Genomic DNA, 104,992 nt, shown 5'->3' on the forward strand with positions numbered 1-104,992 from the left:
ATATAAAAAGATATATTTATACTAATGAAGGATAGACTTTGATAATGTCACCCTTAAACAAAGACATAACTTCTTTAGTTACTAAATCCTATATCAGATTCGCTTGACGATAAAGAATGAATTAGAAAGAATAGGTCAACACAAGTTACTAATATTTTTCTATTGATTTTGATAGTAATGTATGAACACCATACCCAAACGATAAGTATTAAGTAAAATTGTTATGAAATATTAATTTCTCAATAAATTGAGATCTATTTAAAGAAATCTTTTTAATAGATATTTTTTTACATATACAAATTTAAGATTGAACCAAATTATCTATCAATTACGTCACATTGAAACATATTGGTTATTAAGACTACAACTCAATAATACTAAATAAACGTGCCAATATAGAGGATGAACGCGGAGTAATTTCCTATTTGGTTATTTTTTCTATGCTGAAATTCTTGACCTTACCATGGTGTAAGTTTTGAAAGTTGTGAAGTTAATTATTGATTCAGTGATCGATGCGCTACAAAGTTTAATCATTGAACAATACAAGTTTAATAGTCATATCACATGCAAAATGTGAGCAATTATGCGATCAAATGATAAATCTTTATTTGTTTAAAACGACATTATATTAGTGTAATATGAAATAATTATAAATCAGTGGTTGATATTTTTTAGATGTGCACCAAAAAAAAGATAGGTAGCAATAAAAAAAACAACTATAAATGATAGACAGCAGTAAGTATATATATATATATATACAAGAGCATATTTCTAGGTCGACAATCAGAATTGTAGAATTCTTGGATAAATTTTATCTCTTAACAAAGTCCTTTCCATATGACTAACAAAATATTTCGAATTAATGATAAAAAAACTATAGATAATTTTATTTGTTTAAAAACATTACATTAGTAGAGAATAAAGTAATTTTAAATTAATCAGATTTTATAAGAATGATAAGTGTAATGAAACTTCCGATTCAACAATAAACTTCGTCGAAATTCATCTTATACAAGATTATTAATAAATATTGTTTATACTAAATATTTAGCTAATATTTGTGATAGGTTACAAGAAGTCCCATATGCGTTAAGAGAATAGGGTTATGGATGGGATATTCTACACTTAATATTAATTGTTTTCTGTTAAGGTGGATTTTCTCTAATAATCTGAATACCCAGATGATAATCAAGGCTTTGAAATTAACTCACTGAATCGTGCTTTGAAGTCGAACCAAACTACCAGACATTTTCATAGCCAGCGGCTGCTTAATTTGGGATTTGGTGAAACTAACACGTTTGACTGTCTTATGTTTAATATTATAATCCATATTCTACCAACTAAGACTAACCAGTACACTATTAAATTGCTTTGTTAGCTATGTAAGGGCCTGACATACTTCCATGAATCTACTAAGAATTAATTAAAAAAAAATATTGCCGTTATTCGCCACCGAAGTTTTTAAGAGCAAAACAGGTTGGAGAGGGAAACAAAGAACCAGAAAAATAAATAATTGACAAGACACATTATAAATTGTTTTTCTTTTTCTTTTCACAAGTCATTTTTCGAAAACACATGCTAAGCATCCAGTATTTGCTTTATATAAAAATATGTTCAATTATTGACCACCAAACCATCATAATATGGATAGGATAGCTGTGCACGAGTGTTCGACTTGGCAGACAATCCATCCTTGCTTATCCACAAAACAAAACATTATAATAATGAATAGGAAAATATGTATCCAATAAAATAAATTATACAACATGATTACACAATGATGATTGATGACCACATCTTCAAAGAAGCGAGGAAGGGTAGACAAAAACCTTAATTTTTGTTAGTAATGAACTTACGATGGGTTGTATCAGAAGAAAGATCATGACTCTCAAGCATTTGAATACTACTAGTATATACAGAAAAATAAACAAAAGATGAGCAAGAAAAAGCAGCACTGGAAGAACCTGGTTTAAGGTGCCACGGTCCCACGGACTTAAGGGGCAACTGACTGCAGGAAGTTGCTGGTTGAAGTTTTGGGTTTCACAAAATGTGCAAGAGTGACGTCTGCTTCGGCAGGGTTAGAAACTCCCTCTTGGAAGGGGACCTCAAACAGCAAAGACTGGTACAAACAAACTTCATCTTCCTTGCAATAGTAAACCTGTAAAGAATGAATATAATTTTTTTTACATTGATGCTCGATGGGTGGTCTACCATCACTGAGGCTATATGAGGTGGATTTATTATAATCATAGCAGTTGAATACATAAAAAGGCTGACAAAAATTGAGGTGAAAGTCAGTCATTTTAGAATTAAACCTCCAACATTAGAGAGAGAAACTGCCAAAGTTTCTATCGATATTTCTAATATTAATTAACATTTTCTTCCTCCTTTTACACTTGGTGTCATTCAACTAGAAAAACAAAGATCTGACACTTAAGAAAAGGTTAGAAAGCTTGAAGCAAATTATAGTATTTCCAAATCCAACCAACTTCTGCATTCGATAATGAAGCATACCTTGCAATTAATTCTTCCCACTGAAGCATTGTTAGAGGATCTTTTAAAGTGAAGAGTTGCAGATCCTTCTGGACTAAGAAATCCATCGAGTGGATCAATATTCACAGCATCTTCAGGTTCAATATCAACGCTGAATCTACTGCGTGCTTCCTGCAATGGAATTTTAGGACAACAGTTAATGAAATATATAAACCCGCCTGTATGCCAAGAATTGAATTACAGTGTGTTTGAAAGAAAGGGGGATGATGAGGACCTTTGAGAAATGATACTCATTTGGTAATGATATTTTAATAGACAAGTTTCCCTCATTTGATGAAATGGTGTCAATGGTAATTGGCATTGTGTCAGCTGATGCTCGTCGTCTAAGACGTTTAAAAGATCTTGATTTTGGCTTAGGAGGCTGAATTCCTTTGAGCTCCAACGTACGGAGTTCAGTTTCATTAATGTTTAAATCTAGATATCGAATTAAGCTGTTGTTTGTGTCAGCTATGAATAATCTCCCTGAAAACAAAAAGTGAATAAAAAATATTTCGAAGATTAAACTTGATTTAAATTCAATTCAGTTTAGACTAAATAATTGGATCAAGTGATCAACAACCCCAAAACGAACAAATATGAACTTGCACAACAAAAAGGTTGCTTATGAATTCTACAACCATGCATAAAGATGACAGTTATGTCCATTGTAGTTCACGTACCCTACTCAGCAATTCAAATCACACACAAATCATGCACTTTCCCATACGGTTACTAGTGATTTAGTGAATGTGTTATTGAGATCAGAAGTTACTCAAAGGTCACATGACTTTGAATTCCAATTTTGACCATACATGAATAATCCAATAGTTATGATCTACTTCTCTCACTCTCATAATCATGTACTCCCCTCACTTGATATGTACCCTGACAATATCCATATATGTAAAAGTTTCTATTGTCTTGGATTCTTTAAGAGCAATATATGCAAACAATAAAAACAGAGAATTAAATTCCAGTAGAAAAGATCAGTACCCTTGTTCCCTTCAACAATTCCTGATGGTTCAGAGAGCTGCAAGAAAAATGACAAAATATATATTACAATCTGTGGCTACTAGGTAAGCAAGACTTTTCATTTGTTTTACTCGGTTCAGCTTGTTTGCATGGTCATTTATATTGAGAACATAAGAAGCATCTTGTTTTATCTTCAAATGGACTTGTGAGAAGGATGAGTCAGAGAAAAAAAAGCATCCAAATATGTGAATTCTTTCAATCAAATAATAGATGTACAAAATGAACAAACGGGAAACAAGACTAGGTCAGATTAACAAATAGCATAAATTTTTCCTTTTCCCCCTTTTTAGGAAAAAATAATTCTAGAGGAAACCAATACAATATAAAACTAACAAATGTCAACTCGGAGATGATTTTGGAAAGGGTAAAATATGTTTTTTTGTGCCCCCAAAGATTTTTCAAATTCAATTTTAGTCCTCCAAAAATTATCTTATTTTGGTCCCTCTAATTTCAAAATAATCCACTTTTGGTACTCAAAATGGTTATAATTAACAAAAAATACACTTTGAGGGACTATTTCCAAATTAGAGGGACAAAAATAAGAAAACTTTTGGAAGACTAAAACTGAATTTGAAAATTTTTAAAGGGGCCAAAATCATATTTTACCCTTTTGGAAATAGAACAGAATATTTTACCAACCTGAGCTTTTACAGCTGTTCCATCTTTGAAACCAGCTTTTCCGGTCCCCGCAATGGTGCTAACTCTTTTACTGGTTGGATCTAACTTCTTGATCTGATAATTTGAAACGTAACAAAGAGAATGAAAATAGGAAATTCAGTCAATGAGGATAATGGAGCAAAAGTCTGGTCATCCAATAATTAGCGTCTTTGTAAGTGACTTGTATCATATCATGTATGAATCCAATTTCCAAGCCTCCAAGAGATAAATTTGATGACATAAATCTGACTATGCACAAATGTTCAGAGTTAAACCAGTGTGTAAGACCTTAACCAGGTTTGTAGAAAAAGAATTAGCTACCTTCACAACATTTGACATAAAAAGGTTACTATAGTTATCTGATGTTTAAAGGAGTTTACATGACACCAAATATTGATTCCTAAGTAAACCAGCAGGGTGACCAGTCAATCCTTTCCTTACGAGAACAATACATCGAGAATGAGGAGAGAATTGTTGGAAACTTCAGCAATGACAGAAAATTGGAAAACGTGTAAAAACAAAAGGAACATGTAATAAATTGTAAAACTCTCTCTCTTGCTCGCTCTCCCTCGCTCTATAGGGAAATGTATGTAAAAACAAAAGGAACATGTAAAATATTCTAAAACTGTCCCTCTCTTCTCTGTAAGATATACTGCATGCCAGAGCCATAACAATTCAAAAGTATTTGAGTGAGTTGTCTACCTTGTGATTGTAGCTATCTGCAATATAAATTTCACCATCATTTCCACACACAACTCCCAATGGATGTTGAAGAAGTACCTCAGAGCCTATTCCATCTTGATCACCAAACTGCAGAGGTTTGAGAATAAAAAGGTAGGTTATGAGGAGAAAAAATTCTAAAGAGAAAGGTTATAAATATATGATATATCACTAATTGTTAAAGATTTGTGTAGCTCTGTGTTTGAAAATCGGAGAACATTTGTATCATGAAACACTTGACCTCATCTACTGTAATGTTTTTTCTCTTCTTGTAAAGAAACTTCATTGTTGAAGAAAAATTAGCAGGGCAAAATGAAACAGGAAATCTATGAAATTGGCTTCTGAAATTATATTAAAACTACCTTAAACAAATTGTCAGCGAACATTGGGTCACCACCAGCTAACAACTGAGATCCTCTTGTTTTCAGATCCATAGCTCGAATTGAACTACTCTCACTATCAGCAATGTAGATCTCCCTTAGATCTTATCATGCAAAGTCAAGTGAAATTTTTATTATTACAAATGACGGTTGATGTAAACCCAAGTTCAATTGAATTGTTGCAACATGTTACCTTGAGACAACGAAAGACCAGAAGGTTGGGCAAATGATGTGCTTGTAGAACTATCTCAGTCAAAAACATAAGTATTAATCAGAAGATTTTCAGAGTTTCTAGCCAAAAAATCACCAGAACACTTGGAATAAACTGTAACCAAGAATTTGTAAACCATGGTCCAACCAAGCACAAATACATACATGTCCTAGCAAAATGATTATTAGTCATCATTGACATTAGAATCAGTTCCACTGTCCCATTAAAAGAGCATGACAAAATCCTGGGATTATTTTTTTCCTCCAATTTTTCATTTAAAGATCATCCCTGAATTTTTAACCAGTTTCGTATCCCCCTATATTGGCCAAATTGAGGAGTGAAAATTTCAGGAATGAGCTTTTCATACAATTCTTCACATAAAGCTTTTTTCCAAAATTTTCACCTTAGCTTGTAAGGGCATGCCAGCCGAACTGACCCTTCTTCAGACTTAAATTCAAATTTGAAAAAAAATAAAAATAAAGAGAACCATCAATCGTCAGTTTGTTTAAGCTTGAAAAAAAATTACTTTCATAACAAATTATTTTGTAGTTTTTTCCAGAAGTTACTATTTTTAGCATATCAGAAAAAGCACTAAAATAACTTTTTTAGGTTTTTTCCTTTTTTAAAAAAATTAATTATTATAATTTTTAAACATTTTTTTTAATTAAAAACACTATTCTTTAAAAAGCAGACAAATATGCCCTTAGGCCTTAGTTCACATCACTCACTGTCATATTTAAGATTGGCCACAGCCATTTCTTAGAATCATAGTTTCAACTCCCAAGTTATTGAAAGTGCTTGAAGGAAAGAACACCAACATTCCCAACAGATTAAACACCAATCAAATGAAAATTTAGAGCAAATAAATCATGACACAGTCAGTACAAATATAAATAACAATGCCAAGCTCTCAGTTGATTCATGCTAAATACATTATAAAATAGTAATTGGAAAATAATCAGAGTGAAAAATGTTGAATCAATTTTGATAGCCTAAGAGAAGAGGTAAGTATAGAAATATTAGAGAAACAATCTAAAGACAATACAAGAGGGATGCAGAAAGATTGTTTTTGAAAACCATAAATTTGATATCAAATCATATAGTAGTAATATAGCATACAGATATGCATAATGACTGTAAAATAATAACATATTCTGAGCATCATGGTATTAATAGGTTACTATAATAGAATCCACAGAAGAACAACTGAAATGTAAATAAAGTTTGACGTCAGGAGGGGGTATTTTCATTTGATGTGATGCCTACCTTGATCCATTTAAATTTCTTTCATAGCCATCACCACTAAATACTCTTGTAGTTGCATCCAATAAATTGTGCTCCCAAATCTGATGTTGGCCAGCCATGGCAATATAGATTTTTTCGTCAAATGGATGAAAGCATACATCCCAAGGGGAATTGAGGAGCTGGAAAAAAGGGAAAATTGAGGAGTCTAACTTTGATCCATTAAGGAGGCTATCAGAATCACATTTAATGAAAAGATGATAATTGAAAAAACTTAAGGAGTCTAACTTTGTGGTTCATCTTAGATTCTTAGCTATATATCATCGCAAAGGCCAATCATCCTCAACATTTACTAATCAATTTTATTACCTGAGAGTCTCCTTTTCCACCTCCAACATAATCAGAGCCCTTGGTCCCATTTCCCGCAAGAGTCCTCACTTTCTCGTTAACAAAATCAATTTCCCTTTTTAAGTAAAAAAAAAAATGTCAGGAACCTTACAGCAAGAAACTATTTCATTGAAGATATTAAACAGAGTTATTATTGTATTTTAAATTAATAAATTGATCTATTGAACTTACATACAACAGCTTAACTCAAGTTCAATACGAATACAGCATCAAAGTTCTTTTTATCAAATCAAACAAATATTTTCTTAAAACATTTTAAGAATGAAATTATGTGCAGATCAATGTTGATATTATGAAGCAGGTATGGCATATAGTTCACAAAGCAAGAGCCTTTCAACTGTTTTCTATGATTGAATTTACCATCACAAGATGCTGTCACATATATCATAAAAATGAAATTTGGACTACTGATTTTCTGAAGCTGCCATGTACCTCAAAGCATGGTTTTCGGTGTCTGCAACATAAAGTATATTTTTCTTTGCATTATAAGCAAGGCCCTACAGAAAACAAAAAAACATGTACCTCATATTGATGAAATGCTACAATTAAGCAAGAACTAAATACATTAGAAGCTAAAACGTGATCTACTTTATTTTGTACCTGAGGGCGGTTAAAAGTAGCATCATCGAAGGAACCATCCTGCAAACCTTCCTCCCCACTGCTCCCAATTTGTACAATAAAATTCCCATCAAGGTCAGTAACCACCTGAATACCAAACATGGCCATATGACTTGTTGATAATTTTAATACACAAACACAACTTGCTTAGTAATAAAGAGAAGAAATATTATAGCTGCATGCATTGAACTCAGAATGTAGTATGCCAATTAGTGATTTAAAGCTTAATTTGTATTATTTGTAAACACATGGTCATTATTAATAATTTAGGAATTTTAGGCATAGTAGTTTGGTTCTTGGAATATCATATAATTAAGAGGAGAATGTAATTTCTCCTCTTAATTATTCTGTACATATGTAATCATATCTCAACAGTTTGATTAGGATATCTCCATCTTTATGATTGAATTTGGACAATAAATTATGCACCATGTGGTATTGGGGGGGTAGAGAACTCACTATGCGGTTATGGTTGCTGTCAGAAATAAAAAGCCTGTTATTAAGGACATCAATTGCTAGCTTTCCAGGAAACTTTAATGGAGATGTGGAAAGGCGAGGATCATTATCTTTCTCCAAACTCAATGAAATTGGCGTATTGTCCAACATGTTCTGTTTTCCATAAAACAGAAGTGCAGCCTCCACAAAATCATCTAGATCCTTTCCAGAACAGGAACAATGCAACACTTGTTTTAATCACCATATTGTAAGAGAAAATAATAGCTATAACAACAATAACTACATGTATCAATAGATGTAATTGAGCACTATTCCAAAAACAAATTTTAAATCAATAGCTATAGCAATACAAATCTTTAAAAGATCCGTAAACATATTTATTGTTGTCTTGTCATAATATATTTCAAGAAAAATAAATAATTTTAAAGTTGACATGCTTCATCATGCTATATTTAAATATTTATTTAGAACATTAGTCCTTCATTCCAATCTATTAAGCTACTTGGTGGTAAGGCAAATGAGTTAGAATAGAAACTCATGGCCCGAAGGCAATAGCTACATTGTGGCTGTGCAATAGATAGTTACAGGCTCCGAAACAAGACCTCTTGTTAAACAGATGGTATTATCATTTAATGAGATAGTTGCATGTGTTTGATAACTGTTGTGCATAAGTATACTTCGTAAGTAAGTTATATAAAAATTATCGGATTTTTCTTCTTTTATTGCTTCTTTTTGTGTGAATTATTAGGATTTTGACACCATCTGAGTTTTTGTCTAGTAGGTGCTTAAACTGGTAAATTTATACTATTTTGGTAGTGTAATTTTTGTAGAAACACAAAATAAGGCTTGGAAGAGAAGTTGAAAGTTTGGAGATGTTCGCTCAATGCGCCATACGCGCTCAGCATGACACAGTCGCTCAACGGGCAACACTCGCTTAGCGCTAAGAAGTCACATGAAAAGCCTGATATCACGTGAAGGCACGCTTAACACATGACCACTTACTCCTCGCTCAGCGCGTAGTCGCGCTAAGCGCAAGGTTGCAAAAAATAACAGAACAGAGCTGCGTTTTAAAGGAAAAAAAGGGAAGGGGGAAGGTATTATTCATTATTATTCAGCCCCTCACAGAGAGCAAAGAGGCTAGGGTTCGTGCAAGAAGAAGGAACATCAACCATTAGGAGTCATTCCTTCCTTCCATCTCCATTCTTCTCCCCTTCCTTCACCCCTCTTCACCCTCTTTGCAATTGTAAGGCTCTCATGACAAAACGCTAAATCACTCACTGTTGTGAGTTTAACAACCAAACACTCTTGATGTAATGCCTCCTACTATCTATTTAATGTTATTTCAGTTTCATTGTCTTTTTCTGTGCTTATTTTCATGCTTGTGGTTCGATCACCCATATTCATGTTATGTTTTAGGGTTTAGGCATTGGAAAATGTCTATCTCTTAAGAACTGAAAAAAGGACATCTAAATAATTCATCTCTAGGGATAGAATGGTGTTATTTAGCCTGTTGTATGCATCTCCAATAATAATGTAATTTAACTAGTTTATCTTTAAAGGGATTAGGAGAGGAATTAGGGAAATTAGGCTCTTTCATGTAAGGAATCATGGCTAGAGTATATGAGTAGACATACGTGGTAATTGGAATAATATTAAATAGAGAAAAACCATTAATATTTCATCAAGAGTAGTTTCGGAAGGCTAAGCCCCAACATATCTGTATTCTGCATCTACCGTCGCTTCATCACTCCAAGTGTTTGTTTTTCTCGCCTTGCACGTGCTAGATAATTAGTTTAATTTTATGTCGATTTACTTTTAATGCTCCATATCACAACTCTTTAAATCAATTCATTAATTGCTTGAAAATTGGATAGACACAACTCCGAATACAAACAAAGTCTCTGTGGACTCGACACTCAGACTTCCGTTTTACTTTATTACTTGGACAAACGGGTGCACTTGCCAATGAGTAACAGTGTTCAAAATCATCGATCTCAAAAAATGGTTACCCATGCACAGCTCATTTGTATGACAAATGTAAATATAAAAAATTTCATATAGCTATCTAGCATAGTCGCACTTTCCTCTTCATCTACACTAAATTTCTAATACCAACAGTCACAGTTCTGGCATTACACAAACTAGTAACAACAATGCAAAAGTCATACTATGCATGACATGAGATACATATAATCCTAGAATTATCTAGCATTATTTAAAACTATCACAATAAAATACATGAGGAGGATATTAAAAGCCGTCAACAGTACCTTCTTGTGACCTTCTCCTGCAAGTTGTGCAAGAACCTTACCATTGGGGCCAACAATAGCAAATGTTGGCCATGAGTTTATACCCAACTTCCGCCAAAGATACATGTCTCCATCATTGACAACCTTAAAGGAGGCAACAAAAAAAAAATTGATGGAGCATGCTTTATTAAGCAAGAGTTCAAATCATAACAAAATTAAACATCAAAGCAAATGACACAATCAGACAAACAAAATGTCAACAGAATAAACCATCGGATCAAAACAGTATTGGTTTTTCATAAACTGAACGTCTGACCACAGGTCCACAACCAGCTTACCAGTGTTAAATTTTTCTGGAAAAGAAAAAAACAATACTTTGAAATAATGATTGAATTCCAAATTCAGGCTTACTGGGTGAGAAATGCCATAGCGTAGAACTGCATTGCGAATGGCTTCAGAATCTTTCTCATTATCAAATTTTGCAGAATGAACACCCACAACAACGAACTGAAAAAAGCAGACATCAAAGAATACATGTTAACCCCTTTTGACGGTGGGAACAAACCCAATTTTTCAAATCAAATATTAACTGGACAACTGAATGACTTTTCATGGAGAAGAGTGTAGAATAATAAAAAGAAAATGTTGAAAATTTTAAGCTTATATAGTACTTTCTAATTGTATGACAAAATTGTGTAAAGCAGAGCCATACTTTATGCCACATTTGATAACTTAAAACATTTAGATATATGAAGTTGATGAAAAGAAATTACCGGCATATCTTTGTATTTTTTCTCCAAAACATCTAGCTCTGGCAACACATGCATACAGTTTATACAACAATAAGTCCAGAAATCCAGCAATACAACTTTTCCTTTCAGATCCTGCCAAAAGATAGAATCAAAACCTAGTACATTATTGCAGATATTTTCATCAGATTATAATTCAGATATGATAAAAGTACCCTGCGAAACTGAAGTGGAGCTGTATTCAGCCAATCAAGTTTAGACGGAAATTCTGGAACAATCTGAGCATTTCCCCTTGAATAGTGAAAAGAAATTGATCATAATATATTAATAATAACAACAACTTCGATAGTTGCTCATGGATGTACCAAGCTTCAATGTTCAATCTATGCTTTTTTTTCCAAGGAGGAGGTAATACAAGTTACAATTCTACACACAGCTGACAATAGAAAATATTCTCTTCAAGCTATATTTTGGATAATATTGAGAAAAATATATATTAATAAAATAAGAAAAGGGTTAAAACCATGAGAAAATGGTTAAAATAGATAAATTTAACAAATCATTAATTACCTGCTTTCCAGATCAGATATGTAGTTCACAAATTGCTGGATCCTATCATCTCTTGAGTTATCTGAGAACAAAAAAGCAATAATTCTATGGCTTTTACTTTATTTTTTAGTATAACTAAAAAAAAAAGAAAAAAAGCCAGAGGCTACACCAGCATACTTGACCAGAGATTTAACTTAAGCAATAATCATGAGATAAATGGTTTCATCTGTCCTATATAGCAGCTTAAGCTTTCAGGCTGGCTGTTTCTTTGACATGACCATAAAGCTTCAGTCACGTTATGGTCCAAAGTTTGACTTTGGCACCCAGAGTAGAAATGAGATCGTTTATCCTTATCTAACATGCAGTTTTAAATTCAGTAGTCCTTTGTATTCATATTATATATAGCACCAACAAAGGCCATGACATAGGAGATGGGAAAATACAAAAAATGGTGAAAGTCTATAACAGCATAAAATGGATTCATTACCTTCTTTCTGCTCCAAGGGTGGCTGGGTAACACCAAACAACTTATTCCAAACTGCTTTAGGGGAAGCATATTGCATTGCCTGCAGTATAGCAATCAGCTAGTTACACATGATTGACTTGCAAGTCAATTGTCTGCCAAAAAGATTAAAATTTGAAGAGCTAAGATTCAACCAAAAATGTATAGTATATATACTTTACAGTAAATTTTGTGCAACATCATTGTACCTTCCAGTTACTTATGGTGAAGAAAAGGCAAGAGATAGCAATTCCCAGACTTCCAAATCTCAGTATATCTCGCCGAGAACCCTGCAACCTGCCCATAAATTATTTCTGCACCCTCATAATATCAAATCAACAAGAAGCTCTGCTTGTAGCACGGGCAAAAATACCAGACCAATAAAAAATTTCATGGTATAAAATTACACATTTGGGAAAGCCATTATTCATCATATGGGATAATTTCATGGTATAAAATTACACATTGTGAATAAAAGCAAACAGATCTACATTACATAACATTACCTTGCAGTAGCAACTTGTTCAACTTTTACAATTAGTGAACCTTAGACTTATTACTTTTTCATATTATTTCCTTTTTAAATCGAAAAAATATATATTAAAAGCCAATTCCAGTTCAACACATGAGCTAAAATCTGAAATTGACCTAATCAATCCCCGTTATCACCACTGCACCACCAATAGCCATGCAAACAGAATTTTCTAATTATGCATCAAATGCAGGCACATTATTGATTTACTATTAAATGGTTTAAAAGTTTAAGGAATTGAAGACCACGAAAAATATAAACCCTCAAAAAAGGTTAATAGAAATAGTACTGAATTACAATCTAAGTGTTGATTCTCTATAGGTAGTAGTTATCTATCCATCATCATCAACACCCTGATAAGACTTAGATTGTAAATGATGCTAAGACTGCATAGCTTACAAATTTACTTTTGGAAGAAAATCTTTAGATTTCAAAAGAGAGAATGAGAACAAAAAATACCAACATAAAACGGTCTTACCCTCCAGCAAGCACAGTAGATGAAGACTCCGCAAAATCATTTAGTGTTTCAGAGCCCTGCATCCTCTTATCTGCAATGGCATGTCTATATAAGACCTCATGCAATATAATATCTACACTCTTGAGCACTATCCAAGAATAATTGTCAGAAAAATAACTATGTTAATTAAAAGGTAGACTCTAATAAAAGAAACAACTTTACAAAATACAGTAATTAACCAAGTATTAAAGTGTGCATGTTGCAATAAGTGAGAAGGATTTGCAATACACGAAGTACTCAGAGCTCAGAGCTCAGAACTCTTAAATTATGGAACAAATGTGGCTTTACCATTCTACATCGTAGGCAATTTAAAGGAAAAAGATAGATTTACATTAAACTCCCAAGACTACATACTATATCCAACAGAGCCACCACTGAGAATATCATCAAGCGAAACACTTCCTATGTTATCTCGGATAAGTGTTGGGCCAGCTGGTTCTAGAGCCTCGTCTGATAATGTGGTCCTTACAGCTATGCATCTGCAAACAATCATGTAAATATTTTTTATGTCTACATTTGAAATACATAAACATTTGCGCAGAAATTGGTTAGGGTTAGCAATCATTGTTAATCTTCTTTTTTAATACAGGAAACACAAGTCAAAACTTACCTCATTTGTGCAGCTTTGGCAGCTTCCACTCCAGCTAGCGCATCTTCTATAACAATGCACTGGGAATACATTTAAGGAGATTACTTTTTGATGCTTAGGAGAAAATACAATCATCCTTTTACATAAGGATATCAAATTCAATGGTATATTGATCTAAGCTTTGCATTAATATTTAATAGATGGTTATAGTCATTACTTATGAGAGTAAACTTGGAGTCTACACACTTAGGGGGTGTTTGGTAATTGGTACACAGGAAAGTTTTTAGTTTCCTAGGGAATATGAAGTTGGGAATGTTTGTTTCTCATGTTTGATTTATTGTTCAAATAATAACATTTCCAAGAAATATTGTTTCGTGGAAAAAAAATTAGTTATGTTTCCCACAAAATTGTTTTCATGGAAAGGTGGGAATCTAACTTTTCCTAGTTGGAAGAAAAATTTTGATGCTGTAAAATGACATGTTACCCTTTTTATATTAGAAATGCCATGCTACCCTTATTAGCTCATTTAATACAATTATATAATATTTTTTTTATTCTGAGAAAACATGTATAAACATTCCCAAGAATGTTTGTGACAACCAAACAAATTTTAATCCCTAGAATTCATGATTTCCAGGATTCATGATTCCTAATAATCATGACTCTCGGGCATGAAAAAATCTATCTTCAACCAAACACCCCCTTAGTAACTCTAGATGCATCTTATTGCAGAAACAATTTTAAGCTATCATGAAAAAATTCAAGATAACTTTTTGCTTAGTAGCAAACATTAAAGAAGTTTATCACCCGAAAGCAAAGTACCTGTCTCATTATTTTCTTATATAGGTTCATGTTTGTTAAGTATTATTGATACTGATTGTTGATGGGGAACAAATGGGAAAAAATTCAGGAGTATTCCTCTTGGCATGGTACTCCCCTAATAAACCTAGAGTACTCCTCAGGGTACAAAATACTCATACAACTTAAATTTCAAATAACAACACACTTTTTAACACTCTCTTATTGACTGAAATTTTTATGGATCCTGCTAGTTTGGGAATGAGACACATCGAATGGGGAATGGGACTCACATGAATTTCACCCAATAGGAGGGAATGTGACGAAAAGAAATTGTGTTACTAGGATTTCTCTTCCAATTATTCTCTTAAAAGGAAAATTCAATATTATTCAGTAATCAAAGCTACTCAAGGTTTACAGCAAAGGACTATATATCAGCCAAGAAAGCTCAAACATAATAAAGCTCAAATACATTACGACCTCAACATAATAAAAGCATAAAAATAACCAAGTCCGAAGATAAAATAAACTAACTAACTTTAAATTAAGATAAAATCCCAAATCAAAGCCCTAGTTATGATATCAAAAGCCTTAAATAGTAACCAACAATCTGCATATTTTTGTTATCCTAATAATTAACAACCATTGTAACAAACCCAACAATCCTAAAAGCTAAAGTTGTAAGGTGAAAACACGTGAACAGTTTTATATTACATCTTTATCACATCTCCTCTAAGCATGGACGAATGATAGGGCCAAACCACCTTGTGCTAAAATCCAACTTTATAAGAAAAATGGAAGGAAGATGGATCAAACTCTATACTACTTGGTCTTAGAGGCTCCAATACCATGTCATAGACCAACTATCCCAAAAGCTTATGATTTTAGATGAAGACAGGTGATTGGCTTTATATTACATCTTTAACAACAAAACACCACCACTCTACAAAGTCAATCATCCAAGAAATACAACTTAGGCCTCTAATGATAAGCTCAATCTTGCAGCATATACCTCATTGGAGGGCACATTCAATATTCTTGATGCAGCTAAGAAAATATCAGGAGCAGGTTTCAAATTCTCAAAAGCATCAGCAGACACAATTGCATCGAACCTAATAAAACAAATTCAATTGTACAATTAAGAACAAACTTTATAGAGTGCAGGTTGCAATTAAATTCAAGCTGATGAAATCAGGCATGAGATGTAAGAACAAATGTATGTTGTCTGTACCTCATTTAAATTAATCATCCTACAGCTTAGCATATAATATGCAGTGGACTACAATACATCTTGGGTTATGGCTTAATACCTTAATGTGGTTATAACTAACTGAAGAAATAAAATTAAAAATTCCAAATATATGTATAGGGAGCGAATATCTCCATGCACATTCAACAAATCACTCAGAATGTTGGCTTACATTGACAATGGTAAACCAGCAGCAGCTAGATTTGCATCAACCTTTATACGATCAGCACTAGACGCAACAGCCACTTTAAGCCCTTTGCTTTTACACTGTTATCCGGTACCATGACCTTTCTTAGTTACTTGATGAAACAGCAAAGCAATCAAAATCAAACCACGTTAATCGTGATTAGTCTTACATACCTGAGAAATGAGTTCAAGAGCACCTGGAAATCCTATTCCAGAATCTGGTTTTGCATACTGAGACAAGTAACAACACTTTAGGCAATATCGAATGGAAGAAATAAAAAGTAGCATCAAGAGAAATATAAATACCTTATCCAAATATATTTCAAAAAACCTTTTTTTTGCAGCTTCTGGATCAAATCCCTTAACTCCCTTAACAGAAGCAACACCTCCCAAAAAATTTGCTTCTCCTATCATATTAAGGAAAAAACAATGAATAATATAAAAGCTGAATAGCCAAATTCGCAGCTCAACAAAACAAAATGGTGCCCATCTTCCTAGAGACTGTAATTCATACACAGTATCACCTAGTTGATCCATGACACAAAAGCTCAACAAAGTTCTACGTAAACAGGTTTATTAATTCCCATCACCTAGCTCTAAGTTGAGAGTCTTTAGATAAAATGAGCAAGAGCAACGTTTCTTCAATTCTTAGTTGCATTGAGATTGTTTTATGCGATTCTCGCTTTGGAAATTACATTCAAATAAATGATCGCTGACAAAGCGCAAAAGAGAATTCAGAAAACTAGAGAAGTACCAGTTCCCATAAACGGTACGAAATCGTCGACGGTGACATCGACGCCCATCTCGGCGAACAAATCAACGCCAGCTCTTCTAGAAGGCTCTTCGCTGTTGCAAAGCACGCCGTCCATGTCGAACAACACCGCGGAAACCTTACCCCACTCTCCCGATATTGCAGCGACATTCTTCTCCTCGACGTTCACCGCGCAGGCTTTCACGGCGAATCGAGGCGTCAAGACGAGGCGTTTCGATCGGCAATGGAAGAATCGAGAAGGAAGCGAAGCAGGTTTGGGTCGTGTGAGATTCGAAGAGAGTAAGAAGAGCGTTGAGGTGGACGCGGTTGGGCGCGATAGTAAAAAATGAGTCGTTTCAAATGCCATGGCCATGCTGATGCAGTGACGCTGCTTCACTCAACTGATTTTCTGTTTCTGAGTGCCGGGGACGGGGTTTAATTTGTAATTTGCTACCAAAATCATCCAATGTGTCACCTTATCCACTTCTTCACCACTACATTTTATTTTTCCTTTCATGCATTTTTTTCTTTTTTTATTTTCTCCATTCTATGTGGAATTTTTCTGCCCATTTATGCATCTTGTGACTCTCCGTTAGCTCAAAGCCTGTTTCAGAGTTGGTTGTTTCGAATAATATTGGGTTTGATTTTTTTTAATTAAAATTTTTAGTTCAAATTTTATGAATGAAAAAAAAATGTTTGAAAAGTGATATTCCATCAAAGATGATCATACAAATTTTTTAGCAATGATTAATTATTAATAAAATTAGTGAATAGTATGCACTGATGTTCTAGTAATAAAAATCTATTTGGCATCGACATAAGTTAAATATATAGTTTAGTTTACTTGGTTTGACTTAAAAAATTAAGAATATAGTTTAATAGTTATGCAATGTTAATGTAAAATGTTTATACCATTGGTTAATAAAAAATTAATGTAATTTGACTTTTAAGAAATTTATTATAGGATACAATATGTTTTTTATTATCATAAATATAAAAATGTTTAAAAGTTATTTTTTTAAAAAAATTTAATACATGTTTTATCCTCAAAAAATTAAAATTGTCATTTTTTAGTTTGCTATAAGGTTTAGACATTCAAACCTACTTGTGTTACTTTTTTATATAGGTTATATGTATAATTAATATAAAAAATATCACATTTTACATTAATATATATGCATAATTGGTGTAAAAAATATTATATTTATATTCATTTTGCGTATAATTGATAAAAAATGACGCATATTAATTTTATAAGGATAAAATATGTACTAAAAATTCACAAAAAAGATGTAATTTAATAGTCATGAAATGGGTTAAAAATTTATACTATTAATTAATAAAAAAAAACAATGTAATTTGAATTTCAAGATATCTATAATAAATTTTTTAAAAAATATCATATATAATTATTTTTTATTAAATGGCTATATAAAATTATTTTATATTATGAATGAATACATTATTTTCTATTGGCTATAAATTTATATTTAAACAATATAATGTTAGAATTTTATGATGTGTAAATAATTTAATACATTATAAAAATATATTCTTTATTTAATTTTTTTCTTAAAAATATTTTATAAAAATGTATTTAATCAAGAAATACACTCATCTTCACCTTCATCTTCATCATTTGTGTCTCCATTATGGTCATCATATGAGCAGTCTGAATCACATATTTCAGGGGCAACATCTCAAATAAAGTGTCAATTTACTTTATCTGAATATATCACTCTTCCATCTGCCTTGACTATAAATATTGACATCTTGTTGTCATCTTTGACTTTAGGTTTTATCATTAAAGAATGAAAAACCTCTGAAGAGTTGTTGCTACTGGCTTCATCTAGTCTCTTGAAGGTTGTGGTCACAAGCCCATCTACAAATCTTCTAAAAGTGCCATGAGAGGTACTAAGAGGTTTAGTATTATCTTTGAACTTCTCATAACTGGTCACCCATTGAAGAGGGATCAGCTCTTGGAGTTCCTTTCTAAAAATGTTTCTGGGGATCTGGACAATAGATGAAGTTTCTTCTTGGCTATTAGCCAAAATAAAGAGAGCACTATCATGGCTAGTAGGCATAGATAGATTAACAACATGGTTCTGTAATCTATATATGATCTGATGATGCAAGGTAGCAGAATGGGATTCAGATTCTTGTTCAGCTCCATTGATCTAGATTTGAACTTCCATCCTTTGTGGGAGAGTAGGATCTCTCAAATTGACGTTGTAATTTGGGAAAATGGTGAGAACTACACTTCCAGCATGGAGGGTAGTTAATACAGTTTCGATCATGACATTTTCATAGTGGATGTAACTGGAGTCTAATAGAGAGACTCTGGCGGTTACAGGCAGTCCTCTTCTGCCATGTAAGGATAATACTAGTCTAATTGCTCCATAGTGAAGATAAGTATATCCCTAGTGTTGCCAACCTCTGATTAGTTATTCAGGAATCTCAATATTAACATATTGCTCCTCAGAAGTAGCACTCAGAGAGCACTAGTCCATTCTTAAAGATTGGACATATTCCTTCATATATGGTCTTCTAGTGGTAATCAAACTGGTAATAGATATTAAAGAATAATGATGTCTTTTAAATATGTTGTAGGGGCTCAACAAAGGATTTAGGGACAGAGAGATTTTGGCATCTTCTGAAATATATGAATATTTCACAAGATTTTTTATTTTTTCTGAAAGAGTTTTAGAGATATTTATGGGTAAAGAGAGAGTAAAATTTAACAAAACAGATTTCTTATTAGTGGATTCTGTCATTTGTAAAGATGTATTCTTACTGCATAAAGAATAAGAATATATTTTCTATAATAAGTATGTGGTTGACATAGTTTTTCTAAAAGAATGTTTTTATTTATTTTTGACAAAAATAAATAAAATAAAGGATTAGATATAAGAAACTTTTGTAATAAATAAATATTTGTAATAATAATACTTGGGAAAAGATGAGCAGGAGCAACATAAATGGGCTTATTGGGCATTAGCTGTAAGGCGCCCCATTGAGTGATGGAGGCCCACAGTTTTAAAGCTAGAAAAATAGAGGACTTTATCTGTTTTTAATTTTAAGGTGAAGAACTGTAGAGGAAAACACCAAAGACCGGTGTCTCTGCCATCAAGTGTAAACTGTAAACTGTAAACTGTAAACGCCGTCACTTATCAGGTTTTGGAATTAGTGCGTTACCGTCGTCAACCACTGAACCGGGTAAATGTATGAAAGGAAATGAAAGAATAAGAGAAAAAAGAAAACACAACTTACAAATTTTTTTTCTATTTAATTGAAAAGAAAATAAAAGAATAAGATGACTTCTAACAACAAAAATTTAAATTTTTCCTTTCTTTTATTTTCTTTCCAATTCAAATTTTAAAATTTTATTTTTTTCCTTATCTTCCTTCCTTGTAACTGTTTTTAGAGATTCTTATAGTAATTGTTTTTAGAGATTTTTTTAAAAAAAAATAGAAACTAATTTATGTTTGTTGTAAATCATAAGAATTATTTTTCTTAAAAGAAACAACTGATTTTATGATAAACTATTCTAAATAATTTTTAATTTTAATGATATTTTTTTAAACTACTAATTATACTGAAAAACTAAAACAAATATATAAAAAAACAAAAAATATATTTTTTTAAAAAAATATTTTAAAAAAGAAACAATTGAGCATGTCATACCTTAAAAATATATAATTATTTTTATTTTAGAGTCTTACCGATCAATATCCAAAGATACATGTTAAGAAATTGAAAATAGAAAGTTTTTGCTGAAATTCACATTAGAAATATATTAAAAAATCACAATAGAAATACAGTATTAATGACATTGTTTTAATATTTTTTTTAACACTTGCCTTTATTTGATTAGTGACAAAAATAGTGTGTTGGGAGGTTAGATCAGCTTATTATAGTTATAAGATGCAGACATGTTTCGCGTAGCAACTACCAAGGTTGTCTCAAGCTTACATTTAGCCACACCACAGCAACAATGTTAGATTTTCAACTAAATACCCTCCCGTGTTTGTCGCGTCGCGTGCAATCTACGTCTCTCACCGGTAATAGTAGGATATGTTTCATGACAAATATTCATAGCACTCTCTGATACTTTTTTTTTAAAAAAAAAAAATTATTGGTTAGAATTTATTAAAAAAAGGATTGCTTTTAGTGGATTTTTCTTTTTATTTAATAATTCTTTTTCTTTATTTATATTAAATAAAAATTTAAATCTACCAAAATTGATAATTTCAAAAAAATTCAATCAATCATAAAAAAAAGTCTTTAAAGAGAGTGCACTGTCATTTTCTCAACCAAATACATCCATAATTTAGTTCATTATGTCTTCTCAGATCTCATCATATTTGACTAATTAACCCTCATTCTTATATCATTTTATGAACCATAAACTCTCCTTCAATATTTGTTGCTTATATTTGTAAGAAAAATGTTATAGCATATTCTTTATATATATATTTAAAACATTTTTACAGTAATTTCTACCCCTTTATTTGATAAATTTCGTTTATTCATCATAAACTTGTATGATTGTATCCCATGTATTTACACTAGCAAAATATATTTTTGAACAACATGCACAAAGAATTTTATGAGTGATTTCGTTGGAGAGAAGAGAAAGAAATAAAAAAGTATTTAAATTAAAATAAAAAAAAGAGGTGTGAAATTCACACTAAGTTAAAAAAAAAAATCTTCCTTTTTTTCTTATTTTTCCACAATCAAACATACCATTAGTGTGTTTGGATTTCAGACTTAAATGGAAGTTAAACTCAACCCTTCCTCTCGTCTGCAAACAATAAACCAATACATATATTTTACCCATTTAGTTTTTTTTTGACAATTTGAAATTTTCAATCTAAAATTATAGCTTAAAGCATGGATGAATTTTTTCATCTTTCTCTTCCGCATCTCTTTATCTATGAATTGAGACCAGCAGGCCGCAGCCATTCCATTTGGTTCTTCTGTACGAACTATGAACGAAGTTAATGGGCATTTTGAAGAGAATTTGCTTTTTCTCTTATGAACTCATTCCTAATTAATTACTGCTACTAAATAGAGCTACATGTAGCATGACAATTCTCCTGTAACTTCGAGATTCTCGCGGGGAGTGTCCCATTCAGGGGCATCGGGAAAAAAAATTTCATGGGAATAGGAATGAAAACCCTTCCAGCATCTAATTCAGGGACGGATCAGGCATGTTCCCGTATATCATCTTATAATATGTATAACATAAATATAAGGGTTAATATATTTTACTAATAAAAAAATATAAAATAAAATTATCATATATATAAGTAATATCTTACAATTTGATTTCCTTTTTCACCTTTATTCATTTTTCAATGTTTCACCTTCGTTTCTTTTTCATTTTTTCACTGTCTTTACCTTATTCGTTTCACCATTTCATCCCCTTTACTTATTCGTTTCTTTACCGTTCATTTCACTTATCCTTCTTCAATGTTCGTTTCAACCCGTGAACTCGTGAAAGCTTTTATATTTGTGTGTTTTTGTTACTATTATTATTGATTTATTTTAGTATTTTTAATCATGTTTTAAATTTAAAATTAAACCTTAAATTTAATATTATTAAAAAATTGAGATAAAACAAAAAAATTATATTTTTTTATAATTTTTGATATTTTTTTAATATAAAACGGGCATTGCAGGAGAAATGGAAACAGGGCAAAAATTACCCCACCGTGAGAGTAGAGATGGGATGGGAAAAACAGAATAAGGTTCGGGGACGAGCAACGATAATACTTCCTGTCCACGCGGGTGCCATGCCTATCTACATGGCTGTATACACCAAAACTGTTGCGCACGTACTATTAATCTTATTTCAGTTTACTCGCTAATCACAGTAATCACTACTCAATCAATCAGTACTTGTATAACGGACCATTAATAATCTAAGAGTAATTATTCATATTATTAATTTTATAGTAGTGTACTGTATTAATTTAGTAGTAGTTTACACCGACAGTTTACCGTGGTACTTTATTTAATAATTTTATAATCTATATATTTTTAAATTTTATATAGTGTTAATGTTAAGAAAATAATTAAACAATTTTTTGTGTCCAAAATATTTATCATATCAAAATATTTATTTACTTTAATAATTTTTACTTTTATACTTTCAATATCAACTTTTAGAATTACTTGTTTTAACGTTTTAGTTCAAATCAAATTCGTATGTAAAAGATATAAAGATAAAAAATTATTAAAAAATAAGCGGAGTATTACTATTTTTAAAATAAAAAAGTTACTGTATGTTTTTTTAATCATTTTCCCCTTAATTTTTTGTTAATTATTATCTTAAAATTATAACTTAAAAAGTTAAAATTTTTTATATTTAAATTCTTCTTAATTACGAGTAGTCTTTAAAATTATTGGTTAAACAATTAATAAAATATATTACTCATATAATAGCGCTTTGTAATCTTTTTAATTATAAGATTTTTATCAAAAAATTATTTGTTTCTTTTTATAAGATATTTTTCTAATTTTTAGATATATTAATTATCTTTTTATATATTTTTATTTAATTATTTTCTCTTTAAATACTAATAAAAATAATTAAGTGGATAAAAAAATAAAAAATAAAAATATTAATAATTAATATATTTAATATGATTAATTAAATTAAACATTTTTTTAAAAAAATATGAATTAGTTAAATATATATTATAATGGGTGATAGGAGGGAGTAATATTTTAAACCAATTTTTTTCTTAAAATAAATAATGTACTATTTTTTACTACTATTTACAAATTCCCAATTCCCAAAACTAAAAAGAATTCCCACGAAACCGAGCACCACTCTTCCCCAAGACCTTGAAAAGAGACGTTTCTAGATTTACATCCCACCTAGAATTGGGCGACCGTGAGAGAATAAGAGGACAGGTAAGTAATTAATTACTGGACAGGTGTATTAGTAATCCATAAAAGAAGTAATTAATCTTATCTCGTACTTTTTTTTATATAATTATAATTCTAAATTATTTTACACCAATAAAAATAATAATTCTATGAAATTAGTTTTATTATTATTAATTGTTTATAAATTTTGTAATCTATATTATTAATATCATAAGAAATACAAGTAAAAAAATAATTAATATTACATTAAAAAAAGTAAAATGACAATTATTTTTAAATATATTTTATGCAATGATTATTATGAAGTAGAAGTACTAATTTTCTTGTATTTCAAGATCCAACGATAAACTTAAATACAATGATCTTGTTATTTCGGTTTCTATTATAAGGACCCATTAATAAAAGTAAAAAGGCAAGGGAGAAAATATTCGTAAACATTCTAAAATTTTTTTTTTGAAGAAATGGAATTAATAAAGAGAGAAATAAATATAAACTTTTTAAATAGTTTTAGTACTATACTTCTTCCATTTTATTTTGTAAGGAAAAAAAATAATTTCATACTTATTAATAAAATTAGTTAATTTCATTAAATGATGTTATTTTTAATTAAAAAATAATTTTTTCTTAAATTATTTTTATTAAAATTTAATATTAAGTATAAACTCTCAATTAAATAAAATGTATTTTAAAACTAATTTTATTAAATAAAATAAAAATAATCAAAATTTACTTATAAAAAAATATCATGTTTTTTTTCTTAGAAAAGAGAACAGGAGTATTTTTGATGACACTTAGATTTATTTCTGCTAATTTTTCTCCAAATCAATTTCTATTGGAGAGGATACACCTCGAGAACCAGAAGTGCCTTTTCTCTGAATCTGAGTCTATGACCTACCTAGGACCTATTGCTGCCATTTATCAAGTGCCAAAGGACCTCAAACTCAAAACAACTTCCTCGTCATTTCCAACAACCCAATGCCACTGCCCTACATCATTTTCAGTTAGACAAAGCATGAAAGCAAGAAAAACAAACTTATGTTTGCCCAGTTTTTTCTTTTTAAAAATTATATGTTCTTTTACTATGTTATTATACTGTAAATTACTTTGAACTTTATTGGTGTTTCATTTTTGTAAAAAAAATTTGGTTGATCAATTTTAGTAAAGGAGTGTTTTTTTAACTACTATAATTTTTTTTACAAATTTCAAATCCAAAACTTTTCTTAAAAGATTCTAATGCAGTTCACTTGCACCAACATAATGTTGGTTCTTAACGATTATATTTAAGTTTGAGTCTACAATAAACACTTTAAAACAAAATATAAATTGTCTTATAGTTTTAGTTTTTTTTCGTTACATTAATAGTTTTAGTTTAAAAGTCTCTTTAAGTTAAAAGTTTTATTCATTTTTTATATCAATTTGTTCGTAATGAGAGAAAAAGAAGATAAGGATATGTAGTTTTAAATGACTGTAATTAGTTTTAAACTTTTTTATATTCTTTTTAAAATCAAACTTCTAAAAAGTGTGACTTAACTTCTTCTAAGAAGAAAAAAAATTGAGTCAAATAGTATTTTACTCAAAAATCATTTTTCAAATGTGTATATATATATATATATTGGTTTTGTTCATGTATTATTTTTTATGCAATTTTTTTTGAAATACCGTTAAACATTAAATATGAATACTTTTATCATTTATTGGAAATATTTATTGTATTAATGTGCATTGTACGTGTATTAAAAAGAATAATAAAAATATAAAACTCATTTTCATACTTATTTTTCAAAGAGCTAAAAATATTTAATATAATATATTTGATGTTCTTTATATATTATTTAAAGAAGCCAATTAGAAAAACTGAATTGAAAAAGTAAATTTAAAACAACATTTTATTAGCAAGTATTCCCAAAATAGATCTTAAGAAATTAAAAATATAAAATAAATAAAAACATTTAACTCATTAAAAAATTAAAAATATTTTTTAATAAGCATGATAAAATACTCATTAACAAAATAAACTCTCTCTCTCTCCTCCCAAGTCATGTTCCATGATTTTACATCACCAGTTCACGTTCGTCAAGCTTATCCAACCAAGCAGGGCAACACCGATACTTTATAAGTACATGTTTCTAATACGCCACCCGTGTCTAGTATTTCTATACCATGTATGTGTATTGTTTCCAATGGTCAACATTAACGAAAGTCTTGTTCCATATATATTTTTTTTAATTATTACGCATGCCTTGTAAATAAGTATTCTTTTAATCATATTAACTTAAATCACAGTATAAATACATTAAATTTATAATATAACTTTTTTTATAAAAAAATAGCATGTATTTTTCAACAAAGATAATTCAGTTCAAACTAGAAAAAATTACTATAAATAAACATCTTCTTCCAATTGTAATTACATATTTAAAATTTAAATTCAAAATCACTTATTAAATTGAATTAATTTTACGCTAGTTAAATTTCTACCTCGAAGTGTTTATTTTAATTATATATTTAAGACTTAAATTCAAAATTACTTATTAAACTGAAATAAGTCGATATAATGGGAGAAAAAAAAATAGAATATCAATATAACATTTCAATAATTTTTTTTTTAATTGTAATTATTTAACCTGTTTCTTGATAAACCTTTTTGGCATTTTCCAATTGAATTTATTATTCGGTATATTTTTTGTTGGAATATTATAGAGTAGAATGTAATATAAGAACTTTAATGGTTTGGAAGAGAAAAAATTGATGTTTTCACTACATCCATCGCTTGCTGTTGGTTGCCACAGTGATTTGGACTTGAAAGCGCCCATCTTTTCATGTCTATTGATATTGATTGTTGATGCATCACTTGGCTTGTTGATGTCCTCTTTGAATCAATCTCTCTTTCCATACGACTCTTCGTCCTTGACTGTTTCTTCATCTGTGTTCAACCCTTATGCTTTTTTAAGCAACCGTCATCACACTCTCACACTCACACTTCACACTTCACAACATAGAAGACAGATGAGTTCTTTGCTACCTCAAGTTGCCAAGAACAAAGCAATGTGGCTGAATCCCAAGGTTTTGGGTTTTAATCCTCCTGAAAGATGGGGCCACTCTGCTTGCTTCTCCAAGGGGCTTATGTATGTCTTTGGGGTATGTATCACTTAACTTGAATCCCTTTTACTCATAAAACAAAACAAGTTTTTAGTTCCATGTAGTGATTAATAACCATTGGTTAGTTTCTTAATCTCATCTATCCTTGCTGGGTTGTCCTCATTAATGATGTCTGGACAGACACTGCTTCCCACATGTTGTAGTAGTAATTCTTTGGAGCTGTGCTTTCCTAATGATGCTGTTTCTGTATAGTTATGTCTCTTCATCTCTGGGAATTTTTCTCATTAATTTATTCACTTTCTAGTTATTAATTAGTACTACTTCTTTCTTTCTCAAGTTCACCGAATTATTGCTATCTATATATGGCTAAGATCCAAAGCACTTTCTTCTCTGAATTATAGTTTTTTCCTAATCGCTTTTACCACCTGTTTTTCTTGGAGACAGTTAACTGAATTCATTTTTCTTACTGTAATTAGTGTGACAATACGAGTTTGGGTTACCAACATCTTTCTGCTTTCTTAATATAGCAATATTCACATTTTTCATTTTTTCATTTTTTCATTCTGCTTTTCTCATCCCTCCCTGCGTTGTAAAATATGCACCTAAAAAGAAACTGTGCTGCTTCATTGTCTTGGTAATATGAGACCTCTTACTTTATTGCCTATATTGTCTTTCTCTTGCCACTTAATACATATTGCAAAAATTTAAGCACAATTAATGAATCATAAAGAGATTAACATAAAAAAACATTATTTTGCCTGATTTTTTTGGGTTGAGATCGGTTGGTCCATTAGACCAGTTTAGAAAATGCAAGAACATAATTAACATTTCCTTTCTTTTGCTCTATCACTTGCATTTCTATGCAAGCACGTTTTGTCTTGTCACATTGCCTTGCAAACTGCAAATAGTGGACAATATGAAATATTTTATATACTTTTACAGATTAAAGTTGTGAATTTGGTAAGCTTTAATGGTTGGCAGTATGGCTGCATTTTTGCGTCTACTATTTCAGGGTTGCTGTGGTGGACTGCATTTTTGCGATGTTCTGACTTTGGACCTTAACAAAATGGTTTGGAGCAAGCTTACTACCACAGGTGAAAAGCCGGGGCCTAGAGATAGCCATAGTGCTGTTCTTGTGGGGCATAAAATGATAGTGTTTGGTGGCACAAATGGCTTCAAGAAGGTTAATCACATTCATATACTTGATCTTGTTACCAAAGAGTGGGTTCGACCTGAGTGTAAAGGGAATCCTCCTTCTCCTCGTGAAAGCCATACTGCCACACTTGTTGGTGATGAAAGGATAGTGATATTTGGTGGAAGTGGAGAAGGTCATGCTAACTATTTAAACGATTTGCATATTCTTGATCTTCGAACCATGAGTTGGACTTCCCCTGAGTTGAAAGGTGATTTGCCTATCCCTAGGGACAGTCATAGTACACTTGCAATTGGGAACAAGCTTATTGTGTATGGTGGAGACTCCGGTGATCAGTATCATGGCAATGTTCATATGCTTGATATGACAACAATGACTTGGTCTAAAGTATGCTCTTCCCTCCTCCTCTCTGATAATTGCTAATAATTTTATTGAAAGTTTGGAGAGGGTGAAATGTTATATTTTCTACTAAAAAGGGTTTCGTAACAGCTTTCTAATCTTGGCATTTTAATGACAGTTGTCAATTCAAGGTTCTCCACCAGGAGTCAGGGCAGGTCATGCTGCAGTGAACATTGGAACCAAGGCAAGTTATGTTAGTGATATTCATTTTTATTAAGACCTACTTAGTACTAAAGAGTAAGTAGTATATCTACAGACAATGTTATACCATCCAATTACAAACTACTTTAAAACTCATTTCAGCAATGATTTCTTATTGATTCACATTGTAAAAATTTTTACGTTGTCACATAAAAATTAAACTCCATACTAAATTTATATGTAGCTCTTCTAATGTATTTAATAGTCAAGTTTGTCAGGGCATTCATGGATTTTTAGCTTATTAAATAGAGCCATATTAAGATGCTCAGTTTCTTTGTTAGTCATTTTTATTAAGAAAGTATTAGAGGTATATTAATTGTGCATGATGTAAATGTACAGGTCTATATCATTGGAGGAGTTGGAGATAAACGTTACTATAATGACGTTTGGATCTTTGATATATGCAATTTTTCATGGACTCAACTTGATATACGTTTTCACCAGCCACAAGGGCGATTTTCTCATACAGCTGTTGCTGCTGGCATGGATATTGCAATATATGGCGGGTAGGATCCTATCTACGAATTTAGTATTCCTAACCAATGTTACAATGCTCTTCTATCTCATGCAGTTTTTATTTTTCTGTTTGCAGGTGTGGTGAAGATGAACGTCCTCTCAATGAATTGTTAGTGTTGCAGGTTGGAGCAGAGCATTTAAATGGAGTTTACTACATTCCCATGTGCAAACCTTTTGGAACTTATTGGAATCAAGAAAAGAAGATTATCCCAGGAGAAGCAGATGCCAACTCGGTACAGAAGTTCATGTAGCAATGCCACATTATCAATTACCTTGTTTGTTTTCACCAAAAGTAGAACTGACAGTGATTTTTGAAGCAGAAAACTTTACTCGTGAGGAATAACGTGGAAGCTTTTGGCAAAGGAGCTTATGAAGTTGCATCAGAAAAATTGCCACCTTATCACTTTGATTCAGGTGGGTTGAGTTTTATGCCTTATTTGGATAAACTTCTTAGTAGGTATTCCTGTAAGTGTTTATTGAGAAGTTATGCTTCTTTAGGTGTAAATGGAGACTCCAAAAGGGTTGGTTGACTGAGTATAAATGATTATGTGTAGATACTTCACGACAGAAGAGGAGGAGAATTGCTGCTGCAAAGGTGTGCGATGTTGAATCAGAACAAGAAGAAAACTTTCTTACATTGTCCCTTCATTCATTTCCATGTCAATCCGATCAAGAACAGACCCCAAGTCAAAAAGCAAAGACATTGTTTCCATCCACTTGCCAATACAACAATGGCTCAAATTATAAGAGAACTTTGAAGAATGTTCATTTCCTACAACATCAACTAAAACAAGAACATTGCCTTTATGTTCGTGAGGATAGAAAAAGAGCTCAACTTCAGGCTGCAGAGCAGAAATCCATGGGGCGAGGACCAATTCAACACCTGGTGAATCTTTACCTCAATAGTTTTAGAATTCCACTCTATCATCACCTGACACATAGCCGAGTTTTTTAGTTTAAGAGAAATAGTTAATAAGATTTATTATGTGTCACGCAGAGATTGATCGTGGCCATGGTGGTACATGATCATGCAATAATTTCTTATTATTTGAAAACTTGCTCATTCTTTTCACTCATGATTTTTAATACAAGATTGGTGCTGAAGTTCGGGGGAGAGTTGATGGACCCTTTGACTCAGTTTCGCTCTCTCCTGCAGCTGTGAATGGAAGGATTTTCAGGGGGGTCATATTTTCACCTGTAAGCTTCTAAACTTTGGTGCTTTAACATGTCACATTATGATCAATATAATTTATAGTATGTTGTAACCAGTTTAAGTAACAAACAAAAGTTGCATCAGGGAGCAGCAGGAGTTGTCTCAAAAGGGGGCAGTGTCGAACCAAAGTGTTCTCTAACAAGTTCTTTTCCTTTTTCCTCTCAAGCATATTTGAACTCCAATCATGTGGGTAATTTAACGGCTTCCCAACAAGCACCTATTCGTTTGCATGCAGAGCCATGCCATGGTTCATGGCAAACGCCAGTTGCATTACCATTTCCAATCATTCGAGGCACTCCAAGTGTTGTTTCCAAGGAGAATAAAATCAATAGTGACCTTCAAGGGTTGGTTTTAACCCTCGGAGGACCTGCTAGTGGACACCCTCAGGTAAAACATTGAGGTGGCCAAGAAAATAAGGTTTATGTAAATTTCGGACATTATCCCTACGTACTTGAGTGGTTATCAATTTCCTGAATCAATCGTTATCTGTATAATATTTTGATTTTCGCTTTACAGTGTAATCCTGTCTTCTTCCCATGAAATGGGAAGATTTTTGTATGATGATAATGGTTAATAAGATAATTTCCTCCTAATGGTGTTAAGTTATGAGGATTCTCTATACATGAGCAAATTAAATATTCAAGAGCATGGATTCATTGAACATGACCTCTCATGTCAAAAAGTAACGTGAAAAGACTTAAGATATAAAGCGACAAACAAGTTTGGGGCATAAAGTGTAACATATAGAATTTGGATCCAGTAGGTTTTAATTGTATTCGAAAAGAGGAAATATACATGATTTTTTAGTTTATAGAAAAGAGACACATTTATGTGTTAATTAAATTTCACAAATTTTAAAAATAATTTAACTTTAGCACATGCTCTCATCCTCATCACTTACAATGCATCGATCAATATATGGGTGCATTCTGGGCACAACGTGGATGAATAGCTTCCGAAAATACTCAAAATCCGGCCTATAAGGTACAGTTATTAAACTGTTACAGTTAAAAAAGATAAAGAAGTGCTCCATGTACTTAGCATACAAAAGCGTCATGTCAACTAAAACAGTTGAAACAACACGTGGTGGCACTAATGTGTTAATTAGTATATAAATTTATTGTTATTCGAATGAAATTGAATTTGATCACTTTAAATAAGAATTTAAATTCAAATTTTACAGATAAAAAAATGTATTAAAAGAAGAAATTATATTAGAAAAAAATAATTATTGAAAAAAGTAAATAAATATTTTGAATTAAAGTGAAGATGAATTAAAACTGACAAATTTAATGGATTGTGTAATTTTATATTGTTTATAACAAAATAAAAAAAGAAGAAGTGTTTGTTAAAAGATAGAGTTGGAGACATGATTTGTATATTTAGATAGGTTTTCAGGGTAGGAAGGATTTGAAGAGGAAGCGGGCGGGTGAGTCGGGCACAGTTCACAACAGAAAAATTCGCCCGTGCTTCCCGCGGGACGCTGTCGCTCTGTCTTCTAACGTTGAAATTGGGCCACACTGTCACTTGTCTCATCTGTCTGCCACGTCTACGGATAGATACATACAATACACACTGCGCCTCATTAAATCAATTATATGTTCATAATTTGTAAAAAAAAAACTCCACTGAGAAAACATGTTATTTTTATGGGAGTAAAATGAATATTTGTTTAATTTTTTTTATTTACTTATTTTTTTATTTTATTTTTTATCTTTTTTACCTTTTTTTTTATCTCAATCAAATAACTTAACTTTATGTTTTCTATCCATTCATTTTCATTTTTTCACATTTTTTTTATCACTTTTCACTCCTTCTTTACCAAATCTCATTTTCTTTTTTATTTCTAAAAGTTTTAAATCTTTTACTTTTAATCCTAATGTAAATTGTGTCTGGTTAATATTCTTTATTTTTTTCTAACTCTTTTTTTAGTTTATGTTGATTGATGACCTAATGACTTTGATACTTCAAAGACTTGTCAAGTCCAATAAAATAATCATGTATATTTTTTTTTGGTAAACTAAACTTTTAATTTTTTGTTAATTAATTTGACGTTTTCAACTGATAATAGATGAAGGATTAAAAATACAACTTATAAAATAATAATACTTTTAATAAATTGTTTATTTTTAAGTAAAAAATAATTTTAATTTTGTAAACTTGAATGCAGACTAATACTTAGTTGTTAGAATTGTTCTTCAATTCTTACGTAACTTGTAAGTAAAAAGGGTTTAAAAAAAAATCCAAATATAATATAAGAAAATGGTTGGCAATAATATAAAATTATATTTTGGTGGGTGATAGTGGTGGCAGTGAAGGAAGCAAAGAGGGGGTGAGTCATGAGTGAGGAGTGATTGATTGAGTGAATCATTGTGAGTTTTTAAGATTGAGGTTGAGTGGGTGAGTGAACATCATAAACTAAAAGAAAAGGCCACAACGAGACCGCATGAGGAGTGTTTCACTCAAACTCTTGAAAAGAAAAGAAAAGAAAAGAAAAACATAGTTGCAATCATGTTGACAAGACCACCCCTCCACTATTCAACTAACTCCAATCATCCACGACTCTTGCTCCGGTCATTTTCCCCGGATTCCCTTTTTTTACCATTATATTTACTGCTATTCTTTTTCTATTTTCGTATTTCAATTTACACTGATTGGACCATAACCCAATTGTCCATCTAGATATCTAATCTCGTGCCCAGTTGTTACATATACAAGTTCTTATATATGGACTGTGTTGCATGGATACGGGCACTGTATTAATATTGGATATGGGAACGGCCAGGGATACAAGATTTTTCTAAAAAATAAGATACAAGTATGTTAATATATATTTTTTAAAAATATACATGTATAAAAAAGATTTTTTTTTGTAAACATAAATTGTATAAACGATAAAAAAAAATACAAACAAACATAATTTAAAACATAAAAGGAGATTAAAATTGTTTAACATAATAAAAAATGTCTCACAGTAAATAACTATAATTCAAAAATTTTATAAGCATCCCTAAGATATCCTACTTTTTAGTAATATTTGGTCCAGTTTATTTTTTGTTTTTCTTCTTAAAAAAAAAGAGAAGCCGAGTTAAACACTCTTAATGAAAAAACTTTTAAAAATATAAGCATCTTATTTGTTAAGAAGAAATTATTAATGGGAAAAATTCAAGTCTCACATCTACCAAAAATAAAGTCTAAGTTAGGATATATAAGTGAGGGACAACTCTCATCCTTGAGTTAGTTAGTTTTTAGAAATTGAATTAAACCTAAATTCACATCTTCACATTCAAAGCTCCTTTGGAATGACTTTTGTCCAGCTTGTGAGGAGCTTTGCTCACAAAGACTTCATTCACTTCGATTCTCATCTGCCTCTTTTTGTGTATGTATAAAAGCAATCTTCAACCTTCTTAGAGTTGGACCTATTTCAAAATTTAACTAGCACCACATAGGTATTGCATTTTATTCAGGGACTATATTTTGATTTTTGTGCATAACCTGCCATTTTCACTTTCTGTTTTTCCTGTTTCTGCCTTTTAAGCTGGATGCAGATTACTTGGATACGTTGCTGTCAGAGACATTCAGGCTAGATGAAAAATTCTTGTTTGGTCCACAGTTGATTCTTTATCAGAATTACATGGTTTTGTTTTGCATTCAAGGACTCAGTGCACTAAATGGGGACTTATCTTTGTTAAAATCATCCTCATTATATCTAAATGGGTGATTGGAACCATTTTGAGCAGTTCCTGTGTGAATTTTTTTGTCCTAGTTGGATTCTGTTAAATAATGAAATGATTCGGAACGTATATTATCTCTGTTGAGTATTAACTTAATGTTCTTTACCCATTAAAATCAACCTACCTAGTGGTGAGAAGTCTGAATATTTTGTACAAGTTAGTAGCTTTAAACTTCATTCATAGTCACCATATACAAAAATTAAAAATTATGTTATTTACTTGCTGTCTTTTCTAAACTGGTGATTGGTGCCCATAGGGCATTTCCCTTGTACTGTGCTTTTGTCATAGTTGAATTTGGCAGTAACAGTTCAGAATGTTTCCGAAAAAAAAAATGGGGTAGCTCACATGGCACTATAATGATGTGTGAGATATCATAAGCTTCCCACCTTTTCCCATTCTCTTTCCTTCACTGGATCCATGTGGATTCTTTTGCAGCCACAATAATTAAGTGAAGGGTCTGACTTACCTGCCATACATTAATCAGTACTTTCGTTTTTGTTGGTTATGTAGGATTTTCCATCAAATTTAGAAGCCAAAAAGTTGATACAAGAAGTGAAGAATTTGTTTCTTACCTCTTTCAATTTATTCCAAACATGCTTGCATGGTTGCATCCCCTCCCTTCTTTGCTTCATGTTATCAGCATTTAAGAACTTCATGTATGTATAATGGGAGAAGCATAAGTTGCTGCGACGCAAAGTCTGACCATATAAAATTCTAACTAATGGAAGGCTGTGTAATTTTCCTGGTTCTAATGAAATTTTTCAATGCCCATGAAAAATAATTGCGTAGCCAGTATTTTTTTGGTTTGGGGAGGAAGAGATGCCTTGGATTAAGAAGTTCGAGTATCTTGCTGAATTCTCAAAGTTTGTCATTTGATGAATATTTAATTTAATTGGCATTTGTTTTTTTTAGTATATAATGATTGTAACCAGGCTAAAATGGCCTAATAGAAAACACTCAAACCCTTGAATAGTTTGTGGGCCATAGTGGGTTTTCATTGTGATTCCTATGTTTTTATTTTTAGGTGTTAGAGATAGCTGGTCTAGTGGCACGATCCATACATTAATCATAAAGTTTACTTAAATTCCGTTCATTTGCGGGAATAGAGAACGAAAAAATAAAACATGAATAATAAAATAAGACAAAACTGACATTTTTATCTTGTATTTTAATTTAAAGTTCTCATCTTTATTTTCCTCAACCGAACGGTACCTTAACCTAAACATCTAACTTTTAGGCTTGTCCGCACTCTGTAGTTCTATTTTCGGAGTCCAGCAATTAATTTGTTCTATTAAAAGTATTTTTATTGGGCTTGTCCAATAATTCCTGTTAGAGTCCAAAAGATAGGAATAAATCGTGACAAACAATTGATAGAATGAGATAAGGCATTTTACAATTGACCCTACACGTTTACCTTAATATAAAAAGGAAAATGCAATTTAATATTTAAAGTTTTCTTGGGTCAGTTTCAAATAAATCCAACTATTAAATGTGACCTTCTATCCTTAACTCCTTGTAGGATGCAAATGGTGTTGGGCACGCCCAAGTAGCTGCATTACCAAAGGACCCATTGCTGGCCATGGCCATGAAGCTGACAACTGCTAGCCCACTAGCCCCTTTGACTATTTCCTCAAGGTTGCTTGGTTCAATGCTTCAAACTTGATTTCTTTCTAATTATCAACTCATATGGAGTCTTAAGCATATACATTATAATATACAAGTAAAGTTAATTCAAGAAAAAAAAACATTTGTAATATAAATAAAGTTGAAAGATTAACTAGAGCAAAATTAAAATTGAAGAAGTCTATTTTTGCAAATAAAAAAGGTTTAAAGATAGACTGAGATAAAATTAAAATTAATTTAACTGTTTATAAATTAAAATAAAATTTAAGAATAAATTGAAATCAAACTAAAATTTAAAATATCTACTTATAACAAGAATAAAGATCAATAAGGTTGAGTTATTTAATTTTTCATGAAAAAATATACAAGTTTATTCTAATTTTATTTTTAATAAATTTAAATGATGGTTGTTTATGTAACTGACATATTTATGGATATATATACTTAGTTTGGCATATGCCGTTGATTGGTTATCCTTAAAGTAATATTTTTGTAATATTTAATTTAAAGATAGTTACATCACTTACCTCTTAAACTGTTCAATTTTTTTTTTAAAAAAAGAGACTAATGTGGTTATAATTCGAAATTTGAGTTAAACATTTTAATTAAGCAACTATAATGTCTATTTTGGCAAATCTTGTTTTGTGAATAGAATAAAAAACACAGTAAAAAGGAAACATTTTCCTTACTAAATACCATATAAAGTTATTACTATGATAGCTAGTGTTTGAGATTCTAGAATATAAATAATTATATAATAAGTATCTTTTCAAACTAATTAATACTTTTATGAGGTTAAAATTATAAATAATTTATCGAATTTGTTAATTATTTATTGCAAATTAATACAAACTTAGAACATATTCCTCTTACACTAATTAAATTGTTTACATATACAGTTAAATATAATTAGTTTTTTCCTTACCATGCTCTCTTGTTAGCTGCATAAAGGATATGGCAGTTAGGGACAAGAATATCTCCTTTCAATATACTTGTAGAGAAGTCAATTAATGTGCCGATTAGTTGGCTAAAGAAAAAGCTTCTTCTCATGATCTTTGTAAAGTTTGGAATGTCTGTCTTCCTCACGATCAACTATCTTCTTGTTGTTTTGCTGGTACTTTAGACATCTCCTTTGTTAGGCTTTAATTTTGTTTTTGTTGTTATTTTTCCTTCATTGATGAAAAAATATAATTTTTTTATTAACTTTAGGGTATTTTTTTTTAAAATTTCTTATGTGATTATCATAACATAAAGAAAAATATAACATGTACATAGATTTTTTAACTTAAAATTTAACAGCTTGATTTTTTTAAACTAAATTATTAATTTAATATTTTATAAATTCATTTGACATTAGTTCAATCTTCTGAACATTAGTAATACAAATTGCTATTTGTTAATTATTTCTATCGACGACTTGAATTCAAGTCAGTAGTTATAGTGCGGGTTTGGAACCTAATCATCCATAGACGTCTTTATTCTCTCTTCACGTTTAGCAGAGACAACAAAAAATTACTTCAGCATTATTTGGCTTGGTTTTGTTGAAGGATTTATTGGGTAATTAATGTTCCCACAAACAAAAATTATTCACAATTTTAAAAGATAAAAAAAATAATAACAAATATCGTGGTTGAACACCTCTTACCTACTTTCATGAAACGGTCTTAAAAGTAGTTTTTTTATTACAAAAATAATTACAAGAATTTAATTCATCATAAATAGTGTATTACTCTAATCCGAGTATCACATTAATGATTCTAATAAATGATAAGTATAAACACACTTTTCTCTCACACTCTTTGTTTTTCCACTAATTTTTTTCTCTATTTATAGTGAAAATTACGACCAACTATAATAAATAAGTTATCTTGAAAATTAAAACAAAAATGATTTTTAATGCATCCATTCAAATAAGCTTCATCTAGTAAAATATAATTTTTCACTTTATATTTAAGTCACATAAACCTTAATGATAAAAATTCAATTTTAAATATATATACATTTTATCTTTTTGCTTGGAATTTTATAAAATTCACGCGTAGGAGACGAGTGCTCAAATTAATTCAATGATAATAGAGTGATTCAAAGTTGAACCAAATCTCATTATCCTTGCAATGTTAATTCAAACATATATGAATATACACACCAAATAAACAAAATAATATAATGTATTCAAGGAAACTAAGTGGAGGCGACCTACTCAGTATACCTCATAAACAAGGGATGCCTACCCAAAACAAATTACTGAAAAGATGTCTGTAAAGTCCATAAATAGGGACCTAATAGCAACTGTTCATCCTGCAAGAGTTGTCTCATTTCCAAATTTTCACTAGGCTTAGGACCCACCCACGTCTTCAAAAACTTAGTGCTGATAAATAGTGTCTATTTGAATTATATTTGCAACTGATTTAAAATCTTGATTTTTGAAAACTAATTTCAATGTTTTAAGTTTGTTTGCGTATTATTAAGCATTTAACATATAGGGTCTTCTTATTTCTATTTTCCTTTTTGAGAAGAAAGCATTTTTAATTTAAATTCTGTTTATCTTTTGATATCTTTTAAAAAATAAAAATTAAAAATCAATGTTTTTTTCTGATGAAAAGAGAAAGTTGTGGAAAAATAAATCTCTAAAAAATTACCATAATAATTTTCCATAGTTTAAGTAAATACACTCTAAATTGATTAGTTATTCTCTTCAAGAATAGTCTTTGTATGAAATTTTTTCGCGATTACCAACATATTTTTTCCTCTCACATGTATTCTCTTTAGAAGAGAAATGGGGAAGGATCGGGATTGTTTGTTTTAACTTTTAACTTTCATTTCTCTTTACACGTTGGGCCCGATCTATCCAGCCCAAAGCGCAGTTGAGAAGTTGATGGACGGTTATTGCTTTCTGCATCTCTCAGTTGCTTCATGCACTCCCTTTTATTATTTTTAATGACCAATCAAGAATATAAAATTACACAAAATGCACTCCTTTTTTAACTTTTGAAATAACTAATTTGAAAGGTAAAAAAAAAATTATGGAGAAAATGCAGAAAACAACCTGAGAAGTGCAAGAAGTAACAACCTTTGATCGACAAAGTGGAAAACGAGGGAAAATAATAGACTGGCATGCGTATGGCTTTGCATTACTGTATCACGAAAAAATCACAATTGTTTTCTAGAAAGTGGGGAACTCTTTGTCGTTGCTTTGAATTTATTAGGCGCCTCTTTAGAATCTTTGTACTCCACCATCCTTTTTAATATCCCAAGTAAACATATAATTGAGCTTTGCGTTCACTGAATATATATATCTATAATTAACACCGAAGCCGTCTCCTGAAGCTCTTAACTCAAGTTCAAAGTGATTAGCATGCTTTCAAAACGGATAACTATTCTTATCAGACAATTTTTCCTTTGATATTAGCTTTCGGGAATTTCAAGATATCGCTAATTATATGCAAATACGTACCTATTGAACAAAAAAATACTATTATTTTGTAAATCACTTAATAGTTAATCACAAATTTTAGGCTCCATTTGATAGAGTGAAAAGGAAGTGAATTGAAATGAAAATTTTAAATTAAAGTTGAATATAGAAGTGCGAGTCCTACATCATTTTAGTATTTTTTTTCTTCTTTTTTTCTCCACAAACGAGTGCAGCCTTAACGATTTTCAGTAAGTTATATTCATTGTAAATATATGTAACCTTTGTCGTTTTCGTGTTAAAACTCAAAATCCCGAGGGACACATGTTGAAATCAATTATCATGAAATGTGAAATATTATCTTTTATCTCATAGGAACTTGCATCCATGAGATGCAAAAACATCCATTTCAGTCTACGTTTCAAAGCCCTAACTTAAATTTCCATAAATTGCTAAACATATTAGTATAAAACAAAACCACGTTTAAGAAGGACCAAACAAGCACTTAATAAAAGCATTACAGCTTCAACTTCAATGTTCGTTTTTCATTTTACTTTATAGACTTAAGGTTTGTTTGATTTAGTTAAAGAGAGAAGGATCGATCGTGGATTGATGGAAAACAATAAAAATATAAATCCTTTAATCATTTGGAATTGTCTAACAAAGGAAAAAAAAAAAGAATACACGTATGTGGGTCTCATTAAGGGACACCTTTCCTCCAAATTTGAATGAAAAAGGAGGAAAAAGTTATTTTTTTATATATATAGAGACAAAATATCATTTATATCATTATATATATATATATATATATATATATATATATATATATATATATTATTTCATTTTCTATTAACTAAAAAACTACACAACTGAAAAGAAAAAAATCTATCTTTTCTTTTATTTCATCTTACTTTTCTAAATCAAACATACTATTAACCAAAGTCATTCATACTAGTAAAAAAATTACAAAATGAAAACTTCAAAAATAATATTTAACCTCAAAATAACTAAAAGTAGCTTAAATTAAACTAAAAGCAAACTTTTAAGTACAAATAAAAGATAGCTTTTTAACCCATTCAGTGTACGTACGTTTGATTTAGCTTATCTTAAAGTATTAAAGTATTTTTTTAATTTCCTAAAAAAATAAAGAGTATATATCTTTTTAAATTTAGTTGTTGGTAAAGATGAAAATGAAGCAAAATTTGAAGATTAATAAGTGTGGGTGGCAGCCAAACTTTGTGAATTCATTTTCCTCGTTTGTAATTGTAGGGACCCACGTATTAAAGCTGGCCAATGAAAGAAGGTTACGTTGCAGTGAGCGATTTTCTCCAGTGAGAATCTCACTCAGTCACTGAGACAGTGTTCTACACATACGTACGACCTACACTGACACCACCTACTTACATGACTTGACTTCCCACACTTGTTCACTGTTCAGTGTTCACACTTCACACACTCACTTCTTACAGATTCCCACACTCTCTCACCTTCCTTTTTCTTTCTTTTGTTCCTTTCCCCAGCCAGGTCTTTCTTGGAAAAGAAAAAGTCTTTGGGTTTGTGCAGGTACCTTCATGCTCCAATTAATTCCATCTCCCTTTGCTTCCTCTGTCATTTTCATCTGTAATTTCGTATTAACGCACACCTTCAAAGGAAACTTCGTTTTAGTAAATAAATTAACATTAACATTGCCCCTTACAAAACACGCTTAAGTACTAATTAATAAGAAAGCTACATATATACTATATAGGTCGTACTATATATTAGAATTAGATATACATATTTTATTTATTTGCTTAGGATATTGTCCTAAAACTTACTTGCTTGGACCCCAGTAGTTGAGTTGAGGAAGTGATGGAAGCAGTTTACAGGTTGAAACCTCTTTTGGATGTGGTTAGAGTTGGGAACGCTACCACTTCTGAGATGCGTCTTGAATCAACGGCTAATTGTTACCTGCAGCTAGAAGCTCCTCAACCTCAAGAGAATAATAATGTAACCGACTCATCATCAGATATGTCGGATCGGATAATCAAGATCCAGATCGCCAATCACCCTCTTTATCCAGATTTACTCTCTGCATATATTGAATGCCAAAAGGTCATACATAGCTACATACTTTATAGAATTAGTTTTCTTTGCCTAATTATATATATATGAACAATTGAATACCAAATGGTGGAAATTGCTTTGAAAGCTAAGGTTGGAGCACCGCCAGAACTGGCATGCCTTCTTGAAGAAATAGGCCGAGAAAGCCACCGCATGAATGCTCGCCGTGAGATAGGGGAGGGCCCTGAACTTGACCACTTCATGGTATGTATGTTTCTAAATTTCTCTTTTACTTTTTCGGCTACTTATATTTCGCTTTTGTTTCCAAATAATAGCTAGAGATTGAAAGAAAATGGTGAAATCGCAGTGACAGTTTATTTATTATGGTTAAATATATGTGAGTCATCTAGGAATTTACTCTTCTTTTTCCTAAATATAGATATAGTTACATATATGTGAGTCATCTAGGAATTTTTGTGGTGTTTCTGAAAGATTTAAATTGTGGTTGTTGTTACCTGAAAGGAAACATTCTGCCAAGTTCTTCATAGATACAAGGAGGAGTTGTCCAGGCCCTTCAACGAAGCGACTTTGTTTTTGGGTGACATGGAATCACAACTCAGCAACCTTTGTAATGAAACACTAACAAAGTCATCGGATAACAACAACCGCTCCGGTACATACTGTATTTCACGTTTATTCCTTCGTGGTGTATGCCTGCTATATATTATCAGTGACTAGTGAAGTTAGTCTTTATATGAAACTCAGCTTCTAAAAACTAACAAGGAGCTAGCGCAGCTTTTTTCTCAATTACTTAATACTCTATTATATATTTTTTTGGTTTTAGATTAATACTCTGATATATAAATTCTGAACATGACCCCATTATCTTTCTTTGTTATTACTTTTTTTTTTTTTTTTTTTTTCTGAATTCTGACCATAGATGGCCCCTTTTTGTACGCTAAAGATATAGCAGATTCAGAAATATTTAATTTGAGCATCCACCCCCGCTTCTCTCCTATTAAATTTAAGAGTAATTCTATTTATATAATCTTTTAAGCATATGAATATCGATGTGATTTTTTTTCCAGCAATGAATATATTATATTAAATGCACCAGAGTGCTGAAACTATTACAAAAGTGTTTGAAAGGCAGCTAACATGGCTATACAGCATTAACGGTAATTGATGTGATTGAAAGAGATAAAAGAACAAAATTTAATTACTTATTTAACCTCTATGCTTACAAAAATTTTACATTTTACTTCAGACACTTACAAGTAATTCGTTTTAGTTTATACATGCATTACTTTTAAAATTATTTTAGTTTCGGTGTCCAAAATTGTGATGACCAAAATGGATTAGAGAGTGTATATTATAGAGACTGAAACGAGTTAAAAAGTATATGTGTAACAATTAAAAAAATAATTTTTAAATATAGAAATTAAAATATAAAAATTGTATAAGTATAAGGATCAGTATTTAATTAAGAGAAAAGATAATGATGTAAAAAGTTTTATATAAATAGTACATTTATTAAGTTTTGATTTGAGAAAAAGTTTTAGACGAGTTTTATTTAAGACTTTACACAACCCATAGGCATCAATCTAAATAGATAATATCTTCTTAGTGAGACATTAATTTTGGTTCTGGAGATCTTAAGCTAGAATTTCATTTAAGATTAGATATTTAAGGAGTTAGGGAAAATTGCTAAAACAGTCTTCACGAATTAAAAGATTTTAGATTGAGAGACAAGATATCTTGGTGGTTAATTGAAAGTCTTAAAAAGAAAAAAGTAAAAAGTAAGAAACAATATGAAGGGTTTTAATGTCTACATGACACGAGTGCAATAATGTTAGAAATTGGATAAGGTATTGGAAGGTTGAAAATGAGATGAGAAAAGTTGTGAATTGGATACGATAGTTTTTGTGGTATTTTACCGAGATCTAGAAGAAAGAACGAAAAATGCAAGATATATAAGCTGACAAAAAAAAACCCTGTAATGTGAAAGTATTAGAAATTCAAGAAGACAAACAAAATGTAGCTTACTATAGTAGAATTCAATTTGGAGTGGTAAAAGAAACCCTTAAGTTCGAGGTTTATAAGACATGTGTGATGGAGTATGTATTAATTTGAGAATTCTAAGCGCAAACAATAAAGACTTTTCTACAAGGGTATATATTTTTGTGTTACTTAGGGCTGAACCATAGATAGTATTAGATATGTTTCCTTGGGATATAAAAAAAATCTATAAATGCATGCTTTTTACCTATAATAGAATTCTGATTGAGGAAATAAGGCAAGAAGTTAACTCCAAACTTGAGTTTTGGACACAAACATTGAATCAAAGGATTTTTACTTGAGTAGGAATAGATGAAGTATATATGCATTGCAAAGAAAATGATAAAGAAGTTATTTAAGATGTCACTTAAGTTGGGTGATCAAAATGGAAAACAACATTAAGGATTTGTTGTTATTGCAAAGTATTTTCTAAGTTTAAAGAAAAGTTAATTGTATCATACCACAAATAAAATATCAGCAACTATATTTTATAAGGCAGTAAACTTGGGCTTTGAAGGGACCAATAAATGAAAAGGTAGAAATAGTAAAAAAAAATGAATACATGAAAATGGATATATGACTACACATGATAGGACAAAATACACGAGAAAATATTGATGGGATGCTTGTCAAAGAAAAAATATAGGAAATCTATTAAAGTGGTTAGATGTAAAGAAGATTATTAGTTAGATATATTAACAAGAGTATATTACATGGTTGCTAGTCTCCTGGAAAGTAAAAGAATACCAAGAATATTATTAAAAGGAACCTTATGGTGTGATCTATAAGATTGAGTTCGTTATAAAAATATAGTACACAAATTGATTCTAATTTAATTATAAGAAAAACTTAATTCATTTTATTTTGTCATAAGTATTTATAGAGTAGTTTATCCAATACTGGATCCAAGGGTATTATATGATAAATTAGGTGTGAAAATAATTACATTAGATATTCTCTCAATATCAATTGTATCCTAGCGGAGAGTCAGTCCTAAGAAAACATATATAGATCCCTATAGTTAAAAACATATATTGAGAACCATCTTAGTCCAATATTGTCATGATGCTATGAGGAAGTAACAAAAGGAGAAAAAAAATGTTAAAGCCTGACTTTAGCATGTAATAATAATAGGGTTTATAATTTCCCTGTATACGATAGTTACTACAGCTAAACTTTTAGACGTACATGGTCATCTCTTTCACCTCAAGCCTTGCCTTTACTTCAACAATACGTTCTTCTGTACTACATGCCATCCCTGTACTTGAGTTGAGGAAAATAGCAAGTTTGTCTGTATATGTATGAAATTTCCCTCCAATTAATTAAGCTCCTTAATAATTAAAAAAAATAACCTTGGAGCATATACACTGTTCTCGACAAATACTTCGTACTTGTATGTTATGTATGTGTTGTGAATCAGTGGAAATCTAATTTTGTGTTAGCATCCTTTTTGGCATATATATTAGAGTTTCCTTTTGCTTTGTATTTTTGTCAGACGAGGTAGCTAGTGGGGCATCAGAAGAGGAATTAAGTTGTGGGGAGATGGAAGCATTTGAAGATAATGTATCTTCAGTAACTTGTCCAAGTGATCAAAGGCTTAAAGAGATGCTCCTTCGCAAATACAGTGGCCATTTTAGCGGTTTGAGAAAGGAATTTCTGAAACGAAGAAAAAAGGGTAAGCTACCAAAGGATGCAAGGATGGCACTCATGGGCTGGTGGAACACCCATCATAGATGGCCTTATCCTACGGTAATTGCATTTAATATCATGCATAAAGCACACTAATGTAACATATTTATGTCTAAACGAAAATTATGTTCCTCTTTACCTTCAATTAGTCCAGATTAATTTGTGTGCGTGAGCAAATTATTGATCTTCATTTACAGTATTTTCCCCCCTTTTTATCGTACATTAGGACTTATGGTTGTGTGGTAGGATGGGCTCAACTATGCTTGCTACAGAAAATAGGGGTGAAATGAAATGATGAGTTTGGGGACATGGTGTTAGAAAATTTGATAGGAGCCCTTTCAGTACTTTTTCATCTGAACCATGTCTTTATGTTTACTTACGTTTACCTACCAAACTACAAGATGCCTGAAATTTTGTCTACCGGTCGTGTGCACTTGCAAATTAAGTCACTACTCACTACTAGTCTATAATTGAGCAAGCATAGGTACTATTTTAAATAAGAGAAACAATAGTACTTAACCTAATAAATGTAATTATTTATTTGATCACTATATATGTTTATGTTATAGGTCTTAGACTTAGAAATACTCGTTTTAGTTCTTATATAAAAAAATTAATTCATTTTATATTTTCTACGTATAATCTAATTCAGTCTCGACAATTTTGAAAGACCAGGATTAAAACAAATAAAAAAGTATACGTATAAAGATTAAAATGAGTAGTTTTATGTATAGGAACTAAAATGTCAAGGATTTTATAGGCATAGAAATCAAATAAATGATTAAACTATCTACAGCGATGTCTTTTGAAATACTGTTTTTAACATTTTTATAATTGATTGAATGAATTTCTTGTGGTTATAAGGAATAGGAATCGCATGATTTAATTAGTTATTCTCACAAATTGCACTCTATAACAAAGACTAGGTAATTAACATTTCTCTTTAAGCAAAAGACCCAGCCTATTTGTTATCAATGATACAGGAGGAGGAGAAAGTGAAGTTATCAGAAATTACTGGTCTGGATCAAAAGCAGATCAATAATTGGTTCATCAATCAGAGAAAACGGCATTGGAAACCTACCGAGGACATGCGATTTGCCGTCATGGACGGATTAAGAGGCGGCGGTGGCGGCGGCATAGGAGGGCCTATGTTGTTTTAGCTCTGGAAGTGCTCCTCAACGATCTGAACTTGTACCCTTCGTAATTGCAGGAGCAATGTATGTGCATTGCATTCCTGTTACACGTGATATATATACTAAATTTTAGAGACTGAACTGTTGTTTAGCTAATATACTTGTCAAAGTTGTAGTTATAGTAGTGTAATGCGCCATTGTTATGCAGTATTCCTGAATCTTTGATTATATTATAACAATGTCGTGCTGAAGAAAAATAGAAAAAAAGAAAGAAAAGAATGGATCTTCTTCTAGTTAGCTGCTCTTTCATTTTCGCAAAAATTATTACTGAGCTTAGTGATTATTAATTCTTGGGGGATAAATGATTTTACATACAGTACAGTAATGCTACTCTTGATTAAAGTTGGGTAGGGTCTTGGCTACATTTTACAATGTAACGTGAAGCACTAACACAGTAATCTGGCTTAGGTTACCTTATAAATAAATAAAAACACTAACACAGCTAAAACATAAGACGGTAACGGAACGGATAATTTATACTGATAACAAGATCATAAGTATTTTATGGAGATCTTCTTCCCTTGACTTTTTAAAATTAGAGGAACTATAAATGGAAGAAATTTTTTAGAACGATTAAAAATAATTTTTTGGAATTTTAAAGTGAACAAAAATATATTTTATTTTTATAATATTTTTTTTATCAATAAATATTAGTTGTCAATTTTTATAAGCAGAGGGATTTCAAGTCAATCATTCTCTTTTTATCACTAAATCAATCTTATAATTTTTGTTTTGTAATTTTTATCGATGTACCTCCAAATAAATTGAAATGAAGCGAAAAGAATCAAACATTGATCATCATAGATGATGTTGCTGCTTGAGGCACAACCGATTTTGCTATAGTTCCTTCACCCTTTATAAAATCGAGTTGAGTTTGGAGCATTCTTTGCTACAAAATCATTAACTAATTGTATAAAGATACTAATGATCATATAGGATAGATGACTACAAGTTTTTTTTTACACTAAAAGATTTTCATTTGACAATTAAAGACTAACCTTATGTTTGGATGGAGAAATTAAATCAAGTAAAGTATTTCAACTTACATATTAAAATATCTTTTTGTTTAATACATTAACTTGACAGAATTTCAAATTCTCAGCAAAAACAAAAGAATTAAAATTTCTCACTCTGCACAAAATACTAAACGCTCACTCTCCATAGCGCTCTCTCTCTCTCAGCACACCTTGGCGTCTATCAGTTGCTCTATAATCACGATCACCTCAATCGACAAGTAGGTGTGCTGAGAGAGATGAGTGGAGAAGGGGCTTGAGTTGGAGAGGATGTGGGGGAACTTTGGTGGCGGCAACTTACAGTTGTGGGGTCTGATGGGGGTGATTTTCGGCAGCAAAAAGGAAAGGGTTGTAAGGTGGTGGTGGAGGAGAAGGAGAAAGAGGAGTGTGGTGTGGTGTTGTTGTTTTGTGGTGGAGGGGGTTGTTAAGGAAGACGACGGGAGTGTGGTCAGGGACGAAGAGGGGTTCGTCAGCGACAAAGGTGGAGAGGACAAAGTTAGTGAGGCGTAGGGATCGACAGTAATCACAATGAGTCGCGGTCTGGTGGTGACGACCAGCGTACATCGCTTCCTTCATTAGACATCGCTGCTCCTCTGCATTGTGTCCTTGTTTTCCAGCTTTGACACCACTGTTAGTGGAATTTGGGAGAGAAGGGTAAAAGATAGATATAAAAAAATTTGGGGCACCAAGCAAAATAATGATGTGCATTAAATAATTATTTTTTATCATTGACCTCTCTTATGAAATCAGTCTTTTACTGAGTTAATTTTTAATTCTTTTTTTGTAACTTAATTCCTTTACTATGTAAATCTTTCTTTTCTGCAATCACAACCACTTGCTCTACCTTATTTAACTATTTAAAAAATTACTAATATTTATTTTTATTTAATATTAAAATTTTAATTTTTAAATAAATATTTAAAAATAAAAATTTAAATTTCATTGAAATTGAATTAGTTTATCCAAATAAGAAAATTAAAATAAAAAAATTGAATTGTTTCATCAAAACAAAATATTTACACAATAAAAGAAATTTAAATTAAAACAATTAAAATATTGTGTATTTGAATTTCTTAAAAAATTTTAAATCCTCTATTCAAACATAAAGTAAATAGTTCTGATCAACAAAATCCAATTGCTTGCCACGGTGTCAAATTAATTTTGTTTTTTTTTTTATTTGTCATCTTCCTCAACTCTTCCAATTCAAAATCTGAACTCCTTATTTTTTTTCGGCCACCCTCTTTCTTCCTTTCTCACCCCCATTTTTTTTCCAGCTACTCTTCTTTGCCTCACTCTCCGATCTCAAAACTCCACTCCCCCATTTTTTTTTTCAGCCACCTTTCTCTAATCCCATACCCCTATCTTAAAATCTCAACCCCTAATTTTTTTTCTGGTCACCCTCATTTTTTCCACTCCCCATCCCCATCTCAAAACTCCAACCTCCAATTCTTTTTGTCTCCCTCCTTTGTCCTATTTTTCCATTTAAAAGACTAAGTTCCCATTTAATTATGATTTGAAAATAATATTTCTTCAATGGTTGCTATTTATTTATGATTGGTCTTGCTATTTAGATGTTTGAACACCTTTTGCTAGATTTATATGGTCTTAAAAGTGTTGATGGTGATTTAAATATGGTCTTGAACAAAAAGGAAAAAACTATTTGATGGTTGTTTTTGTATGGGCTTCGGTGTTCGGCCCCTCAGTTTAGAAGGGACATGGGATGCAAAAATAGAAAAAAGGATTTCTTTTTAAAAAAAACAAGTAACAGATTTATTAAAAAGTAACAAGTTTATTTTTTTGCAACACTATTGTTTTATTAAAATTGATTTTTATCGTAAACAAATGAAAAGATGAAAAAAATTGAGTAGGATGGGTTGTAGGATAGGTATGGACTTTCGGCCCTGTAGGTTGAAGAAGAGAAGAAGGGAAAATGTTTTATAATATTATTACTACAGTATTTATTATTATTATTTAATTATATTTTTATATATAATTAGAAGAAAAAATAACGGACGATTAAATGTAAAAAAAAGGGCTTCGGCCATGTTAGATCTAACTAGCAGTTTTTTTTTCAATTTTTTTTATTACTTTTTAAAAAAATATTTTTTAATTTAGTAAATACAAAAAGTTTGCTGGAAGGATGTGGTCTTTCGGCCCTTTACAAAAAAAATCCTGTTTTTTTATATATATATTTTATAATACTAGCTTTAATAAATATTTTAAGAACAATATGTAATAAAATAAAATATTTTATAAAATTATTCATATGTATATTTTTTAAAATTATAAAAAACAATAGTCAGTAGATATATATATATATATATATATATATATATATATATATATATATAAAATTAAAATAATAGATATATAATTAATGGTTTTGCAAAAGAAAGAAGACGACTTCTTGTTGGAAAGAGAAAAAGATATTTCAGATTATTTGTGTTTTTTTAAAATAATTAAATTACATAATTATCCTTTAATTTATATTGGTCTAAGGAAAGAAAGAATAATTTTTTTTTCTAATAAAAAAGGTGTTAGATATTAACATACAGTTTTAAATGAATTTATGTTAATACCCCACACACACACACACACATATATATATATATATATATATATATATATATATATATATATATATATATTACATGAAGAATTATTCTATTTTAAATGGTGTCTATTTAATGGCTAGTCATATCATTTCACACGGTATCTAATAAGAGTCCCTTTATTTTAATTTGTTTCTATCATGAATGCCTACATCATTTCAATTTTTATCTACATATGTAAGAACTTATTCTTTGATTTACACGTTTATAACTAATTTGCATAAAACATTATATATCTATTAGAGTGAATCTACACGGCTCTTTAAATGGAACATAGAAAACAACACATCAAATTGAATGATTTTATTTTATTTTTGTTACAAAATTGAATGAACGAACGAATACATGCAACTTTTTATTTTAAATAAAACAAAATAGCTCTTTTAATTTAAATGAAACTATACAATTTTTCGTGTTTTGAAAATATTTCACATATTGACACAACCTTGTCATGTCAAAGGTTGACTATATATGTGTGAAGTAATGAAACATTTACAATAACTTCAAAACTTATATCTGAATCACACATCTAATATCTGGATGCCCTGAGAGGTATATATGTGTTCTTTAAGCATTGACATAAAACATTGCCATCATCTGCAGGCTTGATTTTTTTGTTAAAAGGGGGCCAACAACTGAGAAAATATCATCAAGATTCACCTTTGAAGTATGTCCATATGGACAACTAAACGACCATAGGGTCGTATATTCTAATTCTACTATTTAATAGACCAAACAGATAAAAGGAATCAGTTACAAAAAGAATAACTTTCATAATTGTCTTCTGATAAACTCAAAAGGCATACATGATTAGTACCCAAGAAAAGTTCATTCGGTCCTTCCAATTATGCGGATATCTATTTATTCTTCGTCAATTTTCCTTATAATTAACATTGACATCGTATGCCATCATATAGTATTGGACTAGCAGAATGAATTGAGTAATCTATGAGATTATAAATTCAAATTTCAATCCCCCCAGCATAAAAAAAAATTGTAATCCCAGCCCCCACCCCACCGTACCCCACCCAAAGAAAAAAAAACATTAATTCGTATCTTAATTATGGAATATATATATATATGCCTCGTTAATTAATGATCAGGTACAGTGATGTGAAGATATATATGCTTATATATCGTTTCCTCTCTTAGCTCTTCTCATGTCAAAGTGGTATCTGAAAATGTCATCGTCAGCTTATGTAAGTATTACACCAAAGACAAACTTTGATTGATCAAGTACAGGAAAAAAAAGGCAGATAAGTAGGCATCCTTTAAAAGCAAAGTAATCTTTGATTTGATAGGCAATATCTGCTAATATGCAAGAGAGGAATTGGAGGACTTTCTCTTTTTGAATGATTGCGATTTAGGGGATAATGAAGTAAAAGCGCAACGAAGGCAGCTAGCTCTGTGATATTCAAAAGAGGAAAAATTAGTTAAGAATCTTGTATAATTAAGCACTTGTTTGGTTTAAAGTTAGAAAACAAATTTACAAAGTACACGAATAAGTTGGTGTAGATTTGTTCCAATTTAGTAGTTTGAAGTTTGAACCTTGAAAATATAGTTGCATTAAATAGTTGAAACTGAAGTTTTGTTTTATAGTAATCTTATTCAGTTGAAACAAAATTGTCTCCCATTCAAAAAATTTGCGGTCTTAAAAAAAATTATACTTTCAAATAAAAACACACATTCTAATATAAACATATGATTCAGGTTAATTTACACATACATTTCAGTCACATTCAATGATTCAAATTAAACTAATTCGACTAACCTTTAAATTTAACCCAAACCAAGGAAAAGTTGCTGTTGCTATTCCATGACCATCCTTTTAATGTGATTCAGATATATTAATTTAAATATGCATTTCAATCTCATTTTTTGATTCAAAATTAAGTCAACCAAACTTTAAATCAAGGTAACTCTAAGCTGCTCTTGTTGCAATTCCATGACCATATCCTTTTATGTCAATCACGACGTTACTAGCTTGCTTAACGAGAACAATGAATTGAACATTAGTGAAAAAAGTGTACAGGAAAATGAGGAGAAACCGTAAAAAACATACCATGCTAGCATGCATGCCACTATGGCAATTGCTTGAGGAAGATACGATTTACAACACATAATCGATCTCTTTTCATATTTATTGCAAATTTAATAACAGCACAGTGTAAAACACTTAAGCTTTACTCGATGTGATACAAAACAGTCGGACACAATTAAGTGGAAATATTATGTAAACTACATAATAAGTTGGTACCGCACATGACCCCAATAATAATCTCCCATCTAAAGCATGAGACGGAGTAGAGATAGATAAAAAAAAAAAAGAAGCAATAATTCACAAGAGTTGCTCCTCAACGGCCAATTCCTCAATCATGTTGCCATGGTTGAGAGGGTTGAAGGCTTGAATCTCGGAACACTTGTTAGGTAGGATCATAGAGCCAACAAGGCCTTGCTCAAGAGAGTGATATAATTTACGTGCTATGACAACCGAGTTGATGACCTCATCGGAGGGGTGGAACACAGAGAGAACCTCAAAACCTCGAAAATCACAAGGCTCAACCACAGGGTAGAGAAAAGCCCTTGCCCCATGAGCACTCCTGAGCATAAGAAGTGCCCCAGGGTTCATGTGCTTGCCCAAGTGATCAATGATTCGATTCTTCCCCTCCTTGTCCATGCCCACAAGTGCTGCCAAGTAAACAACCTCGTACTCCTTCAAAGCGTTCGACACTTCCAATATGTCGTTGGTGTGGAAAAACATGCGCTTGGACAAGTCAGGGTCAGAGGAAACCAAGCGCATAGCGTTGGAATTGGCTAAAGGGTCCATGTCATAGTTGTGGAAAGTGGTGGAAGGTAAGTGGTTCGATGCCAACACAATTGAGGTAAGAGGAAGGGGCCCCGAGCCCACGAAGGCAACTTTGGTGGGAACATGGGTGCAGTGTTGGCTAAGGATAGTGAACTCGAGGTGACCAAGTTTGAGGTAGTTAGAATAATAGGGGAAAATATTAAGGTGGTTAAGGGGTTTGTCGTATGAGCCTAGGATGGTTGAGTAGTGGCTCTCTAAGTGTCCCTCGGCTTCACCACATAGTTTTATAAGGTGGGATCGAATGTCTTGAACGGTTTTGTTTAGCTTTGTGACATCGATTGGGCTTGGGGGTATGCATGTCAGGACTAGTTTGGTGAACAGCATGTCGACATTCTTGCAAGGTTTGAGACTCTCGAGGCTTGAGATTTGTTCATAGAGCGAGCACACTTTTTCTATCAACAATTCTTCCTCGCAAACCATGTCGACACTATGAGGTTTATTACTGATATGGTATGGCCAGAGACTCGGTCTCAAGAAAACAAATAGATAGCACACACTTTTCAATGCCCAAAGGAATTGAAGGATATCAATATTTAAGCCCAACTGTGGGGTCCACTCACTTCAGGCTTTGGAATTGCCTTTTTTTTTTATTTATTTTATTGCGGCCAAATATATGTTGCTCTACGATTTTTGTTAACATTATCATTGAGAGTTTATAGGTCTTATAAACAAGAGTTCATAAATTTATAAAATATTGATGATGTAATTTATTTGGTGTTAAAAATACATATATTAAAAAAAAGTGTGAACATTAAAACTATCTAGATTGTAACCTAGTTTCTTACTAACTGAAAATTACTCGCTAGACTCTATCTCCGACAGATTACGTAATTTTTGTTTATTATTTTTATCAGTTGTGTTATTTATACAACAAATTATATAATAATATTTTTTTCTCTATCTTTCTTCGGCATGTCACTCATCACCTTTTATACTTTTCTTTTTTCTTTTATTGTTGTAAAATTTGTTAAACATATAAGAGAGGAAACAAGTTCTAACGATACACCCGCACGCACTAAATATCATATGATGAAACACACATATATATAGAGAGAGGGGGGGAGGGAGGGAGAGGCGATATGCATATCTTATGTTAAGGTACTCACTTTTTTAATAGTTTTTTCCTATAAAAATACAGTATTATTTAAACCAAAATCAATTATGTTGTTTTGAACTTAACTTTTCAATACCAACAGGGATATGGGTATATTGTGAAAAATACAATGTACGTTCTAAACTAGAATTTGAGAGAAACCCTATACTTCATAAGTTGTAGGTACCCAGAAATGTTGATATGATGGAAAATTAACATTAAGTATATAAAAAAGGAAAATAGAAACAACATACTGTTGTATTTAATCATATCAAATCTCAAACGTTGCATGTCCGGTCCAGAAAACAAAGAAGACTATGAAATAGGTTTAGAATTCAATAAAGTTTTTTGGTTGTATAATGGCATCAATCAGGATCCACCTAAGACCTCATTCATATTATCCAACTCCTCTATCACTACTAGACCCGTCTTAATTAGTAACATTTTAGAATTCAATAAGCAATTTTTTTTTTCTTTTCAAATCACTCCTAATTTTGACAACTTTTTTGTGTGTTTATGTATGAACATGTGAAAGGATGAAAAGATGTAAGAGTGTATTATTTTTCATTCACATAAACAATTAGTTTCTTTTTCTCCATCTCAATTAGTTTCACACAACTTTAATTTTTTTTTTAAAATAAAACATTCTAAGTATTCTTAAAAAAAGTATTTTATAATAGTCATAGAAGGCTTTTTTTAGTGTAGTTGATTAGCATGCTATATAAGTATAGGCTGGACATTCGAAAATTCAGCAGTAAATTAATTAAACTATCGAGACGCAAGAGTATACCCTTCATCAATAACTTACAAAAAGGGAACACATTATCATGATGATTTGCAAGTTGCCGCTCATGCCTACTCAACATTTTTTTAAAGAAAACATATATGATCTATATATGTAAGAAACTTGTGTTTTTAAGTTGAGTCATTTTAATTAAGTTTAAGATTTTAAGAGTAAATATATAATTTATTATGTAATCCTTTTCACAATTTAGTCATTTCTCATGAGAAATGAAATGTAAACAGTTTAGTTCTCACTATTAATAAATAATAGATACTCTTATATGTATGTAAAAGTATGGGTATGGGGCTACAGTTCCGAAATTTGACTCAACCTTTGATTCCGAAATGCTTTTGGTTTCACACTGTCACAGTTGTTTTTTGGTTAACTCATTATAAGGAGTCGAGCCCCTAATCAAAAGTTTGAGTAGGTTGTCATTTTCATTATAAACATGAAAATACCACTGTACATTAGTTGACTTAATAGAAGTCAAAATTTAAAATAAATTACAATGTCATTACACTTTTAAGATGCATTTCTCTCATTTTATGACACATATATGTCATAATTAAATATTTGCTAACCGTGTCAGTCAACAGCTCACATTAATTTCATAGCAAGACTCGATATACAGGTCTATGCTTGTAATCCTCATTGGCATTTCTGATGCCTCATTAATTTACTATTGCATAAAAAATGTTAAATATTAAGATTGCTTTTAGTTAGTATAACATTTGTCTTAAACCTTTTTTTTTGTGTACAACAGAAATTAAATTATTAGTATATATAGTATAAATTTATGCTAAAACTTAATGTACTGATATAATATATTTTTGTATGCCAACAAATTCTTTAATGCAATATTTGGTAAATATATATAGATTTGTAATGTCTATACACACGAGCGCACACACATGCATATATATTAAATTTTAAAAAAGGATAGGCTATATATGCAAAGAAAAAAAATCAGATCATAAAGTCTAGTTTTCCCCCGCTCCAATTTGCTGTTGTATATATAGCTTAAGATTCCATGTGAAGCTGATTCTATAATTTTATGATGTGATTATTATGAACTGAGTACGTAATTAAAAACCCTAAAAAAGTACGTAATTAAAACGATCTACTAGTTTAATTGAGCCGTACACTATTTATTCATCAACACTAGATAAAACTTAGAAGTCAGGAAGGTTATTAATCCTTGAAGATAGGAAAAAGACCCAAAAAGTCCTTGACCTAAACTGGGAGACTTCTTCAAATATATCTACAATCAACGTAAAGGATTTCCTTTACAAGATAGGGTGATTTCCTATATACAGAAGTTCAAAAAGTCGTATGTTAACCATTTGGAGTTAAAAATCTTCTTGGTTGACTATTTAGTCATTAAAGGGACAAATTTATCAATGTTCTACATATTCACAAATAAAAATGATTATTTACTTAAAATGTAATTTAATTTTAATCTTCTCCTTTTTTATTGTTGAAAGCATAACATTATAATAAATACTTAAAAAAAATAAGAAAACAAACATAAGTTAAAATAAACATAATAATAAACATAATATTGATTAATAAACATAATTTGTCTATTGTTTTGAAATTTTTAATAAGACAATATCTTATCCAAAATATAAGACTCAAACAAAAATACACAACTATTAAGTTAATCTTTACAAAGAAAATGAGAGTAAACTTGATTTTGTAACTACCTAATGTTGTTACAATAGAAATTTTAGAACAACAGACAAATTATACTTATTAATTAATATTATGCTTATTATTACGTTTGTTCTAATTTATGTTTATTTTCTTATTTTTTAATGTTATGTTTGTAACAATTAAAAAAGGAGAAAATGTGAATATTAAATTATATATATTTTGAGTAAATAGTTATTTTCATTTCTGAATGTGTGAGCGTTGACAAATTCTTCCTTGAATGTGTAACGTATGCTTTTTTATTAACGATAATGAATAAAAGAACAAATACATAAATTTGTCGTATTTTTTTCACTTTGAGAGACTAAATTTAATGATGAAAATGACTATTTACTCTTTCTTTTACTTGGTCACTATATTTTATAAGATGTGTTTGGATAGATAATTTGATTCAACCTTGATTTAATAGACTCTTATAAATGAGAGCTTATTTATTAACTTTAATTATTATAAAGTTTATTGAAATAAGTTCAAAATAAACTTATAAAACCATTACAAATAACTTTTATAAGATTAAAAAAAAAATCTTATAAATACTCCTTAGGTCCTTCAGCCTTAAAATGAGTAACCCTGCCTTAAGCTGGATGCCATTACAAAATAAATGAATAAACTTAAAAGCACATATCGAACACTTTGATATTCTATTTTCATTACGTTTTTTATTTCATTTCTGGTCAATTTTTTTCCCACTGCTACAGAATTTGTCTTTACAAAAGCTGTAAGGACACAGTATGGGAACTAATAACGACAATACGTGAATCTGATCATGTTGACATTCAACATATCATGCAAAGATATTAATTTATCGTAATCTTGATTCCTTTCTCTTTTCCCCCTCCATTTGAATGGTGCGAATGAGACGTTTTCATTCCCTTTATTTCGTGCAAGTAATTTTCATTAGACGCTTTGCCTTGTACGGTTGAAGATTTCTCTCATATTGCCCTCCTAGCTTACACGAAATAAACAAATGAGATTTTCTTCTTTTTTTTTTTTTTACTTGAACAAAGAATGAAGAAGCATTTTTTAATCAAATAATTAAAACCCACCAACTAAGTTATTGGAAAAATAATAATAACACAATTGACGTCGTGGTAATTTTTCTTTTATGTATATAGATTCTATCTTCCATGTCCACCAGCTACAACACTATTCATCATGGCTTGATACATAATGTGTAGTTACTAATTAGTCATCATGCATCATCCTTGTATTCTTCCGAAAACTATCCATGAGTTTTTGGGACCTCTGGCTCTTAAGAAATTGAAAGCTGGACTCACTGAAGGAAGTGGCTCCTAATATATATACATCAGATTTAGATGTCCGGGATGGGAATAGAGTTTGGGAATGTGCATCAATTAGAGATATGAACAACAAAAGTTACTTTTGTTCACCTTTATTATTATTATTATTATTATGGGCTGCCAAATTGGCCACTTTCCACTATAAGATACCAGTAACGCTGTAACAGCACCAAATGCAGTTACTCGACGCTGAAACTAGAGGAGAATGCGCAAAGGCACTTTTGCACGAGGTGGGGCAGAACATCAAAGAAAATGAAAGCTACAAGAGGGTGTTGTTAAAAAATTATAATTAACAAAACATTAAACACTCATATCGTTTTATTTTTTTAATATATAATAAAAACAATTTTTTATCATGTTATTGGTTATGAGTATTTATTAATTTTATTATTATTAATTTTATTTATTAATTTTATTAATATTAATTTTCATAAATAATCTGTTAAACATCTCTAGTAGATTCTTCCTTTTAATCATATTTTTTTAGTTACAAAATTTGAATCCAAAATTTTGTTTAAAGAGGTTGAGTGCCACTCAAATCAATGACTTTTTGATTAACAAAAATGTTTTTATAAATTAAGAATATTTAATATATTATAATAATTAGATACTTTTTAAAAAAAGACTAAAAAAATATTTTTTAGAAATTAAAAAATGAAAAGTAAGAAAAAGAAATCATAAAATTCCTTCTTTTTTTTTTAGTTTATCTAAACTAACCCATCCTAAAACTTAAATATTATTCTTGTTCCTTTTGACTGTATTTCCTGACTTCACATAGCTAGCTTTCGGTTGTGCTTGTGCCATTCCAATTCTATTGCTTTAGTAAGAGAAAGATTGTGGCATGCATGTTGGTTGGCCATGAATGAAGTCAAATATACTTTGATAGTTTGTATTATGTAGACAGATGCGTGCCAACCACAAGATGGCGTGTGCCAAACGGAGCCACGTTTCCTGAGAATGATGCCCTGGCGGCATACTGATTCATTCATATTCGTTTCAAGAATTACTTACGCAACCTCAAATGACACGTAACCACTACATTTTTTCATTGATTTGTCTCAAGGACTAACCACGTATATAAAGTAACACGCAGCGTTACCAAGTTCAGTCTTGTGAAATGAATTAGGTTTTGTTTGGATCCGTTTGCATTTTTCAATGTAGAAATGGAGAATGAAGTAACGTGAGCGTTGGATTGAGTTAAAGTTGGTTCAGTTGGATGAAATCATGAAACTCAAAATAAACACCCTTAGTTTCTCATCATATAATGAAATAAAAAAATATAAACTTGGTTTAACAATTGAAGAAGAAAAAAGAAATAAGGATGTAGAGATCGTAAGTTCGAATTTTTCAACTCGCGTTTCCAATAAAACTACTAAATTATCATTTACTTATTAAAAAAACTAAATAATTAAGTTTAAAATTGTCTTATTAGAGTTAGGATTGTTGTAGGAAGAAAAAATGATACGTAACGACGACAATTAGCAGCAATCTTGTAATTAACTTTGTAACTCTATAGTCAAAGACTTCTATGCTAATAGGGACAGCAATTTTCCAAAGGTTTGAATATTTTGCATCTATGAACGCATTAACGTGCAGGCGCTGTACACAGTGTTGACCATTTTCATGCACGTTGGATGAAGGAGGGGCAGATGAACTCAGCTTAAAACTGTAGGGATTAGTTTTTTCATGGGCATTCAACCCTATTTCCAACCACTTATTTTTATACTTTTATATTTTGTTAGCAACTTCTTTTCTGGTCTCTTTATTTTTGTTTTATTTTGATTGGCGTTTTACAACATAAATGTTTTTGAACAATTTAATATTTTTTCCAATTACACCCTTAACAATTAATTAATGTATATTTTCGGAGAGATTAATTTTTTTATCATTGAGAAATAAGCGGAGAAATCAATTAATATAAGAGATAATAAGTATTGTATAATAAAAAATTAGTCAACGATATTCATAGAGCACTAAATTGTATTTTTTAGCTCTTAATTTTTTGGTACCATGAATTTTAAAAATTAAGCCTCTTTTCTCTCACTATAATGTTACAGTCAAAGGAATAATTTTGTCTAATTACATGCCATATTTTAATTTGAATAATAAAATATATAAAATGAAACAATAATTTTAATCTATTTATGAAAACAATGTAAAATACTTTAAGAATGGATTCCTTCTAGTCATGTGCACCCCGCCATCGCCCCCTCCAATCAAGACCAGGGTCGGCTTTGAGTTTTTGTTTTGTTTTTTTTTTTTTGTTTATTGGTTATTTTTGTGTTAATTTATAGGATCGTAAATAAAGAGACAATCATGAGTGTGATTATTTTGTCATGAGACACATGATGAACATCACTTGTGTATCCATTATTGATTCTTTTGCAGAGGTAAATTTTCTTTCACAACTTAAATAGTTTTGTCTAATTAATATTTTTGAATCATGTGTTATAGTTTTTTTTAAATTTATGGTTTTGAAATTGCAAAGATTTGACAATCTAGATTCCTTTTCTACATAGGATATTACTTTGAGTCTTTTGAGGCATTATTTACCTAGTTACTTCATTCATAACCGCTACCACCTCACCCTAATTAGACTGTTTTAGATATTTAATTGTTTTTTATTGATTACTTAAACTATCATGGTATATAAATATGTAAATGTGGCAATTAATGTAAGTATAATTCTATGAATTGATTTTGTCAAACTGACTATGACAACATATATCTATGTGTATATGATAGTATATGTTGTAAATGTGTAGCAAGTGATTTTAATTATGTGATTTGTCAAAGTGTAGTCATGTGATCTTGTAATTATGTTTGAATAGCCCACAAGCTGACAAAAAGAGTTTCTAAAAATGGTTTCAAAATTGTTTTAAAAAGTACCTATTTTCTCTCAACCAATTCTAAATCCCCAAAACTAATCTAAAAAATCGAAATCAATCGACATTAAAAGTCTTCTTTTATATAAAAGTATTGTATATATTATAGATATTGACAAGTATTTTTAAAAGGGATTGCTAACGCACATTTTTCCTTTGTCTTTGCTCATTGTTTATGGTTTTTGACTTTTTTATCAGTTATGGTTCTAAAATAATATGAATGTACTATGGTAAAATAAAGAGAGAGAAAAAAACAATTTTAGAAAGTTACCAAATCCAACCATTATTTTTAGTTACCCATAATATTTTTCTTAAAAAATAATTTTGTTCAAGATATCGTCAATTGTTAAATATAAACACATTTCATAAGAAATATAAAACTCAAAACATGATTCGCCTTGTTATATGAGAAACATGTCCCTTTTACTATACTCGACTCGTTTCTCTTGTCAAATGCTACCCATTAATCATAATCATCACATAACAATTTTTTTCTCTCCAATATAATTGTATCTTACTATTATTCAAGAGTATGGAACGATGTAAGTTCTCATACATATAAATATTATCATTTCCTTAACAATTTAATTGAAAAATTACTTACCGAGAATTCCGATATTTGAATTTAAGAAATGTAATGATGGAAGGTTGACCAAGAAGAGAAAAGGAGAAGCAATGACATATAACATGTAGAAAAGAAAATCTGTGAAGTGAAATATGCATTATATGTTTGAAAATTAAGAAGGAAAAATAATGTTTTATACCTTTTTTTTTCAAATGAATTAAGCATGCTTTTTTATATATAACACCTGAGCAGAAAAGTTGAAGAAAATCCAATTTATAAACACTATTGTAAAATTACATATACAACCAATCAAAATGTAAGAAAATGACAATGTTGTAAAGTGTAAACTTATCTCTTTCATATATATTATCAGTTGAGAATCTTCATATGTTTCGTAGCTATGAAAGACAGTAGGTTCAAAATTTAAGAACACTCAAACCTCTAGAGCTGAACATAAACAGAAGTGTCACGTAAGAAGGAACTTCTAGTTGCTTCAGGATTAATTTTCTTGATAGTCAGCTGAAGTTTTTTGAACTTCACTTCCAAGTGATTGAACAGAATGCAACAAGAAATGGACTCCATTAGCCACATCATATAGCATTAGCCCCATTCTACCTCCAATCCAACTACCCATATGACTTCCAACAAGGTAACCAAATCTCCCAAGCCTTTGATCCCCAAGGAAGCCTCCAGCATAAGTACCAAACAAAGTGCCACTTCCCCTGAGGAACCCTTCAGTGAGAGTACCACCATAGTACACAGCTTCAAAAAAATCCCACCCTGAAGAGAGGATGGGACCTATAATGCGCCTGGCTTTACGAGAAGCCAATTTTGCTGCCTTGTCACCTTCTTTCTTAGCATATTTTGCCGAAGCACTCTGTGACATTCCCTGCTTCAAAGCATCAACAAGGGCAGACTTCATTGCATCATGCCTTGCTCTTTCAACATGAGCAGCCCTAATATTGTAGCAGTATAACTTCACACTTTCCTTCACACTACATGCTAATGTTCCAGAAGTCATGTCAAAGCAATTTAGGAATGTAAACTTTCCACTCTGGGATGACGCCTTCTCGCCGACTAGCTGCCTGCATTTTTCAGCTGAAATAGCAGCATAAGTGTTTATTGTCATGAGTAATAATAAGCAATACAAATAAACATTTTCAGCTGCATAGTTATGAGCATTGAGGCTTGAGCAACAAGCTACCTTACTATATGCAAGTAATAAGCAGACACTGTTTCTGGAGGGCTTCCACAGTTAAAGACGAAAACAACTGTACTTCAATTCTTAAATTTATAGGAAGGAACAAGTTGCCATATTAGGATTTGGCTGTTCTAAGTGTTGACATTACATGTACAATTGTACTCGTGTCACAAATCATGAATGCATTGAAATATTAATTATTAATTATTAATTATTAATTTTGTCTTCAATGACTGAAATTACTTATTTTAATCTTTTAACCCTATTACTTTAGTGGAGGCAAATCTGTCATCTTAATGATGACATAATAAAAACAAAATATATATACACAAAACAATCTCAAAATAATCCATTCTAGAAAAGACAGATTTGTGTCCTCGATCAATTGGGAAGTCTTTGTATGTAAACTTTCCTCTAAGCAATGTTACCAAGATGGGAACAATCATGGTAGTCCCAGAATGATAACAAAACAGCGTATTTGATGGTCAGAAAACTGATTCCTTACTTCACCCAACAACATTTGCAAATAATTTAGATATTGCTAAAAATAAAAAGAACCTGATTATGCAAACTCCCCCAAATTAAAGTCATTAATTGATCCCAAAAAAATAATACGAATATAAGTAAGCAATTATATTGTTCACTGTTCAATCGAGCCTGGTGCGAGATTACGAGTAATTAACATTCGAACTATAAAAAAAGGATCCGAATTTTGTTTTTGGTGGTCTTTCTCTTTCCCTTATTTTCTACTCAACTAAACAGGGTAGAGATGCAGGAGTTAAATCATGTGATGTCTGCTATATTTATGAATCTGGTTAATGTCTATAATTAGATAACATGAATGTCAAATGCTTCAAAAAGTGGGGGGAAAAAAAGGAAATTGAATTGTGACTGCATAAATATAATACATTGAATAATAGGCAATGAAAAGTTAGGTAGGTACCTGTGATGCTAAGAGCAATGATGGCAGCGACAAAGGCTAGAAACTGAACCCTCTTCTTCTGGAAATCCATGAGATGGCAATAACGGTAAAACGGAATCTAACCGAATTATAAATAGCTATGAAGTATAAACAATAATAAATTAAAGATAAAGAGGCCTTGAAGGCTTCGATGAGAGGAAAGAATCTTAACAAAACATTCTTGGTTTAACGAAGACAAGACAGTTGTGAAAATGCAATACATTGTAATGGGCTGTTCAATGGCCCAATAGGAGTGTTGAAAATGGGCTTGTTTTGGTATTAAAATGGGCTAGTCGGTGTGCTTTTATTTATTTTTTAGTTTCTAAAAATACGAAAATATTTTTTTCATTTTTATAAAAACAAACTATTTCTATTAAATGTAGAGATAAAAAAAATACATAAAATTAAAATAAAAAATAGACATTTTCAAAAGAGTTTAACATCAATGCATTGAAAATATAAAACAGTTCTACAACATCATCTAATCACAAATCATCATTTAAATTATTTAGATAATTATTTTAAAAATCAACAAATTTATCATACACGATAATTTATGATTAAATAATTATGTAAAAATTTTCACACTATCAATATATAACTCTTTTTTACTAAAAAGTAAACACATGTTTAAACCTTTATACGAATGTCACCCGTTTTTTTTTTCTTTTATAAAAGTTTCAGCTTCATCCTTTTCTTTCCATCAACCTCATGGTGATATCATTTTCTCTTTTTTTCTTTTAAAAAATATTTAACTGACATGTTTTTAAGGCATTTGTTTTTGCTTTATTTGGTAGTCATGCGTTACTCATTTTGTTCATGGATGAACTCAATACGATGTTTGTTTCTGATTGCAATATCAACGGCTGTATTAGAAAAAAGAAATTTGTGACGTAATTTTTTAAACATAAAAAAGAACAAAAAAAATTGTCCTTAGGATTATTTGTTAAAATTTTGTCGAAAATAACTTCTCTAAATTTTCTCCAATTGAGATTATACAATATTGATTTCCTCCACTTTAATTATCGGACATTTCGGTCCTTGAACTTAACTTTGTAACTGTAATCCAAACACACATTATTTGTACTCACGTTATATGCCCGTTGAACGTAAGTTACATTTTCCTCCAGTCATGTTCACTGCTTGGTAAAATGGAATGTTGTCTTCAAAAGCGTGAAACAGAAAACGCAACACATTCCCAGACACACTAAATCAAACTCCTGACATCACATAAACCCCTTTAACCACTAACTTAAGATTACTAACCACTTGGCCACTTTGTGGATATTTCTCAGTTTAAAGGGGAAAAATAAACAAATAAAAGATACTTGCCGTTAGATTCATTAGTATAACAACAGAAAAACAAATTCATCCATATATTCATGGGCTCTTAATCAGATTTAGATGCTATCTTTTTGTCTGAGAGTCATGATTTTGAAAATAAATTACAAAAAGTTCATCCACTAATTCCTAGAGCAGATTTGGCAAGCCATCCTCAATTATTATTTGCATCGTTTATTCCTGAGATAAAAAGGATACGAATCTCACGTACCTTCTATACGAGTTCTATATGCAAATAAATGAATCTTAAAGAACAATAATCATGGTCAGCTGCATCAGAGGTCATAGGGAAGTTATTCTGACTGCGCAAGCCAAATAAAATCAAGCTTTTTAAGCATCATAATTCCATATTCAAAATTCAATGGTATGCATTCATTTATTTGTCACCCAAAAAATATTATAGCAAGCCAAATAGGCTTCCTTATATTATGATAAGCCTTGATGAGGAAAGGCAGTAACTGAAAGGACGGCTGACTTTACCTCAGACGCTGAACATGCACAAGCATATACCCATTACAGCACTAAATAAACAATATGCTGCCATAGATTGAGAATTCGAATGATTTAAGCATCATCATCTTTATCCAAAGAAGCTGACAGATAGCTTAAGATGAAACTGTCTAGATCTCCCTCAAGGACAGAGTCAGGATCTGAAACCTCATAGTTAGTTCTAAGATCTTTCACCATACGGTAAGGCTGCATCATAGATAAAATAATATTAGTGATTATTATTATTATAATTAATGTTAGAATTTTAAGGTTGCCAAAACCTGCCAGAAAAGGAGGGGGCATGTACAATCTCAAACTTACATGGAGAACATAACTACGAATCTGACTGCCCCATGTTATGTCGGTGAGAGATTGTGTATGTTGTGCATTGAACTGTGCCTGGCGTGCCATCTCCAGTTGGTCTAATCTTGACTGAAGTACAGCCATTGCTGAAGCCTTATTCTGATGCTGCGATCTGTTTTCAATAATACCCAAATTCAAAATCTAATAACACAACTCAATCAATACATGAATTAGTGCACATATTTCATACCTTTCATTCTGACAAGTTGCAGTAACTCCTGTAGGAATATGAACTATTCTTACAGCACTCTCAGTTGTGTTAACATGTTGGCCACCAGCACCACCAGCACGAAATCGTTCAATTCGAAGATCAGATTCATTAATTTGTACATGGGTAGATCCATCACCAAGGATTGGAATCACTGCCACAGCGGCAAATGAAGTATGCCGGCGCTTATTACTGTCAAAAGGTGATATGCGCACCAGCCTGTGCACTCCTATTTCTGCTTTGGCATATCCAAATGCAAACTCACCATCTACTTTGATGGTAGCTCGCTGAAAAACAAATAGGCCCATATATTCAGAAACTAGAAGTTCCCTTCGATATAAGGGAATGAGATTCAAAGGCAAAACTAGAGGCTCCAAATGGAAATGGAATCCTAATGGTAATTTTGCTTGAAGTTTAAATGCTATGCAAGTTAGGCAACTTAAAATTTGAAAATCAGAAACAACAGTCACCTTAGGGGAGGTAACCATGGGTCATGCATCCAGGCATGCAAGACTTATATGAAAAATTGCAAAATAGTTTTAAAGTAACTTATGAGTTATGAAGGATGGTATGAAGAAGAACCTTGATTCCTGCAATCTCACCAGGCATTTCATCCACTACAGTTACTTTATATCCACGTTGCTGTGCCCATGACTTATACATCTGCATGACCATTGCAGCCCAGTCCATGCTCTCAGTACCCCCAGCACCAGCTTGAACCTATATTAAATTATAAAGCAGTAAGCTTCAACAGACACACACATACATAACCACAGCCCATGTTCACTGCTTTACTAATGCTGGAAAGCGAAAAAATTATGAAGTAACAATATATTCAAGTGAAGCATGCCAACATTATGTTCTTAGACCTAGATTGCTGGCTTGGCCATGAATAAAGATTAAAGTACCAATTGTGCAATAACAGAAACGTTTAAATGTCTATGGCAATGACCTCAATGTAGCACGAACAAGAATCTTGCTCCCCAGAAAGCAATGCCTCTAGCTCTTTCTCTTTTGCATTTCTTCTCATGTTAAGCAACGCTTTCAGTGATTCCTGAAAAGGGAAACACTCCATGCATGAATATATAAATCAGCATCTACTAGTAAGAAAGGATCTATCTGACTCTACAAATCTTGAGCAAGCTTTTGGCATTTCCAACTATGACACATGTTTCTTCTCAATTAGATCTACCTCGTAATATGTTGAGCCCTATCTATTATCTAACATTTCAATACGATGTTTCCATGTAAGAATATAGCAACAATCAAAGCGATACATGAATGAGATTATTAAGCATTGCAATCCTTTCAATGTAAGATTATAGCAACAAAACTGATGAATACATGCCTAGGAGAAGATGAAGTGAGTCCCCACCGATTCCAAATCCGCATCATTCTCTTCGCGCGCAAGCTTTATCATGTCAATGTGCTCAAGCAACTCTTGTTCAAATGCATTTACCTCTTTCATTTTTCCCAAGAGCGAACCGTGCTCTCGGCTTATTTTACCTGCACGCACCGGATCATCCCAAAGGTCTTCCTTACTCAGCTGGAATGATAACATATCCAACCTCACCTTCAATTTTTCCCACTGCCACCACAAAACTTCTGATCAAGTTCTACGAAACAGACAATAAAAATTTGGAACTAAAACAAAGACCAATCAGTACTAATTAACTAAAGCATGCTTAATAATTAAGAGGAAAAAAAGTATTTTACATGTAAACGGCGTTTGATCAAGTGAATAGATTGAGCTATGGCGGTGGCATGACTCTTCCAATCGCCGTCGTTTTCGTCGAGAATGTTCCAATTATTGGCCAGAATTCCTTGGACCGTGAGCCCATCGGAGGTTGAGGGTTCAGTGGTGGCAGCAGCGGCCTCAGAGGCAAAGAACCGAATTTGGAGAGACCCGGTACTTGGAACCAAATTTGAAGTATTGTGGGGAAGGGAATGTGAAAAGTGGCGGCGATACCTTGATAAAACCAGGATGTTATGCGACTCGGACGAGATTCCCAAAATTTTGTGCAGAAACAAGGGCCCCTTAGTCCTAAGGGATTTTCCTAGGAAACGGGACATGCTCTGTCGCGTGTGACAAAACAATGCAAACAAGGATTCTATGAGGGTACTCCACCTTCAGCTCGAATTGAAGACGACCAAAATGCTTACTTGTTACTGCTGCTTATGCTTCAAGCTGCCAGCAATGGAACAAGTTTAACTATCCAACGGGCCTGGCCCGTTTAACAGCTCTATTTAGGGAGTTTCTTTGCTTCCTACACCTAATACATTGCTTTCTGCACTTCTTTTACTTTTTGAAAAAAATGTAATATTATATTTTGGATTAGCTTTTCGGATTGTAACCTTTTACATTTCTGATTAGTGCAAGAAGCAATTCATGGGATGCATATGCTTTTATGTATTTACTAGTCTCTATATGTATTTTTTAAAATAGAAAGAAAAAAAGTAAAAGCCGTTTAAAGAATAGTAACAACAGTTACATTTTAAACGTCTATGAAAAAATAAAATAATTACATATGTTAAAGGATAATTTTGAAATAGAAAATATATAAAGATAATTATCTTTATTAATAATACATAATTATTGACGTCTCTTTTATTTTTCATTTTTTCACTCTCGAATCTTTTAATTTTTATTTTATTTTTTTCAACTATCTCATCACATCACACTCCTTTTTCCTCCTTTCCTTTTCAATATCCTTCCTCTTTCCTCCCACTGTCTCTCACTTCAAACCTTTCCTATCCCATGATTTTCCTCACCTTAAGTCTTCAATTTCTTCTTCTTCCTCGACTCCATTTTTCTAGTAGAGTTTTTCACTCTTGATCTATGGATTTTTCTTTTTGCTTTAGAATAGGTAAAATATGTAATGTTGATCGACGAGGAAATCAAAAGTTATTATGTACATATTCATAAAAATTACGCATTTATTGAGGTATCAATGGTTAAATTTCTTACCCATAACTAAAGTTTCTTGTTTTCCCTTTACTTGCTTTAAAGTAATTAAACACATGTTTGTTACTTTCTGGTGTAGCATGTGAACATATTGTAAAAATAATACATCTATTATTATTTAACAATGCAAAATCATATGTTTGCACAATGGTATATATGATCAAGTGTGAGCAATAAGTTCGAAATTCAATGAAAATATTTTTTACCTTATAAAAAACATTATTATCGAATTAATTAAAAACCTTGTTTAATTTCAACACATCTACTTTCAAACAAACCAATATGTAGGCAGCATATACCTAATTTTCTCATTTTGACAAATAACCAAAAACTTAAGTTATGCATGAGATGTTGGATGTGTCTAGATTTATTACATTAAAAGTTATATTACTGAATAATGTGTAACAATAATGATTTTAAAAACAATAACATGAGTAAAGTTTTTTTTAGCAATCCAGATCTTCTGATGCAACCTAGAATAACACGGTATGTCTCTTTGGCATTCAAAGAATTAAGCAAAAATTTACCTTTGAATCCTACGAAAATCTCAATAGATAAGTGAGGTGAATGAGAGTCCCCTCACAACAATATACTCAAATTTAATGTTGTCAAATATTTTAAAGCAGACCAACAGAAAAAGGTGGTGTTTAAAAAAAATAAAAATGAGTTTTTTTTAAAACAAAAATAAAAGGTATTTGCTGGAATTATGAGGCAAATATAAAATATATTTTACTTGTATAAATATTTTTTTAGGAGAATTAAAAAATCATAATGCTTGCATCAATATTATTATTTTTATTGGTAATTGACTTAGGTAAAATTTAACTTCCTTGTCATCTTATACAATAAAGTTAATTGGGAGGTTATTTTGAGAGAAAAAAAATCCTTGAAAATTTGTCAATACAACAAGGATAATACAGACAATTTGGTATTTAGACCACATTATAATTTATCTATATCTATAGTTTGAACACTATTGCAATAACTTCTTATTTATTTTAAAACATATTCAACATTAGATATATTTGTCGTTAAATACAATAAATACGTTTTCTTTTTACCACATGAAATTCAGGTACACGCTACATAAAGAGTTAAAAAAAATCATACAAAATGAAGGGTAGGAGTTAGATTAATTTTTGCAATTTGAACACTTTATAATTAGAAAAAAAAAGGTCTATGAATATCAAAAAATTTAAAAACTTATATAAACTTTGCATAAATGAATGGTGAAACCGTGGAATCAAGTTGAATGGGGGAAAATAAAATACTTATTCATCCATATTTTATATCATAAAATCAACGTGAACTTGTAATTTCTTTCTCTTTCATTTATCTCTATGTTAGCATTTGAGATGGTAAAATAGGCCTTCTATGTGGAATTCCAGAACCACGCACATTGGCACTAGCAACACGCTAACAAAACACGTCAGAATATTCTTGGCAAATGATTATATAAGCTTGCATTTTCTTTTGATAGTGTTAGTGGATATGACCACATTGGAAAACGTTTCAATTAAAAGACTACTAACTAAAAAGATCAGTTGGACCAAATTAGTAGAAAAGGGGGGTGGGAGGTGAAAATAGATGCATGCCAAATTTTTTAAAATTTACAATTTTGAAAATCTAATTATGTCAATAAATATCTGAAATACGAGTTAGTATGCTTATTTATTTATCTGAAGTTACCTCGATAATTTTCTAACTCTAACTGCAAGAGGCTTAGTTTAACTCGGGATACAATGAGTTCGAATTGACCCAAATTGAGACACTACGCACTTGGACATCCACAATTCTCAAAGATCTTCTCTAAGACTGAAAAGAAAGCCTCTACTTGGTGCTTTAATATCAACCACATGACAAGATCCTCCTAGAAGAACTAGCTACACTACAGGGAAAAACAACACATACCCAAAACAGTGACTGACAAAACTAAATTCTACATAAAAATAACAGAATTGGCAGATCATTTTCCAGCACCAGCAGATGGTTTTGGCTTCTTGACTATCAAAATTGGGCACTTCACGTTCTGTGAGCAGTAATTGCTCACACTTCCAAGGAAAGCCCTGTAATTCATGTAATTCCCAAAACACATTTCACTGTATTATATATTCACACACATATATTCTGAAACAAACAAGGATACTTTGGAATATACTGCTAAAATTAATGATAATAATAATCAAATTTAGTAATGGAAAATGTTTTTCCCTTGCTAATTAATTCTGATATCACAAAATTAAGTGACAAACTTTTAAAAAATAACATGTAAATTATTCAGTCATGAATTTTAATTAATTTTTCTAAAAGTAACTTGGTACCTACCTCTTTACAACTCCATAGCCGTGGCTACCCATGATTAACAAGTCAGCACCCAACTTTTGAGACATGTCACAGATCACGTCCCTTGGGTCTCCAATTTCTACCCGGGTTTCCACCTTGACCTATTCAAGACTCATAAGTAAGTGAGTCAGAACTAGAACTAGCCAGAGAAAGAGTATGATCGATGATAAGAATAAGATAGATAATTGTTGAATCTCGAAGAGCATATGAAGGAAGCAAAGCCACATACGTTTTGGAGATCTTTACACAATTTTTTTGCTTTCTCTAACACGCAATCTGCCACTTCTTGGCCATACTTCTCGATGGCCGCACTTACGTCCGACGAAAACAAATATCCTTAAACAAATAGATGAATATGTAACAATTTTTATTGAGATTGAGAGAGAGGACAAGACAATCTCATTTGAAACAAATAAAATTATTATAATAAAAATATTCTATACAACTAAATAATTAAAATTCGAATATGAGACAGAAAGAATACCTGGAGTTTCAGGATGATCTATCCTGGCTGTGGAATCTAAGGGGGAATAAACGGCATGAGGGGGCTTGACGTAAAGAAGGATAAGGGTATCGCTGGAATTTTGGAAAATTATGTTCTTGAGGCTCCAAGAAAGAGCGTACATGCTTTCCTCGCCTTCGTCCACCGCCACCAGAACCCGCCGTTCGTTTCTTGTTGTTGCTTCACTCATCTGAAACTGTCACAGCTTCAGTTGTTAACTTAAAGAAGAAACAAATAAATATAAGTGAGTCACCGCTGTTACGCTTTGACTAGTGTAATGGTATATGAATAACTTCATTTTTACCATAGTAACGATAACTACAAACCAATTATTGGTCTAAATTTTATCTTTAATCAATTAAAAGTTATAGTTGCTTTTAAGATATTATTATAAAAACTAGCAAACATAATATGTAATTGAATGTTTATTAAAATCTAATCTTTATATAACATTTTTATAATTTACTATTACTTTATATTTTATTACATTACTCACTCTAATTTATTTTGGTGCAGAAAAATAAAATCATTCAATATATATCTTCTCATCTCTCTTGATTTATAAAACTTGTTGTATACACTTCGTGTTAATAATAGCTTGTGAAATTGGCCTGTGGTTTACGGCCAACTTGAGCAGTGAAATGGATGGGTTATTATTTGGTAGAATCTGTTGGCGGTGTCAAGGTTTGGGCTTCTGGTTTTTATTGTTTCAAAGCGGTGGGCATTTTGATATTATTATTTTAAGATAGGACACAATTTTTATATCATATTATGTTATATATGTCATAACTGACAAATAATTTTATTTTTTTAGGAGTTTCAGTCTTTAAGTTCAATTCCTAGTACTCCTTGGTGCATATACACAACTCACACACCAACAAGGTTGAAAAATTTTCCTCAAGCCAGAGGCAGAAACAATGATAATTTCCGGGTCTCTACCTCTTCCATCTTATTTCATGTGTTGTGTAGTGAAAAAACTATATATTAAGAATATTCCAATTAGTGCTTAATTCTCGATCAAAGAATACTCCAAGTTAAAAAAACACTGATATGTTATCTTTGACTTAATTATATTTTTTGTTCTCACATTGTAATTATGTGAATTTAATTATTTTGATTTCAGTTACACTAATTATGTCTTTAAATGTTAACCTTATTTATTAGTAGGGAAGTTCAAAACCAAATCAAAATAAAAAAAAATTGACCAAAAGTACAAGAAAAAAATATATTGCCATTAAAATCTACTTTTAAATTAACTTTAATCAAAATGTTTACTTTAAAATATTCACAAGGTGTAATATAAGTGACAAGTAATTTGATCTTTAAGCATATATCAGAGTTCAATTTTTTTACTGTGTAAATAGAACAATGTGCAGAAAAAAGTTTTACATTAACTAATATTTTATTTTTTTAGGAATTAGTCTCATAACTTTTGATTGTAGGATCTATTGTTATGCAGAAAAAAAAAGTAGAATTCACCTGTGATTTAATTGGATAATGAATAGCTTAAGAAGTATTTTTCCATTTTGGTAAAAAAAAACAGAAGTATTTTTCTGACTCATTTTTATTTATCATTAAAATAATATACATATTCTAAAAAATAAATAATTATTTTAACTTTCATGCTAGAATAACATTATTTGATTAAAATATTTTTATTTATTATAATAAAAGTTAAATTCATAATAAAATAATTATCTTTTGGCTGAATTAATAAATAAAAACATTATTAAAAAAAATTAACTAATACTTTCTATTTGAAGAAAAACTAATACTTTTTTTATATCTTAAATGAGACTAAATTATTAATAAATAAAAATATCATTAAATAAATAATACTCTGAACCGAACCGGGTGAGGCAGTGACGGGTCTGAGACCCGACCCACACATTAATATTTGCAAGTTGCATCAAATGTAACCAACTTCTTTTCTCTCTCTCCTCTGGTTTTGGGGTTAGATTAGGTCTTCCTACCCAAAACAAAACTTCAATTTCTGTTTCAGTTCGCGGAGATCAATATTTTATCTAGGTCCATCGTCGATAGAAGATACGAGAAACCAAAGGCAATGTTTTTGTGGGATTGGTTTTATGGGATTCTAGCGTCGCTCGGGCTGTGGCAGAAGGAGGCCAAGATCTTATTCTTGGGCCTCGATAACGCTGGCAAAACTACCTTGCTTCACATGCTCAAAGATGAGGTTTTGTTTTCCTTTTTTTTTTTTGTTTCCCCAATCGTTTACCTTTTTTTTTTATTATTATTATAAGAGTTGGTTTTGCAGAGATTAGTCCAGCATCAGCCTACCCAGTATCCTACATCGGAGGAGTTGAGTATTGGGAAGATCAAGTTTAAAGCTTTTGATCTAGGGGGTCATCAGATTGCTCGAAGAGTTTGGAAAGATTACTATGCCCAGGTCTCTCTCTCTCTCTGCCCTTAACATAGTTTTCTGGCTAGTGGTATAATATTTCTGAAGTTTTGGTTTTTAACTGACCAAATGATGTCATGTGATCTATGTAGCCAACCTCACCTAGTGGGATGGGGCTTTGTTGTTGTATAGGTTTGCGGCGAGTGTAGATTCAGAGAGAGATTATCTTAACCATGCATTGTATGAGAACATATGATTGGATGCCACTAGGCATTCTCTAGATATATTAAGATCTTAGTCTTGCTCCCCAAATACAATTTTTTTCCCTCTCTTGTTTACATGGGTAGACATGATTTGGTCTTTAACTGAGCCAAACGGTGTTGTGTGATTCATGTGGCTGACCTTGCATAAGGGATAAGGGTGTTGTTGTTGTTGTTTACATAGCTAGACATGCTAATATGTGTTGGTAGTGATTGCAGGTATAGAGCTGCATGAGGGGTTTCACTTAGAATCTGTGAACTACTTCTAGCTGTTAGATAAAAAAAATTAATCTTTTGTTCAGTAGTGTAATTGACAAAACAGTGATTAATTGCAAAGTAAAAACTACTCTCTGTTGCAGAATGTTCTAAAAGATTAATATGTATGTGACTAGAGCTAAACCAAAGAATTTATGCCTTCTTATTATATATATATATATATATATATATATATATATATATATATATTAAAAAACAATGTTTATTACTTTATTTGGTTCATATGTGGCAGAAACCATGGTGATAGCTTTTGCTGATAGCGCCTTTTTCACTTAAGAGGGTGTGCTAAAGTGTCTGATATTCTGATAAAAACATATCTGCTTCTGATTTCTGAAGCAGTTTCTGATTTAGTATTATGTGATATTTTAACTAAACCAATTTTTCTTGCTCGAGATCTATTATTATCCTGTTATTTATTTAATTTTTATGATCATGAATAACTTGAATCTATCTTTGATTCAGGTGGATGCAGTGGTGTACTTGGTTGATGCTTATGACAAGGAGAGATTTGCTGAGTCAAAAAAAGAGCTGGATGCTCTACTCTCTGATGAATCTTTAGCCAGTGTCCCTTTTCTTGTCCTTGGGAACAAGATAGATATTCCATATGCTGCCTCAGAAGAAGAATTGCGCTACCATTTGGGCCTGACTAACTTCACCACAGGCAAGGGTAAGGTAAACTTGGCCGACTCAAATGTCCGTCCCATGGAGGTATTCATGTGCAGTATTGTGAAGAAAATGGGTTATGGGGATGGTTTCAAATGGGTTTCCCAGTACATCAAATAGTCCCTTAGCAAGAGATGGCTTGGTAACTCATTTCTAGAAGTTTGTTTCTCTAGTTGAGATTTGGAGGTGTTGTTGGGACAAAATTGCTGTTAAAGAAATTGCAGTATATTTCAACTTTTATTTATATAAAATGACTGGGAACCTTCTCCTGTTTTCCCCACCCTCCTACACTGTCGATGATGTGCTGAGCAAATTTCAGTTGATTTGTGGTGATTGATGATTTTTTAGGTGAAAAATTGAGGTGGCCCGAATTATTAGGCATGCTGAAACTTGATTTCTACATTTACGTCAGCGAAACAAAAAAAGAACAACTTTTCCTTGCTTAGCTATTTGTTTGAGATTTGAGACAAATGATCAAATCAATGAAGAGCTGGGTGCATAAAATGAATGCCAAAATATTGAAAGCATCATTAAGTAGATAATTAATCTTGACTAAAAAACTTTATACGAATAGTTGGAATTGAAAGTTTCTTGTTGCCGCATAATTTTTAATTTAGAAGATAGTCATCGAATGCTTTCTTCTTTTGGGTTCCAAAGTGTTAAGCGACTTTCAATAATAATTTTAGTTGATTTGAATTATTACAGTAGGAAAATAGAGTACGATTATTTTCAATTTCTCACATTTTTTAGGTATTAAAATTAAAATAATACGTCACTTGCTTTTTTATTTTTGTTTATTACTGAGTGAATGATTACACAAATCAGAAGACAACCGCAATACGAGTGTGTAGAAAAAGAATTGGTATACTTTTTTGTACATATCATTTATTACATTTTTTAACTCTTATTTCTATTTCAATTTATCCCCAAATGGGTTGAATGAACATCAGTATATTATTGAAATTTAAATTGTACGACTGTTATCACCTGAAATATAGTATGGCAGCAAAAGGATATGTAGTTCCCACCTAAAAAAACCAAAAGCCAATGGTTATACTCATGAAAATGAGAGCTTGTTTTACAAATATTTGGGAAAATAAACAAAACTTTAAGCAGGTGAATGAATCCTGAAATTGTTTGAGCGTGTTTGGTGGCAAGTTATGCATTACCATCAAGAAGAACTATTAAAATATTATATTTCGTGTTCAAACAACACATGGGGATGTAGCTCAGATGGTAGAGCGCTCGCTTAGCATGCGAGAGGTACGGGGATCGATACCCCGCATCTCCACTTATAATTTATTATGCATTTTTATTCTTCAGAATAAATCCTCTCTCCTTTTTTTCATTGTCACTGATCTTAGCTATTGGTCCAAGAAGACCCAAATAATGTTATGTTCTCTGTTCATGAAGTCAACAACTTTATGAGCATCATTTACCAATTTGCTCAACCATGTCTTCATCAAAATGGACGAGAGAGAGAATGTGATAGATTTCATCTGCAAATAAAATCCTGCAGGAGAGAATTGGAACTCTATCCCACCTGGAAACCTCTCGTTTTTTCGTCTAGCAAACATCCTGGAATACTGTAGTTGGTGATTGGTCATTGAATAGCAATCAGAAAGGAGAGAGAATGTGCTGCTAAAGCACAATCAAAATTTTAATACTAACAAACAATCTAATTTTGTGGGAAATACAGGACAGGATTCGAACTCCCTAAAGTAGGCAGTGAATAATAGTATTTACATTTTCAGGTGACACACTTTTTAATACTCTCTTTATTATTCACTAAAATTTATTGAAAATTATAAATTTTGTTAGTCTCATTTCTCATTTAATAACTATTTCATGTGATTTATAAGTGGGAGTTACAAAAATTTGTAATTTATAACAAATTTCAACCAATATCAGATTAAAGACAAAATTGTTAGCATTTCACAATGGATGAAAGTCAGATTATATTTTTCCTCTGATCAAATTTATTACACTATGTTTGGTAGTGAGATTTTAAGGGAGGGGACGCAGATGAAAATAAGTTGACATGGTGAAGCTGGTTTTGGGTGAAATTAAATTTGAAATCAGTGAGTCTCATATTTTGTTTCTCTTCCAGATGTTGAGCTATACTATACCACGTGACCAAGTGGGAGCAGGGTAGGTAATTGTTAGAAAAAATAAGAGAAGAACAAACATACCTCAAACTAAATAAACGAACAATAATAACAATACAATTTTAGAGTTTGACGTACAACAATGCATACAACAAACACAAAGGAAAAGAAAATACAAAGAAGTTTTCAAAATAAGTTGGGTTGAAGTATGCAAGTCTTGTTCTTAGAGAGAAAACGTCTCCCATTGTATTGATAGAAGAATTTGTTTGTGTTAGTCTCAGCATGATACGACAATCCATTGGTTATGATCCTATTCAGCAAAAGAATTTTCGAATTTTTTGAAAATCAATGCTCCTTCTCTCAAAAAATAATTTATAAGAACAGGAAGAAAGAAAATTTAGAGGAATGCTGCTGTTGTAATATCCAGGCAAAATGCTTTTCTCGTGCTTATATATATAAGCACAAATCCAACATTCAGTAGCTTAAAAAATTGAAAAAATGTCACACTTTGTTAAAATTCTTCCGACGTGCAGAAAATAAAAACCCACTAAGGCACTAAGTGCATGTATCTTGTAACGTTAATATATTAGGGACAAACATATTCCAGAAAATAAAAACAAGTCTTGTAACACTTGGTCACGTTAATATATTAGAGATATTTTAAAAGAGATATTTACTAAAGACACAAAAATGTTCTCCAGCATCGAAAGGGACAAGAAAAGTTGTCTCTCTTTTGATGTACAAAAAAAATTAGGGAATAACCCTGACAAATGCATGTTCCAGTATCCTGGCTGGCAACAATGTTGATCATGAGTTAAGCATGTATAATCGAACGATCATTCAGAAGGAAGCCTACTGCAGTCATATTTCTAAATCAAAATGACAATACCCACGAAAAGCTACATCCCAGTATAGAATTGTATCGAATGTTCATAATTGGTTTCCATTAGGTACGGCAAGTTGTCACTTCCTACTTGAAACATAGTAGAGACTACAAATATCAAGCTTGTATAATAATACATCAGGTTAGCTATCAGAAGAAATGTACATGAATCAACCGAATCAAATGATTGAATATAACGCAATGCACCAGCACCCATACTACTGTTTGAGCAGCCCAACTATTTAACTATTCTCCACAGAAAAATCTTTAAGCCACACCCAAAATCAGGCTGGAAGATACCGCAGCCCAACTATTTAACGATTCTCCACAGAATAATCTTTCAGCTTATCATTGCAGAATAATTGTTCCAAAATTTCATACGCAGTTCATTCCGCATGCAGAATGCTATCATTTCTTGTTGGATGACCGGAAACCTCCAAACCCCATCATGGCAGCAACATCAGGATCAATTTCAGGTTCTTCAACTGCCTTCTCCTTCTGAATCCAAAATTTAACACATGCTATTAGCTAAGTTGTGAAAAACAAAAGCAATCTTTGTTTATTAAAATAACATTAAAAATCATTTTTAGAAAGATGGATGCAATTATTAGCAGTTATAATAAGTAAATAACATTAAAAAAACTAATTGTACTTGATGGTAGTGGGATAAGGTAAAGGGAGGATAGAAAAAAGGTTTATTCAAACCTATTGCCTATTTCTAACTAAAATTAAACGACTATACAGACACTACCTTTTCTTTTTTCTTTTCTCGACGCAGTCGCTTTCTTTCTTCCTCCTCTTGCTGCTGTTTTAAAATCCGCTCGTCAAGATCTGTGAAAAAATACTAGTTAATTTCCATTTTCAAGAACCAAGTTCAGCTTAAACAGTGGTGGATCTTGGTATGGACAGGATGCCAAAAAATTTAAAATTCCACATGAATACTTAAAAAAAAAAAACATATTACTCTCCTAAAATAATCAAAATATTACATAGCCATGAAAATAGTTAATTTTTTTTACTTGGGTGATTAAGGAATCATATAATACTTATTTAAATATATATAAATATATATAAAGAGAGAGAGTTGTATGGTTCTACGAAGATAACAGCCAACCCCTTCTCTTATACAAGGCTTTACCTTGCTCTGTGAAGCTGCCAACATCTTTACGCTTCTTAAGAACTTCAAATCGTTCCTGAACCTGTGTTTCATCAAACGATTTACTAGTCATGCAGAGGCACATATAAAACTATGTAAACTAAATGGCACACAAAGGCACAGTCATGCACGCATGCCAAAGGTATTGGATCTGTCATTTGACTTCATAAGAAATAGAAGGCAATATTAAGTTGCACCTGTTGGAGAGAAGCACGTTCTACTCGCATGGACATGCCCAAGGCTCTTTGATCTAAGGGACAGCATAAGAATGAATATGAGCAAACCAAAAGCAATTAAAGAAACTACAGAGAAAAAATCAGAGGAAAATGCCAAAAAGACATACGTTTCTTTCCATTAATATGATCCAAGTAGTTTGCAGAGTCCTTCACCACACACTCACAAACTGAGCAGTAGTATCCAGCCTGCAATAAACATACTTAAATCCAAAATTTGTACATGATATTTGTAACAAAAGATCATCCAGATAGCAAAAACAAAAACTGTGAAATCATTTAATAAGTCCAATTCCTAGTACTCCTTGGTGCATATACACAGCTCACACACCAACAAGGTTGAAAAATTTTCCTCAAGCCAGAGGCAGCAACAATGATAATTTCCGGGTCTCTACCTCTTCCATCTTATTTCATGTGTTGTGTAGTGTAGTTACTTTCAGTTAACCTCTCACTAAAATCAGATACTAATAAGTCCAGTTGGGGTCTCAAAACTAACTAAAGCCATAATTCAACTGAACCTGGGAACTGTATGCAAATTGTGCACCAAAAGGAATTCTCATGGGTCACAGGAAAAAGAGTGGATAACGTTCATGGGTATTGACATTGACAATGGCATACATTTCTAACAGTGCTATACTATAAAATGCCAGCCTAAAATAAGGAGAGTTCAGTAATGTCTTGGGTCTCCTCTCCTGGAAATTAATTGCCAGAATTATGGAAATAGTTGACTAGACATAAATGAAACAAATGTTTGATTAACTGCATCACTTAGGGTTCAACATGAATCTGTAAAACTTTGACATTCACTAAAAGAAGTGTCCCTATGTGTAACTGCATGATTGCATCACTCTCATCCAAAACACTTAATCACACCTAACACATCCCATGACAAAAGAAGTTAAGGTCATCCACGGGAATTTGAAATTTGACAAGAAGTCAAAAAGAGAAAAGAACAACATTTTTCTAATCCAAAAAGTGTCTGAATACAATAACTAGTGATAACCAGAAATCTAACAAATATGAAAAACTTAAAAAACAGGTACCTGCTGACTTAGTGGTGCAACCGGCGTAACAACCTGCAAAAGATTGCATGTTATCAGTACAGAAGAATAGCAAAATCATGGGATAAAATTCAATGCTTGTATATTTTTCAGAATCCTATAGATGTTTGGCATTCATTTAGAGCTACTAGAGCATCGAGCTTAGTGGCATACCTGAGTCTTGCCCAAGCGGGATTCAAGGTCCACTTCATAATCTCTATGTTTCAAGGGCTTCCTCTGCACGGGAGGACCTTTGGCTGCACCAATAAGACGGTTTTAGTTGTTACTCAAAGCAAACACAATTCCAATTCGATCACGAATTGGGTGATTTACCTTTAGGTTTCGCTCGACCCTCCTCCTCCTGTACAAAATCACACACACACAAGAAAAATTAAACAACCTAAACTATTCAAAAATCAGAAGCAGAAATGGGAATAGAAGGAACATTAACAACGCACCTGTCTCTCGCGCTCCCGTGCTCGTTCTAGATACTCTTCTCGATCAAATTTTCTTCTGAACGTGTTGTCGACCCCAGCGACCTGATTCAAGTTAATCATGTTAATAATTTGAAAAAAGAAAAAGAATTCTCCAAAACCATCGAGGGATGGTGGAGATGAAACAGGGGGGTAGATTCCAAATTCTGAACTTACATTGTTGCTGGTGTTAGACATTGATACGAGCAAAGAAATGATAAACAAACAAATGTAGAGGTAGTTACGATGATCACCGAAGCTGTTTGATAATTGATAGGAATGAAGGGCACACTCAGAGCCTGATATGAAACCCTAGTTGAAGACTTGAGAAGGAGGAAGGCTTCACAAATTATTATTGAATTTTACAAACTACAAATTTTGATTGAACAAGTTGGGTGTTTGGTCTAGTGGTATGATTCTCGCTTCGGGTGCGAGAGGTCGTGAGTTCGATTCTCGCAACACCCCTTTTTGTTATTTTTATAAACGTGCATTTCATTGTTTTTTTTTTTTTTTTTTCCGACGAAGTACATTTCATTTGCTAGTCTTAGTGAAATGCTATTTTTTAAAGAAAAAAAAAATTGTTTTTTTAAGGAAAGGGAAAAATGTTATATGCTAATAATTAATAAATTTTATAAACTCCTCAAGTATATAGTTGTTAAACTACTTTTTAAAATACATACTATGAGAAATTAAAATTCTTAATTTAAAACTCCTAATAAACTAAAAATTTCTCATATATCAAATGTCCCCTAAATAAAAATTTAGACACTACATATAACACTTTAATTACAAAAAGAAGGATACTAAATTCTCTTGATATTTGTAGTGTGTACAAATTTGTATATAGTAACAAATGAAAAAAAATTAATAAAATACGTGTCTTTACCTATTTTAATGTCTTTACCTATTTTAATTAAAAATAAATAAGAAAAAAATTAGAAGTTAAAAAATAAACTAAGGATATGAGAGTAGTGGATAATTTTTAGGAGAAGTAACAAAAATTTAAAAACTAATAAAGAGTAAAATATCTAATAAAATTTGTAAAAATGAAAGTATTTTATTTATTATTAGTATAAATACTAATGATTAAGATGAATTAGTGTAAAATTATGTATAATTTAGTATAATAATAATTATTATTCAGATGATTAAAGTGATAATTACCGTAGAATTATGTAAAATGAATTGTGTTTTTACTGTTATTATGGTAGCAATTAAGGGTTGTTATCATTTTAAAAATAATAGTTTTAATTTTTGTGTATAAATAGTAAGTATTTTTTTAAAAAAATATTATTTATTTAAGTTAGATATTTAAATAATTATAAAAGAAAAAGAAAAATGTTATCCCCTTAATAGGTTTCTTGATCCGGTCCTACATAGTAGATAACTTATAGCCTATTTAGATTGTGTTCGGTACAAGAATCTAAAATATTTTTTAAAAGATAGAAATAACACTTGATAGTTTTGTTCCAGAGATGAGTGAAAGAGTTAAGTTTGAATGTGGTGAGTCTCGTACAAATTTTGTCTCCTAACAATAGATGTACCATTTTGTCCTTATGAATTTATTTTTTAAGTATCGCATAACTTTTGAGGGCAATATGATATTTTAGTTAGTTTATTTATTTATTTATTTGTTTCCACGATATTTTTCACATATTTATTTTAAATCAAATAATAAAATATATTATTTTTTTTACTCTATTTTTTTAAAAAATATTTTTCTTCTATTTTTATTTATTTTATTTCTCTTTTCTAGATGAATCACAACATTAGAGACTAGTAAACCCAAAAGGCAAAAAAACCTTGCAGAAGGCTGACAAGTGTGTGTTCAACTTTTTATTTGAGATTAATAGTAAAGTCATCGAATAAGAATTTACATTGAGTTATGCCATTTTTTTGTTTCCTTTTCATCAAATTCGACGTGAATGATTGATGCTACAATTTTTTTAGTAATGGTAGATATAAACTTGGTGTTGTATTGGAGTTTCAGATGCAAGATTTGTCGTTGAATCGAAGCATAAGACAATATCAAAGATTATAAATAATTTCATGTCACATTCACATATTTTCAGACTTTAACTTTATTGAACAATGACTTTTAAGCTAAACAATATCTTAATTATCAAATTGTATTTAAAACATGTATAAAAAAATTCTTTGATTTTTTTTTAACTTTAATTTTAAAATAACTTTAAAAAAGTAAGTAAAATACCACTCTAATTAACAATTAATCATCCTGTAAAAAAACAACTAATCACAATAGAAATATACTGTTGTTTGAATAAGTTTTTTTATAAGTACTTGTAGATAAAAAATAGTTTTTCTCATAGGATATTTTTAGGTTATGGGAAAAAATATTTTTTATTCTTATTGTTTTTTTTATAGAAATACTTATACAGAAATTTATTCAAGAAAAAACTACAACTTTAATTTGACTTTAAACACAATGTCAAAATTATTCTCAAGGGAATTTAACTTAATTAGTTAAATAATATGTGTAAGTTATTATTAATTTCTTGATACTTGAGTTTGATTGATAGGAATAAAAAAAAATCATTTTATTACTTAAAACCATTTTTTACTTAACCACATTTCAACTTTTTGAAGAAAAAAATAGTTTATGATTGGCGCAACTTGGTAGGAAGAGGATTTGTTAGGCACCACATAGAAATTGCATATACCTCTTAGTTTTTTATTTAATACATTTTGGAAACAATTAATCCATTTAATTAATTCTCAGTTCTAATTTTGAAAAATAGTAACTAATAAGACACGAGTAATATTATATAATTTCTTATTATTTTATTCTATAAAATAAATATCAGATATAAAAATGAATGTATTTAATATTTTGAAAATTCATAATTAAAATTGTCTATACTTTAATATAATATTTTTATTGATTAACTTTGACTAAAATTTATAAAAATATGTAATCTTTATGTCTTATTTAAAAAAACTTCACTCATATTCTTTTTTGTTTTGTTTTGGTTAGTAAAAAAAAAAAAACGTTAAAAAGAGTGAGTTAAAATAATGTGTTACTGGACTTCATCTTAATTTTTTACGGGTTTGATCTAATTGCGTTGATGTTCCCTTTACGCTGAAGAAAGAGTAGTGTGTGTGTGTGAGAGAGAGAGAAGTAGGCGAGGATCGTTCACATAAAATATCGACAGAGATCGACGAGAAAAAGCTAAGCGAACAATGTGGAGCTCCAAAACGACGATGATGCTGGCCATTGCAGCCATTGCTCTGATGATGTTTCTCTCATCGGCTTCAGCCGACGACGTCGTTGCACTCACAGAGGAAACCTTCGAAAACGAGGTTGGCAAGGATCGCGCCGCTCTCGTTGAGTTTTACGCTCCCTGGTACGCGCGAATCGCGTTTCTCTCATCTCACGCGCCTCCATTTTATTATTTCCATTACAATGAATTATGAAATGCAAATTTTTTTTTTTTTTTTGTTCGTTTCAGGTGTGGACACTGTAAAAGGCTTGCCCCGGAGTACGAACAGCTCGGAGCGAGTTTTAAGAAAACGAAGTCCGTTTTGATTGCCAAGGTTGGTTGGTCACTGTCGTTTTTTGAATGAGATTTAATGTAATTTATTTTATTTTAGGACCAAAAGTGTATTTATATTTTTAGGATATTTTGATAGGTGGACTGTGATGAACATAAAAGCGTTTGCGGTAAATATGGGGTATCTGGTTACCCTACCATTCAATGGTTTCCTAAGGGATCTCTAGAACCTAAAAAGTGAGCACTTTGCCCATTTCCTTTACTTTCACACTTTTTTTTTGTACCATAGAAAATGTTAGAAATGTGTTCCTGTTCTTAACTTGTAGCTGTTCATTGCATCTGATATCCACATTTGATTGAATTCTCTAGGTATGAAGGTGCACGTACTGCAGAAGCCCTTGCTGCGTTTGTGAACATTGAAGCAGGTGTTTATCTTGTACTGCCAATTTGCATGATGTCAATATGTGTATTTTGAAACAAGTTTGTGACTTTAGCATATTTTGAATTACTTATTTTTTATTTGGTGAGGAGATTTGAGGAGTATCAATAAACATGCACTCCCTGAAATGTTGGACTTATAAATGTTTTTCAAGAATGTTGAAGAGAAGGTTTTATTTATTTTATTTTTTTGTGCTCGTGTTGGGAAAGCTAACCTGCATCCCCTTGCATCTATTTATAACGAAATGATGCAGGTGCATTCATGCATTTGTACCTAATAATTAGAAATATAATATAACCATCCCATGTTGTTTTCCTCTTTTATTGCCACCCTGTTCAGTGTCTCTATTGTAATATGCTCATGATAGCTTGTCATGCATTCTTTGTTCTGCAGGGCATTTTGAGAAATTCTAGCAACTCATTCTTTAGCACTCTCTTTTGAACAAAATTTTGTGTCTCACTTATGATTTTATAGTTTTTAATAAATTTTAGTCAATAATAAAGAGTGTATGAGGAGTGCATTAGAGAATATGTTTTCTTTATCAGCCAATGTTAGTTGTTAGTTTTTGTTAGAATGTTGGTGGGGGGGATTCGAACCCATGACCTCTTCCCCCTCTTCAGCCCTTCTCCCTTCAACTCTTAAACCCCCATTCCCAACCACCAAGCCAACCTTATAACTCCAGTTAGAGAAAGGAGAGTATGTTATTAGCACTTTTCTAGCACTTATAGTGTTTCTCAATTCTTCAAAGATTTCTTTGCATAATATTAAGTTGATTTGGCATTGACATCAAACATCTTGTTAATGCAGGTACAAATGTGAAGATAGCTTCTGTTGCATCCAGTGTGGTAGTTCTCTCTCCAAATAACTTTGATGAGGTTGTCTTCGATGAAACAAAAGATGTTCTGGTGGAATTCTATGCACCATGGTAAGTATAGAATAAACCATAGAGATCTGTCAAAACTTTATTATATAGTTAGATTTTTTTCATTTTCAAATTTTTCAATATTTTTCTTGATAAATTTAATTATGTCTTCCAGGTGTGGTCATTGCAAGGCCCTTGCCCCTGTAAGGATGTTCTTCAGTCCTTAGACTTCTATTATAGCTTATGGTTATTGTAGAGTTTCACCTGTTTGTGATTGTAACTATGTCAAGGTCTATCCTTATAAAGTTTATACTGTTTCTTCAGATTTATGAAAAAGTTGCTGCAGCATTTAACCTGGATAAAGATGTAGTTATAGCCAATGTTGATGCCGACAAGTATAAAGATTTGGCTGAGAAGTGAGTACAGTGGCATATTTTGATTTATCTTCTAGTTAAACTAGGTTGGTATCATATTTAAGAAATGCATGTGCCTAATTTAGAAAATTTGCCAATACAGATATGGTGTTAGTGGCTATCCTACACTGAAGTTTTTCCCAAAGAGCAACAAAGCTGGTGAAAATTATGACGGTGGCCGTGATTTGGATGATTTTGTAGCATTCATCAATGAGAAATGTGGTACCTACCGTGATGGGAAGGGGCAGCTTACTTCTAAAGTTAGTTAAACATGTGTTTACTAATCATAGAAACCATAATGATATACTTCATATCTGAATGGTTGAATTATTCTTTCTGTGTAGGCTGGTATAATAGCATCTCTGGATGACTTGGTGAAGGAGTTTGTGAGTGCTGACAGTAATGAGAAGAAGGCAGTATATTCCCGGCTTGAGGAGGAAGTTAAGAAGCTTAAAGGTTCTTCTGCCAGGTTTGAACGGTTTTATGGTTTGCTTAGGTTTTATTTTGAATTGTGTTGTGAGGCCCTAACTGTTTACCCACACGTCTATCTTTAATTTATAAATATTTATTTGTATGATTTTCTTAGATGTCTTTTTTGTTTGTACCAGACATGGCGACCTTTACTTAAAACTTGCTAAGAAGGGTATGGAAAAGGGTGCAGACTATGCAAAGAATGAAATTCAACGTCTTGAGCGCATGCTTGAGAAGGTAATTTATCACATTTTCATGTTAAATATCACAAATGTATCTGAGACTACTATGATCACTTGAAACGTGCATATCATCATGTCAGATTCGTTGGACCGTGGTTCCACTCCATGGGATGGGAGGTCCCATGTCCACTGACATAAAACCATGAAGCAACCGCCTAAAAACAATATAGTTGTGTTAATTCAGTATTTTTCTAGTGAAGAACATGCAAATTTTTTAGTTACAGATCAAATCTTATGATTGCAAGTTTCTGGGCATGCCCTCTTATATATTTTGCTCTTTAATTCTGTTGAACCAACAAGAAATTATATACTGTGTGTAGCAACAAGATAATGATTTTTTTTTTTTATTGAACTTTCTACAACTCACTATATTTTTTAAATAAGATGCTTGGGACCAAAGTCGATCCTTTAGGTTTATGAATATCAGATTATACATACTATAAGCTGGTCTCTTGATTTAGGTACTCAATTTTCTTGATTTCAATTTTCCAAATGCTTATTAAATTTTCAATTTGCAATGAATATATCCTTTCATTGTACGGTGCTACTTGTGATGATGTATGTAAATGATGGCACTGTTCTCGTAATTTTTGTTTGTTTAAGGTTTAGTTAAGGGTCTGATGGTTTTATAACATTCTAAGTAATCAATTAGCACAAGTAAAAAAACTTTCATTTTTAGCATAGTAATTTGGATTACTCGTCTGATCCATGTTTGAATTTTTTTGTCTTCTGATGCAGTCAGTCAGCCCAGCAAAAGCAGATGAATTCACTCTCAAGAAGAACATCTTATCTATCTTTGCTTGATCTTCCTGTGATAGAAGAGCCATTTCTTTCAGTTCAGCGGGGAGATATGATTTGTAATTCCTGAGTTTCTAGGTGTTATCACCCTAGTTTTCTTGATGACCGTTTCCTATAAATATGCACTCTTTCACGCGCATTTTTGCACTGATCATGTACTGAGTCGTAAAACTAAAGCAAAAGTAGCATCTGAGAAATCATATTCAAAACGTATATTGACTTCAGGCTCAAGTTTAATTTAGAGATTGTTATAGCCCTTTTCCTTTTTTTTTTCTAGTGTCCTTAGCACATTGATTAAGAAACTAAAAGGAAAAAATATTGTGTAAATCATAGGAGAGCGTAAAAAAGATCATGGACAATACAATTTTTTGTCTCCTAATAAAAACATTTTTACTTTAAATTTCTTAACTAATGCTTTTAAGGCATTTGTGATTCTGTTGAGCTGGTTTTATCGCTAGCATTTGTCTTGAAATGTGATTATCCTTGTCAAAAAACTCTTACAAGCCCACATGTAAGAAAAACTCTCTTTATCCAAAGGTTGTGTTTGGTTTAGGAAGGAAGGAAAGAAATTTTGTGAGTCTAATAGGATTTTAATTCTAATATTTTCATTCCCTAAATCAAACAGCAGAAATCTTGTTTGCCAGCATGTCTTTATGTTATGAACCAGTCAATCAAGGAGATGAAGTTAATAACACCTGGATAGCTAGGTTAAACTCATAGCATCTAGTATTAGACGTCAATAGCAACTAGTCATTTTTTTGGTTCTTATAATGTAAAAACAAATTTTGGCCTCCAGAGATGTTTCCCTAGGGTGGGTGCGGGCTTCCAATATATTTTATGTATACTTTTGTTGCCTATACAATTTGTTATTTATGATAGGTTACAAATTACCATTGCCGTTGCATTTGAATTCCATCATGTTCGTGCTTCAATATCAGCAGCTGTCGTACAATTTGCAGTTGCTAAGATTTTGGTAGAATTAATTTTAAATAATCAAAATGTGAATTTGAATAAATTCCAGTCACTACATTAAAAAATGTGTTAAGGTGTGTGAGATTGATCCTCAATGTTAATCAAATGTAAGGATTTTCGTTTTCGCTGTATTTCAGATCCAAAAAGATTCTTACTGGGAACATCTATTGTTGAAAGAAAACGAAAAATATAATATTTGACATTTTTACAATACTGGATTCATTTCCTCTTTGCCCCACTAGTTTTTGGGGCTGGGGAGCTTTGCGGGCTACCTCTCTTATTCCGTTGGCACCATTATTTTGTCTTTGTTTGCAAAAATACAGTAATTACAAGTAAAATTACGTATATTGGGGCATGGCTAGGGCCTAGTACCAGCTGGCCCTGGGGTGAGGAAAAACTCACATGCTATCCATCTCATCCCAAATCCCAATCATACTGAACTGAACTAGTACGTTACCATGTTTTTAGTGCTGTTTCTATAAGGTATAAGTCCCACAGAGGAGGTTGAAGTGGAGGGCCCCCCCACCTTATTATGCTATGATATTATTCAACATCACACTACACTTTCCCCTATTGCCCGCAAACAGACAAAAAGAGATCTACTACCATAATCTCGAGGGTTTCGGCTACAGTCCGTGTTTTGCGACACTAACCCCATTTTTGCCCAAACAAAAAGTTATTGTATGATTTAAATATAATTTTAGCCGTTATGATTTATTTTAAAACCCAAATGAAGACTAAAATATATACTTTTAAAGGTATAAGAACTAAAAGGGTGTTGCTAGGTGCACCCAGCATTTTTTTTAAATATCAAAACTCTTCCTGCGTTTTTTTTGCATTTGTGATGAGTATGTGTGAGGGTGGTTCATAAATTATACGGATCAAGTTGATCCGTATTGTTCCGTAATAGACTTACGGATCAAGTTGATTCGTAAAAGACTTACGGATCAACTTAATCCGTAAGCCTTTTACGGAGGTATACGGATCAACTTGATCCATAGAAGCCTTACGGATGAACTTCGTCCGTAAAAGACTAAGACTTCTACGAATCAAGTTAATCTGTAAACCTTTTATGGATCAACTTAAATGGTTTACGGATCAAGAATATTTTTATCATTTCACTTTAAGTGCCAGGTGCACCTAACAACACCTGAGCTAAAATTGTTATTCAAAAAAAAAAACTTGAACTATTTGGGATCTAGGTTGACATCATTAGGATTTTTATATTTAAGATATTATTTATTTAGTTGTTCGATAGATAGATTGTTATGATTCGATTTTTAATAAAAGACGGGATGAAAAAATAGTGTTTTTATAAATGATCATTATTTTGTGGTTACTAGAAAAAAAAATTAAGTGAATTATAGACAAATATTTAAACATTGTCAAATATATATATATATAAATAAAGGGAAGGGGGTAAAATGAGCGTGGAGGCACTGGCAGAATACAAGAATCCTAGGTACAGGTAAGGCTGGTAGCGGTAGGTCATTCAAAGGAAACGTTAAGATGAACAGATAGATTTAGGTGGGAAGCACGTTTTCTCCCGCGTTATTGTTTGTTAGGATATTCGACACTGCATAGTAGATGTAACGTTGGACAATGAAAGCGTACCGTATTTGGAATAGTACAAAGTTGGCAAAATCAGAGCAATAAAAAAATTAGAACCCATGGCGAATGAAGATTAGATAAGATTTTCATAAATTGAATTCAAAACACAAACTCTGATTATGAAATCGTCCATCTTTATCCACAAATTCATCCAACAGTTTTCAAGGAATTTTTCCATGTTGGTGCTTCGTGCGTGCGCCTAGGCTCTTATGAGAGTATTTCACATGAAGGAATTGGGGTTGGGAAAGTGGTGAAATGAGTGACATATTAGAGATGGCAAGAGAGGAGTAATTAACATTGAAAAATTCTGGTATAGAGAAAGAGAACTTTGTGGGTGAGTGGTGTCGTCAAGTGTTTTTAGTGGGTTTTTTTTTTTAAAAAAAAGAATAAAATAAAGATAGTCACCATTTTTAACCGTTATTATTTCACATTAAATTTGAAAATTAAAATTGAAAGTTAGCTGATGAAATTTTTATTAAAAAATATTAAAATAAAATTTAAAAAAATATAAAAGACTAAAATTATATATTTAAAACTTATGTATCAAAATAAAATAAGCCTAAAAATTAATGGATCGAGAGTGACATCAAAGAAAGAAAAAAAAAGCTTATCAAGTACTTGGGCCCGGCCTCATTGACTTTCATTTCTAAATCTTCCAATCACCCAATAATCCTTGGTAGTTAATCTAAATAATTGATGGTACTGGTAGCTGACTAGCAGGAAAAGTTAACGTACGTTATAACTACATTTTATCTTCACTCTCACTTTTCCTACTAATATGTTTGAATAAGAAAACTGAGGGAAACAAACATCAGAATGGTAGAATAAAAAAGACAATATAGAAAAAAATATATACATCTGTTAGCCTTTACTCATTATATGGGTTCCATTCAAAGTTATTGGCAATTCATTATGAAATAATCTCAATCTACTTTATGTCCGCATCTTAAGAAGCACCTTGTCGCACATAGGTTTGCAACCTCTTATTTTTATTAACCGAACCCAATAGAATTACGTCAAATATCAGAAGGCCATAATAAGTATAGTGTGTTACTTGCAACACCTTATGCCCACCCACCACCCCAACCAGATAATCCTATAAGGGGCAAACTTGGGCATCTCCTCTGTTTACCCTATTCCGAGTCCCGACAGATACACAATTTGCGTAAGCAACAAAAAGTTTAGGACACGAAAGATGCAAACAAACACAACCATCTTTCATCAATTGTGGGTCTGCTTATTAGAGCTAGACTAGAAACATCTTTGAACTGTGTTTACACTGTTCCTCTGGGACCTTCCCTTCACGCTATTATTAGTGTAACGCTTCTCTTTCTCTTGTGATAGTACAAGTACACGCTGTAAGCATAACTAAAATAATAGAAAATAAAAACTGAGCAAGTTCTTTTTCTCAAGTGCTGAGAAGATATCAAAATGGAAGATTTCAAGTTCCTCCAAAACTAGAAATGGCTAGCTAGTGTGAATACATATAAACTCGAGTGGAGTAACTGCACAGCAAGCGCAAATAGAAAAATAACATGCTGCGAGTACCCTTAAAAAATTGTACACTGTTTATGAGCATCTACGCAAGGACCATAAAGGAAGAAAAAAGAAACCTCACGTTTCATGCACCGCGTGGAATGGAAGATACAATATGAAGTGATCATCGTAAAGCTTCCAAAAACGATAGAAGAAACATAAATAACACCAACAATGATATCTATACATTTTTTTTTTTTACCTGGAAGAGACGGGGTTTAAGGCTCTAGCAAAGCCACTCATGGCACCATAACCTTTGGAACTAAATCCCAAGCACCCAAGCAAGCCCTGCCTATAAGGCAAAAAAGTTTTCCTTCTCAACTCCTCCGCTTGCGCTCTGTTGGCTTTATAATGCAACTCGTGCGGCGACGCCGCCGGCACTCGCTTCTTCCCGATGCCGTTAGTGGGCTTTCCGGCGACCTTCTTGGGCTTCTGCGGCCCATTTCCCTGATTTTGGGGCTTCTTGTCCTTTGCGGCGGGGGAAAAGGAAATAGTGGACCAGAACTTGTTATTACTCCTTCCCTCGCTTTTGCTTCTTAAGAAATCCCTCAAGAAAACCCACCTCTTGGAACTCCTTCCACTTCCGCTCGAAACGGAAGGGTCCACGTTTTCCTTCTTTTCCGTTTTTTCCTCGTTCTCCGTCCACTCTAACGGCGTGTTCCGAAGAGGTGACAGGGATCTGGTCCTTCTGCGGAGTGATTTGTCGCGCAGCCTCAGATCTCTACCCCGTACACTGGCTTCAACTTCCTCGTTTTCTTCGCCCTCTTCTTCGAGATCCAGCAAGGGAGCTAAGACCTGCGGCCGCTCCAAGTGGGTCGAGAGCTTCATGGGCCGGATCTGACCGTTCAAGAACAGCTCGTCCGCCGAGCTCATCGAACCGGAACCAGTAAACCCGCTCGAAACGAACCGGGCCGAGAACTCAAAATCGCAACCAGAGTTTTTTTCCGAGGAAGAAGAGGCTGAGTGTGTGTAAGTGGAAGCGGCGGTTATGGTGAAGTGCATTGGGCTAGCCGGAGCACTGTAGAAGAACCCTCCTCCGGCGGCGGAGATGGGTCCCCGGCCGGGACTGGAAGGGGCGCTGACGTAGGGAGTGGAGCAGGTGCTGTCAATGTCTTCGAAGAGGAGAGTGTCTGGGTTTTCGGTTTGGCCATTATAGCTTGGGGTTTGGAGCTCCTCCATTATTCTGCTCTCTTGTCCCGAGAGAGAGGAAGGTGCAAAAGCCTGCAACTGCAACGACGACCAGTGCAGAAAAATAACGATGACAATAAATAAATACTATAACAATATTAACAGAACACAACAACAGATATTACAACGTCCCTAAACTACCCTTCCTACTCTTGTTTTATATCCTTCAATGCCATTGTGTGTAATAGAGTACATTTTATTAAGTCAATTAATTAGAAATTGAGTTATATCCTTCAACTTATGTATTAGTACATCGAAAATGCTTCTCATGGTTTACGAATTAAGGTTACGAATAGGTTATAAATATTTTTCTCTCGTATTAACGTATTAAGGAACTACTTTCGATACACTAAAATAGTCTTAGATTATTTAAGAGTTGAAGTTAAAATAATTTATAAACATTTTCAAATGCAGTGATCCTAGTTTGATAATAGACATGAGGTTAAAAATTAAAGAAGTCTACATAAGTTAATTAAGTAATGTATGTGAATTATTGTAATTTTTTTTTTACTTAAGTTGGATTCTTACCCATAAAAATAAAAAAAATTTGAGGTTGCAACAAATTATAAACTATTTTGTGTAACAACTTTATTGACTTTTTATAATAATTATTTTTAAAATTGTATTAACAATAATTTTATAATTTTTATTTAATCAATAATGTAAAATTAACACTAAAAATGCATATAACTAAAACTATTGGAAATTATCGTCCATCAAACTACTTTTTAGAATTTTCACGTCCTGTTTAAATTTTTATTTATTGATATTATCGATATTCCTATTTCTTCATTGTGTTTGTTTTTATAAATTTTATTTTTCATTCAAGCAGTTCACGTAAATAGCTAATTAGTGAAAAAACAAATAGATGTGAAACAAAAGTGAAAGTTTTATTAATTGATTTGGACTCTAACCAAAAACAATTATGTTTATGATGTTGACTTTGATATTGATGTGTCTTCTATTATAATTTTTTTTCTCTGGAGTGAAGTAATACAAATATAAAATAGATCGAAATTGAGATAAGAAGTCAACTATACGATTATCATCCTTTGCCGAAGTTGTTCGTAAGTGAGGAATTAACAACTACTATTATAGTGATTTATAAACAGGAAAATTCTCAATTTTATCCACCTAGATTATATGTATTGTATTATTAGAACTTTAAAATTGTTAATTATTTAATTAGTTCTTAAAAAAATTAAATTATTACAATGTTTGCTTTCTAAAATTAACTTATTAAAAATTAATTTTTTGGTTCCGGAATCACTTGTTTCGAAATTATGTATGCATAATTTTAAAATGGGCAATCCAGAAGTGCTCAATTTGGTTGTTTATTCCGGATTCTTCAATTTGGAATTATAACCAGATCTAAAAAAAAATGGAACTTACCTTGAACAATTGCTTCAACGCAAAAGCAATGAACGGTGACCTATGGAGGGCACCTATGGTGGCAGAAGCAACTGCGGTGAATGGTGATGGAGGAGGGCCTAGACTTTCAGACGGAGGTTCCATGGTGGACAGCATTGGAATATTCGAAAAATGGTGGACAGCATTGGAATATTCGAAATAGCAAGAAATGAAGCACAGGAAGCAATTGCCCAAAATGTGTACTAATTTCATTCACAGTAATTTTCTTCTAAATGCAAAGCGGAACAAGCCCAAAAGAAACAAAACAAACCTAACATCTATACCAGCCGAATCAAACTTAAACTGGGAAGAAATAAAGGATGGAAGAAACTCAAACAAATGAAATTCCAAAATTTAATTGTATTAGTATGCTTATTATAGTATGTGCAAGCTTTAGATAATTTCAAAACATTGAAGCTGAAGGCATGGGGGAGAATATTAGCTTTCTTGATTTTTTTTATTTGTTTTATGTATATTTTTTGGTACAAATTTATTTTTCATATATAGTTATTGACTTTTTATGTTTGAAAAATTTTAAATTTAAATTTTTAAAAATTGTGTTCAATAAAATTTAAATAGAAAATATATATTTATAAATCTTATTATCTTTTAATAAATTTTTATTTAAAATTATAAAATGAAAAATATTACATTTTGTTTGGAGTTGTATATATTATATGGTGACTCCAACTCGTTCAAGATAGTTTAATCTTACTATTCTTCCATTGAGCAATGAGTGATTTTGAGAAGAGGAAAGCGAGAGATCAAGGTGTATAAGTAACACCGATGTGATCATGATACAACTTACAAGTAGGGAAAGGGAAAGGCTCAAGGTTGAAACAAGGAAATAATGAAGAAACCACGTGCTATGTTGTTACACACAATTATGGCATACGAGGCTTGATGACATTGTACATCACACAATGAAACTCATACCAATTATATACGAAATAACGTGGATAACCTATTTCCCATCCTCACTCTACTCCACTCAATACAAACATCAAAGTGTAGAAGACCGGCTCTTTCTCACACGAGAGAAGCCATGTGCCAAGTGCTCCAATTGGTCCATCTATGGTGTCATTTTCGATCAAAATAAAATCTTACCCTTCATATGCTTAATAATGTGATTATTAATAATGTTTGAGGCCAAGTGAGCCATGGGCCCATTTGGAAACATGATATGTTGGTTGGTTAGTCCTACTTTGATTTTGTCTTTTACTCGCTGCGGCAGTGACAAGGCAGAATGTAGAGGATATAAAGAGAAATAGTTTGTTCACACCATTCACAATAGGTGTGAAGGAGTGTAAACAAAATGAACTATTCAGAAGATATTATTAAGTGAATTTGATTTTGCCTAATTAAATTAAAATATTTTTCATTTATATAAGTACTAGGGAGTATACAACCATAAGCTTGAGGCTTAGCAACAAATTATGGCCACAATTAGAAACAAGACCGATTGAATCCCTTGGCAATCGAAACTGCACGTATTGACATATATAAACACAGGTTTAGAATTCATCCACGAATATCATCGTATATTCACACAGGTTTTTACCATTTATATCTAACTATCTCCACTTCATTTCCCTTGCACCCCTGGTTGTATTTCATTATTCTCGAACACTGTTTTTTCTGTCAATACTATGAATCCTGTATCAAACTATCAATCTTTTCAAATAATTGTGTAAATACTTCAACAATACATCTGAAAAGGGAACTTCATTAACTTTCAGCATATAAATTTTCCAATGCAATAACACTCACCATTCAACAGGAATTCTACTGCTAAAAAGTCATAAAAATATTACTGTAAAATGGAAAACACTAAAGGGGATTTGATTAAATTATATTCTACGGACGCTTCCGCGTTTCTTTTTAAGAATTTTAATGATACCAATCCTTTTGTTCACACTCATGATATACATTGCAAAAAATGGAAGCCACTTAGGGAGGGGTTTAGACAAGTAACAAATCTGAAACCAATTCATTAATCAAATGAGATAGTATGTCCCCCTCAATCTCTAAACCCTCTTCAAATGCTTCAACATCAAAGTCAAGCCATTTCCCACATCCAGAGCTCATGTCCTTGGTGACAAGCTCATCCACCATTACCTCTTCCATGCTTCTAAAACCCAGCAATTCCTTGTACAGTTCCTCTGCCATCCAGCTCTTCCTCTGAATTAACATCATCCATCCAGACCATGCTTTGCATGTTCCAACAAAAGCTTCCTTACATCTCAACTCCAGCAACTCACTCGCACAGTCAAATATAGCCTTCCTTTCAAGCATAGAGTACTCTTCTCCGAAATTTTCTGTTCCATAATGCTGATTCTCCAACAGATCAAAGACATTTGGCATTATGAGTGCACTTGTTTGACCCATGACAAATTCTTCTGCCATGAACTCTGCATTGCAAAGAATATCATGTACGTATTCAAGTACCGTGTTCCTTGATCTTTTAAAATCAACAGAATTTGATATTTCACTTATTTGTTTGATGGTCATTTTTCCGTCCCCCAATGGGGAAGAGCTTTCCTCTGACCCTTTCACCTCACTTTCAAGTGATACAGGTTCGCTTATCTGGGAAAAACTAGATACTTCTTCATCTTGTGTGGATGAATAAACTGTGCTGCCTGAAAAGAGAAAGGGAAGAAACTGATGGGCATTACAACTTCATAGATAAGTGCATTCATGCTGAGACAATGCAACAAATTGTTTCTATGACCCAACATTGATGAATGACAAATATATAACAAATTTGTAATACACACACACAGCATTAAGGATATTTGACATTTTATTCTAAAAGAATAATAATAAAATACTCCAAATTAATTCAGAATAATTCCACACCATCTGCAAAGGTCGTTCAAGAGTTACCCACTTCCCCACAAAAAGCAAAAATAATTCCTCAATTCTTTGAAAGCTTGATGAAATTTCTTACTGAAAAAGTAAAAGCTAGACATATTGTGAGTTTTTTTGTTTTGTTTTGTTTTTTAAGATTGCAACAAATTTTGCTCACCAGCATTGAATAGATAAAGATTAAAACATTACCATATGCACTGTCTTCACTATCCAAGTAACTTTCGCAGACAAAAGGAGTTTCAAAACCTGCAACAGCAGTGGAATGCCAACAAACTAGATCATTTCCTCTTTCACTGTTGCTACTGCAGCTAGGATCTTCACTTACTTCTGATGTCTGCACAGTGATTGAATACAAAGATAAGCAAATGGATTCTTCTCAGTTCAAAGATTATTTAAAATAGCAAATAACCTAATTTGTAAAATCAGTTTCTATAAATTATGTTAGGACCATCTCAAACAAATCAACGGAAATTTGTGATCTGCATCCCCAACATTCCTTTTCTCAACCTCAACATATTATTGTCTTGACTAATGGATGGCAGGTATAATTGACATGCTATATCAATGATAATACTTGAACTGAAAACTGTAATAGATGAAGCTGAAAACATAATGAAATGAGATACCTGCAGTTGCTGATTCATGTTAAGCACTGGATCATCACTTGAACAATAATGAGAGTTATGCATGCTATCCAGTTTATCACTAGACAGGTCACTGCAAAAGCTTTTGTTTTGTTCCTTAGGCGTGGTGCTTGACACACTGGGAACTTGATCTTGCACACTAGATCTCAAACCAGTAGAAGACCCCTCTGTGGCCAAGGTACATTGAGGTAAGTTAATTCTAGATGCCAATTCTTGCAGCTTTTTGTCCAACAGGACACTTAAAGCATCACTATCTATCATAGGTTGCCCTGTCGGAGATAATGATAATTTTTTGGGATAAAGATTATCACTATGCCCAAGAGAGTTGACATCAATTCTATTTCTGGTTCCCATCACTTGCTCGGTAGAGGATGATGACTCAGGCATAGTTCTCCTCAAGGGAGATGTAAATGTAAATGAAATAACATCCTTGCTTTCTATCATGTTAAATGCATCCTGATCAAAACTTCCATCCGTCGTAAAATTGCATTTAATGGACTTACTTCCAAAATTATTTACTGCATTATCAGGACCTCTTCCCTCATGAACATCTTTGCTAATCTTTTTCTTCTGGGAAATACTCACTGTTTTGGATCTTGAAAACTGCTTTTGGTTGTCAGTTGCCCTAGTGCTTGACCTTTTAGGTTGAATATTTGCAGTTATAGTACCCTTGTTCGTTGTCTTCCTTATTCCAGAAGTTTCTGAAGATGAAGCTCGTGTTGTTAGCTTATTAGAATCTATTTTTGAAGTTGATTTACCCTTGGCAGTCATGCTATTTTGCTTTTGATTGTTCTGCCCAAGCACATTGCTATTCCGGCTTGAGCAAGGCCTCTGCTGCATAGTTTTTTGTGTACTAGGTTTGTGGCTCCTTGAGAGTTGATTTGACTTTATCTCATTCTTCTCTTTCTGTTTCATGCATGGAATATCATCATTTGAAATCAATGTATCTCTACTATGAGCATTGTTTTTGGCTGTAAGTGAAACTGATTTTCCTTTACTGGCTAAATGGCAAGAACTATTCTTTTCTGAACCTCTTGAACCCTTGACTGCTGAAGTGCATTTATACAAATTACTGTTCCTCTCACTAAGCCTGCCATTTGCAGGATAGGCATTGCTCAGATTCACAAGCTTTCCAGGCATGGATGCATATTGTGCAGCTTCAAATCTCTCTTTCAAATTGAGAATTCTCAAGGGAACAGATGAAGGCTCGGTTGATGTTGTTCTATTCCTCAAATATGGCCGAGGGCTTGCCTCAATTATCTTAGCAGCTGCCTCCATTACGTGATCTGCATTTTTTGGTGGCAGAATACTAGGACTCTTGATAGGAGACAACAGTTTATTGTGAGTAACTGGAATGGTTTTAGCTGACTTTGGAGGCAACATTTCAGTTTGAAATCTCTTTATTGGAAGGCTTTCCACTTTTCGTGCCCTTGATTCCATGGCATCCAAAGAAGACTTCTCTGGCTTAAGCAGTGTGTTTATGTAGTCTGCAGGGCAAAAGTCATCCGCTGAGTGAAGAGCACCCTCATTACAATGAGAAGCTCCATGAGATTTAGAGCCATACAATGAAGTGCAGGAGAGCTCAGTGACTGCCGCAGCTGGCAACGAGTCCAAACCCATGAGTCTTGCTACTAACCCAGGGGCTTTACTCCCACATCCTTCATCACTACAAATTGAAAGGGTGCTGTCGAAATCACAACTTTGAATGTTACTTGGACTTTCTCCAATTTCATCCACCTTTTTCTGAAACAATTGCAATAAATCAAAAGGCAAATTAATATCAAATAATCCAACACATAAAGGTCCTGTTTTGATAAATTTCTTCACAAGTACATGTAAACTTAACTTTTATAGAAGCTTTCTTGTCTAACTTCTCCAAAAGCTGAGGTGCATAAGTTAATTTAAACTTATTATGAGAAAAGCCTAATTTATTTTTCCTTCTTATTTTCTTCTCCTATAAATACTTGTAGAGAAGTTTATTCAAACAATACCAAAGTGTAAAAATTAAAACAAATAACAAGCAGAGTACAAAAAGTGGAAGAAATTCACACCCTAGTGAGCTGTGACTTCGGTAAGTTCTCCACATTTTCCTTCCCTTGCTTTGGAACCTCTACATTATTGCAACAGAAACATTTAAAATAGGCACATAAGAGAGCAACAAAAGCACTGAAGAAGAATATTCATCATTCATTCAATAGGTGGACATGGCAAGCAAACAATGACAAAAAAAAGAGCATTAATATTACCAGGATCGTTCCAGACCAGCTTCTTTCGAGATTTGGAGTTCCAATCAAACAAGCTGAGGAAGCTTCCTTTGGAACGTTTTTTCTCCATCTCCATTTCTCGTTTTCCTATCACAGGCAAAACACAACAACATCATCAACCCGCATAGAGTTACCAGTGAAAGTTAACATTTTTTCACAATTAGGTTCCCTCAACTCCAAAACCCAACTCTCTAATCCCAAAATCAATAAACATTTTGAAAGAAACTAGCGATAAAGAACAGTTAATCGAAATCTTACCAGACATCAGAGCCCCATTTTCAAAATGAAAGAGCTCCTTGCTGCACGAGAATCAGCAACCACAATTGCGTTGAAAGTAACAATTTTTTGAGTTATTTTCATAGACCCATTATCCAATGCACATACTTTTTGGTATTAATACAACAATTTCTGAAAAGGGGCAACACAACCCTTAGTTGCTCTGCCTCTCTATTCCTCCGAGAAAATAACTAAAGCATGGAAATGTAAAGAAGATCTGAGAGTTGAGAGTGAGAGTGAGATACAAGAAAAGTGGGAGAAAAATGAAAAATCTGCTATTGTTGAGAGAGCGAAAGAGAGGGGTGTGCCACTTGGGTTGGGTCTTCGTGGAGGGATCAAATTAAAAACAAACAAATAATGGAGGGATAAAAAAGTTTTGCTTCGGTTTTTATCCAAGAGAATAATCATTAAATAATTACCTTTTTTCTAATTCTAATAAAAATTGAATTGAAAAGAATAAAATTTTGAAAAAAAATTAAACCAAACCCTCCGGAGAGTGTACAAGTGTATTTCACAGGATAAATAAGTAATCACGTTCTAACTTATTTAACTAAAGTAAGAAAAATGTTTAATTGATAAATAAGTTTATTTATTTAATTTGTAGTATTTTTAAATTTTTATTTCGTAAAATGTTTAAACTTATGAGCTTTTATTTTTTTTATTTTTTATCCTTACAGTCTTATTATAAATCTTTATTTATTATTTTGTTTAAAAATCCTTAAAACTCTTTCAGCCTCTTTCTCACTAAATATTATTTTTTATAGCATAAATCATCCAAATTATAATATAATTCATTTATAATGTCTCATTTAATTTATTAAAAATATTTTAAAATGAGAATAAAATGAAAACATTGATATCCTAATTTTTAAGAAGATAAATAATTTAAAATATAAAAAATTATACATATATATAGTTACCCATTTTTAAGTTATGGTCAATTAATCAAATGTCTTTTTTTACACTTGTTCACTTATCATATCAGTTAGTTTAGTATCTAGTTTTACCAAGCATTTTAAATTTAATTACCTAATATATCAACATTTCAACGTCTTGTTTTAAATTAATTTTATAATTTGTTAAGGGAGTTAAATTAATTGATTGAATAAGATATGTAAGTTATTGTAAATCTATGAGATTCTCTTTAATGATTTCTACAAATAAAAAAAATTAATTTTGTAATTTTTAATTAATTAATTTATTAATTTCGCCAAACACAAATACCCATTAACGTCAGCCTAATGATGGAGTAGGGTACGTAGTAACTTAACCTGAGAAACATATTTGATTTATTTTTATTTTGAATAATCATTCTTTAAAATGGTTGCAATAAAATAGTACCACTAGAGGGATTGCATCGCGTGTTATGTTAGTATATTCTTATAACTGCACCTTTATGATTTCGTAAATTTAAGATTAGATTCGTGTTTCATATTTAATCTCTGTTGACTACGATATGATATACTTATTTAAGTCAATTAAACAGCTGGCAAAGTGTGATCAATCATTTACGAATAATGCTTTTAAAAAATTTATGCTTTTTCAATGATCACGACTATTTTTAACATGAAATAATTTTGGTCGAATTATGTAGGATTAATATAGATAATAAAATTTACTTTCCGAGCATTTAAAAAATACGTTTGTTTTAAAGTAAGCGTATACTTATTTTCAATTTCATTTAGAAAGTGTATTGTAATCTTAATTTACTTTGATTAATTAAACATACTTTTTTAGTTATTGCGTTCAATATAAATAATAAGGCTAGATAAAAAAAAAGTGGAAATATATTTATGCTATTTTTGTAAAATTATGTATGATTCTTAATTTTAGTACTTGAACTCACCATTGAATATTTTTGTTCCTATACTTTTAAAAGAATGTTTTTTAAAAAAAAGTCTTGATAGTATTTATCCTGAAAGACTAAATTAAAACACGTTGTTTAAAAAGTAAAGTTCAAGAGATCAAAATGAGCATAACGAAATACAGACACTAAAACTAGGAATTTAAAAGTATAAAGACTATCATATTTTAACAAAAAAACAAAATCATGATAAGATTCATCTGCACCCCTGCATTTATTTTTCCAACTTCATGGGATCCGTATATCCTTCACTTTAGGAGAAGCAAATTTCTGACTAAACTAAACCCCTGTGCTAGAAGAAAGTACCAACAGAATCCCAGGCTAGAAGACAATTATAGAGGCTCCTACAAGAAACGAAGTTATTTTGGTTTCTAAAATTGTAATATATAGTATTAATTTAACATCTAAAACTATTAAAATGTCAAATTAGCCTCTAAAAACTATAAATTGTCCGTCAAATTCACTTGTTTTTACCTTTTCTAATTACAAATTATTGGTTGAAAGAGAAATATTCTGTGCCTTTATCTTTATTTTTAAAAATAAACAGAAAAAAAAAACGAAAAAATAGTTAAAGAAAATAATGATAATAGTTTTTTTAAGAAAAGTGACAGCATTCATATTTTAAAAGTTTATGAAAGATAAAAGGAGTAATTTAGAGATAAAAAAATATGTATACCAAAGGAACAGTTGTCTTTATTAATAGTTATAAATTATTTCCCAACCAGTAATGGGTAAAATATGTTAGGGTGGCAGGGTAACTACCATTATAACTTCAGCTAAATGCATGTGTCAAAAAATATTATTTTAATTTTTACTTATCCATTATGAAAAGTCATTTTTCATCGGTTGCTTTGGCTTGATTTATTAATAGTGTGTTTGGCTAATTAGTGGTAGAAAATTAATCATGATGAATTTATCATAGAAGTAATTAATTGTCACTGCTGAGTTGACTTGGCCACGAATTCAAACACACCCTAACATTCTTAGACAGTTAAATTTGGGCTTGTCCAATTTTCCTTGTGGATTTGGACATCTCATTCCAACCTTTCCTAGCCTATTCCAAAAATCTAGAATGCCATTTGTCTAGATTGGGACAACAACAAGTCCCAATGTTCGTATAGATGTGCACCAATAATCGTTTCAACAGACAAGACCCATAATATATGAAAAATACTAATCATTATTCTAAAAATATTGGTTATGAAATTTAAGTAAAATTATTGAGAAACAAAAAATTTCGTTCTCTATAATTTTTTTTATGTTTTTGTCTGATTTATATAATAACTTTTTTTAACTTTTTAATCGGTACCTTTATAACATTAATTGGTTAACAATTATAATAATGTATATTGACAAGCTAAAATTTGACCTATAGGAGGCCACCAATAAGCTAAAAAAAAACTGCCAATAATATGAAGAAAAAGTAATATACAAATACTTTTCAATCGCAATGTTCTGACATGAAAAATCTCAGAGTCATATATATATATATATATATATATATATATATATGTCCCACAGAATCAATCAGATTAATTTCCTGAATCCCATCAATATCAATAAAGTTAATATTCGACGTCAATCCCAGATAAATTATATATATATATATTATCATGAGATGTAAGGGATCATATATTGAATGAAAGAAGAGAAGCTGAAAAAACATACAAATTAATTGGAAGAGCTAATTCAAAAGGAGGGAAAATGTACATAAAGAGAACACATGCATATACATGCAAGAAATTAAGAACAATTGAATTTGTATTTCATCATTTGAAACCATATGGTAGAGTCCACCATATATATCTCTTAATGATAACAAATATGCATGCACAAAGATAAAGATGATCTCCTATTGCATCCCATCCCATGCATGCATGCATTTCAGTTCATTGCCCCTTTGCTCAATTTGTAGACCTAGAGATTGCTTACAATCTTGATGCATTTGATCTTCAACCAGCGAAACCCTTTCTTGACAGAATGCTTGAGTTTGCCTTCTGCTGCGTACAACTTGTATTTAAACACTCTACGCTTTCTCTTCCTTTCAGCCTCATTCCACCACCATGTGCTCGATGGCTTCGTCACCGCCATTTGTGGGCCATAACGTTCTCCAGATGCTACTTCATTGGAATACAAAGCTGAGGGAGTAGTGGTGCTCCTCGCAACCCACATTTTGTTGTCGTTGTTCATGCTCTTCACATTCACCTCGTGTAGATAGGAGCAGGATCGAGCGTAGTGGTGTTGGATCCCCTCCATCTCTTTATGATGGGTAACCTTATATATATTTCTCCCTTCTAATCAATATAATCACCCTATATATATATATATCCTTTTTTTCTTCAAGAACAATGTATTTGTTGTTTAATTATCTCCTTTCTCTCTCTTCTCCGAAGAGGAAGAGAGAGAAAGAGAGGAATTGAAATTCAAAAACTTCAGGGAAGCTTTTTTTATATAGGAAAAGTATGAAACAGATCAGGTTGAAGGGTGAAACATCTCTCTAGCCCGGAATGAGTGTGGAAAGGAATGTTAAGCGTCATGATTATTACAATGCCATGCATATATGTTTTATTTTCTGTTTTAACCTACTTAACCGTAATACACGCCGCCAGTAAATTTTTGCCCTTAATTTAACCCACCACCCTCCACTAATTATATATAGAACATATAACCTCTCCACAACTTGCGTAATATTTTCCACTTAGTTTTTTGTTTTTGCTTCTTTTTTTTTAATCACTGATTTGTATCATGTTCATGTAATTATGTTTTAATTAATTCCTACACCTAAAAATCACTCGTTAAAAATAAT

At 31.7% G+C, this 104,992-nt stretch overlaps 12 protein-coding genes, 1 long non-coding RNA gene and 2 other non-coding genes across 18 annotated transcripts; 6 read left to right on the plus strand and 9 right to left on the minus strand.

Moving 5' to 3' along the window:
• Positions 1–1,506: 1,506 nt before the first annotated feature.
• On the minus strand, positions 1,507–17,467 carry LOC100795843 (protein SUPPRESSOR OF QUENCHING 1, chloroplastic). Its single transcript, XM_006604725.4, has 28 exons — positions 16,931–17,467; positions 16,483–16,583; positions 16,351–16,407; positions 16,163–16,257; positions 15,754–15,853; positions 13,965–14,023; positions 13,709–13,833; positions 13,316–13,385; positions 12,515–12,602; positions 12,291–12,369; positions 11,825–11,885; positions 11,470–11,545; positions 11,279–11,389; positions 10,917–11,012; positions 10,527–10,649; positions 8,260–8,457; positions 7,783–7,887; positions 7,615–7,679; positions 7,144–7,237; positions 6,799–6,956; positions 5,515–5,564; positions 5,304–5,425; positions 4,924–5,031; positions 4,204–4,296; positions 3,526–3,562; positions 2,768–3,015; positions 2,515–2,664; positions 1,507–2,158 (listed from the first exon to the last, which is right to left on the minus strand). The coding sequence occupies exons 1-28, from the start codon at positions 17,298–17,300 to the stop codon at positions 1,994–1,996; spliced, it is 3,204 nt and encodes a 1,067-aa protein (XP_006604788.1). The 5' UTR covers positions 17,301–17,467; the 3' UTR covers positions 1,507–1,993.
• Positions 17,468–26,571: 9,104 nt separating this feature from the next.
• On the plus strand, positions 26,572–31,014 carry LOC100796366 (acyl-CoA-binding domain-containing protein 4). The gene is made up of 9 exons (XM_006604726.4): positions 26,572–26,965; positions 27,939–28,466; positions 28,597–28,662; positions 29,019–29,185; positions 29,272–29,428; positions 29,516–29,609; positions 29,750–30,081; positions 30,288–30,392; positions 30,493–31,014. Exons 1-9 carry the CDS (start codon positions 26,576–26,578, stop codon positions 30,805–30,807), a joined length of 2,154 nt encoding a protein of 717 aa, XP_006604789.1. The 5' UTR covers positions 26,572–26,575; the 3' UTR covers positions 30,808–31,014.
• Positions 31,015–40,400: 9,386 nt separating this feature from the next.
• Positions 40,401–41,871, minus strand: LOC121174143 (uncharacterized). Of its 2 annotated transcripts, XR_005889987.1 has the most exons (4): positions 41,733–41,871; positions 41,341–41,552; positions 40,992–41,245; positions 40,401–40,816 (listed from the first exon to the last, which is right to left on the minus strand). It is a non-coding gene; the product is annotated as an uncharacterized lncRNA (long non-coding RNA). The 2 variants fall into 2 exon arrangements; XR_005889986.1 differs by lacking the exon at positions 41,341–41,552.
• LOC100803095 (homeobox protein knotted-1-like) lies at positions 40,597–46,401 on the plus strand. Its single transcript, NM_001252819.2, has 6 exons — positions 40,597–40,737; positions 41,007–41,268; positions 41,371–41,481; positions 41,740–41,890; positions 44,771–45,024; positions 45,948–46,401. The coding sequence occupies exons 2-6, from the start codon at positions 41,026–41,028 to the stop codon at positions 46,122–46,124; spliced, it is 936 nt and encodes a 311-aa protein (NP_001239748.1). The 5' UTR covers positions 40,597–40,737; positions 41,007–41,025; the 3' UTR covers positions 46,125–46,401.
• Positions 46,402–51,891: 5,490 nt separating this feature from the next.
• On the minus strand, positions 51,892–53,153 carry LOC100803630 (nicotianamine synthase). Its single transcript, XM_003554570.4, has one exon. It carries the CDS (start codon positions 53,066–53,068, stop codon positions 52,121–52,123), a length of 948 nt encoding a protein of 315 aa, XP_003554618.1. The 5' UTR covers positions 53,069–53,153; the 3' UTR covers positions 51,892–52,120.
• An 8,093-nt stretch (positions 53,154–61,246) lies between these two features.
• LOC100796894 (uncharacterized) lies at positions 61,247–63,381 on the minus strand. The gene is made up of 2 exons (XM_006604727.4): positions 63,134–63,381; positions 61,247–62,087 (listed from the first exon to the last, which is right to left on the minus strand). Exons 1-2 carry the CDS (start codon positions 63,201–63,203, stop codon positions 61,489–61,491), a joined length of 669 nt encoding a protein of 222 aa, XP_006604790.1. The 5' UTR covers positions 63,204–63,381; the 3' UTR covers positions 61,247–61,488.
• A 1,129-nt stretch (positions 63,382–64,510) lies between these two features.
• LOC100797427 (peptide chain release factor PrfB2, chloroplastic) lies at positions 64,511–67,718 on the minus strand. 3 transcript variants are annotated; one of them, XR_005889973.1, is made up of 8 exons: positions 67,269–67,718; positions 66,928–67,140; positions 66,505–66,606; positions 66,135–66,272; positions 65,535–65,839; positions 65,303–65,456; positions 64,973–65,188; positions 64,511–64,672 (listed from the first exon to the last, which is right to left on the minus strand). XR_005889973.1 is itself a non-coding variant. In XM_003553658.5 (7 exons), the coding sequence occupies exons 1-7, from the start codon at positions 67,623–67,625 to the stop codon at positions 65,057–65,059; spliced, it is 1,401 nt and encodes a 466-aa protein (XP_003553706.1). In that variant the 5' UTR covers positions 67,626–67,718; the 3' UTR covers positions 64,843–65,056. The 3 variants fall into 3 exon arrangements, 1 of the variants encoding a protein (XP_003553706.1); XR_005889972.1 differs by having other exon boundaries at positions 64,511–64,794; XM_003553658.5 differs by lacking the exon at positions 64,511–64,672 and having other exon boundaries at positions 64,843–65,188.
• A 2,501-nt stretch (positions 67,719–70,219) lies between these two features.
• LOC100804158 (universal stress protein PHOS32) lies at positions 70,220–71,774 on the minus strand. Its single transcript, XM_003554571.5, has 4 exons — positions 71,345–71,774; positions 71,090–71,196; positions 70,843–70,961; positions 70,220–70,583 (listed from the first exon to the last, which is right to left on the minus strand). The coding sequence occupies exons 1-4, from the start codon at positions 71,550–71,552 to the stop codon at positions 70,484–70,486; spliced, it is 534 nt and encodes a 177-aa protein (XP_003554619.1). The 5' UTR covers positions 71,553–71,774; the 3' UTR covers positions 70,220–70,483.
• Positions 71,775–73,312: 1,538 nt separating this feature from the next.
• Positions 73,313–75,103, plus strand: LOC100305632 (uncharacterized). The gene is given in 3 exon segments (NM_001251331.2): positions 73,313–73,556; positions 73,638–73,769; positions 74,720–75,103. Coding segments are annotated over 3 exon segments (582 nt in total). The 5' UTR covers positions 73,313–73,427; the 3' UTR covers positions 75,041–75,103.
• A 1,035-nt stretch (positions 75,104–76,138) lies between these two features.
• Positions 76,139–76,211, plus strand: TRNAA-AGC (transfer RNA alanine (anticodon AGC)). Its single transcript has one exon. It is a non-coding gene; the product is annotated as a tRNA-Ala (tRNA).
• Positions 76,212–77,914: 1,703 nt separating this feature from the next.
• On the minus strand, positions 77,915–81,139 carry LOC100527057 (C2H2-type zinc finger domain-containing protein). The gene is made up of 10 exons (NM_001251092.2): positions 80,991–81,139; positions 80,799–80,879; positions 80,674–80,701; positions 80,515–80,597; positions 80,344–80,376; positions 79,411–79,489; positions 79,265–79,317; positions 79,050–79,110; positions 78,663–78,742; positions 77,915–78,409 (listed from the first exon to the last, which is right to left on the minus strand). Exons 1-10 carry the CDS (start codon positions 81,009–81,011, stop codon positions 78,320–78,322), a joined length of 609 nt encoding a protein of 202 aa, NP_001238021.2. The 5' UTR covers positions 81,012–81,139; the 3' UTR covers positions 77,915–78,319.
• A 67-nt stretch (positions 81,140–81,206) lies between these two features.
• On the plus strand, positions 81,207–81,278 carry TRNAP-CGG (transfer RNA proline (anticodon CGG)). The gene has a single exon. It is a non-coding gene; the product is annotated as a tRNA-Pro (tRNA).
• Positions 81,279–83,951: 2,673 nt separating this feature from the next.
• Positions 83,952–87,596, plus strand: PDIS-2 (protein disulfide isomerase-like protein). The gene is made up of 11 exons (NM_001249384.1): positions 83,952–84,178; positions 84,284–84,368; positions 84,465–84,562; positions 84,695–84,750; positions 85,572–85,689; positions 85,802–85,829; positions 85,951–86,042; positions 86,143–86,299; positions 86,384–86,508; positions 86,648–86,747; positions 87,491–87,596. Exons 1-11 carry the CDS (start codon positions 84,015–84,017, stop codon positions 87,554–87,556), a joined length of 1,089 nt encoding a protein of 362 aa, NP_001236313.1. The 5' UTR covers positions 83,952–84,014; the 3' UTR covers positions 87,557–87,596.
• Positions 87,597–91,557: 3,961 nt separating this feature from the next.
• LOC100797967 (uncharacterized) lies at positions 91,558–93,177 on the minus strand. Its single transcript, XM_003553659.5, has one exon. It carries the CDS (start codon positions 92,846–92,848, stop codon positions 91,868–91,870), a length of 981 nt encoding a protein of 326 aa, XP_003553707.1. The 5' UTR covers positions 92,849–93,177; the 3' UTR covers positions 91,558–91,867.
• A 2,930-nt stretch (positions 93,178–96,107) lies between these two features.
• Positions 96,108–100,683, minus strand: LOC100804688 (uncharacterized). Its single transcript, XM_003554572.5, has 6 exons — positions 100,305–100,683; positions 100,029–100,133; positions 99,834–99,892; positions 97,765–99,525; positions 97,328–97,472; positions 96,108–96,906 (listed from the first exon to the last, which is right to left on the minus strand). Exons 1-6 carry the CDS (start codon positions 100,309–100,311, stop codon positions 96,230–96,232), a joined length of 2,754 nt encoding a protein of 917 aa, XP_003554620.2. The 5' UTR covers positions 100,312–100,683; the 3' UTR covers positions 96,108–96,229.
• Positions 100,684–104,992: the final 4,309 nt, after the last annotated feature.

Source organism: Glycine max, chromosome 19 (genome assembly GCF_000004515.6).
Source record: "Glycine max cultivar Williams 82 chromosome 19, Glycine_max_v4.0, whole genome shotgun sequence".
Taxonomy (NCBI): domain Eukaryota; kingdom Viridiplantae; phylum Streptophyta; class Magnoliopsida; order Fabales; family Fabaceae; genus Glycine; species Glycine max.

Excerpts from the sequence above, each read along its gene's own strand:
- LOC100795843 (XM_006604725.4), bottom strand. The coding sequence starts at position 17,300 with ATGGCCATGGCATTTGAAACGACTCATTTTTTACTATCGCGCCCAACC. Across the intron at positions 11,546-11,824 it reads ATATCTGATCTGGAAAGCAG|GGGAAATGCTCAGATTGTTC; the intron begins GTAATTAATGAT and ends TCACTATTCAAG. Across the intron at positions 3,563-4,203 it reads GAACAGCTGTAAAAGCTCAG|CTCTCTGAACCATCAGGAAT; the intron begins GTTGGTAAAATA and ends TTTTTCTTGCAG.
- LOC100796366 (XM_006604726.4), top strand. The coding sequence starts at position 26,576 with ATGTTTTCACTACATCCATCGCTTGCTGTTGGTTGCCACAGTGATTTG. Across the intron at positions 28,663-29,018 it reads CAGTGAACATTGGAACCAAG|GTCTATATCATTGGAGGAGT; the intron begins GCAAGTTATGTT and ends GTAAATGTACAG. Across the intron at positions 30,393-30,492 it reads GGGGGGTCATATTTTCACCT|GGAGCAGCAGGAGTTGTCTC; the intron begins GTAAGCTTCTAA and ends AAGTTGCATCAG.
- LOC100803095 (NM_001252819.2), top strand. The coding sequence starts at position 41,026 with ATGGAAGCAGTTTACAGGTTGAAACCTCTTTTGGATGTGGTTAGAGTT. Across the intron at positions 41,269-41,370 it reads CATATATTGAATGCCAAAAG|GTTGGAGCACCGCCAGAACT; the intron begins GTCATACATAGC and ends TTGAAAGCTAAG. Across the intron at positions 45,025-45,947 it reads ATAGATGGCCTTATCCTACG|GAGGAGGAGAAAGTGAAGTT; the intron begins GTAATTGCATTT and ends TCAATGATACAG.
- LOC100803630 (XM_003554570.4), bottom strand. The coding sequence starts at position 53,068 with ATGGTTTGCGAGGAAGAATTGTTGATAGAAAAAGTGTGCTCGCTCTAT.
- LOC100796894 (XM_006604727.4), bottom strand. The coding sequence starts at position 63,203 with ATGGATTTCCAGAAGAAGAGGGTTCAGTTTCTAGCCTTTGTCGCTGCC. Across the intron at positions 62,088-63,133 it reads CATTGCTCTTAGCATCACAG|CTGAAAAATGCAGGCAGCTA; the intron begins GTACCTACCTAA and ends CTGCTATTTCAG.
- LOC100797427 (XM_003553658.5), bottom strand. The coding sequence starts at position 67,625 with ATGTCCCGTTTCCTAGGAAAATCCCTTAGGACTAAGGGGCCCTTGTTT. Across the intron at positions 66,607-66,927 it reads ATGATGCGGATTTGGAATCG|GAATCACTGAAAGCGTTGCT; the intron begins GTGGGGACTCAC and ends TTCCCTTTTCAG. Across the intron at positions 65,189-65,302 it reads TTCGTAGTTATGTTCTCCAT|CCTTACCGTATGGTGAAAGA; the intron begins GTAAGTTTGAGA and ends TCTATGATGCAG.
- LOC100804158 (XM_003554571.5), bottom strand. The coding sequence starts at position 71,552 with ATGAGTGAAGCAACAACAAGAAACGAACGGCGGGTTCTGGTGGCGGTG. Across the intron at positions 71,197-71,344 it reads AGATCATCCTGAAACTCCAG|GATATTTGTTTTCGTCGGAC; the intron begins GTATTCTTTCTG and ends TATTTGTTTAAG. Across the intron at positions 70,962-71,089 it reads TGTGTAAAGATCTCCAAAAC|GTCAAGGTGGAAACCCGGGT; the intron begins GTATGTGGCTTT and ends AGTCTTGAATAG.
- LOC100527057 (NM_001251092.2), bottom strand. The coding sequence starts at position 81,011 with ATGTCTAACACCAGCAACAAT. Across the intron at positions 79,318-79,410 it reads TCATATTAATGGAAAGAAAC|ATCAAAGAGCCTTGGGCATG; the intron begins GTATGTCTTTTT and ends GCTGTCCCTTAG. Across the intron at positions 78,410-78,662 it reads GAGAAAAGAAAAAAGAAAAG|AAGGAGAAGGCAGTTGAAGA; the intron begins GTAGTGTCTGTA and ends TTTTGGATTCAG.
- PDIS-2 (NM_001249384.1), top strand. The coding sequence starts at position 84,015 with ATGTGGAGCTCCAAAACGACGATGATGCTGGCCATTGCAGCCATTGCT. Across the intron at positions 84,179-84,283 it reads GTTGAGTTTTACGCTCCCTG|GTGTGGACACTGTAAAAGGC; the intron begins GTACGCGCGAAT and ends TGTTCGTTTCAG. Across the intron at positions 85,690-85,801 it reads GTGGAATTCTATGCACCATG|GTGTGGTCATTGCAAGGCCC; the intron begins GTAAGTATAGAA and ends TATGTCTTCCAG.
- LOC100797967 (XM_003553659.5), bottom strand. The coding sequence starts at position 92,848 with ATGGAGGAGCTCCAAACCCCAAGCTATAATGGCCAAACCGAAAACCCA.
- LOC100804688 (XM_003554572.5), bottom strand. Across the intron at positions 99,526-99,833 it reads CGAAGTCACAGCTCACTAGG|AAAAAGGTGGATGAAATTGG; the intron begins GTGTGAATTTCT and ends CAATTGTTTCAG. Across the intron at positions 96,907-97,327 it reads TAGTGAAGACAGTGCATATG|GCAGCACAGTTTATTCATCC; the intron begins GTAATGTTTTAA and ends TTCTCTTTTCAG.